At 38.4% G+C, this 133,059-nt stretch overlaps 1 protein-coding gene and 1 long non-coding RNA gene across 3 annotated transcripts; one reads left to right on the top strand and one right to left on the bottom strand.

Moving 5' to 3' along the window:
- Positions 1-30,893: 30,893 nt before the first annotated feature.
- On the bottom strand, positions 30,894-108,459 carry slc4a3 (solute carrier family 4 member 3). 2 transcript variants are annotated; one of them, XM_028435299.1, is made up of 24 exons: positions 108,265-108,459; positions 93,716-93,787; positions 93,387-93,479; positions 72,781-72,949; positions 71,512-71,762; positions 68,612-68,781; positions 66,031-66,257; positions 55,562-55,707; positions 54,358-54,538; positions 54,049-54,184; positions 52,888-53,068; positions 49,880-49,985; positions 49,460-49,644; positions 46,224-46,443; positions 44,374-44,589; positions 44,144-44,292; positions 43,866-44,060; positions 42,974-43,165; positions 41,347-41,436; positions 41,098-41,264; positions 40,765-41,018; positions 37,570-37,739; positions 34,588-34,761; positions 30,894-31,983 (listed from the first exon to the last, which is right to left on the bottom strand). In XM_028435299.1, the coding sequence occupies exons 3-24, from the start codon at positions 93,438-93,440 to the stop codon at positions 31,906-31,908; spliced, it is 3,711 nt and encodes a 1,236-aa protein (XP_028291100.1). In that variant the 5' UTR covers positions 93,441-93,479; positions 93,716-93,787; positions 108,265-108,459; the 3' UTR covers positions 30,894-31,905. The 2 variants fall into 2 exon arrangements, with proteins under 2 accessions (XP_028291100.1, XP_028291101.1); XM_028435300.1 differs by lacking the exons at positions 72,781-72,949; positions 93,387-93,479; positions 93,716-93,787; positions 108,265-108,459 and having other exon boundaries at positions 30,895-31,983; positions 68,612-68,776; positions 71,512-71,631.
- On the top strand, positions 49,616-64,207 carry LOC114454676 (uncharacterized). Its single transcript, XR_003672576.1, has 3 exons — positions 49,616-49,724; positions 55,604-55,669; positions 64,073-64,207. It is a non-coding gene; the product is annotated as an uncharacterized LOC114454676 (long non-coding RNA).
- Positions 108,460-133,059: the final 24,600 nt, after the last annotated feature.

The following is a 133,059-nucleotide window of genomic DNA, read 5'->3' on the forward strand; positions in this document are numbered from 1 at the left end:
CATTGTACAGGACATTGAGGAAGAAAAGTGCTTGTATTGTAGGGAGATGTTTTGTTTAACTTTTCTGAAAACATAATAAAATACTAATTAAAAAATTTAAAAAAAACATAATACAAAAATACAGTGGAATGAGAATGAATACGAGGTGGACATCAGTGTATATGGTGTGTAAGCAGTGTGAGGAATGTGATGCTTAAACAACAAGGTTCAGAAGGGGGGGGTTGGCTACAACCCGGCTCAACTGCGTCTGACTGGACTTCACCCATTGCAGCCCATTAGAGCTATGTGTAGATAATGGATTGTGTTTGAATATAGTGTTGGTGTTTTACTATATAATCTTTGTTTTTAGTTCCTATTTTTAGGGTTAGAGCTTTGTTCCTAGTGGTTAGGTTAACGCTATTATACGGTATACGCTTTAGCAAATAAGTAGGTTTTGTGTTTAGCCTTAAAGGTGGAGACAGTAGCAGCCTTCCGTACTAAGGAGTGGGGCGAGGAGCCTGGTCTCTGCCTTCAGTTCTACTTCTAGACATGTGTCTACTTCTTTGCCATGATGAGGGAGTGTGCATCATGACAAAAGGACTGAGAATGATTCAGTGGGAGCACGAGCGATTTAATGTAAAGATTGCTTGAGTTCCATCCACGTGGTCTAATGTGACAGAGCTCAATTTTTTGGCTGCATTAGATATGAAAACCGGAGAAATCCACAATTTTGCCACGTCATTGTTTAAGCCTCAGGATTTAAAGCACTGGAAAAAGTAGCTGCTTATAGACCAGAAATTACGGTAGTTCATGCTCAGAAATTTGTAGTTTTTTCACAACGGCAGCCATCGGATTATTGCGTCACCTAGTGGAAGTGTATCTCATTGTCAAAAAAACATGATGGCCCTTCCCTAACTCCTTTAGGAAGTCTCCGAACACCTTTCTTTAACCCTGTGGAAGGAAAAGTTGATAGGAAAGGAGATAGGAGGGACTATTCGGACGCAGCCTTGAAGTTTTGCAGCCTTGCCGTTGACAGTAGGGATCGTAATCGTAAGGCAGTTAAAAATCAAATCATAGGCATCACATTTCACATTGATTCTGTAAAAATTGAATATATCCTTCTCTTGTCCAGAAGTGTTGGTGGCGGGCGGAATCTGCTACTACTTTCTTTCTGGCCACCTTCTACTCTTAAACATGTTCATAAATGAGTCCTTAACCCTTTAGCACCGAAAGAATATCTGTATTATTACGTGATTATCTGTAAAAGTCACGTTTTTCTATTAGCTCTGTCTGCTAGCGCATAGCATCTCTTCTTCACTGCAAGAATTTCTGCATGCCAACCGACCACTGAGTTACCAGCGCTCTCTGCTGGTCCAAACAAATATCTGACGTAAATACAGTGAAATGAAATGTTTTTTTTTTTTTTTTTAAGTCCAATTGTTAAGGCACAAAATACATTTTCAGTTGCACTTTTAAAAAGAAAAATAACTATTATGGAGTTTTGCATTGTTTACTATAGAACCAGAATTTAAATTAATAGGCTTCTTGTTCATTTGTATTATTCCTTTATTTCATTCAAGATTAAATTTTAGTTAAATTGCATTGTTTTGAAAAGTTTATCTCGGGATTCTTTGACAATGAAAAATAAAAGGAAAATAGTACAGTATTTTCTCATTTATTTCCCAAAAAAATATAAAGGAATATTTTTCAGTCATTTTTTGTCTGCAGTCCCATTTTGTAAAATAAATCGTGAGAGAATCGCATCGTGAACCCATTATCGTGAATCAAATCGTATCGGGAGTTGAGTGAATCGTTACATCCCTAGTTGACAGCGGATGGAATGGCCTCATTGAACTATACATTAAGGCATCAGCTGACTGTCTACCAGTGTACTAGAACCTTAGCCTGGATTAAACATTTTAAATCATATTCCTGTGTTTGAGTCTGCTATTGCGTCCAGCCTTTTGACTTCCACCTCACACCCTACCTTCTTTAGAGGGAGATGGGAAACAAACTATATTTCATTATGTGTTGTTGCTTTTAACTCACACAATTGTCATTCCACCTGTGCTATTACTCTTACTTGTCATCTTTACTTATGAAAGATGTAGCCAACCATGTAATCAACTGACTTTCAAAATGACTTTATAACTTCAGTGTTTATGTAACAAATGTTTGTCATTACACAAAGATCAGTTTTTACTGCCCAAATGAAGATTAATGTGATCATATGTGTTATTCCACTCCTGTTCCCACCTGTGAAAAAATGTTCCATCCCTGAAAATGCGAGACACTGTCCAAACATCATGGGAGCTGTCCCTCACTCAGGCATGCTAGCCCTGTCTCTCTACAGTGTTTGCTCGTTGCTAGCGCTGTTATGTCCTCAGTTTAGGGAAATGGAAATGTTTTCTTTTGACCGCTCCTCAGTATTCCTGTACTCTGATTACGTTGTGTGTACACGCTGCTTAGCAACTGTGAATGAATGAACACTAACTAAACAATGTTGGAACGTTTAATTTTACACTGGAGCGGAACAACCTGATAGTGCAGCGCTGAGAGATATTTTAACAGGTCTTCTGAAAGATCCCTCAAAGAACTGTTTTGTTGAGACACATGAAATACCATAGAAATGTGGTCATGTTTTCCACCGTCATTTTTCATGGTCATTGGTATAATTCAGAGTAGTTTGAGCGAGGAAACAATGCCTTTAATCAGCAATTATTGACATTGAAGATTGATGGCATCACAAGATCACAGTAACTCTCTGAGATTGGATATCTCCTCTTTAAAACTGCCAGGAACAGTCACTGTCATTGTGTCATTGTTAGCACACTAGTACTGCTCATGCTTATCTAAATTGGGTGTGATAGCGTTGAGATAAACACAGTGGGGAAACCAAACAGTATCACAGAAAATGAGGCTTTGCTGTTACATTTCTGGTATGATATGGAATGGTTTTTATTTAGACAGGGGCAGTGCACAATTTAACATTAATCAAAAGGAAACATGCATTGTACCAGGTTATAGCAAAAATGCAAATTTCCACCTGAACATGTTGATAGAAACAAAACGCACAGACTCAATTGCTGGTTTATTAAATATCTAACAATTATACACAAGTAATATCCCAGAAGTAATAACCAAAAATCTTTATCCTATCAAGCAGGCCTGTCACAGGACACATGGAATTGAATAGGATTCTTAGCAGTAAAATCCAATGTCTGCTGAGAAGTGTGCAAAAAAACGAGTTAACTAAAAAAAAACCCTGTCAGTGTAAGGAACAAAATCATGTGATGAAATTAAGCTTAAGGATTTTCTTCACTAACTGTGTGATGATTAATCCATTTTACTCCAAAACCACATAATCCTTTACAGGGTGTGTAGTCATGGTATGTTATGTAACATGAATCTATTTATATAGCACTAATAGCCCGCAGGTGACCAAAGGGCTTCACAAAAAGTCAAACAGCGATACAAGCACACAACATAAAAACAGAATGTTTTACAGAACGGTCATTGGTTTGGTCATTGGTGAAATATATTTTGTAAAGCAATTTGTGAATAAAACAGGTAAAGAGAGAACACATACAAGCAAGAGAACCTGTAAACTCCTCACGGGTAATGGCAGTATTGAACCCTGCCGACTCATCTCAGAACAACCTGTGTCTGTGACCTCTGCTTACTAGAACCACATAGAAAAGCCTTTGCATTCATTCATTTCATTGTGACTGAGATCAAATAGTTTGTAAAAATGCATCATTAAATTTTTTGAACACATTAATTTTGTTCATTCATTCATTTATTCAATTAGTTGCTATGGATGAACATTAATTATATTTTACTTCTGATAGCAGTAATTTTATGTCTAAATATAAACCTATCTGTATGTATTTAGAAACTGCTGCAACCTGGAGATTTTTCACATTTTTTTTTATTAAAGCTGCAGTATGTAAGTTTGTTTTTTGGCATCTTTTGATAAAAAATCCATACTAACCTTTCAATAATTCAAAGTGTATTTGTTTATTAGGGGATCCCCATTTGCTAGTGCCATGGCAACCAGCTAGTCTTCCTGGGGTCCAAATAGCAAACATGCAACAGAAACCATTTACAAATACAAAATTTGATTAAAATGGCAACAAAAAAAAAAAAAATGATTAAAATGGCATTACTCACTCACAAAATCATACATATTACAATACATTACATTTGCAAGGATAAAACATAGCTAATAATACAAAGCATCTCACAGTATCAAATGGAGTTTTAGATTCTTTTTAAAAGTAAATTTACTGTCAATGCAGCAGAGGCTTGGAGGCAGGTTATTCCAAAGTGACAATGACCTGTAAATAAAAGATCTCTTTAAAGCATTGGTTTTTGGGAAAGGTAAAGCAAGCTGCCCATTACTGGAACCTCTAGTGTTGTGTTCATGAACAGTATTACTAAAAACTATTTGTGTATGTATAGAAACCGGAGATTTACTGCTCATGACTGACTTGAACAGCATAAGTGTATTAAAAGACAACCTATTGGCAACAGTAAGCCATGAGAGGCAGGCATGCATATGGATCACATTAGATCTTAGTGGGCAACCCAGTACTAACCGTGCTGCCCTGTTCTGGACAACCTGGAGCTTCCCGAGTTCACCACTGACAGCAGATGACCACACCGTATAGAGCAATAGTCCAGATGACATAAGACTAAGCTTTGAGCTATTTGACATAAAAGGGGAAGAGCCACAAAAGAGCAACATTTCCTCGCAATACCAATTGCTCTTCCCATTTTCAAAACAATATAATTAATGTGGTTACACCAAGACAGAGAGCAGTCCACCATTACGCCAAGGAGTTTAGTACTTTCAACTTGTTGAACTTCCGAATTGCACAAGTTTAACTCAAGCTTTGGGCTTGTGGATAGCCTGCGCCTTGAACCAAGCACCATGCATTTAGTCTTGGAAATGTTGAGAGCAAGTCTATTACATAAAACCCAGTCATGCACAATTTTTAGTTCTTTGCTCAAGACCTCATTTAATACATTGCATGACGGTGCAGCATAATACAATGTCGAATCATCTGCATAGAGAACAGTTTTAGCCACTTTTGTAGCCCAAGATAGATCATTCGTAAAGATTGAGAAGAGTAAGGGTCCTAAGCAGCTACCCTGTGGAACTCCACAGTCCAGACCTCTGCTACTGTACAGGCTGCCATTCAAATACACCTTCTGTGATCTGGAGGACAGGTAGCTTTTGATCCACTTTAATACTGAATAATTAAAACCATAACATTTAAGTTTCTCAACCAGTAAAGAATGGTCAAGAACATCAAAAGCAGCACTAAAATCCAAAAACACAGCACCCACCATCATAGAATTATCAATGGCTTTTGGCCAATCATCAGTCATTTGTATCATTGCAGTAGAGGTAGAGTGGGCAGCTATGTAGGCATGTTGTGAGTTTGATAAAAGCTTGTTAGTAACAAAATAATCTTGAACTTGTGCATACACCAATTTTTCCATGATTTTGCTCAAAACAGGTAGAATACTTATAGGTCTAGAGTTCACCTCGTCAAAAGCACATTTAGTATCCTTAGGTAAAGGAATAACTTTAGCCTCCTTCCAGGTCCTTGGACATAGGCCCAAATGCAAACATCTATTAAAAATGTGACAGATAGGAGATGCTATAACACCAGCTGTCATTCTCAGCAGTTTACTGTCCAGGTTATCTAGTCCAGCTAATTTACTATAAGGGAGAGATCGGAGCAAGCACTCCACCTCATTCACTTCAACTTGATGAAATACAAATTCACAACTTTTGTCATTCATTATAACATTCTTAATACAGTCATTTGATTTGATATTGTCTGAAGTATACATAGCCTGCCTCAGTTTAGATACTTTACCCATATAATAGTTGTTAAAGTGATTTGCAATATCACGTGGCTTAGTGATAACCAACCCCTTCGATTGGACATAGGGTGTGCACACAGTTGTCTTTCGACCCATAATTTCATTTAAAACATTCCATAGTTGTTTACCATCATGCCTCGCGTCATATTACCTTTGTTGAAAATAGTCCCTTTTTTTCACCTCATTTAGTTTTACAACTTGATTACGTAGAGAACAGTAATTCAGCCTGTCATCAATTGATCCAGAAATAACGGATGCTTTTTTGGCCATATCTCTCTCTGTCATTAGGGTCCTGAGACTGAGGTCAAGCCATGGGGCAGACCTATTTTTAACAACATGTTTTTTTAAGGGAGCATGTTTGTTAACAACATTCATATATATTGACATAAATAAATCCAGGGCAGCTTCAGGGTCATACTCACTACACACAATGTCCCAATTTACATTTGTTATTTCATCAATGAATGAAAGCTCATTAAATCTCTTATAGGACCGTGTTAAAATGACTTTAGCTTTAGGTTTAGACATCTTTGACAGTCTGGAGATGGCTATGATGTTATGGTCACTAAAACCTACAGGCACAGAGATGGCCTTAGAACATTGCAGAGAAGCATTTGTATAGATATGGTCAATGCATGTCTCAGAGATAATCCCGTCACGTATTATTTGCAACTAGTGGACTAAATAAAGATAGCATGAAAATTTCAGGACCACTTTTATTTACTTTTTTCCAATACAGTCAGTACATACAGTGTAGTAATAATGGGACAATAACACGGGTGTTACGTATGCCTGTAGAAAAAAGCGGGCTTTGGAGTAGAGGAACTGGAACTGAGGCTGGGCCTGCTTCATAGGCAGCCTCTACCTGTAACCCTCCCTCAGGCAAACCAAACCCAATCTAAAATCAATTAACTCATTAACAAAATAAATTCTCATACACAACACAAAAAACATGAATTGCCCAAGCATCCATAAAAAAAAATGTAAATGCATTCACCTCCAATGTTTTAAAAATCCATAACAAACAAAAGTTATACCTGTACAGATGGTTTGTCCCAACACCAGCCCACCAAACACCCCTATTTACATGACTTGGTTTAGTCCCTCTGGTTTACTGAAACCTGGAAGTGCTGCTGTCAAAAAAGTTGTTTGACCTGTATCATGGTTATTGAAGAGGATAAGCAAGAATTAAACCAGTAACCAGAACAATAATAACAGACAGATGAATGGAATGATGGCAGTAGCAACAAGTCAACATAAGCTGGATTTCCATTACTTTTAAAATGTGTACAAACTAAATAGCAAATATCACTCAAAACGTATTACGTTTTCATGAGGAGGTTTTTCAAGCATTTCGATATTGAAATGTGTCACAAAAGAGCTATGGAAACACTTCCCGCAAATACACGTCACAGAATGTGACATACCTGGTCACATGACTACTGCTATCAGAGAAAACATGACGCGGTAGAAGAGACAGAAGAGAAGATCGGACATTTCTTAGCATTATACTTGAAAATTATTACTACCACTTTAGACATGAAACAACAAAGGAATACAAAGTGTTATAAGGAGATCTGGAGCATCCGTCTTTCTGCAGCAAAGTCTCGCGGGATGAGATTTCACAGGAGTTGCGAGGCTCCAGTCCAGAACAACGTTCAATGGAAACACGTTCGAAACGCAATTATACTTAATCGACATTTAGAAATACCGCTTTTATTTTGAAAAAATCTGTAATGGAAACCCAGCTATAGATGTTTAGGCTGCTGGTAATAGCTGACTCTGTGCTCACTGCCTGTACCTGTAGCGTGAGCATCATGGCTCACTCCGTGACACTCATCATTGGCAAAAGTAAAACTACACCTATCTTGGTTCGTAATTGACTGATGTTCATGAATTGACTCGAACATGGAGTGTTAGTTCCTCTATCAACCAGTCGAGTTCCATCTGGATCTGGAAGGAAACCACTATTATGGACAAACAGATTTTCCTCAAAATCTTTGTCACATTAAGGTGACAATACAATATGGTACGGCGTAACAAGATCCTCTGTACCCAGTCATGTGCCATATGCCATTTGTCTTTAAAGCTCCTATCAGGAGTTTCTGAGAGAACGTCTTGATGTCCTGTCCTCAAGAGCTCTATTTTCTCCCCTGCCTGTGCCAGTCTACCAGAAGCTACGCCTCTACGTTTGTGCACGCGCATTACGAAACATAACAAAGTTGCATTACTACAAAAACTACACATTTATTGTTAGAGTGCCATAAGTTTTGATTGAAACATGTTTATTCCCTGTCCATGAGAAATGGCGCCAAATCTTGGTCCATTCAGAATCCTTTTAAAAGCAGCAAGTCCCTCCCCCTTTGAAAAGCAGCTCTGACCCGGGGTTTCCACTGGGTACGTCTCCGCTGCTCCACGGCACAGATCCGGTATTTCACCGCTGTCCGCCGTCCGGTAATTCACACCAGTTGCGCTTGGAGTGCGCCGCGGTGCTCTCCGTTTGAACGACTGTGACGTCACGAGACAGAGCAGTTCTCACGATAGTTATATAATCGCGCGAGAACACAGTTAAATGTATGTGTTATAAATGCAACATTAAACAGACAAACAGGTCAGTGTTCCTAACAAAGGAGAACAAGAAGGTTGGACTCTGTGGAGATTTGTTATAGCCACATTTTTTAGCAACAGCCAACAGAGAAGAGATAAAACTGCACCAGTAAAACATGAAGTAAATCAAAGTTGCTGCAGTTTACAGTGTAGTTACAGTATGAGAGGAATCAATATAGTGGATGTGAATTTGTTTTTACACATTATGATGTTTTGGTGATGTATTTACTTGAAATATAATCTGAAGTGTTTTATTTTGAAAAGTAACCCGACATTTTATTGCGGAGTACGTGCTTAATTTCCTGTTTAGCTTAATTTGCTCTTTGCTGATTGATGCGTCGTGCTCCGGTGTCCGCCAGAAATAGAAGCCCTGCGTATATCTGGCGCAGGGCACCGGACTACCGCATCTGGGAAGGCGCAGACACGCACCGCAGCAGACCCGGTGGAAATTAACACATAGACTAAAGTGGAAACCTATCAGCTCCGGTGACGCGGCAGTGACGTTACGCAGCGGGGCCGCATCCAGTGGAAATTGGGGGTGAGAAGAAATTTCTGTTGCGGTCGCGAAAGACGTTTATCCACAAGCTTGAGAATTTTCTTTTCTTTTTTAGTAGAAGCTGTATACGTTGTTTCAGAGCGCTCCTCTATGACGTTATGCTGGTCAGTGATGTTTGTTTGCTGTTGTGTTGCAAATTCGGCGCTTTCTTACATTTGTATAGGGTTCCTCAAGGACTTATATACATTAATGTATATGAATGACCACCGGCAGTAGACCATAGTAAAATACTAGTTAGGTTTTTTTCGCATTTCAAAAGAATGATACATAAACATGGATTTCAGAAACTCGGGATATCAGCTTTAATTGGACCTGTGTGTCTGTGTGTAGTGGACAGGGTTTGTATGGGGTGGGTGTTTTTTAACTTTGTAAAAGCATTTTGACTTGCATTCTTTGTATGAAAAGTGCTTTTTATCAATAAAGTATGATTTGATGTTTATTTGATTTCAGTGCTTTGAAGTTGAGCTCTATTTTAAATTGAGATAAATGATATCGATTCCTTTCAGGCAAGGCAGGGCAAATGTATTTGTATAGCGCATTTCATACACAAGGCAACTCTATGTGCTTTACCTGATGAAAAAGTGCAACAGAAAACAGCTTAAAATATATAAGAACATAGAAGTCGGCAAAAAAAAAAAAAAAAAACTCCTACATCGACACAGAGTTGGTGTCATTATTCTATTCCTGTAGCCTACTGCATTTCCATATACAGTAATAATGTCTTCTTTAAGCATTACTTCCACATGTAGCTATAGGCTATATCTACCACATACTGTAGTTTATGACTTGTTTATACATTAGTTTTTTTTACAGTGAAGCTGACGACCAAAACACAATCATCCTCTGACTTTATGACATTAGAGATGAACAAGATTCCCCTCATAGCATGAACTGTCAATAAATATATCTAAGATACCAACAAGCTGGCTTGTTGACATTAGGGCTACATACAGTTCAACAGCCTCTAGGGGTTTGTGAGTGCTTCTTGGTATGATGGGAACAGCCCGACAGAGCCTGGGAAAGGAAGCAGCCTGTTCAGTGCTGTTGCACAATCCAATTAGCTCCCACTTGCAATGATAAGAAACGGGACCAGATCACCACAGAAGCCGCACTCAACCAGCTTTTACTGAAAGCTAATACAAAAAGCATCTTTAGCGCATGCTGTACATTTACCAAGGATCTACTGGGCGACGTCTGACACGCATCAAAACAGAGGTTTGTGAAAATATTTCCTTCAAACTTGAACGGTTTGTTTACATCAGTGCAGTTAACTGCTAAATACTTTTTAAATCCAATTGTAGCTGAATATGAATGTGTTAGGTGTTTGGTGTCAAACACAAAATTGAGATTACATGTGTATATAGTAGAACAAAATAAAAGTACCAAGTCCTCTGACTGTGTTCTTTGTGAACATCTGTTTTTAGTCTCTGGCTCCCGGGAGATAAATTCATTAGTTTATGGGAATATCCAGGAAGCAGATGGACAATTTTATTCCGATGTGAAACACAGCTAAAACTTCAGGTTACATTTCAAAATTAGATTCTGCTTGTGTAACACCTGTTGGACACTTGTGCACCACTCTGAATATATATTACTTTCATAGGCAGTAAGTCATGATGTGTGCATGTGTGACGCAGTCATGCGTGCTATCAAAGTGCTTCCTGACACTCTATTTCACAATGTGGAGGAGGAAACGGAGAGAAAAAAAAGTATTTTCCAGCTGCACAAAGTGTTGGGCTGTTCTCCACATGAACATTATCACAAACTGACAAGCAACATGATGAGGGATGAGGATTTGCATAGAGGAACTCAGAGAGGACTCATCTGGCTGTGATGCACCCCGAAGCCCATTAGTGCGACTGCGTTGCAGAGTTCATGAAACAGAAGTTAGAATTTTTAATGTGCATTCTTGTTGTCACATCTGGACTCTGACTATTCCAGAAACCATCCATCTTGTGACATCGTAAGTTAAAAGGAACAAGGAGTTCTCTGATTGTCACATGAACTGGAGTTTTTTTGTTTTTTTACAGATGTGGACTGCAAGATTCTTGGTGTTTACCTTCATCTGGACAGGTGAGAGCATTGACAAATTTATGATGAATGAATATATAATGTACTAAGCAGGTGGCTGTCCCTGTAGTTTGACCAAAGTACACCTTAATGGTGCCAAGAACATTTAAAAACGTATTTTGAAAACTTTTTTTTCATTTGATTATTTACCTACCATCAATCATTTATAGATGGATTCCCATCCGCAAGTCCAAACTATTATTTTATTTTACCAGATAAGTCATTGAGAACAAGCCATCAAAGGACAAAGATGATCTGGAAATATTAATGGGTTAATGGACTTCCTCATTAGCTGCAATTCCATTACCCTTGGAAATGTGCAAAATTTAAATAGCGCATCTGAATTAAAAAAAAAAAAACACTCAAATATTGGTAAAAAGTTTTGACGCTTTCTTGAGGAGGTATTTCATGTATTTTCAGGTATTTTATGGAAACACTGTCTGAAAATCAGTGTTGTGCTAGTTACTGAACAAAAGTAACGAGTTACCGTCACTAGTTACTTCATTCACAAAGTAGCTCAGTTACTATTTTGATTACTTACACCAAAAAGTAACTTTTGAGTTACTTAGAAATAAAGAATGTATTATTCTTTTGGGTCATTTGTGTCCATACAGTTTCATATCAGTGCTGTAATAATATAACAATCCACTGTTGATCAACTGTGCCCCTGTATTAACATTGTTTTGGATAAAAGCGTCTGATAAATGAAATGTTATTGTATCCAATCCTATAGTTTCTAATCATTTACATTCACTGTACTAAACTCTGCTCAGTAGTAATCTTTACAAACACCAATCTGACTGAAACACTATTTTTCATAGTTTCTGTTTTCACTGTATCCAGAATAATAATAATAATCTTTCTCAACAAGAACTGTTGATTGATTTGTCACATGACTGTTCCAGGGTTTGAGATTGTTTTATTTAGTTTAACCATGTTATTTCTTGGCAGAAATGCTTTTAAACACTTGCTGTACATTCAGCTGTCATAAAAATCTTGTTTTCAAATATGTACAATAATTGTGAATTTATCAGTAGCAGTAGTAGTTTTAATATTTTAGTTAATTTTCTGCAGACACCTTTTTTCTTCATCAAATGTATTTAAAAGAAACTAAAATTAAAGAGAGAATGTTATTTAACTGTCGAACCTTGTCATAATTTTATTAATTTATATATTTTTTAAATAAAAAAAAAAATGTTTATGGTCGGTCTTGGTCTCGGTCTCGGTCTTGACTTGGTCTCGGCTCCCGGAAGTCTTGGTCTTGTCTTGGTCTCAGATAGTGTGGTCTTGAACACAACACTACTGACCTGTCCCTGGATAACAGTCACAGTCCGTTAAAATCCATCCGCTGTTGTTTCGGTGCAGAGGCTTCCATCACGTCCACCAACGCAGCGTTAGCTTAGCTTCACCGATGTATCTTTTGGAGACAGATGAGTAAAATAATACGTGTATTTCCACACTGAGAAGCACGTTCTGCTCTCGTATTGACTCGCCATGATTGGTGCACGTGAGCACCAACCACACGAGCAAAGTAACGAACAGACGCACCATATTGTAACTGTAACAACGTAATTTCTTTAAAAAAAATATTGCGTTACAGCACTAGTTACTGTCAAAAGTAACATTCTGCCGAAAAATCACAGAACGTGATGTACCTGGTCACATGACCACTGCTCTCAGAGAAAACATGACGCGGTACGTGTAAACAGAAGAAGAGATTGAGACATTACTGCCACATTAAAAGTGAAACAACAAAGGAATACGGAGTGTAATAAGGAGTTTCTGAGTCTCCGTCTTCCTGCAGCGAAGTCTCACGGGATGAGATTTCACAGGAGTTACGAGGCTCCTGCCCAAGACAAGGTTCAATGGAAACACGTTCAAAGCACAACTATACTTTGTCGGAATTTAGAAATATCGCTTTCATTTTGCGAAAATCTGTAATGGAAACCCAGCTAATGTCCCGCAGTGGAATCAAACCCATGTCCCTCTGGTTCCAAGCCCGCTTTCTTAACCATTAGGCCCCAACTGCCCAAAACAACAACCCTTACTGTGCAGAAAACAGGACAGAAGATAAATTTAAGTGAAGGAACTCATATATGTACCGTTTGGAACGCTGTCCATTGGTAATAAAACCCAGCCCCCTAACATCCCTCCCCCAGGCCCAATCACCTACCCACCCCCACCCACGTGCTATGGTTTTTCGTGACAGTGTGTTATCTAAACTGTGTTTCTGCTGAGAGGTTTTTTTTCCTGGTCTTGTAATTTGTTCTCCTTTAGGGAACTCATTTCAAAATCAGCATTTTCCCCTCACCTCTACTTTTGTTGTTTTACAATTTTTAATCTAAATACGGGGCGCCTCCCATGCCATTGGCGACCCACAGTTTCTCTTGTTCTTGTTTCCCATAGTATTTGTGACTGTTCTTCTATGTTCTCTTTAGACGGGATGATTCTGAAATATTTGTACAGCACTTTGTGGTTTCTACCTGTGAAAAGCGCTCTATAAATAAAGATTACTTCTTTACTTACTTACTATATATCTATCCAATCCATCAACACTTCAACTTGCTCCGGTCTGTCAATTGCATTGCCGACAAGAGATCATCTTATTGCAAGGCAACTTCCTCCGCCTCAACTAAAACAAATTCGATCTCAACATCATAGGCCCTAAATCCAGATCAACTCTATCCATAATTTTTCCCTCACCCTCTACAACTCCGCAGTCCTCCCATCCCTGATGTCAGCGACCTTGGGCTTATTCTCGACAGCGAACTCTCCTTCGAACGACGTATCAATCAAATCACCAGAACCACCTTAAGAACATTGCCCGCCGACACCCATCACTCTCCTCTGCTGGCTCCTGAAACCCTCATCCATGCATTTATTACATCTCGACCACACTATTCCAACAGCATCCTCTATGCCGCAGCGGTCCTCAAACCTTTTTGGCTCAAGTACCCCTCTCTTACTTTTGAATCCTAGTACCCCCTTTCTCCAACTACAACATTTTGCTCAGAATTCTGTGAAAAAAAAAAAAACAACTGTACAGCATAATGATGAAATGAATGAGTGATAATACACACACTTTAAATAATCTCATTTTGTAAATAAGTGGAATTAAACAGTATTTAGTGAAAAGATTTAATTCTTAAGTTGTTTTATTTCCGATCATTTCAGTTCATGTTCTAATCAAGATCATGTCTGTCATCATTTTGTGTGTTGTTGGTATTATTTAAATGAATCTCTCTTACTGTGTGTGTTTGTGGTGTTGTTTGGTTTTCTTGTATCGTTTTGTATGTTTCTCTGTTATTTTTGTGTATTTTGTCGTGATCTTGTGTATTTTTCTCTCACTTTGTGTGTCTTTGTTGTCGTTTTGTGTTTTGCTGGTAATAGTAAGTAATCAGAATTCCTTTATTAATCCCAGGGGAAGTATTTTTATCTTTTAGTGTGTGTGTTTTTGTTGTCATTTTGTGTATTTTGTTGTTTTTATTATAATTCAGTATATTTTTCTCTTATTTTGTGTGTTTTTGTTATCGTTTTGTGAGTTGCTGGTAATATTTAATTTAATAATCCTCTCTCTCTCTCTCTCTCTCGCTCACTACCCCCTGTAGTTCCATCACGTTCCCCGAGGGGTACTTGTACCCCCATTTGAGAAACGCTGCTCTATGGCTCTTCATCCAAAATTCTTGTTAAACTATATACATCAGTAGCTCTGGTGCCCGTCTGTTCACCCACTCCCGCTCCTGTGACCACATCACCCCGTCATCCATAATCAGCCCCCTCACCCATCCCCCCCCCCCAACATTTTCTGGAATCTATTTTTCTTGCCTGTTTCTATTTTCGAATTTTAATGTGTCTGAGTGTTTTGAAAAGTGGTATATAAATTAAATATATTATTATTATTTCCACCTAGTCTCAGCACTTTCTGAACATGTTCTAACACAGAGTTTTCTTTGTGTATTCCAGTACAGTATTTGTGTTGTAGCAAAGCAGTTACGATGGCTGTGTTTTGTGTTTGCTAAACACTGTTTTGTTTTGTTTTGTTTTTTTTTTCAGGAATGATTGTCGATTGTGTTTTTCGTCAATGCAACCAGAGCATGTTTAGTATAAATGTCGAAATGTGCCTAATGGATTTCAACAAGAGCATGGAGTCAAGTGGCAATCAGGACAAATGCTCATGGCCTACAGAAAAACCGTATGTGGCGTTTTTTTTCTTTTTTCAACATTTTAAAATGCTTAAAGTCTGCTGCATAAATAACTTGATGGTGTCCAGATTCATTGCTGATTTTTGCACCTGGGTATGCATGTTTTTTTTTTTTTTTTATGGATTACGACACACTGTTTTATAGGCTCTTAGTAGAGATATACTACCTTTGGACTTAGGAAAGCTAGATACTTTCCTGTCAGCTGGCTACATTCACTAATTAGCCATATTTGAATGAAAACGTGCCAGACTGTAGCTTGTGGGCTCAAATTTCCAGACAGCAGTTGTTTGTGGAGACGAAAGCTTTTACCGCGCTACCTATGGTCGACTCTAAAAGCCTTTGGTTATGGTTAAATATTTCATATTTTACCCTCAACCATGGTCGGGATGGAGCTTTTCTCAAACTCAAATGATGTGTTCTGGTCGGCCATCTATCATCAAGAGGAACCCGACTTGTTGACCAGGCTTTTAGTCATCAGGCTCAATAAACTTCAGCAAGATTTTTCCACACTAAAATAAAGTACTGTCAAGAAGCTGTGAGATTTATGCTGTTTTTGAAAGGTTATGGTGAGTTCAATTTTCAAACGATGTGACAGGTTAATACTTAGCTGTGAAATGAAAGATTCTTTCTTGACAGATCTTGCCATTTTTTAAAGGATTGGAGTAAAAAAGGCAAAGATTTTTTGTGCTGATTTCATCTTCACTTTCTGTATTGACATAAAAAATTGGAGCTGGAGCTTCTAAAAGTAATTGCTATTACTTGTTTTTTCTAGTGTTACATGGATCATTAAATAAGTGACGTGTTGTCAAAAAGAGACTTCTATACTGCAAAGGAATCAAGTTTTGCAATGGTGTTCTACAAAGAACGAGGCTACATGTATTCAATGGACTGGATTTGGAAATCTGTGGTGATGCTAAATGTAACAATAGAACATTAACAGAATATTCATTACGCGGAGCAAATAGCTTCAAGCCATAATTACGTTGGGCACAGAATTTGTCACAATGGTAGTCACAAACAGGTGTTCTGACGAATTATGTAACCCGACAAAATGATGGCCCGCATTAACTTGCGAACTTCGGACTCGCTGAAGCCCATGTTCTTTAATAGCTATAATATCAACTATAATCTTCAGTATTTTCCTCATAATTTGCTTCGTCGTAACATTGGGTTCATATTGATAACACTGAATGAATCCTTTGAGTGGAATGTCTGCAACTCATGTTCACATTCCCTCGCATCAAAGCATGAACCATTTTCGTATTTACCTTCTCCAGAAACCAAACTTCCGTGTACTTCGGACTTACTTTAGTTCTTTTGCTGACGTGGATTTCAGCAGCAGCACAGGGCAGAAGTGAACATTACAATTATAAACCAAACTTACGGATAAACCTAGCATCGTTAAGCACTTTTATTACCAGATATCAGAATGAATTATCCATACTGTAGAATGAGATGATGTTCAAAATATAAGAAGTCATAACTGCTGTCATGTGCCCTTTAAATTTCCCTTGCCTTGCATTGCCTGGTTAACAAGTAAAATGATCAAAGTCGCCAAGGGCCAACCAATTTGGTGATAACCAATACCTCGCAATACCATTCAAAAGTAATGGTAGAATTTCCAACTCTACTTTTAAATGAGAAGAGAATGCATGCATTGAAAACTAATGAAATGCTCTAAATGAGTCAGAATGTTTCTTTAATCTCTTAAAAGTATAATTATAATGTGCAATTTTGCTTTAATTCATGTTTTTGATTTTTTCACCCAATCATTAGTAAAATATCAATTTTGCTTGTCTTTGATGCGCTACAATGACTGCATGCTTTGTTTTAGTCAATGATCACCTTAACAATCATATCAGAGGATTCAACATATGCACAATAAACCATGCAGTGATGATCAATCTTTGTAAGTTTTAAAGGTCTGAACTTCCTCTTGTACCAAAACATACGTAAAACAATGAAACCTAAGATTGTAGGTTGAACCTATAAAATACAAACTAAAATTCCTATAGAATCATGTGAAACTTACTCACCTTGTTGTTTTGCTTTCTTCTAATTATCTGCAGCATCTACAACACGCTTAAACACTGTGTGGACAAGTGGGCGATTAAATCTTGGTGTAAAGGTCGAGGATTTCTAGTCGATGAAGTCTTCCTGGAAGTCCACCAGAAATATTTTTCTCTCTGTGGACAAATTCAGGACCCTCCTGTCTTCACCCTTGTCATGTTAATCACACCCGTAATTATTGCCACACTATTCCTACCACTCTTGTGCGTACATCTCGTCACCTGGAAACTGTGACCTGTGGATCAAAAAGTCAAGGAGAATGCAGTGTATATTTTTTGGACTTTTGTTGTTCATTGTTTTTTACTGTGAATTTGGTTGACTGTGCTAGCTAGTGTTGTCAACTCCCCCGTGAGAAATGTCACCACTGACTCTGCCAAAAGTCATTAGATTTCACTAGATGACGTAATCGCCTGATATAGATATTTGATTATTTGCAGGTAGACCAGTTAAAGCATAGATAGTAATACTATTTATACAAATTATGCTTTAAAGATTCCTATAGCTGGGATGAATCACATTATTGCAGCTTGAGTGCGAGAGAGACAACGCGAAAAATGTAAAACTAAACACCCTAAATGTGTTCATAACTACAGATACACTGGTTTCTCTCAGAGACAATAATAACCCTCCTGAGGTGGATTGTCAGGTCCACTTTTAATAATTTTTTTCCTGTGGGTTAAAGGCGCTGAATTAGGCAAAAACTACAGTACGTATATCCAGACTCAGAGTCTATTTCTAGCTTCTCTACTGTCCCTTTAGCTCACACTTTCATTTCATGCATTATAGTCTAGTCTCATTTGATATATCAAGTTTTTAGGTAATGGGTGTTAAAGTGGCTTTTTTTGTAGTCGACCTGAACTTCATACCAAAGCCCATCCAAAAAACCTGGCACTTTAATAGATGAATGGATGGCAAGACAGCAAAAAAAAATAGTGCTTTATCCTCACACTGAAGCAGTCTCATAGCGCTTTACAATATCCCGTCATTAACCCATTCATACTCACAGCTAGTCGACAACTTCTGGCGCATTCACACCAAACGCGTTGAAAGCGTCAAAAGCTCCAGGTGTACATTCACAATACATGGTGGATGTGCTTCTAGGGAGCGTCGGAGGTCCCGCTGCGTGATCCGCACCTCCTGTGTGGCGCGTTTTGAAGCTTTTAGCACGGCTGACGGTTTTGACGTGTGTCCGGTGCCTCCAACGCGGCCGACGTTGGAGTTGGGATTGTTGAACTTTTCGTGGCGCGTTGACCTGTCAGGAGCACTCCCCAATCGTGATGTATTCAGAATAATGAGAGTAAAAAAACACTAACCGGAGACAGATGGACAGGCACTCTTCTGCTGGAATAGAGCGCCTGTAGTTGGGGTCCTGGTAGGAGATGCGAGCGCCGATGCGGGTTAGCAGGTCGTCAAACTGGGCATGGGAGAGACAGAAGTAATTACTTTGTCACAAATACTGTGTTCATCCTGCTTATATTTACATTTGTTTGTAAAGTCTGTTTTCACTCACCTCTTCCACTAACATCACCATTATTTCATTCTGTTTGTGGCCACTCGGCTCAGACAGATCAGATCTCAATTTTGAGCTCTTTTTTCTCTCCTTTTTTTTTGGGGTGGAGAATTTTGTAAATCACGACTACAGTTTATCTTCATTTTAAAATGTTGAAAATGTATACTCCTTGCATGTATGTGTAAACTACAATATAATATGAAAGAATGAATTGTTGTTGTTCACTATTTTTTCTGAATTCTTAAATACCAAAGTTAGATTGATGTCAATGAGTCACCTATCTAAAGTGGAGTGGGCAGGGACTGTCTACAAAGTGCAACATCAAAAGGACATTTCAACAACAAAATAAATAACTTCACTGTCCTATTATGTTGCACTGGAAATCATGTAAAATATTTAACGGGCTATGGTTATCAATTATACTACATTATTAATTTTAGAAATAAATGCTTCTGGGAAATCTTAATAAATATTTAATTGTAAAAAAAAATGATAATAAGTAATTCATTAGCTATATCTTCTTCAAAAAGCATGTTTTCTAATACATACCGCATAGTCTCCCTCTAACCACTTCAGCAAAGCAGAGATTTTAAAGGTGCAGTCCACGACTTTCACATACCTCTCTCCCCCTCCCTCCCCGCTGCTCTCTTGCCCTGCCTCCAAACTTTCCAAAGTCCCTCCCTCCGAGGAGCTAACAAGCTAACGTTAGCCCAACAGCAACCTCACAGTAATATAACATGCTCTGTTAAAAGCAAATTACTGCAGCGCTTCTGTCCCTCAATGTGCACAAAGCTCAGCAGCTGCAACAGCAACCCAGTGTCACTTACAGCAGCCACATGGAGGCTGCTGCGCGCACATTAACACGTGCACTGCAGAGTTCTAGTGTAACAATTACAAATTAAACATAATGTATATCAAGCTGCAGTAATTACTTTTCAAGCAGAAAAGTCGCCAGTTCCATCTTTTACTCCTCCAGACCATACACTGTAAAAAAGACGGCGGTTCAGCCCCGGGAAGGGGGCGGGGACTGTGAGCAACAGCTGTCAGACAGTCCATCAAACACAATCCTGGCTCTGATTGGTTCTTTTTGCTCGGTCGCGGTGCATTCTGGCAATCTGTCAAAGGTTGCAGGAGCAGCAGGGGGCGGGACTCAATGAGTCTGTTTTTTTCACACAAACTACTAGTTTGATGTAAAGCTGTCCACAGTGACAGCTTTAGCAAATATGACAAAAAGTCACTTTTATAAGAGTTGCAGACTGCACCTTTAATAGGAAACACAGAGAGAGAGACAGGGAAAAAAAAAAACAAACATTAAAACTGACTAAATCTAATTATATACTAGGACAGACCAAATGAGGTTAAAAAAATGTACAACTAAAGAAAGATTGCCTCTGTGGTTTGAGTTTATGACCAACCAACTGAATCTAAACCTGCAAAATTATCATAAAAGACACCCATAGACCCCAGATTGGGACATATTTACATATCTAAAAACAATTACCTATACAGTGAACACGAAGATACAAATAGTTCCTCTTATTTCTTCAGGGTTTATTTAAATATGATTATGGGACCAAATTTGTATGCGATGGAGGGCTTCTTATTGTTAGGGAGCGATGATTAAATAATGACTAAAGTCATTTTTAAATTATTTTATTGGAAACTTTACCCTTGATCAAATAGTGGTGACTGAAATAATAAGGTGGAAAAGCCAATAAACGTGTCAAATAATTATATAACACTCGTTTAATGTAGCTTTTTCCTTAATTTGAGATTAATTGTATGCTTAATGGAAATCAAAATATTAAATACTTCAAAACTGTAAAAACAAACAAAGCAAAAAAAAACCCAAAAATATAATAATTGTAAAGATGTTTACCTAATTTACAACAATGAAGTTTGTCCACGTTTGACAGTAGACAATAAGGAATGAACTCTAGTCCTCATCCTGTTATGGATTGAATCCTTTGCTACTATATTAATGAATAAATATATTCATTAAACATTTTGGACTATACTTTTTTTGCATCTAAAAAAATCAACAATTGGATCAACTTCATCTTCATCTGATTAATACTCACAAACAATGGATCTATTCCACTAGTGCTGAGGCTAAAATAAGGGTTGTCCAGACGTTGATGTAGAATTAGAGCTGATTCTCTCACAACAGAAGAAAGTCTAACTTGGGTGGTCCGGCCTGCTTCCATGGAGGTATAAGGTGCTGAAATGTGGTGAACTCCCAACTTTGACATGGCAAACCTTAATAGGGTCAAAAATATCATTTGTCTTTTCATCTTGTGTGTTTCTGCATGAAACGGCCAGACGAAACTGAAAAGGCAGTGCCTCACCTTCTATTATCTGAAATAATACCTGCGAACCCACTTTCCCTCTTGTGTAAATATCAAGGGGATGTTTTGCTTAGAATACAGTGTCTGAGACTGTCTCAGGCTCTGTTCATTCACACACACACACGCACGCACACACACACACACACACACACACACACACACACACACACACACACACACACACACACACACACACTAATGAAGGTTTTCATAGTTGTATGGACAAAAAACTACTGATTTCTTCACCACTGTAGGTCAACCAAAAGAACAAATACTTGAAACTACTGGATTTATTTACCATAAATGGATACAATTTTTTTTATTATTTTTTTTAAATTGCAATTGACGATATAAACCTGATCTTGACCCATTACTCTTCAAATGTTTTATTTGGTTTTAGCACCCAATAAATTACCTTTCAAGATGTCTGCTTAACTAAATATTAGCTTATGCAAGTTTTTTTTTTTTTTCATTTTTACAAAACTAAAAGATAGAACACATTTTTGTTGTAGTTGTGACATTACTTGTGTGCGAGTTAATTTGACCAGTTTCTGTACTAATGGTTAAACATAACTAACATGTAAATGGTAAATGGACTTGATTTTATATAGCGCTTTATAACCACACTGAAACAGTCTCAAAGCGCTTTACACATCAGCTCATTCACCCAATCACTCTCACATTCACACACCAGTGGGACAGGACTGACATGCAAGGTGCTAGTCAACCACTGGGAGCAACTTAGGGTTCAGTGTCTCGCCCAAGGACACTTCGACACATAGTCAGGTACTGGGATCGAACCCCCAACCTCTCGATCAGAAGACGACCCACTACCACCTGATCCACGGTCGCTCACGGCCAAATGAATGCTTCCTTATACCAAGACCTTTTGGACAATATCATGCTTCCAACTTTGTGGGAACAAACATGCTTTGATGGGCCCTGGCCTTAACTCCATCGAGCCTCTTTCAAAAAAACTGGAATGAGATTTTGGGCCAGGCCCATTTATCCAACATCAGTGCCTGACCAAATACATGCCTGTTGCTGCACAACAGTGTTTCTCAAATGGGGGTACGTGTACCCCGAGAGGTACGCAATGGCGCTACAAGGGGGTGCTTGAGAGAGAAAGTGGAAAACTAATAACTAAAAGCATTAGAAATATAAGGATTTTAAAACATGTGTTTTTGGTTAAAAATAATGTATCACTAAATGAATCATTATAATGATGATGAAAATGATCTTAATTTGAACATGAACTAAATAAACAAGGGTCAGTCTTGGTCCCACACCAGGTAGGAGATGACACATTCATTCCATCATCACGCTCTGTAATTGTTGTTATTTATGGTAAATGGTAAATGCACTTGATTTATATAGCGCTTTATCACCACACTGAAGCAGTCTCAAAGCGCTTTACATATTAGCTCATTCACCCAATCACTCTCACATTCACACACCAGTGGGACAGGACTGCCATGCAAGGCGCTAGTCGACCACTGGGAGCAACTTAGGGTTCAGTGTCTTGCCCAAGGACACTTCAACACATAGTCAGGTACTGGGATCGAACCCCCAACCTCTCGATCAGAAGACGACCCACTACCACCTGAGCCACGGTCGCCCCATTCATAGTATTCTGAGCAAAATGTATCCGGACGAAGGGGGTACTTAGATTCAGAAATAAGAAAACAAGGTTACTTGAGCCAAAAAGAGTTTGAAAACTACTGCACAACAGCACTGGTGTCAAACTCAAGGCCCGTGGACCAAATGCTGCCCATCAGAGCATCCATTTCCAACCCAAGGATTATTTTGCTCAAAGTGAAAATTACATTAAAAAGATTATTCTAAAATCTCAACTCATTTTGTCTGAAGGGCAACATTCAATCCAGTTGTGTATATCAAATTAACCAAACCAAATTAATTGAAGCATTTTCATACGTGTGCATACGTTGACAAGAATATGTGTAAATGACGACTCACAGATAAAATAAATCAACTTGAAAGTAAAACTGTGATGCACAAACATCTAAAATATCATCAATTCATAATTCATGTTTTCCCAGTAATTTTCTAGTTGAAATTAGTGAATTTAGCAGCTACGATGGGTCAAAAATGGCCTAAATCTTTGCAGATGTGCATTAGTCATTTAGTAAATTAATACACGCTCAGTTCCCAATCTCTATAACAGCATGCATTACACCTTACAAAATACATAAACACTGGGCACAATAATATAATATGTTTGCTGGTTCAGCCCACTTGAGACTGAACTGGCTCCTAAACTAAAACGAGTTTGACAAAACTGCTCTACAAAATGTTTAGGCATAAATTCCTCAGAAATATTCCAACATGTTATAGAAAGCATTGCCAAGCGTTGGATGCTGTTGGAAAATGGGAGAATTTGAACAAACAAAATAATCACAAGATTCATTTTCTGCTCAATAACAAAAAGGAGTAAGGAATTTTGTTTTAATGAAGTTCCCACACATTTATAAGGTTCAATTTAACTTATTTAACATTGAAATTGCTGTTAAGTGCAAGTTTTTCATTTGTTTGGATGATTTGACATCTTTTTCTGATGTGTGCAAGGAGTTCTTCTCATCAGCTTCACTGGCTCTCTACCTTAAAGTGTAACTAAACCACGATTAACCATTTTTTTCTGCTGAAAAAAAAAATGTATTTAGTATGAAGTTCTGTTGTTGATTGATCAAACTCCAACGTAAAAATGTAAGAGTGAGTGCCCTCTATGGGTTGAAACACGGCTATTACAATTACTATTCTTGCTATTGGCTGAGAATAGTTATTTTGAATTTGAATTTTGAATTTGAATTACTTTATTAATTGAAATTACATTGCACTCTGTTATTTTTTAGGGACATGCTTCTCACGCACATAGGCCCGAATCACACACATGCACAAACAAGACCTGTGGACATGCATTATTGGAGAGATGTCAGAGTGGGGCTGCTTTTACAATGAAGGAGCAGTGTTGGGGTTTGGTGCCTTGCTCAAGGTATCTACAATCTGTGGAGAGTAGGGTGGATTGAGATAATTGTGAATAGAGAGCTATAGTGAGTATTGAGCATAAGCATAGCATCGATTTTTCTTTCAAGATTTTATAGCATAGACTAGGCGTGTCTTAAATGTCTAATGCTCCGGAAGCCCCGCCCATATTCAAGTTTTTTTTGTAATTTTTTTTTTTTTAAATATTTTATTTTCAACCTAAACACACGTTAGCCAAAACCTCAGGGTTTAATTAATCTTTAAGTGTTCTGTAAAGGCTGTTTTTATTTTCTAAAAAGTGTAAATGCATTGCCTCATGAAACAAAAGGTTAAATAAACAAAATTATTCTAATCTTTTGAATCTTTGAAGCATAAATGTACGGCTGAGTCATAATTTACACAACTTATTTTAAATGAAAGTACTGCAGAGGGCGAATGTTGAGCACATTCTGGGAATTAATAAGTGGAGAAGCTGCAGAATTACATACTGTACATACTACATACTAGGTGCATGCATCACATCAAAGTAAAGCTACAGGCGTGGCCAACACTAATATAAAGGACAGGTTAACTTTTGTCAGTTCACAGGGGTAAACAACATATAATTCTTGTTTCATTTGACAACCTTTTTTTTCCTTTGCTCTGTAGTACAAAAGCCCAATGCTATCAATGCCTTTCTCGCTTCACTTATGCAACACAGGCAGCAGCTGACCTCTGGGAACAATATTTACAGATCAAAGGTCAGTTCCCTTACGATACTATTTATGTATAGCCTGTAATGTAGGACAGTTCCATGAACCTCCAAATGCACACAGTGAACACACAAGCACAGGTTGAGGGATTTGACGTGTAATATTTATCTTTGAAGGGATTGTCCACTTTGTTTACAAATGTTAAGCCACGTTTTCCAAAGAACAACTTGTTATGCACTGTAATTCAAAGTGTTAATCCTCCTATTCTCATGAAATATTCCTAAAATGTTTAAAAGTTGGGGTCAATCTGACCCCAGGGATATTTACCTCCAGAAAATTATTTTCAGAAAATTGTTGACCAAGTTTTTGTGTCAGGCACTTTATTTATTTGTTGAATACATAAATAACCCCTTGATAATGAAACCTTGACCTGTTCTCTAGTGCCACCATGAACTGCCAATGTCCTTACAGGAATACCCCGCCCTCTGCAGCACAGGACATAGTTCAGTCAGGATAATTTTATTGAACTTGTTTATTCGCATGCCGTAGATTTGGCGGGAAGGTTCTGTTCTGGGACCTGGGAAAAATAAATCATTTATCATTTATAATTGCATTATAATTAAAACAAATAATCAAAATATCAATTCACCCTTAGGTAGGCACTGCCTACTTTGCCTACCCTGACTGCGCGTCATTGAAAAATAGACATTAGATTTTTACTATGCACTTACAGTATGTACAAAGATTAATTCATTAAATACATGTCTAACAAAGTCAGAAACATGAATATGTCATGCAGTTTGTCTGTGCCTTTCATATGTGGTGTCCTTGCATGTAGTCTCCACCATGGTTTGCTGTGCTGCATGGGGATGCTCCAATTGCTCCGAAAGAGGAGTGAAAATGTATGGCTTCCCAAATGAACCAGAGAGGAGAAAAAATGGTTAGCCAATGTCAGCAGAATCAATCTAAAAATAAATCAGGATTATAACAATTGAAAAAAATCGTGAGGTAATCATATTCAAACACTTAATTTGCACTTTTTCACAAATAAGACAATTGGAAAGCTTACTGTATGATTTTTTTTTTTTTTTTTATGAAGATATGTATATGTGGGTAGATAAAACGGAGTTGTGTGAGTGAAGTAAATGCTGTGTATCTACTAATGATCCCTTAACTCATTCAGTGCCAGCCATTATCAGATTTTCTACCCCCCTCAGTGCCAGCCGTTTTTGAACATTTTGAATGATTTTAGAGACCCACAGAATATTTTCTACTATGACTATCTGAAATCTGACACCAGATTCTGAAAGATTGAAGTCTCTACTTTCATCGTTTCATTCTTTTGTAATCAGCTGTTAAATAGAGAAAGTTTTACACAAATCTTCAGTTTCAGAGCAAAAAGCTGAGAAAACAGCCTTTTTCTAAAAAAAAACCCTGTCAGTGACTTTAAAGCAATTTTTTTGCTCTAGTGACAACTCTAACATCTGAACATTGTTTCCTTATATAAAACATATAAAAAAAAACACTGAGACAGGGCTTTTGATGGCAGAAATTATTGTTATTTTGCTATTTGGTTCAGAGTTGAATGAAATTCTTACTGTATTTTGGGGTTCCTCCAACTTTCTCTCCCGTCAGTCTGCACACACGCAGAGTGTCACTGCGTTCCCCGTTTTTTTTTTATTGTTTTATCTCACCATCACCACACTATCCATGAGTTTCACACATAGTCTGGTCGAGTATCCGCTGCTGTGCGCTGCTGGGAACGTCAGCTCTTTAAGTAGCGCCATTTTCTGTCTCATAAACGCTTTTCCTCTTCTTCCTCTGAGCTCCGCTGAGCACGGATGATCTCTGATCCAAAGGTGCGCTGCTACCTCCTACATGTCACCTATTATTTTGCTATCTGGCTCACAGGCTGGGGGTATTTTGTACCCACCTCCACACCACCCCTCCTCCCCCCTCCTCCCTACATGCAGTGATGACCCGTTTGGCCCGGTTAGTTGATGGTTTTATCTCACGATCACAAAATTATCAATAATCCACTCAGGTCCACACATGTTCTGTGTCAGTATGTGGAGCTGTGAGCTTCTGGATACTTCACAATATCACTCTGTAGCGCAATAATCTCCATTTTTCCTGCTTCTTCCTGCTTTGCTGGGTAGCATCAGTGGCTAAGCTCTCATCTAAAGGTGTGCTGCTGCCATCTTCTGGGCACAGTTGGTCACTACAACACCCCACAGCTTAGACATTGATGAGGGACCTCCGCCAAGGTGTTTTCTAGTAATCCCCGTGAAAAAACGCAAATGACGAGTTATCTCGTCAATGGCACTGAGTGAGTTAATTTGCTAGTTTAGCGGGGGATAATCAACGAACATGCTTTAATGCAGACGTTAATGGGTTTAGATACTGATGCTGATAATAATAATATCCCATATAATTATTGAAATATCTTACCGTTCAAAAGTGCATCACAAATTGTCTTCTCCGCTCTAGCTCCATTGTGCTGCAATAGTCAACTGCTCACTTCCGGGAACTATTGTAAGCTCCATGAGCCACCATTGTTGTAAAAAAAAAAAAAAAACGGTTTCAATGGCGTGAACGAAGTTGTCGCAACTCTCTCTCTCTGCACGGCTCTGACCTGAACTAATGCAATGCTCAATTTCTACTTTGGCTCTCCAATTGACCCCAGAGGAACACAAATGCGTGCAACATGTGTTCAGCACATTGAAAAAATATCATCATGGGGTCTATGGGGCCTCGCCCATGCTGGGGCCTCCCCTGAAGTTGTGCTGGGTGGGTGTGTGGGGGCCGGCCTGGCGAATCCGCGTCAGGAGTGGTTGGTCAGCTCAACCCCGGGACACCCCCGCCCCATGCCGGGGCGCGGTTGGATCTTTGGGTTCGGCATCTTGGGAAGCGGTTTGTTGCACCACACTGCATTGGGCGAGGTGGGGGCTGTGCTAGCATCGGGGGATGTCTCGTGTCAGCGCGTGGGTGGCCGAGGGTGGCTTTCGTGGGGAGGGGGTGCTCTGCTGGGGTTGCTTGGGTTCACCTTCTTATCGGCCCATGGCTGGCGGGGTGGCCCTTGGGCAGTTAATGGTTGCCACTATCGTTGGGGGGGCCGGGGCCGCCTCCCTGTGGAGGGCATTGTATCGTGGCCCCATGCGGGCTTGTGCTAGCCCTGGTGTGGGCTTCTTCTCTCCAAAACATGCATTGCTGTCTTAAAAAGATTGATGACCTTTGACAGCATGTGCAGACAAAAAAAAAAAAAAAAATTGTTTTTTGCAAAGGGGAAGCCAGTCAGTGACTCCCTCACTCGTTTCTCAGTGTAACAGAGTCTCAGCAGTAAAAGCCATGTCATGTTTAGCCCATTAAACATATTAAAACTTTGTTATTCCAGTGAGTTTCATCAAACCAACATACACACCTCCCCAGCTCTCCACTGCTTCATGTCATGAGCCTTGTTAAAATCTACTTTATTATTGTAACCCCTGCCTGCTGCTTCCCTTTAGGCTGCTTTCTCACCAGTGCAGACCCAGACTCGAGCTGAGAACATCTGATGACTTTATCACCTAGATTCCCTATAGATGTCACCTGCCTGTTCTGCTCTAAACTTTACCATGTTCCCATCATCCCAGACTTTATGGGCAAAAAAAAACTGCTCGAGGACCTTGAAATTAATTATATAAGATAAATAATGTTGTGTTTGTACTATGTTTGAGTCACAACTCTTTTAAATGTATTTAGCTCCACTTTTGGCCCTGTGAAACAACCACAACAGTGGCTATTTTGTATTCAATACTCTAATTTGCTTTATAGATGTGTGGTGAAGGTAAATGTCTATTTTTTTTGCAACCATAAACAGGCAGTTGGGCTTCTCCTTTGTTTATAGCACTAAAACACACAAAGGTATGATTTAATAAAATATATGCTAGTATTAATAGGCATTCTTCACCTTTTGTAAAGCATTTTGTAACATGAGTTTTAAAAAGTGAGCTGTCTTTATTATTATTAAATATCATTATTATCTAAATGTTTGTTGGATACTAAAACAAGCACCACAGTGAAACTGAACTAGTATTTCTATTTATTAACATGCAATCGGCCTGATGAACAGAAGTGCCTATGATTGTCTTTGTGCACATAATAAAGTTCAACCTCTTACTTTGGCAAATATAAATCAAAGGTTACACTAAGGCACGTGTCAGTCCCTCCAAAGACTAAAATTCAATGAAACTTCACTGTATTTGGTGGGGCTCACACTTTTCCCACGCTTATATCACATGACTGCAGTCATTTTTAACTGCAAAATGATGAAAAAAAAACTCTTAATTTCCCCCCGAATCCTGCAATTTTCATCAAAATATTTCACAAAATGTCTCCAAATAATAAAAAAAAAATGGTCTCATAATTAGGGGTGTTGCAAAAAATCGATTCGGCAGTATTACATTGCGTGATTTTCGGATAAATTCTAAAAGCATTTATATAAATTTTTATATAAAAAAAATAAATATATATATATATAATTTTTTTTTAAATAAAAAAAATGATATGAATGCATTTAGAATTGAGAAAAAAAAAAATATATATATATATATTGTATTGTGACCTACAGCTGTATGTATCGGGATACAAATCGTATCGGACATTTAGGTGAAATCCTGCAGGGACTAAACTATGTCACTTATTGAGTCTGTCTTACATACTTTAAATATCATTTAGACGTGGAAGTGCATCAAACTGCTTCGTATTTGGCCCCTGCACTAAAATGAGTTCCACACCCTTGCTTTAGAGCATCTAATTTGACCTCACAGGAGAAAGTAAAAATAAATGAAAATAAACTGTATCATTGTGTAAATTACAAAATAATTCAGTTGTAGATATCTCAGCCCCTACAAACGTACTAATTTCCTATGCTTATATTACACAATGGCAGTCATTTTTTAATCTCAAATAGATTAAACCCCCGCTCCCCCCTTTTTTTTTTTTTTTTTGCAAATTTCCTCAAATTATTTGACAAGGAAATTTAATTTTCAGTTCACTTAAAGCTTGGATATTGTAACTCTCTTGCATACTTTATATGTAATTTATAACTGGAAGTCTAAACTAGGGCACAATCATGTTGAAATTGCTCTTTTTCCTAAAATCTGTGGCCCACTTGAGATTATTCGGCCCCTGTACTAAAATGAGTTTGACACTCCTGCACTAAGACAACAGTCCTCATCTTTCTGGCGCCTCGTGATTTGTAGAAATCTACACAAACCTGTCTATACGTATCAGTTGTTTTGATACTGCACAGACTCTTTATCATAGAGTAAAGGATCATCCCACTTTTTCTGGGCTGGAATGTCATAAATAATTGCTGATCAGCTGCATGTTTGAAAGGAACCAATTCTTTTAACTTCATATCAATCTAAAATAAGAGTGGTCAAAATAACTCTTGATTAGTGCTCATCGAGGATAAAAATCAGACTGTGCAGAAGAAAGCACCAAGAAAAAGGATTTTAAAATCTGGACCAGTTAAGGGGAAAAAGTGAGCCAAAGACAAGTTGGAGGCATATTTTAAAAATGTGACACTGTTTTGAAAACATAAATATCAGTAGATCAACATGTCTGAGACAGAAGACAGCCAAGAAACATCCAAATATTTCGTTTATGGCTTCTCCGCCTTGATGTCGTTCCTTGGGCCGATATCCGTCACACGCTTCAAATATTTCCACTTACTGACCGCCAAAGTATTTGGATGTTGGAGACACTTGTGTGAACGCAGGCCAACACACACCTCACTAAATTCCTGTCCATTATTGACCGCTTGACACTAAAATAAAAGCTGTGGTTTATCGGATCAGTAGCTGCTATAAGGTGAGCTATATAATCATTAAAATTCATTAATATAGTGAAGTAAAAAAAAACACACAACTCAGTTTTTCCAGACACTACAGATAATACAATATATTTTCAAACTCACAGTCTTACTGCACAATCCATCATTCATACATGGAGCCAAGAGTCAAGGACTCCCCTGTGGTTTCAGCACTTGTTTGCTTCATTTCATCGATTTTCCAGTCAAGTGTGCAGTTATCTTACGCATGACATCTGTGAAAAATGCCCAAAGCACTGGATCGCTTTCAGAAAAAGATGAAAGAACGAATGATGAATGTTTATATTTGCCCACCTATTAAGTTCTCTGTACTTCATCATGACTCTTCCAGAAGTGTTGGAGTAAACACGACTTGAGTCTGGCTTCGAGTCCAAACAGTCACACAATAAATAGATCGACTTAGGTAGAAAAATATAGGGCATGTTAGCTATTCACTTATACATCCAAAGTGACGATATCAGGATCAATCAACTGGTTTGGGTGATAATGCTTTACAAAGTATAGAGATCCCTGTCCAGGCTGGCACAGTCTCATTGGTTTTTGGCTTAAAGGAAAACTCTGTCGATCTGGCTTTGTACCAGGAAGTCAACTTTTACAACCTATGTGCAGTTTTACAAATGTTTCTATAGAAAACAAAAGTCCGATTGAACTGTTAACATTATTCAACTGAAGAAGCAAAGACTGACAAAGGGAAATGGTGAGTGAACCACAGCGGCAGTGCTCTGACTTATCTGAGACAAAATACATTTGAACTGGAAACCCAACAGAAAGAAAAGAACACTTTCCTCAGCCAGTATTCCTGAGCCTTTCTGTGATTCCTTGAGGTCACCATATGATTGCACAAATGCCCCAAACCTGCAGAGAAATTAAAGGGTTAAGTAGTATTATTCTTTAGATGTAACAATGTACATTTTCCAAAGGTGAACCCACTAAGGGTATGAGTGCTTATCAGCTGCAGGTTTTGGTTTATTCTGGTGGTCGTAGCTTATGTTGCTTCCCTCCCTGCTAACAAGAAACACTGAAGTCCCCAGAGGGCCGTGTGCCATCTGAGAGGAGGGGTGGAGGAGGTCCGAGGGTCCAGGTTTGTGTTAGCGTTTAGACAAGCATGTGAATTTCATTGTACTCGTCTCGTCCATCTTCATCAAAGTTGGGTGAGTCTTCGTCACAGTCCAACTGTAATTATACATAGAGAAGATGAGAACAAAGGTTAGCACACTTCATCACTCAATGTCTCATCTGTCAGGCTGCTCCACAGCGATTGTAGCTACAGATTTAGCTCACCTCCAACAAGGCTCGGGGCGGAAAAGGACCAAAAACTATACCTCAAGATTTTTATTTTTTAATCAGAAAAAGGATTCTGGGACAAAGTCACAGGGGATAAATACCCTACAGCTGGCACGTCTCACCCGTGGGGGATGCAGGGGAATGACACCCACATTTTCATTAAAAAAAAAATAAATCCCCCTCACTTTTCACAGAGGGATTAATGGTTGAAAACGTATTGGTCCAGTTAGATTGATTGAATGGTGATCAAGCCAATCACAGGCAGCCATTTGACAAAGCCGCTGTTCCAAGTAGGTAAACGAAGAGTTACGTAAGTAACTACGGTTCTATGAATCCCGGATGACCACCAGAGGCGGTGCATAAAGCACTGGATTCCGAGGGACTGGACGCTCTGGCGGTCAGAAGGGATGAAATAGAACAAAGAGTTACCACCAATGAGTAAAGTGTAAATAAACTGACAAAAAATGAGTAACAGGTGACAAAAAATTATTTAAAAGTGGCAGAAACGTGGCAAGAAAAGAGTGAAAAGTGACTAAAAAGGTCCACAAGCAGTCAAGAGTGGCAATTTTTTTTTTGACAAAAATGAAAAACAGGTGGTATGTAATGGCAAAAGGCAGCTTAAATTAGCAAAATGTGGCAAACAGTAGTGAACAAGGGCAAAAATGTGGAACAAAAATAGCAAAAATATAGGGAAAAAAAGGAAACAAGGGGTATTTATTGGGCAAAAGGGAGCTTATTTGAATGAAAAGTGGCAAAAAATGCTTAAAGAAAAAGGGATATTTATTGAAAAAAAGGAAGTTAAAAACTGAAAAAACTAAAAAGTGTCAAATTTTTTTAGGAAAAAGGATAAAAATGGGACAAAGGAAGTTTCAAAATGGCCAAAGAAAAAGGTAAAAAGGGGTTAAAAAGTTTCCCCTTTTAGGGATTTATGGGGGAATAAAAATTAAAACTAAGACATAAAGAGGCCCGTCCCCTCCCGCCCCCTTCGCTGGCGGTGGAGGGGACGGGTGACCTGGGGTGCATGCCGATCCTCGGTGCAGGGAGCCAACAACGACGGCAAGGCCAGGGAGTAGGGGGGAGCGCCACCAGCGCGGCGAGGAATTAAGGCCGAGCCCCGGGACTTCAGCGGATGGGAGAGGAGGGCGGCGGTCACAGCTGCTCCTCCAGCCCATTGACTGTAGCTGCGGCGCGAGCCCAGCCCTTAGAGCCAATCCTTATCCCAAAGTTACAGGTCAACTACTGTCTGCATACACAATCAAAAGACAAGGGAGGCTGGCCCGACTGACTGACTGTTGATTTTTGAGACAGTGTTGCAGTGCTTGTGGCCACTAGGGGCGCTTGCGAGATCGTTACCAGTCTAGCGCCCCACCAGCCCCTAGTGGCCAGGTTACACAGTGTGTCTTTAATTTGGGATCCTATTTGAGTGTTTCATTGATACACAGATGCTGCATATTACCAAAATGATAAATGTGAAAATGAATTCGGAAACTTATTGATTTCAAATATAGCTATCGTAGCCCATGGCCTATTAATGAATCATGATTTCTGACTGTACTTTAAATTTTTGCCAGATAAACAATATATTTGTAAGTATATATCAAAGCTTAAACTAATGGAGGTAAGGTACATCTGTAGACACAGCTGCCATTGGGAAGTCTGATAGAAACATGGCTTCCAATATGGACCATGACCTAATTTATTCATAGAGTTATTTCAATAATAAGGTGAGTTTTCAGAAGGGCAACTTATATTAGAACATAAAGGGACAATCTGATAAAGCTTTTGGCTTTTTTTTTATTCTTTTAGAGATAAAATATAATGCAACATAACTCTGAATATTTACTTACTCAAACACATTTTTTAAAGGTTTATGTTACTAATATTTTTATTTATTTAAATAAACTAATTGATAAACAATAAAAGTAAATTAGGTAAACGCGTGTTTTCCCACAAATTTCTAACCCTCAATTTGTAGTAGAACAAGAAGAACACAAAAACTGTTTTTACAAGTCTGCAAAAACACTGAATGCTGTTTCACAATAATGAAACTTTAAACCTGAATGTGATGACATAAATAAAGGTTGTGGAGCTAACCAAGAAAACATGGAAGCCAGCCTCAGAATGAAGTGAGAACTTTTCCACACGGCCGTGAAAAACATTAGAATATCATTCAAGAACAATTTGGTTGTTAAGGTTTAGAAATGATTGTATAGCAGAAGAATCATCAGAAGAATCACAGGGTGTAGGTGATGTCCGTCCCGTTCCCTGCCCTGGTAAACTGGAACACTTTGTGCCTCCCATCACAAATAGTCCCTTCTCACTTACTGTTTGGTGTGGTGGAGAAACACGTTAGCACCCTGGTCCTGGCACTTGTACAGATGGACTTATCATGACATTATAAAACTGTTTTGGGGCTATTGGAATTTCTTTTGTTTGTTAAGTTTCTTGGACATGTCGATCTCCCAAGTAAACATCTTTTTAATCCAAACCTACCGCCTGGAGCTCCCTTTCTGTGAAGATCCTGGAGAGGATGAGGCGGCGCAGTGGCACTGTCATGATGAGGACAAAAGGGAAGGCCAAGGAGGCCACGGTGGACTTCACAACCCACAGAGCTACGATGCACGCCAGCTGGATGGCAGTGAACAGGTTCATGCGCCAAGTCCTCACCTGGGACAACACAACACACACCATGGTTAAACCTAAGGGCCAAAGCAGAGACACACACTCACAAATGCACTTTAAAACACACGCTGGACTCTTCCTGTGTGTTTATAGCTCCATCTGGTGGTAAATTCCGCATACATAATCTATAGGTAAAGTTTCTAGGAGATACATTTATTAGCCATTTCAGAAAGGTTCTCCAGTTTTAGGGATGATCACAGTGTACACAATAATAATTGTTGCAGTAATAATTAATACAATAGTTAAACTGGATCTTCAGAGCAAGCTTGAGTCAGTCAGCATGGTGCACAATCTGTTGGTGTCCTTGTTTAACTTCATTACATAACATGTGAGTTTTCCTCTTTAGGGAATGCTTTTGAGAAGGAACAAAACAACAAAGAAAATCTGCATTAAAGGAGCAGTATTATAAAAAAAAACACTTCATAATGGTTATGTTACAGTGATTTACGTCCCTTTAGCCTCATTCAGAGGGCCAAAGTTAATAAAGTTCTGTTTCCTCCCTCCCTTGTTATTACACATTTTGTAAAAAGTCAGTTCCAAACAAGCGAGTCAGAAACTCCTCCTCCTGACAATCCTAACTCCTCCTACCTTATAAGAATGTGAACTCCTCCCTCTCAAACTACCTCACAGGTAAAACAAACATAGCGAAGGCAGGTTGATATTACAGTTAATAGCTTTACATTCAGTATATAGGTAAACTGAAGAGCGCTCACAATCAGTTCCACTTTTAGTAGCCATTATACCACCTTGTATTGCCTTAATGGGATGATCTGACGTGTTTGTGATGCAATGTGACACAGCGGTTGGACAAAACAATGGACTATTGTCTTAAATGAACAACGTCTGTGGACATAAGAGGTAAGGATGACAAGAAAGCGATGTAGCAGCTCATGTGAGTTTTTGAAATAGCTGACTCAGCTAATAGTTGAGAGTTTACTTTCCTGCGGCGCAGCGTTTGCGGTGCAGTTTCATTTTTAGTAGCTGGTGTGGTCTGATGATCTGATGCGTTTGTGACCCAATGCAATGCAGCGGTCGGATATAACAATAGAAAATCGTCTTAAATGGCCTATTTCTGGGAGGTGAGGGGGAGAATGGAAACTGTTAATGATTTACTGCTGAAGCAGTGCTGAGCAGAGTGTGTTTACGCCCACTCATGCATATGCATGAAGGCCCAAAAAATGGCCTGTTTTTAGGGCCGCGCTGACTTTTCAGAGGGCTAAGGCTCCAGTAAACAGGCGAGTTTGGGAAAATACATTTCAAACACTATGTTGTTGGGGTTTATAAGAACCATTGGCAATGAGTGAAAAACGGCATAATGCTGGACCTTAAAAGCTGTCTTTTACATGTCTGCTACGATGCATTGATGTTATCAGTGAAATGTGTACATGCAAAAAGGTCCTGTTTTTATTTTTCATGCTCATGCTTTCTGTTGATGTAATTAGACATTGAGTTAATTTCAATCTTGTATGATCATTCCCATTGGGTTTTTTGTTTCCAGGTACTGTTCAGTCTCAGCTCTTATTTTGGTTTATATCTGTCTGTGGATTTTGGATACCTGTCAAGTCAGTGTGTATGTGCTGAGAGTATGGCTGTGTTCAAAATCTCATACGAACATACTACACACTCGATGAGTAAATAATGTCTACTATATAGCATTAGTATGATTAGAATGATTAGGACGATGATCGTTCCCACTGATGAATACTTCCAAGTTTCCCAAGATAACAAAAAGCTAAAGCACAAAGGCTAAATATCTCTATTAATTTGCCACTTTTCAAAGTTCTGAAAGCATTTTAAGAGAGAAAGTGACCAAGTAGAATATTAACATGTGGTAATTTGATCCCTAAAACTCATTGAAACACATTTTAGGTCGAAATTTCTTAGATTTTCCTCCATTGTGCAACTGACTAAACATCCGGTTAATTTCAAAACAAGATGTTTGATTTTAGCTTCAAGCTGGTCCCAGGATGATTTTACATTTCGCTCGCAGTGCCTCATGCAATGGTTGAGTATGACTAGTGTGCCGATCGTGCGTACTTCAAAAATGTCTGAAATCCCGGTATAGTATACATCCGGGTATTTCTCGCATACTCAATCTTTCCATACTATCTAACTGGAAAGCACTACATACTAGATTTGATGTCTGACTTAGGATTAGTTGTAAGTTAGTATGTGATTTCGAACACAGCCTATGACTAAGCTACTTCCTGTTTCCATACAGGTGTTCCTCTTCTCCTGATTGCCTTCCTCCATTACTAATGGAGTGTTTGAACACCGAGTGAGTGTCGGTGCATTGCCATAGGAAGGCGTTTCCTGACATCCTCATGTCAGTAAGTTAGTTTACTAGTAGTATAGGTTTGATTGGATGCTATGAATAATTAGGTCATTGTTTAGTTTTCTCATAATGGCTTTTATTCTGGGATTTACAATGAATGAGTGGTGATGAAGACATCTTTTCTACTGATTTTCTGCAAGACATGAATGGTTTTGATACCTGTTATAGCATAGAAATGCAATTATTAAGAGTTGAAAAACCACTGATGACTATTCTTGTAATTGATATGGTTACTATTGAAAAGAGCAGAAGGTGGTCAAGTTTTAGTTCATTAAATCTTTAGTGTTTCTTTGTCCCACGCATTGTGGTACTTTGACCATGGCTTAGTCATTTTGGATGTTTAGGATTGGTCTATTTTTTTTTTTCAGGAAACTGCCGCTTTTGATCCAACATGTTGTTGGATTACGGAAACAAGGACATGTGAGCATTGTTACAGTATGCGTTGCTGAAGGTGTTACCTTGGTGACATAGATGTGTTCGGGATGGTGCTTGGCAGGAGTGACCATGAGTGTAATGCGTTCATACAGCTGAATCCCTGTCAGGGAGGTGACCCCCATGTACAGGAATATGCCAAAGAGTACAGCCAGAGGGATGAGGCGGAGCACATGTGTCATCACTATGGACATGCCTGATGAGCAGAGAAAGGGTTAAAGATTAGGATCGTCACATTAACATTTTTTGTGCTGCATTATATGCGCAGTAACTTGCAACAAGGGGAAAATGATTCATGAGAAACAGCCTTTAAAAATACACACACTGTCGACTTGTGTTTATTTGAAAGGTACACTGTGTTCAGAGGCTGAGGTTACTTTGGGCTTTTCCAAATAGTCGAATTCCTAATCCAAACAACATTTCAACAAAAAGCATCACAATCAGGATGACTAATAACACTTGTACACCCAAACTGTATCAATCAACACTTTAAACAGATGTGTGAACCGCCTTTATTCAACAGTGTAATATGAATGATAAATATAATAACAACATACTCTGTAAATAAGAATGTGTGTGTATAGATATTCAATATTCATATTCAAATTCAGAGAATGCAGCTTGAGCTAAGTTTGGATTTATTAGGAAAACAGCCTTTTTTATTTAATGCTAAAATGTCTCATGTGAAGCTCATGTTTATCTCTTAATACTGTCGCTCCTGAGCAGCCTTAGTCCTGGAAACTGGCTTATGGGACATGGAATGTCACGTCTCTGGTGGGGAAGGAGCTGGAGCTGGTGGAAGAGGTTGAGCGTTATTGACTGGTCCGAGCTCATCACACAGCATCGGCTCTGGAACTGAAGTCAATGAGAGGGCCTGGACCTACTCTTTCTGGAGTTGCTCCAGGTGAGAGGAGAAGGGCCGGGCTGGGCCTTTTGCTATCTCCAAGAATGTTTTCCTGCACATTGGTGTGTACCCCGTGTAGGAGCGGGTTGCTTTCCTGAGCCTTGGTGTCAGGGTAAAGGGTGCCCACTGTTGTTTGTGCCAACACGGCAAATGGCAGTGCAGAGTAGCCAACATTTTTGGAAACTTTGGAAGTGAGATTTGATAGTGCCCTCTGTCCCTAGGGGACAGCCTGCCTGATCTGAATCAGAGCAGCATTCAGTTATTAGATTATGTGCGTGTTGCAGTTTGTCTATATCAAACATCATGTTCGAGCATAAAGTTTTCTATCTGTACACTTGGTACCAGGACAGACTTGGCCACAGGTCGATGATCGATCTTGTTGTCATTTCATCTTACCTGCAGCACTCGGAAGAAGAGAGAAAAAGACCTGTAAGTGATCACCAGTAGTGATTTGGGTCAGGTGGCAGGAGGGAAACGGCACACAGACTTGTAGTGAGGGTCTGCTGGAAACACTTGATAGAAAAACCTTTCACGTTGACCTTTAACTCAAATCTCCATCTGAACTTTAACCAGCTAGCAAGAGCGGAGGGGGATATGAAGTCTGAATGAGCTTGGTTCTGCTTGAACATTGTAGAGACAGCTGTGGCAAGCTGTGGCCACATGGCTGTCGGTGCCTGTTTTGCAGTAATCTCCAAACCAGCTGGTGGATGGGTTGGTTGGGTAAAAGAACACTGTGTACAGTGGGGAAAGGGAGTGGCTGACTTTGACTGGCGATGGAAGGAATACTTTGAGGAACTCCTAAACCCCACCAACAATTGTTCCATCAAGGAACCAGAGCAGGGATGCCTGGGGTGGAGTCTTCCATGCTCTAGGACAGAAATCTTCGATGTAGTACAAGTGTGGATGCTGTCGGGCTGTCATTGTTGACATGTCTCTGCATGTAATTGGGAATCAGTGTAGGGTAGATGGGCAATTCAGAAACTGTACCAAAGGAGCAGGAGTTTGGTACATATAGTTAGACCTGCTCCTGCAGTGAGGGTTGGACTGCGCTTTGTCAAATGGCAGCTTCTGTCCATAACCGTTTGCGGAAGGTGTCGTTCTATTTTTCCAATTGGATATCAACCTCCGGCTCTTGCTGTGACAGTTTGTAGCCAAGTCTGAGGCCATGGTTCTCAGTCAGAAAAGGGTGGATTGCGAACTCAAGAACAAGGGAGAGGTCTTGTCCCAAATCAGTAACTTTAAGTATCTTAGGATCTTGTTTACAAGTGAACGTAGGATGGAGCGTGAAATCAACTGGTGGTGTAATCTGCAGAGAACGTTCATGTTTTTAAGAAAAGGCTCAAGACCCACCTTTCAAATTAGCTTTGAACTAATTATTTATTCATTTTAGGATTGTTTTCTTTCGTGTTTTTATTCTTATCTTTTGTTGTTTTTATAGTTTTATGATTGTTATCTTTATAGTCTTAGGATTGTTCTTTTATGTGGTTTTCATAGTTTTAGGATTGTTCTTTTATGTGATAGGCCGTGGCTGCAGTGGTGCAGTCTTGTAGCCCTCAGTGTTGACGAATAGTTTTTGCTGTTTTGCTGGACTGGGGGCTCTGTCTCAGCGCCCTGTGCCCATGGTCTCTATCCTGCTCCTGGTGTGGACGGCTGCTTGTGATGTCTCATTACCTAGATCCTCGTACCCAGCCATGTGGCATTGTCTTTTTTTAACTTGTGTGTCTGTGTGTGGTGGACGGGGTTTTGTACAAGGTGGGTATATTTTTAACTATGTATGAAAAGCACTTTTTATAAATAAAAACTGATTGATTGATTAATAACAGAATGGAACAATCATAACCATTATTCTGCCAGTTTGGAGAGCTTCGAAAAGCACATTCTGAATGCCAAATCAATGTAATAATAATCCTTCTTTCTCCATCCAGTCGAGACGAGTACTCAGATACTTTAAAACCAGAAAAACTGGGTTGGTGTGCTTGTGAGAATACACCATCAGCATCCAAATTTGATGAATCAAGAATCCAGCAGCTGCATGATTTTATGTTTAGACAACATTGCCAAAAAACTGAATGTGTATTATTAATCATCTAACATAAACATTGATCATTTTATTTTACAACTCTTCCAAAAACAGACTTATTGCTTAATACGGCCAATTTCAACTTTATTTAACAAGTGTAAGATCATTTTCTATGAAATCTGATCTTTTTTAGTCTTTGCTACAATAATCACACATTTCCTAACTGCCAATGCTGTAGCAACATAATGTTCTGGTTTTTGTTTGGAACCCAGTGAGCACTTTTCGCAATACACTTACCAACGAGGACCGATACAAGAAGGCCTGTCAGCCGTTGCTCTTTGACCTCCTGGATCATGGGCTTTTCACCAGGAGCTGTGGCTTTGCTCATTACCGTCAGCGCATTGACATGAGTGACTGAGCGCACAGTAGCAGCGGTGAGCCAAGGCAGACCAAACAGTGGGCAGATGGCACCCAGTGTAACAATGAGCAGGAGATCCAAGTGGAAGCCTGAGCCTTTAACCAGGCGTCGCTCCTTCTTACTGACAATTAGTCTGAGTAAGATAAAGAAAGCCTTTAGAGTCATATCTTCAAGGAAAGCTGAATCAATAATCAAGTCTTTTCTGTACATACGATGTGATTTGCGTTTCCATGAAAATAAGAATAAAGACAAGAAGAGCAGGAACAATAGACGCTCCCATCATCCAGGTTGGAAAAGGTTGCTTGTCACCGAAGGGGCTAATGAACCATCCTCTCTTCTCTGGAGATGTGACTGAAAAGCCCGATGGCACATTGAGTTTCTAAAAGTAAAATAAATAAAAACAAACCATAAACACACGAGCTGACTTCTGTATTAAAACTAGAAATAGTTTTTAGTTATACCTGGGTGTAAGTATCAGGAATCGAGTAATCCACCAATACAGAAAAGAGGATGGAGATGGGGATGCCAAAATCTCCAATAATTCTTCTGGCCTGGGGATGACAAGAGAACCAAAATTGCATAATAAAATGAAAATTTCAACAAATCAGAGCATTGGCAACTGTTAACACCTCTTTTATCACCATTTTTTAAATGTATTTTCTAGACCCAGTAAAATGAATGGAAGACTCAAGTGAAGAGGAGTGCAGACTTTTGGCTAACTTTTAGCACTGAATCAGTTTATATGGGTGTTATCTGGCTGTTTTGACCTTTTATGGTACGTTCACACCAAACGCATTTTGGACGTCAAAATTGTGCCTTGGTTGGACGCTTGTGTTCATTGAATACAGACGCTTGTCACCAGTGTCGAAGATGCTCGGGACGTGCGCCCAGTGCGTCGAGGAGAGGGGCTTCTCTGTTGCCGGTGGTGTTCATACAATGGATGATATTGTGGCGATCAGTTACGTTCATAATTCACCCAGTGACTGTGATATGGTGGGAACATTGTGTTGAGAAGATGGTGTTTCCGGTCAGATGTATTTTGGTGTGACTCAGTGTGTGCACTGTGATGTCAAAGGGCTATAGAGAAGTGTGGTGGATGGAGAATGAAGTTTGGAGTTCCTTGCTGAACATGCCATTTCCGTGCCCAGTTTGACGACCTGCTGACCGGCATCGGTGCACACATCTCCTACCAGGACACCAACTACAGGCACCCTATTCCAGAAGAAGAGTCCCTCTCCATCTGTCTCCACCTCCGGTTAGTGTTTTTCCTCCTTCTCCTCCTCCTTCTTCTTCTCATTATTCTGATACGTCACGGTTGGGGAAAGCTCCTGATTTGTCGATGCGCCGCAATATGCCCGTAAAGTTAAAAAATCCCAACTCCAGCGTTGGCCACGTTGGAAGCACCGGACGCACGCCAAAAGCGTCCACCACACGAAAAGCTTCAAAAGGCGCGGGACGCACAGCGGGACCTCTGACGCTCCCTAGAAACGTGTCCACTATGTATTGTGAATGTAAACATGACGCTTTCCACGCTTTCAACGCTTTTGGTGTGAACGAGTGTGCGGCGAAGAGCAATGAGAATAAAAAAGGCTTTCTTCTCATGACATCTCTATTTAGATTATATTTGTCTTTGTCTGCTAATAGCTAATAACTGGTGATTCATGAAATAACCTTTTATTGTAGTTGGAGAAAAAAAATGTCCCCAAGCAAGATCGTCTTTCCTATTTCCTCAGTATTACATATATTTGTGTGTTGCTTCTGTTCACATTATATGTTATTGAGAGGGACATGTTCATCAAATTTCAATTAAATTAGTTTAAAATGTGCAATTCAAAAAGTGTATATATTCAAAGATTCCCAATATTAGTTTTTAAAAATGAACTTTTGCTGTCAGATGCGGAGAGAGGAGTCAGAATAAGGGTTTTGAGGTTTTTGTTGCTTTTTGCCACTGAAAATAGGCGCTGGGAAAAACAATAAACATTTCACCTTCAAACATCTTTTTAAGCAAATATAATGTATTAATATTGACAGAAACACAACAAGAGGCATTTTAAGTTCATAAAATGTTAAACATTTTCTTTTGATTACCTTGCCACCTAAAAAACGACTGTTTCTGAACTTCCTGAGAAAGAACGCAATGAAGAAAGTGCCGATCATAAGCACCAGAGACAGAAGAGCAGTGTTGGGCTGGTTAAAGATGGGACCTTCAGCATTTTGAAAACCACCAGCTTCTCCTGTGTCAGTAGGGTATAAGGACAGCAGTGGATGCTCCTTAAACACCTGAAAAAAAGGAGACAACGGTGACTCAATTTGGACATTCACTGCACCGAGTGATTCATGCTTTGAACCAGGGTTGGGGTCAATTATAATTGTAATAGTATGACTGATAATTAATTACAGTTACAATGTAATTATATATGTAATTGCAATTGGAAAAATCTGTTGTTGTTTTAATCGTAATTGAATTGTAATTGAGTTCAGATAATTTAATTGTAATTGCAATTGGCATGAAAAGTCCATAAGAACTGTAATTTACAATTTAATTAAATGCAAAACTGTTACAGTTCTATGGCTTAACAATTATTAAAATGTTTCATACCAATTTTACCTGTCAGTAAATCTTGAGGATCATTTTACCATTTATTAAATTAAAATCTAGGGGTATACTGACAGAAAAAAGACCCAAACGCCCACACCAAAAACATTAAAACCAATATTTATGATTATGAAGGCAAATTATAGATTATATTTTTTAGTAATTGAGAAATTAGTTTTAATTGACATTCAGGGGAAAAAGAACAATTGTAATTTTAATAGTAATTAAAAAAAAAAAATGGCAGTCCTAAAATCATAATTAAGTTATAATTGAACATGGATAATTGAAGAGGTAATTGTAACTGAAAAAAGTAATTGACCCCAACCCTGCTTTGAACTAATAATAACTAAGTGGATTTTGGGATGCAATCAAAGGGCTCGTCACCTTGATGAGTTTAGAGAATGTCTCATAAATGAAAATGAGCGAGATGAGGAAAGCAAAAATCTCCTGAGTGAAGGGTGAGATGTAACGGACGAGAAAGCTTCCCTCTGCAGCCACAATCACCAGCACGATGAAGATGAGCCAGAACCCGATCCACACACGGCCCGTCAGGTACTCAAAATTATGGGCCTGGCAGAACTGAGTAAACAGACACGTTAGAGAAATGTCCTTTAAAAGGATAGTGTCAGGATTGGTAAGATACACAGCTCTGTGGGCGGTACCTTGTAGAAGGCTTCTTCGAAAACTAGCAAAGGCCCTGAGAAACCAATGATGAGAAGCGGCTGACCAGCCAGCAGTGAGAATATCACTCCCAGTGTCGCAGTTGAGACAATGAGCTCAGTCACTCCCATCATGCCCTCAGTTTTCTCTCCTGGGTTGAAAAAAGCCACGCATATTTAAAACAACAACGTCTAGCATCAAATACATGTATTAAAACCTGGTGATATTTTACCCAGCAAGCCTCCGAAGGTAATGGTGGGAGACAGAGCGGCAAAGTAAATGAAGATGACGGCAGCGACGCACTGCATATCCAGGGCGTCCTTTAGATCACTGATGTAACGTGGGTAGCGGCGACGGATGTCATGGATGAGGCCACCAAACGGGATCCCTGATCTCTTTAAGGGGTCCACCTCCTGGTCTCCCACCTCCTCCTCCTCAGGACTCACCTCTGAAAGGTTTGATTAACTTTTTAACAGATTCCGAACAAAACTGCAACATTTATGACACCTTTGGATGCGATAAACCTTCTCTTTAAATTAATTTAGGCATTCCCTAAAAGCGATGAATTTAAAGAAGATGGAAAATAAGTTTCTTCAAACTCTATTATCCTTAAGGTCAATTTGAAGATTCAATGTTTATCATTAAAGAAATGCCTCATATTTCATGACTTTTCCTAAATTTCACTGTCAGCCATTTTCAGAGCAGCCAACCCCATATTGCCAGGCATTTTAGATGATTTTCACTGAACTATCAAGAATCATAGTATATTTTACTATGTATATTTACTAGTATATTACTATGACAATCTGAAATCTGAAACCCTATTCTGAAAGATTAGACTCTCTACTTTCATCGTTCTTCAGTAATCAGCCGTTGAATAGAGGCGAGTTTCACACAAATCGGCAGTTTGTGACAAAAAGCTGAGAAAAGAAGCCTTTTTATGAAAAAAAAGTACTTGACTTTGAAGCTATTTTTTTTTTTTTTTGCTTTAGTGACACCTCAACATTGGTTTCCTTGTATAAAACTACAAAAACAACACTGAGACCAGGCTTTTGATGGAAAAATTAATATTATTTTGCTATCTAAGTCAAAGTTGAATGGTTTGCTTACTGTATTTTGGCATTTCTCCAAGTCTCTCCTCCCGTCAGTTTACGCAACTTCCTTCTCATCCCGGACATGCCAAGTGTCACCGCTTGCCCCGTTTTTTGGATTGTTTTATCTCACCATCGTGACACTATCGCAACACTCTCAATAGTCCACTTAGTTCTACACATGCTCTGGTTGAGTGTGAACTGCTGTGAGCTGGTGGGAACTTCAGCATCAACTCTCGTAGCGCCATTTTCTGTCTTGTAAACTCTGCCCATCACCGGTGATCTCGCATCCAAATGTGTGCTGCTGCCACCTACATGTCACCAGTTGGTCACTACAGCATTGTACAAGCTCGATATTCACGAGACCTTCGTCACACTGTCTCCTAGCAACCCCAGCCGAAAAACACAAATTTACGTCTTTAGAAGTCTTTGGCAGTCAACGTTACTAAACCAAATTACGTCTTTAAACGTCAATGGCAGTCAATGAGTTAACCATAAAATAATGTGTTGCTGAACACATATTGCACGCAATGAGGTTTTGGAACAGCTCTTTCACAGTGAATGTGACATAGAGGAAGATGTGTCTGAGATAGAGGACTTGAATAACCTCAACTGTGTTACAAAAAAGGAGATAAAAATAAGCAAATAAATGTTTATCAACAAATAAAGTGTCTGACACAAACCTGACAAAACCTAATCAAATATTTTCTGAAAATAATTTTCTAGAGGCAAATATCCCTGGGGTCAGATTGACCCCAAGGGTAAAATGTATTAGTACTGTAATATTTGACGACAATAGGAGGGTTAAAGAAGATTGAAATTAACTGAATCTAATAAATATTACCATTATATTTCAGTGATTTTAATAAAGGTTTTTATATTCTAATCCCTGTTTCATATCACGAATCCCTAATTGTAAAGAAGATGTATCCTTATGTATATATCCTCTGTCATATAGTCATCTGGTTCTTTGTGTTCTCTTTCTGAGCACCTTTGTTATCCAGCTCCATTCCACTGGAGGATTGGTGCCTCTTCATCTCTCTCTCCTTTCTCTGGTGCATCATTTGCTTTTGAAATTCAGCAACTGTCTTCAGGAGGTCTTTGCCCTCCACGTCGGAGGGTGGAATGACGATGCTGTAGTCCAAGAACTCATTGATGCCGTTCAGGAGGTCCTGTCTGTCATCGGCAAAGTAAGCCACCTCGTGAAAGTTCTGGGAAAGAAAGTCAAATAGAGAGTCAGCACTGTAATGCTGAGATGAGAAGAATCATAACCACAAGATTTCAATCCTTTTAACCTCTACTTAGGGTCAAATTCATTGGAAAGATCTTTGTGTCAGCTTTTAAGATCTCAATGTTGGGAAAGTTCACTTTCTTCACAAACTCGTTCTAAGTTCCGTTCACACATTTTAAAATGAACTAGTTCAGTTCATAGTTCGAAATTCTAAATTTTGGACAAAGTTCTCAGTTCCAAAAATGAACTATAGTTCATAGTTTTTTTCACACCCAATATGTTGCTGCAAGCTATTGCCCTCAAAATCCTGGCATTTCCCCATTGTTGCCACCATTCAGTCCATAGCTGCAGCTTTCCCCTAAAATAGGAATAATTTGGTGCTTGAATGGACTTTAATGAGAAATTATTAAAACAAAAACCATTTCAATAATTTTCCAAACCTGGAGTTAGCATTTCCTCAGATTATTTTACGTGATCATACAGAGACAGAATCTGAGGTAGAGCTGTTAATTGAATGGTGACAACTTGGCTGTAATGTCATTCTCAGCTCTGATGTCCAAATTCCGAAGGACCTTGAACGTAACATGCAGCCTGCTGTCTCCATTTGGTTGATGTTGTTGCCAGATTTGGGATTTTTAGTCCTACATATTAACACTGCTATTGATGTAAATATATGTCATTTCAAATCACTGCCAATGACATATATATATGTCAATATATGTCAATTGTGTTTTTCAAAGTTTTTCAGAAAAAGTCTTTTTTCTCAGTTTTTTGCTCAGAAACTGGCTTTTTGTGTGAAACTACCAATATTCATCTGCTGATTACGGAATAATGAAACAAGCTAGACATTTTTTTTTCTAATGAAAGTGGAGTCGATTCTTTAAGATTTTAGATTGATGATTTTGTAGATGACGGAGGGCTACATGTACTAGTGTTGACGTGGCACAGAAACATCACACTTACACATTAAGCCTAAACCTCTGCTTAGAGGATGCTCTAGTGCTCAGATGTATTGAAATGCAGCTGCTCCGTGAGTCTGAGGAAAGTTAGCCTGTTTCCAGACAAGCACGTGCTGACAGCGGGGTTTGCTCACGTCTTTACAACATCCTGTTGTATTTGGAATTTGGCCACCAGAAATTTTTGGTGCATGACTAATACTAAAGCTGATAGCCGAAGTTTCTGAGAAATCTATGTTTATGTATGATTCTTTTGAAATGCAAAAAAATATGGTCTTCTGCCGGTGGGCATTCATATACATTAATGTATACAAGTCCCTCCTTCCTCCCATAGACCCATTTACAAATGGAAATGATCGCCGAGTGCACCCAGCCAATAGGCTTTGAGTTCCTGTTTTTCAGACCGTCAATCAAAGTGAATGCGAAACTGTGCAAGGAAACAAGGCTGCGCGTCACAACAGCAAACAGATAAATATTATTTTGAGTCTTACCTGACACGTTGACTTAAATCAATGTGACCCGATGCAACCTTGTTATGATCCGCGATGCGCGGGCAAAAAAGTAGAGGCGTGGCTTCTGGTAGATTGGCAGAGGCAGTGGGAAGAGGCAGTTGTAAATGTAAAGGCCCATTTACAACGTGTTTTAGGCAAGTTTATGCTTTAAAGGCTCTACGGATATGACTCTCTTGAACAAAGGTGAAGAAAGTGAGCGAGTGTCGTTTACAAATGCTAGAAAGAACGCGCTCCTAATAATGTTCCTCAGGCAGATAAAGTTCACGTTCCCCCGAAATATCAACTCGTTCAGGTACAACAATGTAAGATCTAAACTAAGTCCTTGAGCATCGTTGTACAATTGCTTTTGACTATGTACAGTCTCCTCCAAAGGTATTGGAACGGCAAGGTCAATTCCTTTGTTTTTGTTGTATACTGAAGATAATTGGGTTTCAGATCAAAACATGAATATGAGATGAAAGTTCAGAATTCCAACTTTTATTTCATGGTTAAACAACTTAGGACAGAGCACCTTTTGTTGGAATCCACCCACTTTTCAGGCAAAAGTATTGGAACATGTACCTGATGGGTGTTTCTAGTTGCTCTGGTGTTGCTGGTTTTAGCTTTGGGTTTCACCTGTGAAAACTGCATTTGCTGTTAAGCAAACATGAAGACCAGAGAGCTGTCTATGGGAGAAAACAAACCGTTTTTGAAGCTGAGAGAAGAGGGAAAATCAATCAAAGCTATTGCTCACTTGTCTTTAGTGATGATGTAACTCATGATGGTAGTAGAAGAATGAATTCTGAAGTCTACAAAAACATTTTGTCTAGCAATTTACTGAAAAATGTATCCAAACTAATTGGGAGAAGCTTCATCATGCAACAAGACAATGACCCAAAACACACTGCCAACACACCAAATGATTTCATTAGGGAGAAAAAGTGGAAGGTCTTAGACTGAAGTCAATCACCAGACCTTAACCCAATAGAGCATTTTACCTCCTGAAGAGGAGAATGAAGGTAGAAACCCCAAGAAACAGACAAGAACTGAAAGAGGCTGCAGTAAAGGCCTGGAAAAGCATTTCAAATGAAAAATGCAACAGTCTGGTGAAGTCAAAGGGTTGCAGGCTTGATGCAGTTATTGCTAGTAAGGGTTATGCCACCAAATTTAAAAGGTTATTCACTTAATTTAATAATGTCTGTTCTAATACTTTTGCCCACTTGAAAAGTGGATGGGTTCAAACAAAAGATGTTCTGTCCTGAATTGTTTAACACATCTAGATGTAAATAACATGAAATAAAAGCTGGAATTCTGAAATACTGTCACAAATTAATTCATCTGAAACCCAAATGTCATCAGTATACAACAAAAACAAAGAAATTGACCTTGCCATTCCAATACTTTTGGGGTTGACTGTGTGTACATACGTTTCTGGCATTCATTTATTCATGTTACCATATTTCTTTCTTTCTTTCTTTCTTTCTTTCTTTCTTTCTTTCTTTCTTTCTTTCTTTCTTTCTTTCTTTTATCTGAGCGATTGGACGCTTACCTTATCAGACATGAGTGTGGAGAACGAGCGTCCAATCTCATGGTAGTCCATGTTGGACTGACTGGGGCCGAGCAGAATGAACAGAAAGCGAACAGGGACGGGAACCTCGAGAACCGAATCCAGAGCTATCGCCTCACTCAGCCTGATGAAGGCCATGGCTGGTTGCTCCAGAAAATCAACACAGCCTGTAAAAAACAACAACAAAGATTCCTCATCAAGCAGAGGCCACAGCTGCTCAGAATCCACATTGTAGGCGACATTCTTGGTGAGTAAGGCAAGGACAGGACTGTGTTTTTCATCTTGCACAAGTTAATTATGCTAATCTGGAAAGCATATTTGATCTTTTGGTGGGGGGGGTTGAACAAAGAAAAAACCAAATACACATATTTCTAACAAATCCACATTGGGCACAGAGCTTACCAACTAAAACAATGACAGCTTCAGCGTCTTTTGGAATCTTGGCCAGGAGCTTCAAAGATCTGGCTGTAACTGGAAGGCTTTCAACAGGCAGAGGGTGGAGAGATGTCTTGGAAGAAGGAAAGTACCAACATTACAATTCAGATGTGACACGGAAGCATAGCAGTGCATGCAATCAATAATGTGAAACTATACTGGGAACTGTGGGAATGTAGATATTTACTGTCCCGTTGTTGAGACCGCCTTATTGTATGTATGTATTTATTTCGTGCCTTATTAGAACATTTTATTTAGGTTTTTTTAGGGTTTATGGTTTGATTAGCTTTATGTGCTCTATATGTATATGTATATTGATAAATAACTGTAAATGTATATTAACATATTGTAAATGTGTATTGCTATATATAACCAATAATCTGATGTTAAAAGCCACATGTTGAAGGAATTGTTAATTGGAACTAGGTCTGACTGTAGGAATGTTGTTTTTGTTTTGTAAATTGTGATTTGTTATATGTAATTGTACACTGCACTAACAAGACAATTGTATTGGATGTGGACTCCAGGAAGAGTAGCAATGGCTCTAGCCAAAGCTAATGGAGATCCAAAAAAAAAGTAAAGTAAAGGTGATTAATCCCATTGACATGGAAAAATAAAAGTAAATAATCGGTTTGCAATTTATTACAAGCAGCTCAACAAAAATTCATACTGTGCAGCATGAAAATAAATCATGTCACGTATCATGAAAACGGAAAAATAGTGGATATAGTGCTGCCACGCTCTAAAAATTAAATGAAGTGATTTTTTTTGACAGTTTTACGAACCCCGTGAGAATGAGGACTGAATGAGGATTAAACTTGTGGATAAGGCCAATAATCAAACACACATTTATTTTATTAAAAACATTGAATTTATTCAATTGACTAGGCTACTAAATAAAAATGAATCAAAGTGATGTTAGTTGAATGGACTTAAAAACATACGTTTATCATTTCAAAATGTATTATTGCCTAATGCCTAAATGGATTTGACTGAGGAATTTATTTGTCAACAGTGTGCGTTTCATTTTATATCATGAAAAGATGTGTTTTTACATGCAGAAAAACATGGTACACATATGAAAGTAGTCCTAAAAATGTGTAATGTTTTTTTGTCCCCTGTAAACACTTGACATAATGAGTTTTCCTTTGAGATGTATTGCATAGCTCTAAATGCAGTATTAGAGTAACTGAACCCCAAACCCACTTTTTTCTGTTGAATACATATGTATTTGGGTATTAAGTACCAAATACTTAAACTACTATTGTAGCCACAGCTGCCCTGGGGCAGACTGACAGAAGCGAGACAGCCATAGTGCGCCATCAGCCACTCCGACCACCACCAACACTCACTCACACACTAGGTAATGTGGGTGAAGTGCCATGCCCAAGGACACAATAACAGATACCACTGGGGCCACTGCCACCCCACTGTACAGACACATCGTGTTCGTATCCCCGTCTGTCTCTGCATGTGCGCGGACGTACTTTTTGTCGCTGTGTGTGAGTCTTCCTGGTTTATATGCTCAAACATACTTGTGCGGAGAGTTAAAAGAGAGTCATACCATGTGTGTGTGAGGTGGTGTTCAGGGGCTCTTTGCTGGAGAGCATGGTTTGTCCATGACTGCTATAGTGTCTATAGGGTCGTGTGTGCGTGGGTGAGCTTCACGTCGGTATTGTGTGTGCCTGTGATTGTAGTGACATAGCTCAGCTGCCACTTGGGCTGGGTATCATGGCCAATTTCCTGAATTGATTTGATTTCGATTAATAAGGTTTTGAATCAATTTATCACAATTTCATTTTGATTCAATATCGATCTTTCAAATTTTACTTGGTTATTAATAAGATGGTTCCAAACATCTGACGTAAGTTGTGGCGGCTTACCCAGCGCACCTTCCTCTGCCATGTTTGCACTGAATTGAATGCACTCTTGCGTTGAGCAGGTGCAGTAGTCTACTTTGCTAACACCAAATTACAGTGAGAGACAACTGAGGTTAGGCTAAAAAAATATATATTTTGGAAAATGTTTTAAATTCCAATGAAATCAATTTTTTTACTCAGCTCTAGCTGTCACTGTGCAGTGCTGAGGAGCAGTCTACCGTGACTAGGTGTGTCTTATCTGCTCCAGGAGCAATGCCCATAGTCAAGGCATTTTTTACATTTACCCCTTAGTGGCAGGTCAGCAAAGATCTCGGGGTTTACTTTAAACGCCTACTATAAACACACAAAATTAGATCATGCAATCAGTTCCAGGTTTTAAAGATCACATTGGTCATGCTACATTAATGTTAGTATTTTGTCCACCCAATATTTAGCGTGCTAGAGCTAATCCACCTGAATTGCACATTCATCAGAGGCAAACATGCTCAATGGTTTAAGCGCTTTATTTTGCGTGTTCGACATATACTATTCTGATTGCATGGGATTAGTGGATCAATCCCAACGTCTATAAAGGCGAGCAGGGACGTTTGCTCATGTTTTTACGCACACAAACCATTAGTAAATCCAGCCCATTATAAATCAGTGCTAATGCGTTCCGAGCAACTTCACTCCATAACTGCTTCTTTATGCTTGAAGAGAATACTTTTAATGGGTAACTTTAGATTTACCCACTTCTAAAGCCGTGAGGAACATTAGGATTTCACAGTTAACATATCAAGAGGCCATAACTGGAAGCACCTGTAGGCTGAGAGAGAGCGTAATGTAACCCATGTGCCACATGAGACTTTCATTCTGCTTCCATGAAATGTAACCGAGCCTTGTGTTTTTCACAAGTTACAGGCCTCATGTGGGAACTTAAAACAATAAGGCTGAAAAAGGCACTTCACTGTGACATTGATCTTAATAATGTCCGATTACCCTCAGGGACTTCTGTCAAAGCTGGTTCATCACACACTTCATATCTGGTTAAAGCCTCTGACTCAATATGACCACATTTCAACATAAAAAGGAGTTAAACAAAGGAAAGAAACGTACGAAGAGGGTGGTAAAGACGTCTTGTTTGGGGTCGTAGACGCTATGCTTGATCTTATGGTGCTCCTCATGTTCCTCCGCCACCAGTGGCTGGTTGGTGTCCACGTGATTGTGATTGGAGCTTCCATGTAGACTGGTGGACGAGTGGAGGCGGTGAAAGCGATGCTTTAGATCGCTTGGATGGCTGTAGTGAAAAGGTAAAACAAAAGTGTGAAAACAAAGGCAGACAGAAATTAATTCAAGTTAAAGAAAATAATTTGATCAATGTATTTTGGCGACTAAGCAGGTCTAAATGAAGTTGAAGGACACATTTTATGAGGGTGTTATCCAGCAATGAACAAACTGCGCAAAGTCATAAGCAGTTTGTAAAAGCCTTTATTTGCTTTGTGTGACTCTTCACACGAGAAAACTCAACCAAGTTGTGGCTTTTATAAAAGGAAAAATACCTTGTGTAATCCAAAACTGGTCAAGATCAAAGTTTTTTCATTACCAGGGAGTAATGCTCAGATTGTGTCAGATGGTAAGGATAGAGCTGGACAATATATCGAAGTTCTCTATTTTGGCGATATAGAAAACTAAAATATTGCATATATATATATATATATATATATATATATATATATATATAAATAAAATAAAAAAAAATAAAAAAAAATATATATATATATTTATTTTATTTTTTTAATAGCTTATTTTGTTTTATAAATACTAGTTTTAGGAGTCAGAATGGCATGTAAATCACAGTTTGATGATTACTGAGTGCATCCTAACCTAGACCTAGGTAAGGACCAAAAATCTTTAAAGCTTTTTCATTCCCCAGGTCCTGGACCAGGTTGCAGCACACAGAGATGATATGCGTTGCACCTATTGGCCAGCAAGCTATTCTACAACATGAATCCATCCTGGTCTGTCCTTAAATATCAACAATTTTTGATATGGCCAGGATCGCTCTGGACTTGATCCAGGACTAATAAACCTTTTCCGCTGACATCGCTCACAGAGTTGACGGGGCAAAGTATTTGTCCAGGACAAAACATCTGCTTTAGTTATTACACTCACTGCTGTTTGCTGATTGGTAGAAGCTAACATTTCATTTGTGTGTGTTTTTTCTGGCCATGTTTCCTCCTGAGTTCACAAAAAGCAACTGCTGGGCAGGTTACAGACCTGTGTTTGAGAAGCAGGGCACGAAGAACACTTGGTCTGTCTTCTGCTCTGATCTGGTCTGAAATAATCATCGTCTCTACCACAATATGAACAATGCCAGGCAGAGAGGTCTGCTCCAGATCCAGAAGGATTGCACCTGTGGAAGTAATGGAAAGGAAAACACGGCTGACACGTTTGGAAAGATTTTGTATTGCATTGTGATTTTACTAAAGTAGAGTCCAAAACTGAAGCTGGAAAGGCCCACTTTTCAAACATAGACATTAGCTTCACACAGATTCTAAATCCAAAATGCATTCTGACAGTCGTCACCTTGTGTGATGGTTCGTCGCAATTCCAACAGGCTGCGAAAGGACAGCGAGGCCACATGGGGTTTGCCCCAGCGTTCGGTTTCTTCCTCCACATCCTCCTCAAACTTGATCCAACGGGCTCGCTCCTTCCAGCGCATTTCATGATTGTTCTCAACAATAAGCTCATCTAGCTCTACAAATAACTAGAAATAAACAAAGATGCAAGGTTTAGCCATAAAGAAACAAGCTAAAGATCTAACACTGATGGGCTGAGATTGTTTAAGTAATTGTTCCAAGACCAGTTGGTCAAAAACCAGTAAGAGTTTCTTCTGGCTTTTGTTAAAGGTGGGCATGTCTGTGCGATTTTTTTTCAATCATTGTAATCAGCTCCAGCTCAAATTGTGCGACTCATTTTCAGAGTCCGAATGTGCGCATTTCATGATTCATGTTCTCACATTACACGGCCCAATGCTCTGACATACTCTGACTGCTCACACTGTACAGTACCTCCACTCACGACACGCCGGGGTCTTGTTTCCACAGATGCAACGTACAAATCAGAAGAACTCTGAAGCGTCGCCATTTAAAACAGAAGAAGAAGAAGAAGAAGAAGAAGAAGAAGAAGAAGAAGAAGAAGAAGAAGAAGAAGAAGAAGAAGAAGAAGAAGAAGAAGAAGAAGAAGAAGAAGAAGAACCTGGAAGTGGATAGACAGTCGCAAATTTCAGCAAAAAGAGCTCTAAAAAAGAAAAGGTGGCGGTGTAATGGACCAGGAACTGGCTGGGCAGACGTGGGCAGTACAATCCCTCAATTCTACAGCGGTCCTCCCGTGATCGCGCATGCGCAGTGTGAGAGTTTGAGGTGAGCTGGTCCGTGGCACTGCTTCAACAGTGTGACACCCTCACAAGGAGCAACAAGGATTTTAAACTGATTTGATTTTCTTGCGACCATATTATTGTTGATCGGGAGCTGGTCGTGATGTTTTACTCTCTTCTCGTAAACTACACCATCTAGCTGAGACTTGGTCCGATCCCATATATAGTCGGAAGAGGCCAAAAATCGCACAGTGTATGCTTGCCTTAAGGGGTTTTGTAGTTACTGCTACTTCAGCTGGTATAAAGAAAGTTATTCTGATGATCATATCTACAGTAGGACATAAGTCAATTATTAATCACATTTCACATCGGTGGGGAATTCAGTGTAATGCTAATTTTGTTGTTGCAACTAACCTCATGTGTTTTCTTATCGGCTGCTCTCTTCTTTTTCTTCAGGCTGGATAGCGGTGTAGAGCTGTTACTGGTTCGAGCCATCTGAAATCGGGAGGACTTCTTCACCAGGTGACGTCGCACACCAGGGTTGTCTTCAAATCTGTGACCTAAACAGGCACAGATTTGGTTATTTAAATGTGTATTGTAACAGACAAACATGAATTTATGCCAGAACCAGCCAACTGTGAGTACACGCTACATCTCCTGTGAGATATTAATTACACTTCATGTTTGAAAAGAACAAACAAAACATTTGTGTCTGTGTGTGTTTCCCAGCTGAAGAAAGAACATCCATTAAAAAAAAAGAAAAAAGCAGATGCTCAATGGTTGAGGGAGATGCTGCAGCTGGTGTACTATGGGAAACTTAGAGAGAAACTGGGTTCATTCTCATCTGAAAAGTGCATTTAGTTCTCGCTTCTTAAAGTTTAGATCCTGCTTTATTTGATAAAGTTTGAAGATGTGTGATAACTACCTTATAAATTGTCAAAATGTAATGTTTTCTTCAATGATTACAGAAAATCCACGACAGAAAACAGGAGCTATACAACAGCATGACTTATTCACACAAACTATTTTGACCTCAAACCTCAACAGTGAAACTTGGTCAGTTCTGTATGGTAGAAGCCTCAGAAATGAAACAATTACAATTACAGTTCTGAAAAGTTTGGCAGATGAATGAAGAATCTTAAAAAAAAACTGTGCTTGAGACCCTCCTATGGTTTCCTTTACCTGAAAAGGTCACACATGTTTTGGGTTCAACAAATTAAACCAAGAGCTTCCAGTTGTGCAAATCTACATTTTTTGTTGTGATTTTAAACCATTTTCAAAACAATTTCCAGAAGCTTCAGTTTAGCCATTGTCACAGTGTCTCTCAAGGAAGACTCGTAGATTTCATTTCAATGCTCTTGGAGTAGTGAAGACACACCCCACAGCAAGCCCCGGAAAACCCACTCTCACACACACATACATAACAGGAAGACGGACACACAGCGACAAGAAGTACACGCACATCTACGCACACACAGAAACAGACGGGAATACACACACGATGTGGCTGTACATACACACATAACTTGATTAACCCTCTGATTAAACCAAAATTAGCTCTTTATGGAAGCACAGAGCAAGAAGGATCACAGCAGCTGAACACAGTCTGCATGGAGTTGTCAATCAATACTCACTGACGGCTGAGAGAGCAGGAAACTAAGTCCCTCCTACCAGCTTTTATAGGAGAGGCGGGGCCAACAGTGATGGTTAGTGACAATCTCAGCCAATAGCAAAATTCAATTGTAATAGCCAGCGTTCAACCCATAGAGGGGAGTCACTCTGACATTTTACAACTAAAAACGCTAAATTAAAAAATGTAAATACTTTGACTAAAATATGAAGAGTAAAGTTAGGATCAATAAACTACAATTACTTGTATTCAGAAGAAAAAAGTGCTTTTGGAGTGTACTTACACATTGAACTGATCTTTAGTCAATAAATATACTATTTAATGACAACACTAACTTAACATGTTAAGGAGAGTGGCAAGTCACTGTTTTGGTCAATTCCGTGTGTAGCAGAGAAATATAATGTGTGATGTGACATTATTGCATTCACTAAAGAACTATAAACTAAACACCTCATGCTAAATCTTTGTCACAATTGCAAATTTGACTATTTCATGCTAGATAGTTTTAAACTCTGAAACTGAAATAATAAATTATGTGAATTACTGTGGAGAAGAAAGGGGTCAGGAGATATAAGATACACCAATCAGAAGTACTTGCTTTTTGTTTTTTGCACTGTTTGGGTGAAAAAACACTCATAAAACCAAGAGAAAAAGGTAAAATAAATGTGTCAATCCATGAATCTTGTTATAAATACAACCATGAGTTTACATTACTTTTAAAAGGAAACTTAGTTTAAGATGAAAGTTGTGATCATTTAGTTGAAAACTGAAACTTGATGGAACTCAAAAGTTGGTGTAATCACATCTGAAGTACTTTTGAGATAAGGAAGTAAGGCACTGAAATAAATACACAAAACCTTGTTCATCTATCAGAGGAGTGGGACTGGCTTGACTTTATTGCCCAAGCTGCTCCAGCAGGACACCTAAAACTCTCACAAAGTTGCAGACATATCACGTAATGGAAAAAGAAAAGAATCAAACTCAGGGTCTGAAACGAAGTCCCTAAAGGCTTTCGTCACATTCTGCCAACTTGTTCTCTTCTGCCATTTCTGCATTCCATAGAGGAGGGACTTGGTGCTTGTTTACATGCCTATGTTTTCACTTTACCCAGGTTTCTCACACTTTGGAGCTCCTTAACTTACTTTACGCCAGCAGTTTAATAAGTCATAACTATGACAAAAAAAAACAAAAAAAAAAACTGTCTTTAAGTGAAACATTTAAACTGCTTATTATGAAAAAAAAAAAAAGTTTTCCCAATAATTGTCCACAGCTACTGTACAAACTATTATCTACAAGATCATAGTACAACGATCGTTCGCACTTTAATAGACTGTAAGAAATTTCAAACACCATTAATAACAATACGCACTAGGGTTCCCACACGTTTTTCACAATGATTTTTAAAAACTTTTACAAAACCTTTCCACAATATTTGACCAAATTTCCATGACTTAGTACTGAAGCACCAAGGTCTTTTTTTTGCATATGCATTTCCTGGTTTTTAACGTATGACAGCTGAAGGGATCTTACCAATGCACAGTTTTATAAAAGAGGCAGAATTTGCGTGAATTTGTGAGATCTCGTGATTCCCGCTCAATTATGCTGCCGGTATGCAGCACTTTCACTTTGAGACTATGCTTAACATCTTTGGGGTTTGACATATTTCCAAAACGTTTCCAAAAGAGTTCAAATATTCCATGACTTTTCAAGACTGGAAAATCGATATTTCAAATTCCATAACTCTTCCAGGAATTTCATGACCATGGGGACCCTCAACACAGTTGTCCAAATGTATGCGATGAAATGTGTAATCTGGATACTCGGGGGGAACCAACCCAACATAATTGAGTCTAAATTCAAAAAATTAAAATCTGAATCTTTGAATTTTCACCAAATGGGCCTATAGCACTAATAATGGAGCTAATGACAGTACAATAGATGTTTAACCAACCTTTTTGGAACTATAGATTCCACCTATTGTCTCAGTCTTTTTAAAAGCAAAGAACCCATTAAAACATTGGTATTGTTTCCACTGTGATTTAATTTCCCACTGCCTATTAGGGGCTGCAGCGCTTCAGGCTGTTGTTTCCAAGAACAAGGCTTTACTAGGTCTAATGTGTGATGTTTCTACGCACAAATCCACACAGCCACCCTGGATTTGTCAATGAGTTAACTTTCCACTGTGGTGGAGCAATGGGTACCACTGGATCAATGGACCAACAGGAAACAACAGCAGACAAGCATAGGGTCAATACCCCAGGTCACTTGGTCCTGTGTGTGGCCATCACAGAAGCTGTGTTTGTCATTAATTATGCCAGCAGGGATCTGCATAGTCAATGTTTAATGATTGTTTATGTAAAAATAGAATAAAGTCCTTGTCATGGTAATTTCCCAATGTGTGTTGCATCAGAAAATAGGATTGATGACATAACAGCTATTGGCGTTAAGTTTGGACAGAGCGTAAAAGCAACCCTATAGCTTTCCACAGAAGCATATTACTTACGGACTGGTTCCACTGGTGATCCCAGCGAGGTGTGGATTGACTCAAGCAAGTCATAATCATCAAAATCCAAAACAAACTCCTCAAAGTCTTCCCCACCCTCAGCATTGGACAGTGAGCCGTGGTGCTGCCTTTGGGTGACAAAACCTCTCTGAACGCTGAAATTATGCTCAGGTCTACGGCAGTCATCGCGGCGTGTGTTTTCAGAGTTTTCATGTCCATGGTTGTCTTGTCCCTCAATGTCTGTCATCTCCACGGTCGGTACCTCCTCCTGTCCACCGCTCTCCCCGAGGACGCACTGATCATCCAGCTCCTGTCTGCCGTTGCTCTCCCTGAGCCGCCTCTCAACAGGACTCTGTGTTGTATATTGTAACCACGCTCCAAATCCTGTTAAACACCTGTTTTGATGGCAATAATTTAAATAGATAAAAATCAAATGTACATAATAAAAATGTAAAGTTACTTCTTGTCCCAAATGCAAACCTCACAACGTTGACTTAGCTATTCCGTCCAAAGTGAAATGATGATGAGAATGCTCTACTTTGAAGCCCCCGCATGTCAGCTGACAGTTAGCACTGCCCTTTTTTTCCATCACGCCCACAGTTTATTGACACACCAGATAGAGTACTAAACAAGAGTGGTTTTCAAATTGATAAAAAAGTGGTTAAGGCTCTATAGTTTCTGCCAATAATAAATGGAAAGCAACATAATAGTGTGGTGTACCGGGTTATTTGGACAAAATAACTTCACCATTAATTGTCAGGTCAATAAATCTTGAACCTAGACATCCACTTTGGTGAATGGCAGCATTTTGTAAGACCTTTCTTTATCTTTGCCTCATCCTATAGGCTATTTAGCTTTTAGTGGCCCTTTAAGGCCAATTTTGGATAGCTTTGTTAATACTTAAATTTAACCTTCCAATGGTTGTTATGAAGAGCAACAACCAATTCTCTCTTTTCCTAGGCAGGACTGTAGCTGGATTGGATGTCTCTTCATGTGATATGAAATAAGCAATAACTGTTTCTCAATTTTATTGAAAGTCCTTTGGCCCTGTGATGTTATTTAGGCTGAGAAATTGCCCAGTACAGTGTTTGGCATTTAAAACGCTTAGTGAGTTGCACACATACAAGCGTTGCACAGAATAGTTCTAGTCAAATAAATCATGCACATCTAATGAATGTTTCTAAGTTTGGACACTTGGACTGACTGATACCCTTAACAGCATTAACTTTTAACCCTCGTGTTTCCTTTGACAAATAATATTCTCATGAGAACTTACCCACACCATGGGTGCGTGTGTGTGTGTGTGTGTGTGTGTGTGTGTGCGTGCGTGCGTGCGTGCATGCGTGCGTGCGTGTGTGTGTGTGTATGACCTACTACTCACACAAACCAAAGTAGAACTGATATTTCTCGCACTGTGGGGGGTGGGACATTGGTGGTTCATTCAAACTAAGGGAGGAGCAAACATATAAAAGCTTGCATGGCAGCCCTTTATCCAAATCATTCCTCATTGTGATCTGTGTGTATTGCAATCTCTCTCTCTCTCTCTTGAAAATGACCTGCAGGAAAAGGTTTACTGTCAATTAGGTTTTTGAACAGCTCTTTCACAGTGAGAGTGATGTAGAGGAGAATGTGTCAGAGACAGAGGATTGTGTTGAGGAGCACCCTGATTTTGAGGCATTCTAATCTGTATAAATATGAGAGGAAAAGGGGGGCCAGCAACGTCAATCAATATGGTTCATTCTGTGAGAGTCATGAAATTGCACCTGAAATTTCAAAAGATTTGGATGAAAGATTTTCAAGATGCACAAACTCAAAAACTGAAAGTTTGACCTGCCGGTGGTGCTGCAGGAAAGGTCATATCATCCCCACAACCAATAGGGTTCATACTATTGTGGTCATTAATGTTGTCAGTAAATTTGAGAAGATTTGGATAAAAACTATTCAAGGTCAATTCATTCTAATTTCAAAGTTTGTCCTGATGGTGACGCTAGAGAACATGTCAATGTTTCAATATCAAGGGGTTATTTATGTATTGAACAAATAAACAAAGTGCCTGAAATAAAAACCATAAATGGACCCCAAGGGTGAAATATGTTGTCATATTTGAGGATAATAGGAGGGTTAACTGAGGTGAACTATTTTTGTAACTTCAGAGAATAATTAGGTTGTTTATGACGCAGAAACAGCAACAACCCTGATTACCACTCTGCTGAAGAGTAGATTAATCATTTTGAAAGTGTACACAGACTTCAGTCAGCACTGTTGATCCATAGACATTAATAAATGTAGTAAATTTGATAAAAGATGCACTTTATTGTCCCTGTTCCTTTATATTGAGATAGAAATATGTACTTTTAGATCTGACTCAATGAAACCTAATTGATTTTCCATCTGTATGTTCCTGCTGTCTCCCATCATACTCTAAAGTGGCCACAGAAAATAGATACATGGATATCCGTTGTGAACAGATGGACTGAGAGGAATATTGACTTAACAGTGTGTCAGCGGCGATTGAAAAAGTAACTTCTCAACCAATTTCTGCAGGTCATAAAACCAGCTCGAGCCACACATTATTAAGTGTTACTCATTACTATGTTAATGAAGCAGCAATTAACGAAGATCACCAAACAAAAGCAATTCTTCTTACTTTGTATTCCCATATGATATTTATGACTACTCTATGGTAGGGGTTCTCAATCTTTTCAGCCCATGACCCCAAAAATAAAGGTTCCAGAGACCGGGGACCCCCACTGTACCTGAAGGTGGTTGAACACAGACATGAACATTGAAGAACAGTCATGTGGAGACAGGGCCATCTATAAGGGGGAATAAAGAGAGCTTTTTGGGGCTAATCCCTAAAGTCAGCAAAATGATGGTCCATTGTTCTAGAAATCTGTGATAACCACATTTATTAATTGATCTGAATAATATCCACTGTTATCCAGGAAGTTTATTACTATTTGCGCCATTGAATATAGTCATCTTAAAGATGTAAATCCTTGTTTTAATCAGAAATAAAAGGGGTCAAAAGTGACCAAAAATGGTGGAACTGGTGGTGGAATGGGATTTTAAAAAACACAGAAATTAATTAAAAGTTGCAAATTAGAGTGGCCAGAAACAGACAGAATAAGTGGTAAAAAGGGTTCAAACTGTTGATATTGGATTAAAAGTGGCAAAAAAAAAAAAAAAATAGTTTGAACTGGTAAACCGTGAAAGTGGTTAAATAGCTAAAAAATAAGCATGAAATATGGTGAAAAGGTTAAAAATCACAATAATGGGTGAACATAATTGAGATGAGGTTGGAAATGTGGTGGAAAGGATTTATAAATGGTGAAAATGTCTTGAAAGTGAAAAAAAATTGCAGGTAAGGCATTGAAATTTGAATAAGTAACATAATATAGCAAAAAAACATTAAAAAGATGAAAATAGGTTAAAATATGGAAAGTTTGGTGGAGTTGCAGAAAAAAGGGTAAAATTGAGCAAAAGTGTACATACATTGTTAAAAAAAATATTCTTAGTTTCTTAAAGCTAAGTTTCTTAAAACCCCAAATGGCTGAGAACATATGCTCTATGGCAGAGACGGGCAACTGTTAACATCTATCACAGGTAAGGATGTTCATTGTACAGGGAGGGCAGACAAAACTAAAAACTGAAATGTTCTTATATCTAAACGTTACATATTCAGCCCATTGACGAAAAATAAAATCTTCTGACCTTTTGTGGCTATAAAATTAGCAGTGATTTTGTGCTGTCCTTGGTGCTGAAACAAGGCAGATTTGACAGCTGTCACTCAGAGTGAGAGAAGGATGCGCTCCGTAACGGGTGATTGTCCGTGCTTCTTTAAGGTTGACTCATTATTCTTTTATTAAACATTTAGGTTAATTGGTTGTTTATGTCCACGCGATAATATTGTCACATTGAGTTTGCAAAAGGTGCTTTAAATTTTTTTTTTATTCCGTGACATTTTTATCTAACAACACCAAGCGTTTGTTCTGGGACCTGATGAATGTATGTATGTATGTATGTATGTATGTATGTATGTATGTATGTATGTATGTATGTATGTACAGAATGTATGTATGTATGTATGTATGTATGTATGTACAGAATGTATGTATGTATGTATGTATGTATGTATGTATGTATGTATGTATGTATGTATGTATGTATGTACAGAATGTATGTATGTATGTATGTATGTATGTATGTATGTATGTATGTATGTATGTATGTACAGAATGTATGTATGTATGTATGTATGTATGTATGTATGTATGTATGTACAGAATGTATGTATGCATGTATGTATGTATGTATGTATGTATGTATGTATGTATGTATGTACAGAATGTATGTATGTATGTATGTATGTATGTATGTATGTACAGAATGTATGTATGTATGTATGTATGTATGTATGTATGTATGTATGTCTGTCTGTCTGTCTGTCTGTATGTATGTATGTATGTATGTATGTATGTATGTACAGAATGTATGTATGTATGTATGTATGTCTGTATGTATGTATGTATGTATGTATGTATGTATGTATGTATGTATGTATGTATGTATGTATGTATGTCTGTATGTATGTATGTATGTATGTATGTATGTATGTATGTATGTATGTATGTATGTATGTATGTATGTATGTATGTATGTATGTATGTATGTATGTATGTACAGAATGTATGTATGTATGTATGGCCTGTCAGTGTGAAGCATTACGTACCACCAACAAATCCAATATCTCATTGTGAGTGACTCTCAATGGCCTCTTTTCTGTTTCCAGATGGGCTTTAAACAGTCGATGATCAGTGCTGTGGTGAAACAGGAAAGCCCAGGGGCAGGGTCGCTATTGAAGGGGAATCGACCACAGCCATGTTTAATTAAAGCCTTCTGATGCTGGGAGTTTTAAACTCGACACGTGAGTTCCAGCATTACAAACCTGACGTTTGTATTTCCCTTCTTAGAACTTTCAATATTTGTCAGACTTTCTTTTGATTCCTGTTCTGTGGGTTGTTTAGGACTTTAACTGTGATTGGTTAACCACTATATCATTGTTGGGGGTTTATATGTAAAAAGTGCTACAACATTTGCAATTACCTCAAAATAAGACAGAACTTCCAGCAGGTTATATATACAGTATATATATATATACTGTATATATGAAATCCATTATAAAAACATCTCATTATTGATATTCCATAACTTAAAGTTACTTTTCTTTAGCTTAATTCTCCTTTTTAACTTTCTGGTCTACTTTGGTAAAGGATGCATCAGTGTTTCCTAGGCTAAAGGCTGTTATAAAGGAAACATTGAGCCTCCTTTCCTTAGCTTGAAGAGAACTTGAATGCTCTTTATCATGGCCACCATTTAAACACTTCCGGGGGTCCAGGTTCCCATTTGCAATGATGACCTGGAAGCAGTTAGTGTTAAAGAACATGTTCATTGTCCCAAAAGTGGAACTGATGTTCCTCTGGTTCCAAGCACGCTTCCTTACATATTAGGCCAACACTGCCTCAATGAATGACTTATTAATGAATGTGCTGCAGTGCTAACAACAAACCCACTAAAGGCTGTGAGTTGTAGACATAGTCACAGGAAAAATGGACGTTAAAAAGATGTTTAAGAGTGAACAAAACGGAAGGTACATCAGTTTATATAAACTCTATAAAGTCCATCTTTAAATGACAACAACTTAAACACAGATCTTCTAATAATATATCAGGAAGCTTTAAGTACAAACAGGGGGGGGGTCAAATATAGAGCAGTTTGATCTCAAGTGGGCAAAATTGTGCCATCATTTACACTTCAACATATACATAAAATACAAAATATGTAAGAAATTGAACATATCCAAGCAATAAGTGACAGATATCAGTCCCAACAGGATCTTCATTATACATTTCCTACATTCTGTGACCAATTCTATTTAATTAAGGGAAATATGTCATAACTTGAGGATAAAAAATTTAACATTTTGTAAGAATTTTGAGTTTTTTTCCAACAGTTATCATTAAAAATGACTGCAATCATGCAATATAAGCACCGGGAAAACTATTGTGAGCGCCTGCAAATATTATTGAGTTTTATTTAGACGATGATTCATGTTTTCTCTGTCATTTTTAATTTCTCCTGAGGGCCGAATTGGATGCTCCAAAGGGCCATTAGTTTGACACGTGGTTTAAACCAGTGATTAAGAACCTCCTTTCCTTTGTCTGACTGCAACATTTTGCTTAAAATGTTTTTCTCTCATTTAGTCATTGTCATTGTTGGCATTTTGCTGGTAATAGCAATTATTTTTCTCTTTTAGTGTGTGTGTGTTTTCTGTGTCATGTTGTGTATTTTGTTGTTGTTTGTCTGTTCTGTTTATTATCCAATATACAGTATGTTTCTCTTATTTTGTGTGTTTTTGTGAGTTCCTGGTAATATTTAGTATGATTATCTTTTTTAACTAAAAATAAACATGATTTAATTTGTTAATAGCTCTCTCTCTCTCTCTCTCTTTCAAGTACCTCCTGTAGTGCCATCACATACACCTAGGGGTACACGTACCCCCATTTGACAAACACTGCTTTAAACAATCAATGATTTGGTCACTCACCTGCAAACTGCAAAACTAACACAAGATGGAGCTAAAATCTCTTTGTCAGACTGTTACACACAAGACCTCTATTCTGCTATGATTCCCTCCCCAGTACAACTTTGATTATAAAAAACAAACATCAATACATGGCATTCACTTACTTTTCATATCATCCAGATCAGCCGTGGCCAACATCTGGGCCTCAGCCTCATCCGTGGGCACCTGCTGGTACACAGCTGTCTCCAGTGCAGTCATGCTGCCGATGCATATCCTCTGCTGCAGGTCATAGTTGCTCCTCTGAGCGCCCTGCGGCCGGTGGTGGACGGGCCTTTTACGGAACCAGCCACAAGACGTGGATGAACCTGAAGCTTCAGATTCTGCAAAGTCACTAACAAGAAAAACGTAAAATTACAGTTTACTCAGTAACACAACTTAAAAAAACAAAACAAAAAAAAACTCCGCTCCTGATCCCAATCCTATCCGGTTTGGGGTCAATTACATTTTAAAATTACAATTGTGTTTTCAAATGTCAATTTTCAATTACAATTTGATTATAGTTACAGTGAGCAGCATTAAAGTTCAATTACAATTACTGAGGCTTTGATAAATAACCCCATAAACATAACCTTCCACTTTCACGTGTTAGCTTTCTGTTAGCATCTCTAATGATAATGGATCAGTCTCACCCATGTCTTAAATCAGCTGTAAAAGACACTAAAAAATATATGATTTATCATCTAATCTGTTTCTCATCTCCTGGTTACATTGTTCGGTTTCCTAATCAGTGAAAATATTGTTTTAATATTTTTGGTGTGGGAGTCAGAGCCTTTTTTCTGCCAGTATAACCCTTTATTTAAATGGTAAAATGGAGAACAGACAGGTAGTGGGAAAACTAGATATGAAACATATTATAATGATTGTTAGTAACCTACGTATGTGTAAGCTAAAGCTTTGTGTTGATCTAAATGATGAAATTAGCTGGACTCAATTACAATTTAATTATGATCACGACAGCAAAATGCTTTGTCAATTACAATTGTAATTACCTCATAATTGCAATTAACACAATTATAATTATCACTGTCTCCAACCCTGGTCCTTTTGTTCTTCTTTTGAAGTTTATTTCACCTATCTGACAGATAATTAGATGGCTTTTGCTTGTAATGTGTTCATTTAGCCACTAGAGAATGCTGTTTTACAGCAAACACTAAGCCTGTCTGTCATTAAACTGCTGACTCATTCTCTGTTTTCTTCATGTCAAACAGCAGCGGATTTGTGTGATTCAGGCTTTGGAAGCCATTTCAGTGTTTTGTTTGAATTCAAATTTGTACATGCAAATGACTGAATCCCCATGAGAGCCTTGACCTCCTTTTAATATATTAAAAACAGGCAATAACAAGGGCAGCTTTAGCTAAGAAAGAAGAACTCCACTGATAGGGGAGGTAAATAACACGTGACATCACTCCTGTTAGATGCTAGAATATATATATTAATAATAATGCCATTTAAAGACTTCATTCAGCAGATACTTGTGCTGATATTCACATAAGGGATTCCCAACATGTGGGCCGTGGCCCCCTTTTTATTATAACCTTTATCTAACCAGGCAAGGTCAGATTAGGAACACAACTCTTATTTTAACTGTGACCAGGAAAAAGGTTGTTATTAAATGCTATTCATATCTTTGTCAAAGCATTACAAAATGTTTTCATTTTTTAAAAATATATATACATTGAAAGTTCAGACATGTTCATTAGTCGAAATCAAAGACAGGCAACTTTTATCACAGTGGGGGCCACAAAATGTGATTGTCTAAACAAAAGGCAATATTATCAATGTTCATATTAGCACGTGTATTTCTGTTGTTTTGTGTATTTTTATGCTGATTTTGTGTATTTTTTTTGCTCATTTTGTGTGTTTTTAAAGTCATTTAGTGTACTTTTGTATTTGTTTTTGCTCATTTGGTGTCTTTTTTTTAATGTTTTTATGTTTGTGTTTTTGGAGTAATTTAATGTTATTTTATTGTTATTTTGTTTTGGAGTAATTTTTTTTTGTTTTTCTAGTAGGGATGTAACGATTCACGATTTATATTACAAAATAGCGCTAGCCAAAAGAGCTAATAGAAAAATGTGATTGTCACGTAATATTACAGATATTTTTTCGGCGCTAAAGGGGTAAGGAATCATTTATGAACATGTTTAAAAGTAGAAGGCGGCCAGAAAGAAAGTATTAGCAGATTCCACCCGCCGCCAACACTTCTGGATAGCGCCCTCTGCTAGTTAAAAAAAGTACTGCGATTCAATTTTCAAAGTATCGATGTGAATCATGATACCTATGAATCAATTTTTAACTGCCTTACGATTAATCGTTACATCCCTATTTTCTAGTATTTTTGTGCATAATTGTAGACGTCTTGTGTGCATTTGGAGAACTCGTGTATTTTTGTTGTTCCTTTATAAAGTTTATGTTAATCTGTATGTTTTTGGAGTCATTTTCTGATTGTTTGCTTTTGTTTTCGGTATTTTCTTGTCCTCTTTTTTGTATTTTGTGTGATTTTGGAGTCATTTTGTTTATTTACGGTACTTTGGAGGTTATGCCATGATTAAAATGCAACGAGGAAAAAGCCACTGTTTTTATGCAATTTTGCTGATACTGTGACACGGGTCTACCATTAATAACACACCTGTAAAAACAACTGGGGAATTCTGTACGAACAGAGCCCAACATGTTAAATACGCCCACCTTTTACAAGGCAATCCTTCACCCTCTTGTACTGGATGCTGGTGAACGACAGCGATATCTCCATTATGAACAGCGTCCTCTACTGAAGTAAGTACGGACACTTCACTTTCCATGTGGACAGCAGGTAATGGGAGGGGCTCCACCAAGTCCTCTTGGCTTCCCAAACTAAACTAAGAGCAAGAAAATATCAGTAAGAGTGGCAGAATATCTACACATCATACATGTGTTTATGTGACCAGTTTCATTCTTTCCTACAGCTAATACAATACACTAAGGCAGACATGGGCAACTATTGGCCCGGGGGCCACGTACGGCCCTCGAGCTAATGTAGTGCAGCCCCCAAAGTAAATGAAAATACACATAAAGACAACAACAAAAATACAATAGATGACGATACAAATACTACAAAAAATAGCAGATTTACATTAACGACAAATGAAGAACATAAAATGAAAAGAAAAATACAAAAAATAACAACAAAAACACAAGACAACAACAAAAATGCTCCAAAATAACAAATTTGGGACATTAACATGAACATATCAGAAACACCATATGACTCCATAATCACACATAGAGACAACAAAATAGAAAACATGACTCATAAAACACAGATAGACATCAAAAATAGATCAAAATGACTCCTAAAACACAGATGTAGGTAACCAAACATACACAAATGACTCCTAAAACGTACACAAAGACAACAAAAATACACAAAATGACTCCTATATCATGCATAGATACAACAAAATACAAAACATGACTCATAAAACACAGATAGACATACAAATAGATAAAATGACTCCTAAAACACAGATGTAGGGAACCAAAAATATACAAATTACTCCTAAAACATTCGTAAAGACAACAAAAATACACAAAATGACTTCTAAATCACACGTAGAGACAACAAAATACAAAACGTGACTCATAAAACACAGATAGACATCAAAAATTTATAAATATTAGTCCTAAAACACAAACGTAGGGAACCAAAAATACACAAAATAACTTCTAAATCACACATAGAGACAGCAACATGCAAAACATGACTAATAAAACACAAAATAATACAAAAATAGACAAAATTATTTCAAAGACACAAATAAAACTATACAAAACAAATATATAAACACAATAAAAGCCTTTGTTCTTTCATGTACTGATGAACAGAAAGGTATGGACTTTATGATAAAAGGATATAAATTTGTCTGTAAGAACAGATTATATAAACCAGGTGGTGGAATAGCATAAAAGATAACAATGAAATGGAGATACTAGAATCGATGAGTACAACTGTGGAAGGAGTAATGGAATGTCTAACAGCACAACGCCCTAAACTGGATTAAAAGTTATATGAGAAATAGGAGACAATATGTTGACTTTAAACAAAACATATCAATATGCTAAACCATACAATGTGGTGTGCCACAGGGTTCGATTTTAGGGCCAAAACTGTTCATTCTATACATAAACGACATTTTCAAAGTCTCAAATTGCCTCAAACTAACGCTGTTTGCAGACGATACAACCATCCTATGCTCAGTTAAAGACATTAAAACTCTAATAGAAACGACGAATGAGGATCTATCAAAAATCCAAACATGGCTCAATGTAAATAAACTAGCCCTAAATGTCAGCAAAACAACATTCATCAGTTTTGGAAATAAAAAAACAAAAGAAAACATTGGACTGAAACTCGACATAATTGAACAAGTAAAAGAATATAGAGCACGAGGAGTGTGGATAGATGAGAAACTGACCTGGAAAAAGCACATACAAGTAGTTAACAACAAAGTTGCCAGAAGCAGCTACATCCTATGGAAATTACAACAAATACTACATACCAAATCACTGAAGACAATCTATTCTTCCCTTGTTGGGTCACATTTAAATTACTGCTCTGAAATCTGGGGAAACTTGAACCTTTATTTAAACTTAAAAAAAAAATCAATTAGAATTCTATATAAAGCACCACACAACGCACACACAAATGAACTATTTGAAAAGGCCAAATACCTAAAACTGCAAGAAATAATGCACTACAACACACAAATTCTAGCATTTAGGGCATCTCTTAAAACACTCCCATATCAAATACAAAAACGTTTCATATACAAACAAACTGCTTATGAACTAAGACATAGTAATGTGTTTATACAAGAATGGGTTCAATCTAACATTGGAAAATACAGCACTGTCAATAGAGCTATCACCAGCTGGAATAGCCTTGATGCAGAGACAAAACAAGCAAACAACGGCTGGGAATGAAATCTGCAGGGAAGAAGGATGACTCGAAAAACGATGGAGAGGAGGAGGAATAAAAAAGACAACACTGACTACAGATGAGAATGAATCCTACATAAAAAAGGACAAAAAAAAAAATGTAATTGTGTTCAGAAGAACCAAAGACTATTTGACCAGAGAGACAAGCTTTGATGTAAATTTTCTGTGTTTTAAAAAGGGGACGGGACCTAGATAAGCAAACTGCTTCACTCGTCTCCTTTTTCGACATGTACAAAACAAAAAAAAAGAAATAACAAAACTTCTGTGAATGCAACCATGTCGGAAATAAACTGAATAAATAAATAAAAATAAATAAAATAAATAAATTGTTCATTATTCTAAATACTGACATGAATAATGTAGCCCTTTATTGAGTAAATCACATTTGTGATAAAAGTTGCCCATCTCTGCTCAAAGGTACAAAGTCAATAATTTTTTCGCCATTTTTTAGGGGAACAGTGATGAAAAAAAGTAGTGAAATTATGAATCACATACAGTAAATATAATGACGAGTTAAGAATGTAATGATCTGTTGGCATGAACAGTTCTAATAAATACATTCATTTCCAGTGAAGGTGATTATACAGCAGAGCTCCTCAGTCTTATTTTACCTGCTGCTGGATGTCAGGGTGGTGTGAAAGTGTGGGTGCAACAATGTGCACCTCGGTCCCAGACTCCGCCTCTTCCTCGTCTACCTCATGGATGGTGGGCGTGACCTCAGATGGGGCCAGTGAGGTCTTTTTTTTCTTCTTCTTCTTTTTGTGTCTTCTGTCGAAGCCGTGGCCCCGCTTACGTAAACGCTGCGGCACGGGCAGGTGTGTGGATAAGGGGTGGTGTGTGTGGTGAAAAGTGTGTCGATGATCTACAAAATAACAAGAAAACACTGTTTACTTACTGTAAAATAAAAATACAGTATTGTAACTGTATAATTAAACACTGTATTTATAATTTACTGTACTTGAGGTTACACTACTATTGTTGTAACTGTAAAATAAAATACAGTATTGATGTAATGTACTGTATTTTATGTAACAGTAACGCAATTATAACTGTAAAATAAAATACAGTATTGATGTAATGTACTGTATTTTATGTAACAGTACCGTAATTGTAACTGTATAATTAAACACAGTATTTATAATTTAATGTACTTTAGGTTGCACTAGTATTTTTGTAACTGTAAAATATAGGAGTAATTATTATACTGTAGCTTATATTACAGTACTATTGTTGTAACTGTAAAATGAAACATAGTAATGATGTACTGTACTTTACTGTATTTTATGTTACAGTACCTATATTTGTAACTTTAAAGTAACAGTAAGTATTTACTCTATGTTACTGCAATTTATTTTACACTAGTATAGTAACTGTAAAATGAAACCATTTACTATGTACTGTATTTTTGGTTGCAGCAATACTGTTATCACTGTAAAATAAAAACACAATAATTTTAAATATTGCATTTGTCAATACATCACTAGTGTTTGTAAAATAAAACAGTATAATTTCAAAGTGTTGTATCCTTGGTTACAGAAATGGTCCTTAAACAGTATACAAAAAATTGTGATACTGTAATTTCAAGTTTCAATAATAACATTGTACATCTATAAAATTTCTTTAACACAGTCTTATTAATGTTATGCTGTTATTTACTGATTACCAGTATTCTGCTGTCAAAATAAATTATGTCATGTATACATCAAAGACAAATACAGTATAGCAAAAAAATATTAGATAATGCACTAAAATAGATATGATTGTCCCTGTTAAGGGAGTGCTCCATTTTTCTTAGTTTGATTATCAAAAACAGCTATATTCTATATATAGTGTATATAATAGTCTAATACATGCCCATACTGCATCGAAGCCTAGCTTACGCTCAAAATCTTTCTCTGTATAATGTCGTCCCATTCGGTCCCCGTTGGTGGACACAGAATCACCAATGATGTCTCCAAAGCGCTCCACTGACAAGGCTTTCTCCCATTTTTCCTCCTCTTTCTGCTGCTCGTCCACAAATCCCGTCTCATTCTCCTCCTCCGCTTTCCCCTAATGAGAAAAAAAATAAGAACAATATTCATCTATTTTCTATGCTGAACACTCCACCTCCGACTCCCTTTCTTCGGCTCCACAATATATATATTTGATATATCAAATATTGTAGTTTTCTATATTGAGAAAATAGAAAACTCGATACATCTTGAATCTCCATATATCGTCCAGTTCGCAAGGCTAGTGATGGTGTTCATTTTAGTAAGGCATCTTTGAATTATTATTACATTAAATTACGGGATATTTACGGGAAAATACTAATACGGGAAGATGGCGGGAAAGAGGGGTAAAATACAGGAGTTTCCCGGCCAAAACTGGATACTTGACAGGTATGTCTGGTAGCTCTTCATTACATTCCATTGGTGTTCTTAAACAAATCTATATACAAAACTCTTTCAAATATGAAACGGAAAAGGTGAGACAAAATAAAGTATATGGTGCCTTAACATTAGGTTAAACTTTAGTAATTCATTAAAGGTTGATGACAAGATATCGCGATATTTAAACCTCATAAGATGTATTGTCGAGGTAACAAATAGTATTGCAAGAGGGAGGAGGGTCAGATAAGAAAAATTCACAAGATTGACTACGGTACACACCTGTTGGTTATGGTTTGTTTTATTTCCATAGAAGTTGAAAAAGTCATATGCAATGTAAGTATGACCGGAATTGAAGTAAAAAAACATAAATTGTGTTTATTTTTCTATCTGCAACTTTTTTTGGGTCTTTTTGTCTTGTTGTCGTCAATTATATCGTATTGTGAACTCCTATTATCCCAACAATAATCCAAGATAATTTATTGCAATTGCTACAAGTCAGTTTGGTGATGTTGGGAGGTGTACATGGGAGTCTCAGCAGAGCTACCAGAATCAAAATGGTGTTAGCTTAAAGTTGGCATAACTAGAATTTGAACCATCTTAAGGCACTTTTTAATGGCCACATTTCACCCTGGAACTGAGAACCTTAACCAGAACTGTCTCGAGTTCTGACCACTGGACCTAAGGCTGTAAATCTCCCCCTGTCCTTTTATCTGGGCTGAAGAAAGCTCCTTACTGGGGGGGTAGTACATTCCAAACAGTCCTGCTTTATTTGAAAATAGATACCAAGCACAACTATTGGATGCCAAATGAGCATTAGGAGCTCCATGCCTTTTTTGCCGAGTCCAGGGTCGAGCGTGACCTCACCACCGAGTGGATCACAGAAATACTGATGACTCTGGGGATTCACCACACATTTAAAAAAAGTGAAGGAGAAACATAAGAAGCTAAAACAGGATTACATTAAAAGAAATCAAAGACCATAACAAAAAAGGCATTCAGCCTCCCACCTCTGTCATTTTCAAAGCAATTAATGCTGAGTTGCTCTCGGAGCAAGGTGGCTCCTAAGTGCCTGGTGAGGTTGAAGAAGTGGAGCAGAATGTCGTTTAAAAATGCATTATCAAAAAGGAGAAAGGAGTATAATCCAATCAGATTATTAGTTATATGTTTTACTGTTATTGTTGCTTATTTGGCTTTTTTGTGCAACAAATTTAAAGTCGATTAAATAAAAACTTTCGTTAACATTTACTGTATACATAAGGCTGACACTACGCTGTCATTATCATGACACAACACCTGTCAATAGCATGAATAAGGAGTCATGAAGGCTGTCATTAAGCGTTGTTTGTTACCACAATCCCTAATCTTAACCCTAACCTTAACTAGGGTTGGGCATTGTTTGGATTTTTTTGATTCTGATTCCGATTCTCAATTTTGATTCTTGTTCTAAACGATTCTCGATTCCGATTCTTTGAGTTGTGCATGACACAACTTTGACATCTGCAACGGAGGGCTGTACTACACTTCCTCAATTTACTGGGACAAAATTAAAGCTGTTAACTTCTTGAATAAGCCTACATTCTGGGTGAACTCATTCTTTAGTAACTCCGTGAGTTGATCATTTAAACCGTAAAAGCGGCGCTGTCTATGATACGGTCGGAGAAGAAGTGATTAATCCTCTCTCTCTCCCCTGTATAGTGGCAGACACACACACACACACACACACACACACACACTGGAGAGATGAAGTGATGGAGTGACCAAAAAGCACCACTATATTAAAGTGACTGCAGGTGCATTCAGTGTGATCGCACCCGCAAGCAGAGCGGAGTAATACAAGCCGTGGAAACAAACTAGTGAGGGCATTTAGGAACTGAAAAAACCAATCAAAATTCAAACATCTTGGTAACGGTTCCGGAACTGGACGTTAGGAACCGCTTCCTATTTGGAACCGGTTCTTGGTGCCCAATCCTAACCTGAACCCTACCAAACCCAACTAGATCCCTCCGCCTAACCCAAAAAATGCCAACATAGCTCCAAAGGTGTCATAATTTCACAAGCTACACTTAATGACAGCCCTCATGACACCTTATTCATGCTAATGACAGATAATGACATCACATTCAGCCTTATGTATAAAACTTCAAGTAAAGTGTAACCAAACGTTCAGTCTGTATAAATGAAGAAACACTGGACATAGAGTAAGCACACACCATCCTTACATCCTCAAATACATGAGGCGAGGACATGGAATCGATACAACTGAGTGCTAAGCAGCGGAGAGCTAATGCACCCGTCAGCCCCTGGAGACAGTGAAGGCTGATGGGAGGGTCCTGCTTTGTCTTTGGTTGCCTCTGATAGGTCAAATCACAGGGACCCCTGCCTCAGATTGGTGCTGGCACAGTAAGCACTCTCACTGACGCTCAGTGGTGTCACCTTTCTCAGTGCCAGCACTCCATTACTTCCTAATTACTGATGCAGTGAAGGGACAGGATACATTTAATGATCGGGGCTAACTATCTGCACAAGGCTGTGGTGGAAAGAAGAGAACACACAGGGTTTCAAAAAACTGACTGGTGACAAGAATATTTTCTCAGGATGACCTGCCTACATCCCTTCAAATCAAACACTAATTTCTCTAAACTTGCTCCAGTAAAAGCTATTGTCATTTTAATATTTGCCATGTGCTAAAAAAGACTGAAACATTGTGCATGAAAGCCTTCTGAACCTGGTTTTGTCTTTCCCGCAAATCAATCTTTCATGTCAGCTTTGAAAGTCTGTTGGAATTGAAGAACACGGCAGGTGGACGACCCCCTCCAGGTGGTATAGCATGTGCTTTTTCAAAGCAGTTTCACAGTGTCATTAGGAAACAATAGGCACTGTATGGGTCTATTGTGATGACAGTTCTATAACAAACATATAGTAATGGAGCAGTATTCTAAATACTGGAGTATATTGTTATATTTTCAATTCCTTTACTCCAACTGAAATCTCCTTTCAAACTCAGCCTAAATCTGTAAAAAAACACCTATTCATTCAGAGACTCATTGTCTCCACCAAGGAGGTGATACTTTCACTGGTGTTTATTTGTTTGTGTGCTAGCAGGATTACACCAAAAGTACGGACTTCTTTTGACAAAACCAAACCAAAAATAGACATGAGGATTACATTAAATTTTGGAGGGAATCTGTATCAATATACTGATTCTGGATCCGTTTCAAGAATTAAAAAAAAACCTTATCACTCTTATCACTGGGAACATTTCAGAAATTCATATCTTGGTTTGTCACAAACCGATCTCTATGAAATTGGACTCAGTTATGTCGGGTTGATTTTTCAATTACCACACTGAGTTTCATCTGGATCAGATCCAGATTTCTCATTTCATCACAATTCTTCAAAAAAAATGGGGTTGCCCATTCATTGTGACCTATGGTTATTAATGGGGATACAAATTCCTACAAGGCTATAAAATGTGAATAAGCATGGTACCATGATCAGGATCACTGATGAAGATCACTGCGATTATCTGACACCGAGGAGATTTGGCACTTGGTGTAGGTTTTTTCCATATTCCTTTCTTAGTTCATAAAGATGGAAATCTGACATAAATGTTCATTATGATACCTGTGTGGGGTTAATCTGTCTCATTGCTCTAACAGTCACATTTCATTGGTTTCTCTATTCCTCCAGATGAACACTTCGAGTCGATATTAAAGGAAGTGTCAAATAACAGAGTAAAAGGCGCACTTCAGGGCCAAATAACCTTTCCGGGTGGTGAGCCAGTGCGATAGCCTGAAATTTTAATGAGCTGCTGGGCACTACTAAGGAGGGTGTAACCATGCCTGGTGTTTTTGTGAAGATCACATGTTCTTATTGTAATGATGTCAGTTGCTCAGGTGAAAGAGGGCTGCATTTTATTAAGAGGTTTGCAGATTAATTCCAAAGCTTCGGCAGGACTGTAAACCCTAGATGCTAACGGTGGGTACATGTATGTGTCTGTGTGTGTTTAGTCATCCTTAGTCTTAAATTATCTTCTTTTTGTTTTTAGCGTAACATAGTAAAATTGACTTCAAGTTTGTCATGTTTTGTTGAAAGTTTGTTCAATTTTGTTCACAAAATACAGTGTGAAACTTGCAGAAGAAGCTTATTAGACTTAATGGTCTGAAAGACCACAGAATCTTTTCAATCTCTTTGAATGCCAGAGCACAGTTTTCTGTCATTTCGGCTACCATGAAGTTGTACATAAAGAAGATAATATTTTCACTGGCATCTGTTTGTTTGTTAGTCTGTGAGCAGGATTACGTCAAAAGGTTTTAACAAAGTTTTACCCAAAGATAAACATTATGCCAGAATATTCTGTTAAATTTTGAAGGGAATGCTGATTAATATACTGCTTCTGGAACAGTAAAAAAAACCCAACAAAAAACCCCCACAAAAATCCAAATCTCTCATTATTGTTGAAAATTAAAAAACTGCTTATTCAAAAATTTTGTTGGTTCCATAAATCACAAAGTTTTATCCAGATCGGATGTGGATTATGCATTTCATCGCAATTTGTCCATACATTTGGATCTACTATATTGTTATTAATGTGGAATGAAATCTCTTCCAAGCCTTTAAAAGAGAAAAAGCCATACTCTCTCATTAATAAACCCCAAGCAAGCCCATGTCCTTCCCGAACGCCACCATTAGGACACTTTGATAACTTAGGAAGTGACGTCATTACGTCATAACAGTGCACATCACAATGCAGTGTACCCAACAAGTAAGAGTGCCATACATCATAACATCTTCCAGAAATGTCAGAATTTTATTGAAAAACAGAGTCAGTGTCCTTATGAGGCACAGTGTAGCTGAAGAGCCTCTTCTGCATCCATCTGATGAAGTGATCCAACCGACTTTTGTTTTCCTCTTTGGAAATTGCTCGACCATCACTGCTAACTGTCCAATAGTACGACGGTCCCTCAGACCACAGCTAACTTGGGCCTAGGGGTCCTCAGAGGGAGGTATGGATCTCACATGCAGGATTTAGTGATGTTTGAAGGCAAAATGATCAATAAGGGAATCAGTCATGACTCCCTCGGGTCCCTCTGTCTGATCTGAAACAGGAGCCCCATCAGATCAGAAGACAGCACAGAAACATTTACAGCCACTTCTTAAATCTTAAATATGTTGGGCTGCAACATTAGTGATGTTTCTGAGGTGGAGAAATGGACACCTCAAGAGAGCCTGCTGGTGGGGGAGACTGGCAAGCTTCACTGGAGTAATGGTGTGACTTACTGCAGCTTCTTGATGAACCCGAGGCTGAAAGAGTGCATTGATCTGTTGGGCTGCAACTTCAGTGATGTGATTCATCAACTGTGCTGAAAAGGTGTTCAGCATTCTCCATCTGATGTCTTCAGGGTATGCTCAATAAATGGTCTCCATGCATAATGCCAGAGATCATCTGATCTCTGGCTGAGCAGGAACTCTTGACTTCAAGTACTGTGGATCCTAGGACAGCTGAGACATCGTCCTCTATCGCTTTGATGACTCCCACTGCTATATTATCCAGCCTCTGGAAGATCATCACAAGCCCTCCAGCACATTTGGAACCATGTCAGAAACCACATATTGTGGGTGCTGGAGAGGTTGATGGCAGCAGACCTGTTGATGTCTTTTAGTGAGGGTCTCACCAGTCACCTTGGCCTCATCCATGAGCTTTGGAAGTCTAAACCCTGGAGGCATGAGTTTTGGAGAACTGAGTAGTCTTTGGGCATTCAGTGGAATGTTTCTCATCTTTGCCATGCTGAGAAGCGGCTTAGAGTTTTTGCCGATTGCTTAACCACTAAGAGTGACAAAACCTTAAATTATTGTGACTTTCCCTTCTTAAAAACAAAGTGTAACCTTTCCTTAAACAGCTGCTTTACACTCTGCCTGCAACTCTACAGCCAGTGTTAGTTAGTAAGGGATTACATGTCACGACATTACGTAATCAGATTACAAATTATGAGTAACTGTAATCGATTACAGTTAAAGTTTAAATAGTTGGTAATCGGATTACAGGGACATTGTTAAAATCAATGGATTACACAACGTTACTTCTCAGTTTCGCGAGTTTATTCACTACTAACATAGCAACGCAATGCTTTTCCCAGAAGCCCCAATGTAAATATAAAAAAAAAAACTATTTGTGTCGGTCACTCAATCTAATGATGTCATAAAACAAGCAACAAGAGATAGATGCAGAACGGGAGACAAAGCTGAATCCAGAACCAGTAAGAAAGCGTTTGTTGCTCGAGTCTCTGCAGCACAGAGCACGTATGGATGACAGCTTTTCTCTGAAGACTGACAAACTTTCCTGATATTGGGTTAAGGTGTGTTCTTGTTGTGTGCATGTATGTGTGCATGCGTGTGTGTGCATGCGTGTGCGCGCAGACGCTGTGCAAGTCCGCCCTCGCGTGTGTGCACGTAAAAAAGGTACGAGTGTATTTTACATCAGGTTTTTTTAATGTGATGGTTTACTACTATAGCTGCTCTGTTTGTGTGATGAACTAATCAAAGCTTTATTTTGTGTTCACTCACAAGAGCTAAACAGTAATTCTGATATCTGATTTATTAATTGTTTGTTTAATTGTGTAGTTGCCCTTTTAATGCAGTTGTTGATCACATTGAGTATTGATCAATGTTATTGCTTCTGCCTGTAGGCCTGTTTGTTGTTCAAATATTTGTAAGCTTTAAACTAAAGAAATGCTTGAAAATGGCACACATTGATTTTGTTGCATTAGTGCATTTGGCTAGAGTCAATTCTTTATTCTAAAAGAGAAATAAACCTTTAATATCAAACGTTAGATGCTTTAATACACTTCAGTTTTCAGTGTGATTTGGTTGCTTTGATGAATCCTGAGGAGATACTTTGATGTTCAGCAGAGTTCAGCTGCCCGTCTCTCATAGTGTGAACATCTCACAATATTCAAAACTAATAACTAGTTATAGAGGATGTTTTCAGAGAAATATTAAATACACACAATATCATTAAAGACAGTGATTTGACCTTGTAAATTATTTTTGTGCTTAAGTTGAACTGTTCTAGAAAAACTTTGTGTAATAGACTAGTCACTAGTTGATAAAGAAACATACCTAATCTCTATTTATTAATGTGCAGTTAGTTACAGACAGCCTACTGTCTAAGTTAGCACTAGCCTACTGTCTACAGTTATGTTTCCTTACAAACCAAGTCCTTTATGATGCGCTAACATGGTTTGTTGAATAGAATTGTAGAATTCACACATTACATCTAAAACAGATGATTATTATGAGTGTGTTATTACTGTGAAGTGTAATATCACCATCAGCACCTATAAAGGATATTGTATTTACAATAGCCTTTATTATTTTCAACGATAGCGGCATTCCAACACTTAAAAAATCTAGATTAAAGTGGAAGTAATCCAATTAATCAAATTACAATACTCAGATTGAGTAATGTAAGGGATTACGTTACAAATTACATTCTTGAGCATGTCATATGTAATCTGTAACTGTTTACATTTTGAAAGTAACTTTCCCAACACTGTCTACAGCACACACACCTAAACACTACACACTATTTCATACGTAAGACATATTGCTGAAAAATGAAAGGTTGTTGTTACCATTGGGAAAACTCTTTTGTTCAAAGTATATAACACATTCAGTAATTGGAATACTTAGATACACATCTGAACACCAATCAGCCATGACCTAAGCATTACAGCAGGGGGCCTTGGAGTTTGGGGTTGGGGTCAGTGGCGGGATGCACTAGGCCAGGGATCTGCAACCTTTACTCTCAAAGGAGCCATTTTGCCTCATCTCACCTGGATCAAAGTCCTCCTGGAGCCGGAAAAAAAACCTTCTCAATGAAGACAATACAGTGAATGAAATTCTAAACAGTTAAAATTACATAGAATAATGTTTGATTTCATGATTTGATTTATATTGATCATGTAAATGGCAACTTAAAAACAGATTAAAATAAAATGAAATGAATTAACATCAAGAAATAACAACTCAACAGTATCTTGCATCTTCAAATTCTTACACATCTCAGTTTACATGAACACAGTGTTATATAAAGATTATTTTTAGTTAATGTATTTAAAGGGCCTCAAAAAGTAACTTTAAGTTTGATAACACATGATCATGTGATCAACACATGCTAATTTCTCATTTCTTGCCACACATAAAACATGCATATTTAACCTGCACATTGGTGGTTAAATGAATCTGTCCCCACACAATTAAAATCTCTATTTTCTTCCAGAATAGTGTTTTTGTTGGTTTAGTTATTTACCAGAGATTTAAAACTTAAGGTTAGCCACAGGTGCAGGAAAGTTGATGGTCTGTAGATGTTGCAGGAAGTGAAGTAGGAAGGTGCTGAGTCATTGCACAATGTGATTTATTTTTAGGTTAACAAATTGTTTTATCATGATTTTATTTGTCATTAATCAATAATAGCTTCTGTAGGAAAATAACAACTCTTTATTTCAATAGGTTTTTTTAAAGCTATAGGAAGCCATTGCAAAAGAGTCAAAGAGCCACATGAGGCTCCAGAGCCGCAGGTTGCAGACCCCTGCACTAGGCCCTCAGTTCCTTGGGGCTTTCTCAGGTGTGTATGTAGGGGGTGGTGGATGCCTCTCGGCTTGGGATTTCGGTTGCGTCTAAGGGCTACTCGGTCGTGGGGGGGGGGTGAGCTGGGGATCCTCGGCCCCCGCTTTTTCTGCTGGCCTGAATGAGTCTTCGAGCCTGGGGGGGCCCTTGAGTTCACAGAAGCGGTTCTTGCACATTGGTCATGGACGCACTGGCATGTCTTGGGCTGTGGGATAAACTCATACTGGGTTTAACCTTACACAAGTTGATTCCAAATACCAGTTTTACATGTAACCACTCAGTTCTTCCCTCTTGTCACGGCCACCACCATTATACTTAAGCTCCGCCCTTGTCACCAGACTGGCAGAATGGATTCACAACACAATAAGCACAATATACACAACTATAACATCACATCTCACTCTCACTTTAAAGCAGTCAACTCTTCCCCACCCTTTCCAGTTCCTACCCTGACGCCCTCTTCCCGATTCCCTTCCCCCTCACCTAGGTGTAACACTGCTCTCTCTTTTTATATCCTGCCTTTAATAAAGTGTTTCTTACCCTGTATTTAATAGCAATAACAAAACATGCATTGATGTCTTTAAAAGATTACACTTCTTGTACCTTACAACAGCATGTGCAGACAAGGTAAAAAAAAAAGAGAGATGGAGAAGGTTGGACTTGAACTGGGTGACCCTCTGATTACAAGCCCACTTCCTTCATCTTCACACCACCACTGCCCCAACCATTATTGATGTCTTATGAGGGTATGGATGGAGGGAGGACAGTGCCTTTTGTTGATTTTAACCATTACAAGGGTTCAGCCTGTTCTCAGCCTTTAAGCTTGGGATCAATGACTGGAGGAGTTGGCAAACATCCATCACAAACAGATCCCAGCTCACATAAACCAGAACATGAGTGTTTAGCTTTTCCTCTCACTGTGCAGCTGATGCCTAGGGTAAATTCACTCTAATGTTTGTCTTTTTCAAGTGATGAGATTTTGAAAAAAGGTCAAATCACAACTGGTCAAAAGTAACTCTCGTCCATATTTTGCACTTCAGACATTGGACTTCTACAAGCAGGTTAATTTAGCTTCTTGTGCAGGAAGGTGAACCTGTGGCTTTTCACTTCATCCTGTCACCTGCTGACTCATGTTATTTGTCATGCAAAAGTGTTCCACCACTGAAAGCCAGCTACGGCCTGGCAGAGGGTAAGCAGTGACCTCAACTGAGTGAAGTAGAGAAAAAAACCGCAGGGTCACTACGTGTTAAACAGAGAAAGAGACACAGGCACTGGGATAGAGAGCAAAGAAGTTCTAAAATAAGAAATCCATGACATTTTAATAAGTACGTTTTTAAAATGGCTGATTCTTAATCTGGTGGGGATCATTCTTACAGTGGAGAAAAGTAAGGCAACACAAGAATTTCAGAAAAAATCTTAGCTAATTTTTTTATTTTATTCAGACAGGCGGGCCCGGGGGGTCTAATAATGTGCGACACCCAAAGTCAACAAACAGAATGACTCCATAAACACACAAAACAACAGACAACGTACACAAAATGACTGAAAAAAAAATGTACAAAAAAAATATTTGCATTGTGGGATGTGAGGTCTTGTAGACGGGTGCATAGAGGAATTTTTTACTTCATTCTTACCTTGATATCTTGTATTTTTTGGCTAGACAAGGAGGACAGTGATTTTCTTGATAGTATTTTTTGTTTTAGTTTGTTCCCAGGATTCCCAATGATATTAGAATGAAGTAAAAACACTTCAATGCATCTAGACTCTATATCCCACAATGCAATGTGCAAAAATTAGTGTTTACAGTGGCCGTTATACGGCCTCGTCGTATCACCTTTGACATGATCTGGCGTGTTTGCGACACCGTGGTTGAACAAAGCAATTGATTATGACCTTAAATGCACTATTCCTGTGGTGACTTAGCAGTTTAACACTCTGGTCAGTGTTTGAAATACACACACACACACACACACACACACCCTGAAGCTGACTTGTCAGACTCGCAATCAATAGCCGCTGAAATAGCCAAGTGTTGTACTGTAATGTTCGTTTTTTTGGCTGAAAACAATAACAATAGTGTGCGGCGTGGAGTCTGCGACTACAGACACGCCCACTCTAGCATATGCATGAAGGCTCCAGCCTGTCTTTAGAAGCGTCATGAAATTGACTTTTTAGAGGCTAAAACTCATGAAAACAGACGAGTTTGGGAAAATAAACCTCAAATACTATGTTTTTGGGGTTCTTAGAACAAATGGAGATGGGTGAAAAATAGCATAACACTGGACCTTTAACACAATAATTCAAAAATGAAAACTATAATCTCTGAGGACAAAGATGAAATATTTTGTAAATCCTTCATTGCACACAATAAAATTATAAAAGTCTGCACTTAAAGAACATCTTGATTGTTTTATTTCCTATCCATCGTGGCACTTTGGTGGGAGCCAATCGGAATGTGCAGAAAAAAATTAAGAACAGACCAAGGTTAGTGATTTAAAGACAAACCTGCTTTTCTCTGCAAAGCAGCCTCTCAATAAGCTCCACATACTATAATGACACAGTTCCCACCATGCACTATGACACATTACCTACTTAACTGCTCGTGCTGTTTCGGCCTGGGAACACAGGCTAATCGTTATCACTGGAACAACTGCCAGAAAGCTTTCTGCCACGCAGAGCATAATATTTTCCACTGAGCTCACTGTGACTCATCTGTGAAGTCTTTAAGCATTTCACTGATCTTCTTAGTACTGAAAACAATCAAGAATGTTATGTGGAAAATCAAATTCCTCCCAAAATAAAATGAATACAACACTTCCTCTTTGACAACATCAACATAAAATGTTACAAGTGAAAAAACTTCAGTGACCTCAATGCAAACCTATTAATACGCACCAATTCTGATACCGGGTAATGTACTTGGAAAATAGGCTCTGATACCACTGACGTCATTGTAGCTTTAATAAATCTGAGTACATATATTTGTGCTCGTTTTGGAAAAATCATCATCAATACTATCACAATGGTCCTCATTAATCTACCTTGTATGAAAACGGGTGCAAATCTGAGCGCACATTGTGTTGTACGACAGGACCAACGTGGGACTTATGAAACATACGTATCTGATCAATCCCAGCTTACAAATGATTGGGTGTTGATAAATGCGGCAGCTGAAATTGTTTGTCATTAACATTTTACGCCCTTAAATCTTCCTGGTTCGAAGGCCCTGCCCACTGTGGTCAAACAAACACTGGCAAATAAATAAAAAATAATAAAATCAGCATTTTCACAGCTAAGGTGAAGAAAAACAAAGATGTGCTTTTTGGTGGTGTGAAAACTGGAATCTAAAGAGGTTGTTTTAAACACTTTGTGGAAGAGAATACCGGAGCTATTAAACAGCGTGTCCAGTATTGGAACGGACTCGGGCGGAAGTTTGAATTAAATTCTCAACAAATATACTAATGCCTAATGATGGTTTGAATTCAATCTTAAGGGCCGGTTGCAGGCAGGCATATGTGAGGGGGCAGTCAGAATTGTGAAGGGGGCATCAAATGTACACATCATGCTCCAGCACTTTATTTCCCCTGTGTTTATAGTAACAGTGTTTTATTCATTGATTTGGGTTGTTAGCTGTGTCCAACCACAACCCAGAGAAGTGGATTGCACTTAGTCAGGCCTCTACCTTCAGACCTGTCCAACTTGAGTGTCCCACCTGAAGACTAAGCTCCTGCTGGTATAGATCTTAAGGTCACTGAGGCACACAAACCCCCTGACCACAATAAGGTGGCAATCTCTTCCGGGGGGGAACTAAAAAAATAAAAATGAAATAAAAAATAAACAACAACATAACATATGTCTTAACTTAGTGGATGACCTAATTCTCAAATACATTTTAACCTAAAGTAAGACTTCTCACACTATGATAAATATTAACAAAACTGAAAGGTCGTCTTATGAATATATTTTATAAACCAACTAATTTATAAAACACAACAAATATAGAACAGAGCATTTTAAGTTTCCTTTTAAAAAAAAAAAAAAAAAAAAAAAATGTTGGCTTTTTTGTTAGCAACAGAACAGTTAAAACATGTCCTTTCTCTCCACTCCACAGGAGCACTACACTTTTTAAAAGCTCTGAAAAATGGATACATTGCACAGCATTAACTTTCTCTTTGTGAGCTGCAGGAAGCTGTAGTGGAAAATAAATAAACTGGTTTTGTAAAAACTTCTGTGATTAAATGAAACAAAGCAGTGCAAAGCAGTTGTGAACTTGTGACAACTTGAGAAAACTTGGAATACAAGCTTAACCTCAACTCAACTTTATTTATATAGCGCAAATTACAACAAAGTCATCTCAGTGCGCTTAACAAAATACTCTGCACTATTGATTCTTCTCTGAGAGCCAACTCCCAAAGAAGAGCCGGTTCTTTTGGCTCCCAAACAGCTCTTCATTTGGTATCGTTTATAGTCTAATAATTAAGCCCAACACAGTATATAGTAATACATATGGTTTGTGTTTTGATTTACTTTCAATACATTTATGAGAAACCCAATGATTGTATCCTTATTTGCAAAAGCATTGTTACTTTTTTTTGATGTTTTGTTAATATTCAAACAAATGAACAGAACATTGCAATCAAATCCACAAGCTTAAAGCTGCTGGACAACAAAAAAAGTCACTTTGAGAGAAGTCGATTTATTGTTCATCAGTGTGTGTGATTGGCTGACAGCCAGAGTTCCGATAGCACTACAAAACACAAACTTCATCTTCTCTACTAGACAGAAACAGGAAACCATGGCGATGGCCTACTTGGACTAATTATCTTTTTTTGAAGCAACCAGTATGTAAATGCAAAAATGGAAGACTGCTGTACTAATCAATAAAATCCAAACGGTGCCTTGAAGTAAAGCATCCCCTGCACCAGATGCTGTCTATAGTGGAAGTTTTATAAAATATATTTGTATTGGTCAAAAGTGTACAAATATTTATTTGAACTACAGCAAACATATAACACACCAAAGGTACAGGTCATTATTCAATCAATAAGTTGCAGTACTTGGAGTTTTTCCCCAAAAACAAACTTGGGCACTGCACAGACGTTTACATGGGAGCTTTAATTCCTCTTTAAAGCAGAATAAAAGTTCATTCCTCTTTAACGTGACCTTGTAAACACTTAATTCCTAATGCTAATTTAATTCCGAATTAAACTTAAATCTGAGAGGTGGTTGGTTTATTCAGTTTTTAATTATGAATGAAATAATTTACTGTATCTTTTTTGTAAACAGTTAACACTTAAATCCACGCATATGCAACTTGCAGCGATGACGCGCTGGGTGATGACATAATCCAACTTCCAACATCAAAATAAAGGTGAAAACAGTTCTCACGTGTGGTCTATGTTACAGCCGACAATAAGTTTTTTCTTGATAGAAGTGATACGTTATGTTCGCCCACTGTCCAATCAGGGCCTTCCCAACCCCCAGACCTAAAGCGGAATGAACTAAAGCCTAATAAACAGGTTTTCCATGTAAACCTCAGTTCGAGGATGAATAATACCATGTAAACACAAAGCAGAACACTTTCATTCTGAATTATTTAATTCGGAATAACTCATTCCAAATTTAAAAAAAACATCATGTGGACAGTGTCTTCTAAAACTGGGGAAAAAATCAAACTACATGAGAGTGACAGTGAAAGAAAGAAGAGCTAAACAAAAACATTGTAAATCTAGTTTAAAAGTGCATTTTACCAAAACATATTAGAATTTAGGCAGCTCTGTGGCTGGTGAAAATGCTGCGTGGCTGTGGAGCCACGAATATTCAATTAAATTCAAATCAACTTTATTCATATAGCACCAATTGCAACAAAAGTCATCTCAAAGCACTTTCGAAATATAAAATTCATAATAAAAAGGAAAAAAAAAAACCCAACAAATCCACATGAACTCCCTTCTAACAGTTTCAAGAATATCATGTCATTTCCAAGTTATCTCTGTAATGAAAATCTCAGATTGTTCTGGATTGGGTGAATAAAGAAAAAATAAAGAAAGAGAAAAAAAATAATTTAGAAATGGGGAAAAATGTTTCTTTACAATTTTAAACGATTTCTTTTGAGAGTTTACCCATCACCGAGTCAGTTTGGTTTTGTCTCAATTTCATCTGCTTTCCTTATATAGATGTCCTTACTGGCTTTTAAACTTCCTGAAATCACGCAAAACATGCTTCATATGGTTAATGATCTAACTAATGTTATTAATTTCATATTTCTCCACTGTATTTGTACCAAAATCATTTTTTATTGCAGGACTGTGTGCGAGATTTGACCTCTGTGCGATTGCTAAAGAAGCTACACGTTAGGCCACCTGTTTATGGTAAAAATTGTTCTGAAAAAATGCATGTGAGGGTATACAGTATTTTGTTAAAAAAAATACGAAGAAGAAGAAGAAGAAGAAGAAGAAGAAGAAGAAGAAGAAGAAGAAGAAGAATACTGCCTTTTCCATTTCATAAAGTGAAATATACTGTTTTTCAGTCTGTTTTCTGTGATCACAGGAAATCTGAGCCCCTAAAAGTACCAAAAACATGTGAGATTATTAATACTATTGAAACCATGTTACAAATTCCACTACAAGGGCAGAAACAAGGGTTTTCTTTTTGATATCTAGGCTTTAAAGAGCAATAACAGCCTGAAGGCAGGAGAGTTCTGCTGCAGCCAACTGTATCACCTTTAACCAAATGACAACAGAGAGAAAGCTGTAACAACACCTATAGCAACGCTATCTATGTATAATACAAGAAAGGTCTGTATGCGTGTGTGTGTGTGTGTGTGTGTGTGTGTGTGTGTTTGTGGAGCGAATATCTCTCCGGCACGGTGTCTGTTTGACCTGAAACTTTGTCAACAGCTTCCAAATACCACAAATGTGTGCATCCGTTGTTTATGAGTCATTTGGTCATTTAAAAATGTTTATTTTAAGTGAATCCTTTCCAGCTTTTGACCTCAGTGTGAGAGGACACCATCTATATCTATTTCACTACACAGCTCCGCTCCGGTGCGTGCCAGAGCCAGTCACAGTGGCGAGCAAGAGTCACGTGTGCAGCCAGAGCCAATCGCGAGCTGAAGACCTGGAGTAGCACCAGACCTACGCGCAGGCAAACGAGTGAGAGAGAGGAAGTTAGTTTAAGGCTTTTTCACAACTTTTGAGCTCCTGTGGACTTCTCTTTTGAGGAAACATACTGCAAAAAAAAAAATCACTTTTCCTCTTGAATATCGACACATACAAACTTTCTACTACAAACTCAAGGCTGAATAATGAATTAACCTTTCTACAGCAGCTTTGAAAACAAAATAACAGTTTCATATTTTTTAGAAATGATTTAAACTTCCTTGTCTTCTGCATCTATGTTGCAAAGTATCACCACTGATGTGTCATTTTTCTCACATTATTTATTCAGTATGAAATTGTCTCTGCTTGCTTTGACAGAGAAGATGTGCCTTGTATTTGTTCTTGTTACTAGTAAAGATAATTAGCTAAACACAAAATAGCCAAAGAAGAAAACACAGTTCATCGTTAGTCCATCACATTATGCATTATAATGTTTATATGTTGTTGTTATGTCTATCATGGTTTTTAACGATTTCCAGTCCCTACACTTGCTCGATAGGATTTCAAAGCCTAAAGCTTTGTTTCTTTTCTTCATTGTGTTTTGATCCCCAGTGTGAACGCTCTTTCACGCATTGCATTGTGGGATGTGGAGTGTTGTAGACGGATGCAGACATTGAGTTAAGAATGAAGTAAAAACACTTCTATGCATCCGTCCACAGGTTTCCACATCCCACAATGCAATGCAAAACTGTCAATAAGAGACTGTTTACATTGGAGATAAAAAAGAAATTTTCGAACAGCAATTGCAACCTTGAAATAACTTTTTTTCAAGTAAATTAAATGTGATTTATTGATCTATGAGGCCTAGACTGTCTATATCTGATAAAAGAAAGGGTCTCCAGCAGCTTTAATGTCATAAATAAGCTTATTCAATACTAAAACCTTATTCAAATACTAACTCATGTTTTTATTTAAAACTTTGTTACAAATCTGTGTCTTTGGAGTCATTTGTATCAGTTTTTATCCTCAAACACCTGTAATATCCCTTTAAATGTGGACATCACCATTTTGGAGATTTCAGCCAATCATCGTCACCTATCATGTGGTCTTGTCACATTAACACCACTCTATGAATTTCTGCTCACACAGAAGTGTATTTGGTGAAATATTATTTGTCGTACTTTTTAGTGCTTAGTTACGTATCATCAAATCCAGTGGCGGCTGCTGGTCTTTCATGCAGGGGAAGCTCATTTTCTGCCTACTTCAGAAAATGTATCTGTTTATTTAAATGTGAATTCTAGTAGAATTCACATTTTGTTGTCAACAACTACTTGTAGATTATCACACACGCACGCGCGCGCGCGCACGCACGCACGCGCGTAGCTGCTGCGGGCTGGAGTGTGAGTGTTTGGTCAAAAGTCTCACAACACAAGCAGTAACAGTCTCCACAAACACCAAAAACAGACACAAGGTTTGTCAGAAGTTAATTCGCTATGAGAGGATCAGCAAAGTCTCTGTGTCAACACAGAGCAACGGACTGAAATATTTGAAAAACCCCCTTACAACGTCATACTCTCTGATTGGCTCATTTCGCTGTCAATCAAAATTGAATTAGCCTGAGACAGATCATCCAATCATCATCCATTATTCCAGCGTCCGGAACAGACAGATCCAGCCCACTGCTCCATAGACCTCCTGTGAAGCCCGGCGTCCGATGGGCGGGACTAAGTGCGTCATAACCGAGCATTTATCCAATGAGCGTCTAGTTTGACTGCAGTGGATCAACCCCTAAATCCTGTCCCATTGAAGTCAATTGAAGCTGAACTTCACCACTGTTTATTAACACTGTGACGCTGCGGTGATGAATGAAGAACGTCACGCTGTCACTGTCAGTTTCCTGTTATAAGAAGCTGATTCTGAACTAAACATACATGTGTTCTGTCATATATTTAGTCAATGAAATGTACACACAACAACACTACATATTTGACCACTGATTTTAGGGGAAGCTGAGGTTCCCTTGTAGTCTTAAAGCATCCGCCACTGATCAAATCCTTGGACGTTCTGGCGTTATTCCTAAGAATAATGGACAGATTTTAGCATTGCACCAGGACACGAGGAATGAGATTTTTAAAATGTAGATTTAGGTGAATGATGCACTTCCTTGAGTAATCACAGTTTGTCAAACATGCCCACTTCCAAAAACGTGTGTTTAAAGTGCTTTTTATTGCATATGCAGCTTCCAAATCGCCTCTCATTTCTAGTAGTGAAGAATACAGGTAATAGCAGGGCTGGGCTATATGGACTAAAATGTATATCTCAATTTTTCTGTCAATTCTGGGTAAAATTTGCTGATGCAAAATTCCACGAAGGCACATTTATTAACAAACAGCTGCACAATATGTGCCACTTTTGTTTCTTTCTTCTATTAAGGACAACACGTGTGAGTGAGTTCTGTAGTGTGGCTTGTTTAGGGAAAAGTCTGGTTTAGGACGTTTAACTGTGTTCTGAGAAATAGTGAAAATAGCAACTCCTAAAATAAAAAAAAATAAGCTATAAAATAAAAATATATTGATATAGGCGATATTATATATTTCTATATCGCAAAACAGAAATCTCACTATATCTTGACTTTTGATATATTTCCCAGGCCTATGTAATAGTATTTCAGTTGAACTGTCTTTGTAATTTTTGTAGCGTATCCCTTTAACTGCACCTGAATGCTATGGGCAAAATTTTCCTTAGAGGCACAATTGGGAAAAAATATGTCCGGGCCCAATACTTTTTAACGTTTTATTTTCAGGAAAAACTTCACCCACTGATATATCGAGTGTGTTTTGTTTAATAAAGCTGAAAAATCCTAGCTTTCTAGTTCTGATTTTCAGCACTTTTCCTTTTCACTCCATTGTCATCAACCGTATCCATGGAAACCCAAAGTCAACTTTTTGTTGTCAATTTTTAAAGAAAGTGTCTATTTGTACGGTCACCGTACAGACAATCCCCGGTGCTAATGGTACGTTTACCGAAGTACAAGTACCGTAATTCCCAGGCTATAAAACACACTGTTTTATTGGCCGCATTACAATAATTTAGCAATTTTATAAGAAAAATCCACACAAATGCCGCAGCCTAACTAGGCCGCACTCTATTGGCTGATGAGGGCACCCTTCAGACAACTCGGCCAATCAGAACGGGCAGATCAGCGCGCTGCTGTACTCAAGTTAGGTTGCAGGGAAATGTCTCTGTTTCGACTGATATGTTTCCTTTACTACATAAAGTCTCCTCCTCACTGCCCCACGTCTACATATCAGTCCATTTACAGCTTATTATGGTCACTTTTTACTGGAACCAGACTGATACACCGCTTCGTCCACTCTTCTTACCGTGACCTACCGCAGAGCGATCACAGCAAGTCGGACTCAGAGTCAGAATACGGACGCGATCGCTTCTGAACAAATCCTACATGGTGAACAACCTGGATACAGTCTGTATCCACGGTGTTCTGATCTCAGCTCCATCTGTCCGTCCTCCTTACGGAAGCGTCTCCATCAGAGTCCAGAGCACCGATCACTCCTGAACAACCCTAAAGCGGTGATTTAACAACTTTATGCTGTTTATCCAAATTTATTACAAACTGTCTGACTTTTACTTTTACAGCATCCACGGTGCTGCTGCTGCAGCTGGCTCTCTCTGGCACAATGATCAGAATGATTCAGTGCGAGCAACAATGATTTAATGTTCACAATTTCATTGTTCTACCTGGTCTAATGTGACAGAGCTCAATTTAGCCGCGTCATTGTTTAAGCCGCAGGGTTCAAAGCGTGAGAAAAAAGTAGCGGCTTATAGTCCGGAAATTACGATACGTAGCGTCTTAGGGTTAGGGTTAGGTTAAAACCCCATATAGCGTAAGGTTTAGTCTTAGTCACGCGACCTAAACTGGCCAATGACTGACCTACTGGCCAAATAGGGGCGCTGCGTATGGATAGAATGTCGGTATATTGATACGGTAACCGTACGGGTAGCCACTGCCATTTTTGAAAAGGCAAAGAATGACATTAGGTAGATTACAACAGGAACCATAGAGGTAGGGAGCTCAGTGTGTGATGGCTGTGACCAACTTTCATGTTTTCCTTTCCACTCCGTTACCACAAAAAGGTAACGGAGTGGAAAGAACTACATCATTCAATCATTCATCACTGCTGCTATGCTGCTCATACAGCACAGGACCTCCCTCACTAACATGGAAAAGTAAGTGAGTTACTGCAACCTTTGAGCTCCATGGTTTTCAACATCCCAAATGTGCCCCTAATGAAAATTTCACCCATATTCAATGAAACCAACAACACTACAGGACACAGAATGACAGCTTGACACAATAATGCTTACCTGTTGTAAGTTGATCAGAACATCTATGTCAGGAACATGGCCTCCTGTAGCCATTAGGCCAAACAAGCAGCAGACAGGGTGAAGAGTAGGCCTCTGAGGAGAGGAAGGGCCCACAGCAAAGTCAGCTTGTGTGGTTGTAATGGAACTATACGATAATAGGCTGGGTGTGAAATTGTTGTAGGGGAAGATTTGTGAGGATGGTGATGGGTGGACAGTAATGGGGGATGACAAGTGTTGTAGGGATCAGCCGTGGATGTGGAAGCCTGACAAGATTAGTGGCGTTGACAGCAAGGACGAAGGGAAGGATGGGGTGTGGAGCAGCCAGAAACCTGGTGGGGGAGCAGGGATCAGCCCTTCTCTTTCACAACCGGAGATCCAGGAAGCCTTTGGGGAGGCATAGCCTGAGAGAAAAATAGAAACATAGTCAATGTTAATGCTCTCATATTGTAGAATGAATATTTAAGTGAGGAAAAGTCACACAGGATGATATCACATGAAATCTCTGTGTTTTATGTTCTTAGTTCACAGCTTAGTTCACTTCACTTTGTCACAATAAGTTCAGAGACACAATTTTATTACAAAATGTAAGGTTTTCTGTAAAACCAAAATTAGACACCCCATCATAACCTCATTGTAAAAAGGTTAATAAGTTTCTGTTTCCCTCTTCCATCAAGAAAGTATGTCATATCTACCACGAGGGATGTAACGGTTACTGTTACCCAGTGTTTGGAATAACGGCGTTTCAAATAACAGCGTTAGGTAACGGCGTTTGTTTTTCAGTAACGGGGTAATCTCACTAATTACTTTTTACACCGTTACAACGCCGTTATCGTTACTGAACGTTAAATGTGGTGCGTTACATGTATTGATTAAATAAACTTTTATCCGAAAGCATCCCTGGCTTCATACTCAGCTGTTGTGAGGAGGTGGGTTAAAAACAAGGTGAGCGATTATGATTGGCTAAGGCGACGTGCCAGCACACACCACACACACACACACACCACACACACACGCACGCGACACACACGCGCACGCGACACACACGCATACAACCACTACAGATTTTATGAAGCAGCAGAGATGGAAAGCGTGGAGCAATCTGATGAAAAGTTGTCATTTTTAAGGTGACGATACAAACACTACTTTAAATTAATTGTGATCAAAGGTAAGAACGTGTATGTGAAGTGTTCGTTATATCCAGGAGAGAAGACTTTGTTGTTGTTGTAAGCAACTCAAATTTAAAGTTCCCAACACTGCTGTTACCACGGTAAAATTCCCAACGGTAAAGGTTACCGTTTATGTTTTAATTACCATGGTAACAGCCGCAGTCGATAACCACAGTGTGGAATGTTTTTTTATGGGGAAAATGTTTCCGGGGACACTCATAACCGCTCATTTTTATACATTTTTTTACTGTGGTTATTGTTAATGTTGCATTTTTGATACGTTTTTTACTGTGATTATTGTTAATGTTGCACAGTTTTGATAAGTCTTTTATTTACTGTATATAATTTTTATTTTGCACATTTTTATTATACTTATTTAATGTTAACTTGTGTTTTGTTCAGGTTGTTATTGTTAAGACTTTAATATATAATAAATCTTGGTGAAATAATTAAAATTTATCAGTGTTTTTTCAACATTTTGAAGACATTTTAAAAAATACCGCGGTATACCGATAACTGTGATAATTTTGGTGACTATAACCATGGTGTGAAATCTTCATACAGTTACATTCCTATCAACCGCAAGTCCTGGGAGATATGAGATTGGGCCTCAATAACAGTTTTAACATTACTTATTATCTGATTATTAAATTCAATGACTTTAAAACATGCTACAAAGAAGGGATGCAAATGCAGAACTACAAAATTAATATTGGAAAAATAATTGGTAGTTTTAGTCAAATTAAAAACAAGATGAAAACGTTTTCAAAGAGTCAATCAAATGACAACTGGTTCAACTTATTACCTCATGAGTTATAATAACCTAGTGGACTTAAACAAGTGCTGTTCATGCTTATACATTGACTTTGAAATGTATCTTATTATTTTGGAAATAAATGAAAACTATCTCCAAATGTCCCTGCAACATTCTCACATTCCTAACGGGTATAGCACTGGTTCCCAATATTGGTTCCTAGATACTTTTTTCTTCTACTAGAATTCGTTTTTGATCATGTTTTTTATAGGGTGTCATAAATACAGAGTAGCCAGGATTAGTGCAAAAAGAGACAAGATATTTTTATACTGTATTTTATTTGAACTAGATTTATATTTGAGAAAGTTTATAGAATACAGTTGTTTGATATTTGTGTGTGATGTGTTAATTTGAAAATTAGTTAAAAATAAATGTAAATGTAATTTTAATCAATGTTTTTTTACCAATTACTAGACATTTCAGGTGACCCCAAGGTTGAAAAAATCTGGGGTTTAGATAATATATATACAGTATCCTACTATATAAATGTCGACCCTTGTTGTGTGCATGGTCACATACTGTAGGTCTGCTAGAGCCACCAGCTGTTTTGCAATTTTGTACAATAAAACATCAAAATAATTTCAAACTACTAAATTAAATTGAATTGAATTGAATTGAATTGAAATGAAATGAAATGAAATGAAATGAAATGAAATGAAATGAAATGAAATGAAATGAAATGGAATGGAATGGAATGAATGAATGAATGAATGAATTTAATTTAATTTAATTTAATTTAATTTAATTTAATTTAATTTAATTTAATAATAAAATAAATAATCATAGATCATTTAGATTGTGATGCCACCTCTTTAGTTCTTCAGTCAGGCTGTCTGGACGCTTGTGTTGTTCATACTTGAAGCACGTCTTGTTTTATTTAGCATGTGTCTGAGCAATTAGTAACTAACAACATGCAAATAGTCAGTGATTGAATGATTGAAATAACAGCAGTATGAGAGCAACTAAAAGGTCTCCTGGGAGATGATGAAGCTGAAGTCAGCCTTTCTGGTTCGCTGTTGTTTTCCTACTGTCACAATAAGAGGCTTGACGTGCTTTTTTGTTTTTCGCTGAGTCACTCATTCCCTCGGAGACATTTACATCTGGCTCACAGCTCTCATTATGCACAAGACACTGCACCGATAAGAGTCTGCAGTTGAGAAGCAGAATGGTTCGTTATGTTGTCTCCTGGACACAAAAGCAATCACTGCACACAAAATGATGTAAAAAGAGGAGAGCATGTAAACTTAAATAGAAATAAACCCACTGTGAATTAATGTGCAAGAACCTAGAAATCCAGAGTGGTCCAATTCCTACTGTATAATAACCGATAATGCATGAATATTCTAAACAAACAAGCCCTTATGACCTTTGTTCTAAAGTGTCTAAAAAGGCAAAGTCATGCTAATGAAGTTCTTGGTGAATGATTGTCATCACCTTGCCAAACGCTGACCCACATCCTGCTCCATTAACCACCTCAGGATTATCAAATGACCCGTCCTTCCACCAGCTGTGTAAGGAGAGTGGACCCAGTAGCACCACCTCTGGATATGCAGAGGAGACGCTGACATTCACATGTGACACCAGTGAATGACACTGATGCTGATTGGGTGAGTAGATGCTGACTGGATGAGTGCTAACAATTAAAGTCTTCTTTAAATAAACGCTTTGCTTTTAATACCAAACCACTGATGGCAGTGTATCAATGGATGACCATAATTAAAGTATGTAGCGCAGAAAACCTTGAGTCTCAGGCCTATTTTCAATGAGTAGCAATGTTTTGAACAGCAATACATTAGCAGCAAAAGCTCTTTGACTCATATTTATAAATTCCCATTTTCCTTTTTAAAGTTTACAGTTTCATAGTCTACCCATATCTGTTTCACTTTACCCATTTAGTTTCAGTTTCATCGGCTTTCCCTGATTCAATGTCATACTGGCTAATAAACATCCCGAAGTGGTGCCCTAATCCCTAAAGCTGCAGTATGTAGAATCGTGAGAAACAACCATGCTCACCTAGGGCTGGGCGATATGGCCTTATTTTTATTTTTATTTTTTAACATCTCGATATTTTCAAGTTATATCACGATATACGATATATGTCTTGAAATTTTGCCCTTGTCTTGATGCTTTGATGCATTCAATTGAACAAGAATGGCAATACTCAATATATATTGTTTTCTCTGTGATGTAATTAGGGTTTCCCTCTAACTATTATAGCATAGCGTACCTGTTAGTTTCTTTTTTCATAGGCAAACCCATAGTAAATCTTAAAAATTATTAACCTAATTAACCATTAAACCATTATTTTACAATATTTCAGGTAAGTCAGTCAAAGACACATGCCAAATGTCACACAGGGACCTTTATTAACATAAATGTAGAGAACAATATCATCATTTATAAAACAAATTATGTGCATTTATGCACATTTTAAAAACAACTTCAGCTGATAAAGGTGTTGTACAGTTTTTTTTATATTATTATTATTACAATTACCTATCAATTATATTTTTATAATTATTGACAACTGTGGATTTATCAGTAACTATTATCCAAAGTGGGAGAAGGGCGGGGCTGGGTTAAGATAGACAGTAAGAGGAGAAAAAGGCATACTGGCAGCTCTACGGAAGAAACTTTTAAAGTTACGTGAATTACATCGATATTACGATATAGTCCTATCCTACAGCTCTTCAATAAATATATCAATATTTATTAAAAACTCGATATATCGCCCAGCCCTACGGTCACCCTCCCCTCCCTGTTTCTCGTCACTTACTGGCATCTTCGTGAAAGCAACACAACTGTGGAGCTCACAGCAACATTTTGTTCAATAGACTCGTGACAAATGTAGAATCTTTATCTTGTGTTATTGGAGAGTTTTCTGGTGTTTTAGAAACATGAAAGCACAGCCACCATTTGCACATCCAGAATGCAAATTAAGTGTTCTCTCCACCTTTGAGATGCTTCTCTTAGGTTTACACACAATGTATTCCATCTGTTATCACTCTCCCTCTGAAACCAATACGTGGGGTGGACCCTGCGCAGTCAAGGGGATCCGCGAGGACGCAAAGCGGTCCATTAAGTCTGAGTACGTTTGTGCCTTTATTCTGTTGCTTCTCCATATTGTTTGGCTGAATGGTCGCGTCACGCTTCTTGATTTCTAAAGCTGTTATACAGGGCCAAGAGAAGGAGCAAAGGTCCCGTTTCCTATCAGAACACTTTGAATTACTGGGCCACTGCATAGAGTAAAAATACACTGGGCCACTGCATAGAGTAAAAATACATCACGATGGTGCGGTCGGGCGTGGCGGTGGGTCTCGGAGGGGCTTTGCCGGGGTCTCTCCTTGCGGGGTCTTTCCGGGCGGTGTCGGCCTGGTGGGGCGCGGGGGTGCCTCTCCCCCTTGGGTGTGGCTTGGTGCTTGTTTCGTCTCCTGGTGGCCTTGGGGGCGGGCCCCGCGGTGTGCGGGCCCGGGCGGCCTGCCTCGCCGGTTTGGGGGGTGGGTGTGCTGGGGGGGTGCTGGTGTCCTCACCGGGGTTGGGGCGGGGTTGTTTGGCGCCTCGGGATGATGCTGTTTACTGGGGGGGCGGCGCTAGCTGTTCCGGTGGTTGAGGTTGCTTTCGGCCGCCTGGTGGGTACGTCCTGCCATCTGCGGACTGGTGGGTGGGTCCGGGGCATCTTTGGCTGGGGGCTGCTGTCCCTTACTTGATGTGTGCCGTTGGGGTGCCTCCGTCCCCGCGGTGGGGGTCGCCGGTTGCTCGCGGGCCGGCGGGGGGCGCTGCCCCGTGGCTTGCGCCGTCCGGGGGACGGCGGGCCCTGGGCTGCTGGCCTTGTGCCGTCTGGGGCTGTGCGGCTCTGCTGGGCTGTGGCCGGGTCCTGGGCCGGGGTGGGGGGCGCGTCCCGGGGGGCTTGGCCGGGGGGCTTGCCCTTGGGGGGTCCTGTTCCCGGGGGGTGCTCCTGGGGCCCGGGGTGCTTGGCCTGCTGGCCGGGCCGGTCGTGGCGGGGGTCTTTCGGGGGCGGGTGGCGCGTGCCGCGCCCTTGCGTACCTACTGGTACGGCCCCTGCTTGGGCAGTGCCCCGTGAGGCAGGGTGTCGGGGCCCGAACAGGGGGCCACATCCCGGCGGGGCGGTCTGGCTTGGCCCTTGGGGGGGGCCCTGGCTTTAAAAAAAACTGAAGCTCGTGGCGCGGGCGGCATCAGCAGGGGGTGATCTGGGGCGCCATGGGGGGCTAGGTTGGGGGGGCCGGGGGGCCGGCGGGGGGACTCCCAGCGGCCCCCTGGTGCCTTATGCGGCTTGGGGTGTGGTCGTCCTCCCTGGGCGGGCTGCTCCTGGTGCTGCATCCATTCCGGGTCCTTCTGGCCTGGGGTCGGGCCCCTGCTGGCTCTGGGCTCGCCGGCGGGTGCCCGCCGGCTGCCCGTTCGGCGCGGCTCTGGTCGTCTGCTGGGCGTGGGCTTCGGTTCCTCCGCTGGGGCCTCGGGCAGGGAGTTCTCTGGGCCCTCCCCTCGGGGGGTTGGCGCGGGGGTGTGTGTGGGGGGGGGGGGGGTCGGGGGGGTGGGGGGTGTGGGGTTGGGGGTGGGATCGGTGGCGTGGTGCGCTGGGTCCTTGGCTCCTTGGGGCTTTCTCGGGTGTGTATGGGGGGGGGCGATGGCTGCCTCTCGGCTTGGGACCTTGGGGGCGTGCGGGGGGCTGCTTGGCCGTGGGGTGGTCGCCGGGGGCCCTTAGGCTGCCCGCTCTCGCTGCTGGCCTGACTGCTTCTTCGGGCCCGGGGCGGCTCGTGGGTTTTGCAGTGGCGGTTCTTGGAAATACATTTGTCATGTATGCACTGGCCTTGGGCTGTGGGATAACACTCATACTGGGCTCAACCTTAGACACCTTGTTCCCAAATACCTGTTTTATGGAATTTCCACTCACCTCTTCCTCTGTTCACAGCCACCACTATTATTCCTAAACCGCACACTGGTCACCAAACTGCACAATATACACAACCACAATTTCACATCGCATCACTTGGAACCTAACAACTATTCCCCACTCATTCCATATCCTATCTTGTATCCCTCTTCCCTGTTAACTTCCCCACCCCCCTCCAACCCCTCACCTTGGTGTAAACACTGCCCTCTCTTTTTTTACATCCTCCCTTTAATAAAGTATTTCTTACCCTTCCCTAGGGAGGGCTGGTGATGGTAAAAAAAAAAAAAAAAAAAAAAAAAAAAAAAAAAAAAAAAAAAAAAAAAAAAAAAAAAAAAAAAAAAAGAACACTTTGAATTGCTATATTCTCATAGGTATTTAGGAATTTTTGACCAAATTAAGCAAAAAAAATGACTTACTGCAGCTTTAATACGGTTAATCGGTAAACTATTGTTTATAATTTAATATATATATGATTTAGATGTACAAAGAGAAAGTCACATTGAAATCACGTGAGATTAGGTGACACAAGATTTTGACATGTCCATATATTGGCTACAATTGCTATACATACAGCCAAAATGTGTGATATTGTACCAAAACATGTAGTCCATGTCATTCAGCTATTTTCATTTTAGAAGCTGAAATTCTTTGAAAGTTTAATATTGTCCCAAAACATGCATGTGACGGTAATGTATTTTGCGTCATATTGATATTTTCCACTATTTTGTTTAAACGTTAAAGAAAAAAAAAGATTAAAAGAACATAAACAAATAAAGAAATTGTTGCCAATTCTTTTTTAGTAATCAAATGTCATTATTTCTGTCCATTTTCTGAGATTACAGAAAATCAGAGGCCCTGTTATGTCTCGGTCATTGTGTGCAGAGTTTGCATGTATTTCTTGTGGTTTTTTGGTCTTCAAAAAGCTACTTAAAATACTTTTTCCCATTCTAATGTCTACAATTCCACATGGCTAATAAAGTTAATGTGATTGGCCCGTAAACCATTTTTCTTGTAAACACCAGATAAACAGTCAATAATCCAGTGGTGTGTATGGCCTGCTTGTTATTTCTGTTCAGGAAACAGCTACAGCAGTTAAAATAAATAAATAAATAGCTGTATTAAAGTTACATTTTGAAGACTTCTACAACAAGTTTGGATGAACTACGACCGTATATATATATACAGTATATATATATATATACTGTATATATATATACTGTATATATATATATATATATATATATATATATATATATATATATATATATATATATATATATATATATATATGCGACAATCTTCCCATTTCAAAAAAGGGCTCAGAGCGTCTCATCACATTTATTCATACAGTAGTAGTACAAACTGCATTCCGACCTAATGAGAACTAACGGAGGAGGGGTATTTTGAAATGTAGGGCCTCCGGGGGCCCTCGGTGACACATATAGGGTTATAGACTCCATTTATATATTGGTATGTGCCAATGATTTGGTACCACCAATCGTCGTAATATTTGACTCGCAAATAAATGAGAAATCGACTTTCTTTTTTTTTTTTTCTTTTGGCACCCCAAATCAAAAACCAGGCTCCGAGCATTGATGCGTACACATTAGGGCCGGGACAACGCGTCGTCGTAATCGATAACATTGACGCAAAAAATGCGTGCCGATGCGTCGTCCAACCAAAACAAAGATGGCGGCGCCGGAGAATAACTAATGCGAGTGGCACCTCCGAGTTTCAAAAGCGCAAGGCAGTGAAGACACGCACCCGTTCGTCGAAGGTAGCTGTTCCCCGTAACCCTCGTCCTTTATCCCGGGTTTGACCGGACGGCAGCGCGTTGACGCGACAAGGAGGAAACACAGCAGCACACACACACACACACACACTAGCATTTTGAATTTTGAGTTTAAGAAAAATGTGAGTGGCAGAATGTATTACTTTAAGTTGTTATTTCCATGTGGATGAAGAATTAAAATCTTAAATTCTGAAGGACACCATGACAAGATGCCGGCTCCCACTGCCTTTTTATTTTTTATTGAATGCTACCTCTGACTCTGAATGCATTATTTTGTACTTTTGTATTCTTCCTTGAACTTTATTTTGGAATTTTGAGTTGAAAAGCAATAAATATATATTGCAATGTTGAGGATTTCATGTTCTTTTTTTCATTTTAGATACGTAAATCAACATGTATAAATTACTTTTAGTCAATTAATGGGGAGATAACCGAATCGAGTCGAATCGAATCGAACTACAAAAAATAATCGCTAGATTAATCGTACACAGCCATAGATTATACCGACCAAATTATGCCCAGTGCAGATTCAACAATACTGTGCACGTCATCCATGCAAGTTTCTGATCCATCAAATTGCAAAAGACAAAGTATTCCACATTTACTTGTGTACATAGTTTAATATCACGTTTGGATTCTTGGGGCAAACCAGAGCAATCTGAAAACACTGAGAGCTGCTGCAGAGTTTCTCCCTGAATGCTAACAAAACACGTTGAGATGCCACTAAAATCCCAAAATGTGTAGACAGCCTTTGAACTTCGTTAAACGTCCTAACTTTGTGAGTGGCTTATATAAGCAGTGGCATACAAAGACTGAATTAGAAAGGGAACTGGCATCAGAGCAGAGACATCTTGCAGAGTTTCACAGTACAGAGGGAATTGAGGACTGACCACAAGACGGTAACTCACTGAACCACATTCACCATCTGTAGAACCATTAACACCACTTGCTTCTGCAGAATGTAGGCAAACCCAAGTATTTACACCGTCTGGAAACACAGAGACATTGTTCTACTTAGTTGGATAAAGACCTCAATCCTCCCCTTATTAAATACAAAATGACTAGGCCAGAAATATTGTTGTCCCTCCTAATTTAGATTAAGAAAGAACTAAATTAAATGTTTTAATATTTATATTTAGCACATTTTTGTGTCTCTGTTATAGACTGGCACCCTGTCTGTGGTGTCCCCCCACCTACACAGTAGCATTCGTTTAGAGCTGAAGATGAGCAACATGATCTCACAGGAAAGTGAAAAAGCAAAGTTTCTATTTTTGTGTGTGCCAACTAGGGCTGGGCGGTATGACCAAAAATGTATATCATGGTATTTTTCAAATTTCTAACGGTTTCACGGTATATGATGGTATTTTTTTTTTATCATAATCAGGTGTTCGCAGCATTTTCTACTGTTGAGAGAGGAATTATTGCAGCAGACTGACTTAGGATGGTCTATTTTACTGTCATGATGAGTGAATATTGTAGAATAATTACACACGAGTAGCCGCGCTAGCATTAGCTTGAATTCTAGTAGGGATGTAACGATTAATCGTAAGGCAGTTAAAAACCGGTATCACGGTTGATATCGATTTTCTGAAAATTGAATCGCAGTATTTTTTTTAACCAGCAGAGGGCGCTATCCACAAGTGTAGGCGGTGGGCGGAGTCTACTAATACTTTCTTTCTGGCCGCCTTCTACTCTTAAATATGCTAATAAATGATTAATTGCCCCTTTAGCACCGAAAGAATATCTGTAATATTACTTGAATATCTGTAAAAGTCACGTTTTTCTATTAGCTCTGTCTGCTAGCATAGCTTCTCTTCTTCACTGCAAGATATCTGCATGCCAACCGACCACTGTGTTACCAGCGCCCTCTGCTGGTCCAAACAAATATGACGTAAATCAGTGTAATCACTGTTTTTTTTTTTTTAAAGTCCAATTGTTAAGGCACAAAATACATTTTCAGTTGCACTTTTAAAAGAAAAAGAACTATTATGCAGTTTTGCATTGTTTATTATAGAACCAGAATTTAAATTAATAGGCTTCATTTTCATTTGTATTATTCCTTTATTTATTTCATTCAAGATTTATTTTTAGTTAAATTGCATTGTTTTGAATAGTTTATCAAGGAATTCTTTTGACAATGAAAAATAAAAGGAAAATAATACAGTATTTTGTCTACAGTCCCATTTTGTAAAATAAATCGTGAGAGAATTGTATCGTGAACCCAGTATCGTGAATCAAATCGTATCGGGAGTTGAGTGAATCATTACATCCCTAATTTCTAGCTTTAAATGCTGCATACTCAGTGGTGTGGTGGTTTTCTTATGATGGTAGCGTTTGGTTTGCTGCTCCACCAGGACTTATTTCCGCAATATAGGAATTACAGATTGTTTTTTCTTATTATGTATCAATGTATTTTTCTCATTTTGTAAGAGATTGCTTTTTGTGTAAAGTTTCTCTGCCCATCACAAGGGAAATGGGGATGTGGGGAACCAAAAGGGGAGAAAAAGGAAAGTGTGATGCATGTAAACAAGTGTGAAAATGTAAATGCAATCTAACACTTGAATAAAACAATTGATCACAAAAAAAGGAATTACAAATTGTGATGCTTTGCTCTTTTAATTGTGTATTTCTTACCCATTTACACATATTATTTACACCGCAACTAACAACAGAGCGCTACTGTTTACCTTCATATAGAAGTGCAGCGTTGAAAAGGGTCCGGTCTGAAACGCAGCGCAGTTGACTTTTTACAAAATGTGGAATAACAAGAAAGGGAGGACACAGAACTTTTTCAACTCTGTCCCTCTGAACGAGGCTAAAGGAATGTATATCACTGTAGCAAAACAATTTATTTATTTACAAGTTATTTTTTCATCATACCTGCCCTTTAATGCACTTTAGGTTTTTTTTTTTTGGAATGCAATATTTTGTTTCATTTGAAGGGCTGATATAAATGAAAAACTTTGTTGTGCTTTTTTTGAAAAGCAAAGGCTACTAGAATATTTAAAAAAATATATTTAAAAAACATGTCTAAAAATGTATTCTATGCTATATATGCACTATTAAAAAAAATAGTGAAAAACTTAACCGCATTTGATAACGGTATTCGGTATTATTCGGTATTCGGCCAAGCGTTTATATTTTATTCGGCTTCGGCCACAAATTTTCATTTTGGTGCATCCCTGTATTTTGGTCTTCCTCCAAGTCTCTCCCCGCGCTTCGTCACACTGTCTCCTAGCAACCCCAGCCAAAAAACACAATTGATGTCTTTAGACATCTTTGACAGTCAATGAGTTAACTGCGCTACCACATGCACAGCACATAAACGTCCAGTCACTAGATGTCAGTGAACCACATCAGACCTTGTTAAACTACTTCACTCCTCAATGCATTTTAGCTGGAAGTTGATTGCACCTGGATATTTTTATTACCATTGTAGGATTTTTAATGAATTAATTTGTAAATCCCTTGGTAAAATAAGTATTTGGTCACCTACAAACAAGCAAGATTTCTGGTTCTCACAGACCTGTAACTTCTTCTTTAAGAGGCTCCTTTTTCCTCCACTCGTTACCTGTATTAAAGGCACATGTTTGAAGTCGTTATCAGTATAAGAGATGTCTGTCCACAACCTCAAACAGTTACACTCCAAATCCAAACTCCACTATGACCAAGACCAAAGAGCTGTCCAAGGACACCAGAAACACAATTGTAGACCTGCACCAGGCTGGGAAGACTGAATCTGCAATAAGCAGCTTGGTGTGAAGAAATCAACTGTGGGAGCAATTATTAGAAAATGGATGACATACAAGACCACTGATAATCTCCCTCGATCTGTTGCTCCACGCAATTATCACAAGAACGGTGAGCAAAAATCCCAGAACCACACGGGGGGACCTAGTGAATGACCTGCAGAGAACAGGGGCCAAAGTAACAAAGGCTACCATCTAGGGATGTAACGATTAATCGTAAGGCAGTTAAAAATCGATTCATAGGTACCACGGTTCACATCGATGCTCTGAAAATTGAATCGCAGTACTTTTTCTAACCAGCAGAGGGCGCTATATATTAATCCTTCCAGAAGCGGACGTGACGGGCGGAATCTGCTACTATTTTCTTTCTGGCCGCCATTTACTGTTAAACATGCTCATAAATGATTCTTTACTCCTTTAGCACCGAAAGAATATCTGTAATATTACGTGAATATCTGTAAAAGTCACGTTTTTCTATTAGCTCTGTCTGCTAGCATAGCTTCTCTTCTTCACTGGTGGAATAACTGCATGCCAACCGACCACTGGGTTACCAGCGACCTCTGCTGGTCTAAACAAATATCTGACGTAAATACAGTAAAATGACTGTTTTTTTTTTTTTGTTTTTTTAAAAGTCCAATTGTTAAGGCACAAAATACATTTTCAGTTGCACTTTTAAAAAGAAAAAGAACTATTATGCAGTTTTCAATTGTTTATTATAGAACCAGAATTTAAATTAATAGGCTTCTTCTTCATTTGTATTATTCCTTTATTTATTTCATTCAAGATTTATTTTTAGTTAAATTGCATTGTTTTGAAAAGTTTTTCAAGGGATTCTTTTGACAATGAAAAATAAAAGGAAAATAGTATAGTATTTTCCCCAAAAAAATAAAGAAATATTTTTCAGTCATTTGTCAACATTCCGATTTTGTAAAATAAATCGTGAGAAAATCGTATCGTGAACCCAGTATCGTGAATCGAATCGTATCGGGAGTTGAGTGAATCGTTACATCCCTACTACCATCAGTAACACACTGCGCCGCCAAGGACTCAAATCCTGCTTAAGCCAGTACATGTCCGGGCCCGTCTGAAGTTTGCCAGAGAGCATTTGGATGATCCAGAAGAGGATTGTGCGAATGTCATATGGTCAGATGAAACCAAAATAGAACTTTTTGGTAAAAACTCAACTCGTCGTGTTTGGAGGAGAAAGAACACCATACCTACTGTAAAGCATGGGGGTGGAAACATCACGCTTTGGGGTTGTTTCTATGCAAAGGGACCAGGACGACTGATCCGTGTAAAGGAAAGAATGAATGAGGCCATGTATCATGAGATTTTGAGTGAAAACCTCCCATCAGCAAGGGCATTGAAGATTAAACATGGCTTGGTCTTTCAGCACGACAATGATCCCAAACATACCACCCGGGCAACGAAAGAGTAGTTTCGTAAGAAGCATTTCAAGGTCCTGGAGTGGCCTAGCCAGTCTCCAGATCTCAATCCCATAAAAAATCTTTGCAGGGAGTTGAAAGTCTGGAGATCTCCATGGAGGAATGGGCCAAAATACCAGCAACAATGTGTGAAAACCTTGTGAAGACTTATAAAGAAAACATTTGACCTTAACATTGCCAGAAGATGAATAAATAAATGTATTTAGTTATTGAGTACATGTTTGGATTTCTATATGAGCGATTCCTGGTGCCAAGATGGTGACCTTGTGGCTTTAGTGAGAACCTGCAATAAAATGCAATGAAGCCACACTACCAGTTATGGACAGTTAAGGAACACAGAAGCACATACTGTATTCTATTATAAACCCATCTATCCTTTCATTCATTTTCCGACCCTCTTTGTCCTATTTCAGGGTCGCGGGGGTCTGATGGTGCCTATTTCTAGCTCACACTGGGCGCTAGGCAGGGGTACACCCTGGACAGGGCCCCAGTCCATCGCAGTCTATTATAAACCGAATTAATAAAATGTTTCCCACTATGGAGGTGATGGCCATAGTTTACTAACTGCTTCTCTTACTGTGTGTGTGTGTGTGTGTGTGTGTGTGTGTGTGTGTGTGTGTGTGTGTGTGTGTGTGTGTGTGCGTGCATCTGTGTGTGTGACCTCAGCTGCCTTCATCTCCTGTTTGAACTTGAACCTGCGACTCAGTATCTCACACTGTTTACTCTCTGCTCCACTGATGGATGCACTTTTTAGGATGGATGCAATTTTTATGATGGATGCACTAATTAGGATGGATGCACTTTTTATGATGGATGCACTTTTTACACCGAATCACACTGCAGCACCAACCATTGCATTCAGCACTGCGTCCACAAACGAGGACGCATCCCCCGCACGACGACCATGCACACTCTCTCTGCTACACGCACACAGCCGTGCACGTGATCCCAGCATGTGCAAACACCTCCATCCAAACACGTCCTTCACACATTCTGCTCCTACCTGCGCTTTCAGGGTCACGCGGTGCCGCTGTGGAGGCGATAGAAGCGGTGACACGCTGTGACTAACCCAGAGAAGCTGCTCCAGTTCACGGAGGAACACAAGCCCATGGATCCACGGATCTGCCAAGGATGCGGAGCACCACCACGTGACCGCGGAGGACAAACGTGCGCGTCTAAAAGCTGCGCTGATGGATGGAGGCTGGGCTCTTACACACATCAGCAGCATCAGCAACATCTGCATCTGCAACATCTGCAGGACACAGTGAACACTAGGAAGTGCTATAACACAAACACGCCACAAACAACAACAAAAAAAGTTCAATATTTGAAATTAAAAATAGAAACAAATGTCAACCTAAAAATGTGTAAACATGACATCAGTGAAGATGAATATTTTATTACATTTATACATAAAATAATGACTTGCATAATTACGTGACGTAACACCTGTGTGTGTGTGTGCGTGTGCGTGTGTGCGTGTGTGTGTGTGTGTGTGTGCGTGTGTGTGTGTGCGTGTGCGTGTGTGTGTGTGTGTGTGTGTGCGCGTGTATGTGTGTATACAAGCTTTTAAAAAATACATAATACTATATAATGAAATATTAATAATATGTATTATTATGATAATGACAGTAATTTAAAACGTCATTAAAATATGTGTACATACAGTAACTGAATATAATATAATAATAATAATAATAATAATAATAATAATACATTATTGTTATTATTATAATACATTCACATCCAGACGTATGTTGCGGGAAGTTATTCTACTATTCGACCCCCCCCCCCCCCCCCCCCCCCCCCCAAAAAAAAAATAAATAAATAAATAAATAAACAAATGAATGAATGAATGAATAAATAAATAAATACATTTAATTAAATAAAAAGAAAAAGAAAAATGTTAAAGAAGTTGAAACTATTGCTCTGCTCTTTACATGGTCCACCAGAAAGAAAAAAAAGTCAGAATTACAGTAATACTCATGATTCCTATATGCATGAACCGATTCATACATGTTTGACTGTGGATGAGAAAAAGCTGTCAAAAGTCATGTTACAACAATGCAAACTAATACACACTAAAATTGGTGTGTGTGTTTGTGTCACGTGATTGGTCTCTATCTCAGGAAGATAAAAAGACAAACGTGGCAATAATATTATTCATCTCTGGTCTTTACCACTAGAGGGCAATCTAACTTCATATATAATCACATACTGTGTGGTTCTTATCAGTTATCAGTTATTAAAAGTTGTTAAACCGTTTAAAGGGATTCAATAACATTGATCTATTAAAGAAAGGTAACACAATCACTGTGAATAGACAGGACTAAATACTAAAGAACAAACTGGTGATGCTGGTGCAGCACACTGGGTTTATGTGTAGAGGTTTTCTATGCGTTATACAGATGTGTCACAGCTGTTGATTCCTCCAGCGGGGAAAGTTAACACTGTGAGCAAAAGGGAGGGAGGAAACGAAAAGCAGTACGTCTAATACAGTGTTACATTTAGTTTTCTACTGTAAAATCAAAGCAGTTTATGTTGATTTTATGTCTCACCTTGAAACAAGTCACATTGTGATTTAACCAAGGCCTTTCTGCTGCCTGTAGTTTAATGTTGTAAGAAAATATAACAGTAGATAACTCAATTAATTAAATAAACATGTTGTTCATGCATTAAAGTGTGCAACAAGCAGAGGTGTTAAGAGTACTGATAAATACTATTCAAGTAGTACTGTTACTTGTAAGTACAAGTAAGTCATACTTAAAATACTATAAAAAAGTAATAAAAACAATAAATAAATTTAAAAAAAGTACTTAAAGTAAAAGTGACTAGTTATTTTCACCCCCCACGTTTATTTATGTTAATAAATCTTGCCACGGTTCCCTTGCATACAGTAAACATCTCATGTATAAAGTTAAAAAGGAATCAATCAATCTTTATTTGTCATTACACATGTTACAGAGCAACGCAATTTCAGTTTCATCCTGTCCAAGAAACATGAAAAAACAATCACATATAACATGGGAGGACAGGGGCGGGAGAACTTCGTAAAGTGGGACAATAGGATGAAAAGGAGAGGGGAAAAGGCAGGTCCTAAACTGTGTTCCCTATTGGAAAGCACAGCGTAAAACTAGGAAAAAACCTCCTCAGCGTACATGCACCGGAAGAGACCAAATTTTCTTGTTTTATTTCCCATGCACATTCACCCTTGCGTGTGGCCAATCAACCTGAACCTAACAGTCACGTTTTTGGATTGTGCGGGAGTACCTAAAGAAAACCCACGCAGCACAAGAAGAACATGCAAACTCCACAGAGAAAGGACCCAGGACCTTCTTGCTGGGGGGCGAATATGCTGACCACTATGTGCGCCTCTGGTTTCATGTGCAATTCTTTTTCTTTATTTTCCACATAAAGTCTGTGCACCTGTTAAAGCATAAGTTTCCTGATACTATTGGCAGAGTGACAATACCAACAAACCTTGAAACTTTACCATAAAGTGCTAATGAAAAGTACAGTTGGATTAGAAATGAAACATATTCAGAGGGTATTTGTAGTGAATTTGTCACCATATTGTTGGGTCACAGATTTTCTCACGTTACTACGACTTAACGGCAGCCACCGTCTCTCACCGTTTTCATCTTCCTCCTGGCTGCTCCACAATGACTTTAAAAGAAAATAACTCCACTAAACCTTTAGTGTTATCTATGGCCTTTGGAAAGACATCACAATTAAAACTCACAAGCATTGTACGCTTTCAAAAATAAAGATAATTATAGCATCAAATCTAATATTTAAAGAATGGCTTAAAAACTACTTTTGGGTTAGTCCATTGCTTCTGAAAACAATAATGTTACATGGTAGCATTTTTATTTTTTGGCATGCACAAATAGAAGTATTTAATCCATCGTCTTGTTTACAAATTTAAAAAAAAAATATGGCTGCACCTTTGCAAACAGTCAATTAAAATAAAAGATATGAATTATAAAGTTGATTTTACTGACCTGTGTTAATAAATGGACTGGAAGTAATTTTTTTAGCCTATTTTACTATTTTTTTTTTGCTGTTAGAACCTAATATATGACTTTTTAATGTGACTAATGTCTATAGCTTTAAAATTCTATACTTTCTATATTCCTTGAGAAAAACACGTTACATTCACGCTTCATGCATCAGTCTTGGCTTAACAAGAAACCTCAGTTAGCCTCAGTATATTTAACGACTAAACCTAAATTAAAGGGCACACTGGTGACAAAAAACGCTACATGTGATTTTCTTTCCCCGCATGTGAAGTGATACATCAAAGTGTGTGCAACGTTTTGACAGCTTTTATTGGGATGGCAGTTTCACGTCTTAAATGCAACGTAAACACAACCACCGACACATTTACACTGAGAAAAAAACATGACTGTGGCGTCTGAAAGGATCCATGTAAACACTTTCAGGCACTCACTTCCTGTCCAAATGAGGCTTATTTCAGCTGCACACGCCTAAACAAGGATTTGAGTTACTTGTCTGTCTACAACTTATCAGACAAATTGAAATCAATGATTAAAATGAAAAACAAAAAGATGATACATGTTTGACTGGTCTGATGACAGGATATCAGGAACAAATTCATTTGAGTTGTATGTACAGTATCTACTTCTCCAGCTAAGTTCAAGCTTGCTGTTAGTATATAGAGTGAAAACATTTGTTTTACACCTATCACCTGCAACAGGAAACATGACTCAACCACCACTTTAAAGTAAGTTTTGTGTTTCAATCTTCTCTGGATGCTGAGTGTTTTTCCCACAGGTTTTGCTTTATGTGCCTGTACTACAAAGCTGGATAAACTAATATCCAGGATATCTCTCCGTTAACGGGCTTCACCACACCAAACATTCTCTGTCAGAGTGCAGCTGTACTATGAAGCAGGATATCAACACGTTCACTTAAGACAGGTGATTTCCGCCTGGATACGTGGCAGTTAAAAATATGAAGAATTAAAATGCATAATTCAGACCAAAAACAACACTGTCACTGCAGAAAAAAGGATGGAATGCAGGTAGGAAGCTGCTGACACTGTTAATGCGTAAAAACACGAGATTATGCAATATTAACCCATGGGATGATAAACGTACAGCGCTCTGATCAGTTTCACTTTATTACATCACAGACGTGTTTCCATTCAGGTAGTCCTCCTTAATTTATCACACACACACTGGGATGAGAGCGCATTGTTTTACTGTAGTATGTTCCTGCTGATGCTGTCAGTGTCACAATAGCGTATGTATGAATGAATATATACGTTAATCCATCCGTACATACAGAAAATGTCTCTCCACAGGCTTCATCAGCTGACTGTAGATCAGTCCATCAGATGTAAATCTATATCTTTCCTAAACGATGTCATCGGTAAATAAAAGGATCGAATTTTGGGTTGGGTGTTCAGCCTAAGTTACCATGGTGATTTAGCCCGGTAAGACGTTATAGCCAGCGTCGTAGTACAGCTCAGACTGAAGAAATTCGGGAAGTTAATATGATAAGAGGGAATCCAGCTTCGTAGTACAGGCCATTATTGTTTTTATTAGTTTATCTTTGCTATGATAACATGGACGTTATCCCCCCATCACATCCCTAAAAATAGATTTGATTTGATTTATTTTTATTTAAAAGTAGTCTATTAGACTCAATGACACAATATTCAAAAACAGAAAAGAAGATATTTTGTTATTATCATATTTATTAGTTTATTTATTATAATGTACTTGATTTTGAGGTCTGTATGAGCTTAACATGTTGCAAGCTGATTAAAAAATAAATTTAACAAATCTAAAAAAATTAGAAAAGGAGGACATTTTCTATAATAGTGGAAACTAGAAAAAAAAGTATTTGTTTGTTTGGTGTAGATGCTAGGTTCCCAAAGTGGGGTATGTAAATTGTCATAGGGGTACATTAATAAAAAACTAAAATTAGATTGCATTGGCATTGCCACAAATGACACATTAGCCATTGAAAGTTTACCCATGGTTACAGAGAAACGATCTCATTCTCATCAAAAAAGCACAAATATGACTTGCTTTACTGATTTACATTATTTACAGATTATTATTATTATTTATTATTATTATGCATTCAGAGACACATTTTACTGTAGGGCTACATTGTATGTGACATTACATCAGTGGTTCCCAACCTTTTTTGGGTCGTGATCCCATTTTGGTATCACTAATTTTTGGCGTCTCCAGAGACTTTTTGTTTTCTTTCTAGAATCAACTTTTGACAATTGTTAATTGTTGTTGTCAGCGTTAGTGCACAAAGTGACAAGATGCATTTTTATTTGAACTAGATTTATATTTAAGAAAGTAAAAGTATAGAATACAGTTACTTAAGATTATTTTGTGAGTGGTGTTATAATTTGAAAAAGAATAATAATTAAAACATTTTAAAAAATTGCATTTTTAATCAGTATTTTTCATTATTATAAATTACTACACATTTCAGAGGACCTCATTTGAACTCCAGGTGACCCCACATGGGGTCATGACCCCAAGGTTAAAAAAAACTGCATTACATGATTGTGTTTTTTAAGTGTGTAAGAGTAGGGGGTGCATGGCTTCAGGTTAAATGTCTAAAGGGGTACGTAACTGTGAAAAGTTTGGGAAGCATTGGTGTAGATGTAAAATAACATAATTTAATTAATGTATTATTAATGTACTTGTTTTAGAAAAGTTGATTTATCCTAAATTCAAAAATGTTTAATTTAATAAATATTCACAGTAAAAGTGTTTTATGAAAATCAGTTTATATAACAAAATAAAACCTATGATACTTTTGAGCCTAAATAATGTAAATCAATGGTAGGTCAGTGACTTCCAAATGGGGGCTCTATTGTACCATCAAAGTCATTTACATAAGAGCACAAAACATTTTCTAACTAAAATTTGCAAGATATATGGAGTTGAAATATATACAGAAAAATATATGAACTTGTATGCTGGGTAAACACATAAGGGGTGAATAAATACTGACATAGTTTGTGTGTTTAGTGAAGCCTGAGTTGTGTTGGAAATGTTTTAGTCTCACCTGATCTCTGAATAATCTGACAGAATATAAACTGCATCTTTTCTGTAACTAGGATTAAAATGACAGAATGTGTTGCAAATAAAGATGTTTCAATCAGATTTTAAAGAGCTGATCACTGATTGATTACCAATCACATTATAACTTAAAATGAAGGTCATTGGAGCACTGTTTCTCTATTCCAAACATTATTGTATACCAAATTATATTGACAACTTGGAACAAGTTTTCACATATGTTTTTATGATATAGATCCAAGCCAATTATATATTTTAAAATATATATTATATACTCTATCCAAGAGGTAAATCAATTTCAATGTAAAAAAAAGCCCGTTTGAATTAAGTTTGAACTGAAAGACTATATATTAAATACAACAAACACTGTTTAAAGTCATCCAGCCCTTACTTTTCTGTGCATTTAACAAAAAAAAAACAAAAAAAAGCTGAAGTTTTTAACTTAATTTAACTTATTTTAATTTAAGTTTAAACTGAAAGACTATATTAAATACAACACAAAGGCAAACACTGTTTAAAGTCATCCAGCCCTTACTTTTCTGTGCATTTAACAAAAAAAAAACCAAAAAAAAAACCATCAACAATAAAGTGACACTTTGGATGGAATTTGAAGTTTCTGAAGAAAAATGTTGCAGGTATCCTATTATTTTAGCTTTGCATATGAAATGCTTTTTGTTTGTTTTCTCTCTTTCGCTCCTTTTTTTCAAATATATGTATTTAGTTTTATATATTTGAATAAAAGCAACACAATTACACATCAAAACTGAATAATAAAAACACAAAAATTGTCAGATAAACAAAGACAAAAAGAAAAACAGCAAACAAAGTAAATACAACACATATGTCAGAGTTGGATCTATCTCATGTTTAAATAGGTTATTTAGAATAAAAAAATTAAAACCTTCAGTTTTCACTCATTTAATAGAAACAGCTAAATAAAAGTTATTCCTCATTTTGTCATTCTCAAAATTATAGTTCTTGGTAAAAATCAGCAAACGGCCACGTATCTTTTCAAATGTTTCCTGTTTCTCTTTCATTATGTCGGTAATTTTATCTAAAGGGAAAGTCATTAACATTTGACTTATCCAGTATGTAATATTTGGACTGTATAATCCTAAAATTCTAAAATCAGGAGCCATTAAAATATTTACTTGTATAAATTTTCCAAATACGAATTTGACACTTTGACATTGCCACATGCAGTGTACCGGTAATAACGTTCCTTTCTCTTCATTGCATTTAATGCAGCTTTTTGTGTTTTTGTCTATTTCCTAATTTGTGACAAACCATCATGACAATTGATCTGTTTTTAGAGATCGTGGCCAAAGGCTTGATTCCTGATCAATCAGAGCATCCTCAGTTGTAATCTATAAAAAGTGTGATTTATTCACCCAAACTAGCCAGAAGTGACTCGACGAATGTAAACAGAGTTCTAATTTGTTGGAATATTCTACTTTACCTTGTTTTCTACCAACACATGAACGTAAACAGAACAGAGGAGTATGATTGGTTGATTGGAGAACACAAACTATATATCAGGGTCACTTGAATGAGTGTTGCATGATTATATATGATGGGTGTGAGTCTGGTGTAGGTCTAATGTTTGACCTCCTGTTGTAGGGATTCAAACAGCATTTAAATCAGATGCTCAATATATCGATCACGATCGACCTGGCCATCACATCGGGTGCCGATCGCCGCTCCATTTTATTCCCCTAGCATTAATTTTTTCAATATTAAAGTTTCAAACCATGATATTTAAGTGTCCAATTATTTAACTGATGAAATTGCAATATTTAATTTTCCTAGACCAGGGACGTCAAAGGTTGGCCACAGGTTTTAGGAAAGAAAACAAACAATTTTATCATTAATGTGTCCAAGTTTGCAATTATAAGTTATACATAACGTATGGAAGGCATCAACAATATGTTACCAATAAGTGACAGATACTTAAATGTCCTTTGATTTTTGATACATTTTTATTTAATTGCAGGATTTTGGAAAGATTTAGAGTTATTTCAACAAGAATTTACAACTGAATTATAAATTGGTAATTTACACAATGATTCATGTGGGTACAAATGGGGGTAGAGAGAGAGAGAGAGTGGAAGATTAAAAAATAAAGTGTCAGTCTTGGTATCACCCCAGATAACCAGATGATCGGAAATTATATATAAAAAAAACTAAAAAAAAAACTATAGAAATAAACCTATTCAAGAGCCACTAAATCATTGTTTTTCAACCTTGGGGTCGGGACCCCATGTGGGGTTGCCTGGAGTTTAAATGGCGTCGCCTGAATTTTCTGAAAAATGTAAACAGATTATTGACATTTTTTAATTATCATTCTTACACACAATCGTAAACAACTGCATTTCTATACATTCACTTAGTGAAATATAAATCTAGTTTAACTAAAAGGCAATAAAGAAAGAGCTCAAACTTCATAAAAACTAATTCTGGGAAAAAATGTCTTTGGGGTCGCCAGAAATTCTTGAGTCATGATCCAAAAAAGTTTGGAAACCACTGGAGTTTTTTTTCCGTTTATTTACAAAATAAGATTCTTTAAAATGTGTGTTATCAGTTGTTAATTCCATCATTATGCTCAATGGTTGTTTTTAAATAGTTTTCTCAGCAAAATGTTGTGGTCGGACAAAAGGGGAACGTAGATTCAGAAATAATACTTGAGCCAGAAAAGTTTGAGAACAACTGTCCTAGACAATAAACTACATTATCAAATGTTAGCCGTCACCTGTCATGTCAATTTCAATCAATGAAACAAGTCATTTATTGATTGTCTTAGAGGGGGTTGCATATATACAGGCATAATGCAGTTGCAGTTGCAGATCGTTGTTCAAAGGTAATTTATGATACAAATGAGGTGTGTAGTCCACTTTAAAAGCACAGTTTTTAATATACGATAATACTTCCTGTTGAGCTTACTTGTCTATTTGTATACCTGTTTGTACAAGAGGAGAAAGCCCCACACACACACGCACGCACGCACACACGCACACGCACACGTGGCTTCCTTCTTGTACCAGCCTTACACTCCTGCTGGATGAATAACTTTTTGAGGAGCTGTCATTACTCACCTATCAGCTATTTGTAACTCTACCAGTGAAGTTAGTTTCCCCCTCCATCACTCAGCTCTGTAAAAAGAAGAAAAAAACAAGCACATGTCTTTCTGCGATCAGGCGTGTGTATACATCAGGGGTTTTCTGCACAGGCATGCTACAGGCTGCTTAGAGTCGTTTCAGAGCAAATTGATACTGTGGTGATACGAGTCAACTGGAGCTAATGCGATAAGTGTTAGAAAATGATATATTTGGGATCATCTACGAGCAGGACGTTCCGATTTCAGTAGTTTTCTCCTCCTAATGGCATTTCCTGTGTCTCAAAAGCAGTGTTATAACTTTATCATTTCCTTAGAGTAACTAAACACGAGGTTTAGGCTGAGCTGCCACTAGGAGGAACATTTTAAGAAATGCCTTGACTGTGGGCGTGGCTTCAGGAGCAGTTAAAACACACCCAATAAGAACTATACAATTTTCAAAGAACAATCGATGCTAGCTAAGTAGTTCCTCAATGCTCACTATAGCTCTCTATTAACAATTACGTCAATCCAACCAACTCACCACAGAGTCCTCACAGGAGGGGCCGGTCCCGTCCGGTACATTTTTTTTTTTCTTTTTAATGATTATTTTTGACATGATTCATCAGACAGCACATGTGGGGCAGTGCAAGTTTCTTCAATTTCTAAATTTCCTCCAAATGACCTTTCAAAAAAGCCCCGCCCCCTTGTTTACTTTTGCAAAGTCCGACATTTTCCTGAATTCTCTCATCTGGAATGGCTGGAAGAAGTCTACCTGTGCGTATTAGCGAGTCTTTTTGGAGAAATACCTGCACAATATCTTCCAGATCCAAGCAAAAGGGGTTACAATATGCTGTGAAGGAATATTATCAATATATTAAAACAAACAACAAAGGAGACATTACAACTATCGAAGCGATTCACTGAATGGACGCTGCAGCTCCAGCTCACAACTGACCTTTTCCCTTTCTTTTTCCCCTTTTTACCTATATTTTTTTATTCTTAGTGTACTCCTTTATTTCTTTCAAACATTGACTATTTTTATCTGCTGATCGTGTCGGGAAATACTGCTCGGCTTGTTTACAGCCGAGATCAGCTGTTAGCGCGACGTGCTAATGCCACGCCAGCCTAAGCAGCGCAAGACCCGACATCCCTTGTGAACTAAGGAGGAAACGACGGGGATGTTGAGCGGGGGCAAAGCGCCGAACAACAAGAATAAAATATCAGCCTGTCCTCCCATCCGTCATCATGGGGGATGTTAGATCTATCTCCAATAAGATGGACGAGCTAGTGACGCTACTAAGCCGGCATGAGAAGGACTTCCGGGTGAGCTTACAGCGCTATAGGTACTTTAATGTAAAGTTATGTCACCTTATTTAATCAAAATCAAACCAAATCAAGCTTTATTGTCATTTTGCTGAACATACACATTAGTGCAGACAAGATGAGATGACATTAAGCAAAGGAAGTTGCAAATGGGCAGAAAAAACAAGTAAATAGGGGTTAAAAATTTTCCCCCTGCTGAGGTTTTCAAGGGGACTAATAATTAAAATGAAAACAGCCACATGTCGAGCATTACTGACTTAATAACAAGCTTTATCATGTTTTTAGTAAATATTTGCAAATATAATTTTGGTAGCCTCAGAGCAGACAAAACCTTGCAGCCCCCCTAAGATCTTTGGCTCCCCCTGGGGGGTCACGGACCCCAGGTTCTGCAGTAAAAGACCACAAACAGTCTCTTGCATTGGACTCCCACAAAGATAGAAATGGCCCTGCCTGAGTCTAGTCATAACATAAATCCTGTAGTGATTTTACACTATAATGAATAAAGATTAATTAAATAAGATTGCCATTGCTGTAATTTTTAGTCCTTGAGCGACATGCTTTATTTGTTAACTGCATGAGTGAAGAGGCTGTGAGATTTGAGGACTACTACATGGTGTCCACTGATTAGATTAGATTAGATTAGATTAGAGTGGTTTATTTGAAAAGGGACAGTGCAATTTCTTATAACACATGAACTAACATGGTTAAAAAAAAAAAAAAAAAAAGCCAGAATTAGCCAGAGGGCTATTTTTGATCTGTAGTCCCCTGGCCAAAATGTAAAAAAGCATTCAAATACAAACATGACAATACAGTTACAAGTCATTGACAAATCAATAACAACAATAAAAGTGACACAGTAAAATAGCTAAAGGCAGAGCAAATGTTACAATATTAAAAAACAAAACATACATGATAAGGCTACGGTTTCCAAATATACAACACAACAGGCTTGTCTTTTAATGTTGGCAGACATACATGTTAATGAGGCACATTTTATTTATATTTTGTAAAGGCCTTGTAAGTGGTTACCTGTATAACTTCCTCAGGTATTGAGTTCTACTCAGCGGCGCCTCTCACTGACCAGGCCAAGCAACTGAAAGCGCTCCTGTGCAGAGGGATGACACTCGAGTGACGCGCTCGGAGATGTTTCTTTGGCTGTTGAACTCTGCCAGAGGAGCTGGGGCTAAATTATGTGTTACTGTGTATATGAGACTCAGATCTGCATATCTATGAAGACAGTCCCAGTTTAAACGGCTGTAGTTGTTCAGAATTGCAGTGATTACAGTGCCTTAAATTTTTGTCCATGACTTTAATGGCTTGTTTGTGTAATGTTTCTAAATGTCTTTTTGCACTTTGACTTGCCTGAGACCAACTTGTTAGGCAATAGTTGAAGTGGCTGAAAATCATTTAATGTAGAAAATTATTGCAGATTTGGTGGACATTTAATTTCGGACTGTGCGGAAATTTGTGAGATTAAACTTGATTTTTTTTTTGTACATAATTTGTCAATATGGGCTTTAAAGGAGAGTTGTGAATCTATTACTAACCCAAGATATTTATATTGATTTACAATTTGTAATTTTTCTCCAGCAACTCTTATGTCGACATTAGGTGACGCTCTATTGGTTTTACTGAAAAACATACAGGCACGTATGATTCAAACCAGCTCACAGTGTCACTAGAGAAATGAAATTGTGAGAGCTTAGTAAGGAGTACTGAGTGATTTACTGTTTCGAAAGCTTTTCTGAGATCCAGGAATACCACCCCTACCACTCCAAGATTTGATTTACTCAAGAAAAAGGCACAATATTTTTGTTCCAGTTCACCCCTGGATGGAGGTCACTTTTTTTAGAACAAAATATGTCAAATTTTAAATATCAAAAGTTGGACTAAAATAAATCAACAACACAAAATTCTTTTGATTTCAGCAGGAAAAAAAGTGGTTTTAAGGTTTAGTTGAAGCTGAAGCATTGGCTCTCTAAAAAAAAAAAAAAAGAATAATACATCTTTTTCCCTCTTGACTCATAGACCTTTTAAGTAATAAATTACTGGTACATTCCAGTCAGGGGTTTGAGGAGACCCCCCTTACCAGACACACAGGGCTGGTTTACCCATCTGCAGAAGCAACTGGAATATGAGGGGCCATTTTTCCCTCCCGTTCGGCTGTGGAAAGAAAAACCTCACATCCTAATAAATGTGTGATGTCATCACAATGTGTGCATTTCTTTTTTGTATGGATTGCAGGCTTTGTACATAGGAACAGACTCTGACGCTTTTGTTCCTTCATCTCCAATTCCTTGTAGTTGGTTTATCAATTAAAAAAAAACATGTAATGGTCTAAAGTCAATTATTGTATTAATCCACGGTGTGTTTTAATCCTCATTTTTATGCCGATATCTCTGCATGGTAAGAGGAGATGGTTTTAGTATCCAAGCTTTACCAGCCTTGGAAATGTTTTGCTCTTACTGTATATGAAATGACTACACAGTTTGTGGTCATAAATGTTTGGGTGAAGTTTTTTCAGCTAAACCAAATGGTGTGGATTGGACCAGCGCGGAGTGCTGCTTAAAATATCAGCTAAAAAACACACAGCTCATTTTATTTTGGTGAAACCTCAGTAATGGACTAATTTAAAATGTTTTTCTACGTATTTGCCCTCCACATGTGAGAAAAGTGCCAGTCTTAATGATGCTGGTCAAAAGTAATTTCAAAAGTGCAAAGAAAATATTTGCTATATTTTTTTTATGCTGTTTTCACTGTTAGACATAATAACTTACAAACCAGCCACACCACGTGGTGCACTGGCAGCACATCTGGAAGGCTTGATGGTGTGATGGCAAGCAGGGTTGGGGTTGGGGTCAATTACATTTTTCAGTTACAATTACATTTTCAATTACCCATGTTCAATTACGATTACAGTTAGCAGCATTTTTCCCAATTACAATTAAATTACAATTATTTTTTATCCGAAGAAAGTCAATTACAATTAAGTTCTGAATTACTAAAGTTGAATTACAATTCATCACTATTACTGAGCCTGAAATAAATAACCTGATTGTGTTAGCTTTCTGTTACCATCCCTTATGATAACGGGTCCTAAATCAGCTGTAAAACACATTAAAAACAAATATGTTTGTGTTGGTGTGGAATTTGGATGGATTAATGTTGTAGAACAGCTCTAGCCAATAGGAGCAATGTATAAAGTCACATGACGGATGCACAGGTGTCAATACATATAGAAATGAAAATAAAATTTCGAAATCACAACAAACACTTGATTATTAGTTTTGTATCTAGTGGTTTTCCTCGTTTCTTGCAATTAACTTCCACGTGTTGATGGCTACCACCTGTAGAGTTGACCCGAATAAGGATTGGCTCTCAGGGCTGGGTTCTAGCCATGGCTACAGTCTATGGGCTGGAGTATGGGTTGGAGGAGCAGCCGCCACCGCCTCACTCGTCTCCCCGCCGTCGGAGAAGCGGGCCTACCTAGAAGGTGGGCAGCTGTGACGGCTGCTGCTCCAGCCCATAGACTGTAGCCGCGGCGTGAGCCCAGCCCCGCTTCGCACCCCAGCCCGACCAACCCAGCCCTTAGACTCAATACTCATCCCGAAGTTACAGGTCAACTACTGTCTGCATACACAATCAAAAGACAAGTGAGGCTGGCTCCACTGAGTGTTTGTTGATTTTTGCGACAGTGCTACAGCGCTTGTGGCCATTAGGGACGCTTGCGTGAAAGTTACCGGTCTAGCGCCCCTAGTGGCCAAAAGTTACACAGTGAGCCTTTAAGTGAACAGACTTTTTTGGCTACACACCGCAGTACACTGTCAATATGCTGACACTGCAGGTCTTAATGCACAATTCTGATTTTTTCAAAAAATTAGATTTTTTTTGTGTGCGGTTGTTCATATTACAATAAATGTGTCTTTAATCAGTTTGGAGTATGAACAGAATGTGATGCTGAAATGACGCGCATTCGCAGAAGAGGCACTTAAGCTGTTTATAGAAGTAAATATGGAGGAGTCTAGTGTAGGAATGTGTGTCGTGCCGAGAAATTTTCTTTCCAACAGAAGTCAGCACTTCATAACTTTAAGGAGAGCGAAAAAGAAGAGAGCCAGGTTTATCGCTCTAGCCGTTTGCTGGGATGCTGCTACATCTTTACAGCGGACTGTTTGGAGACAGAGTCAAAGTCAACAGTGGTGAGGTAGGAATGTCAGCGCCTTTAATGATGCAGAGTTCATTAAAATCTGAATTGTGTTGTTCAGATTGTCTTTAACAGATCGGATACAGATCGCATATGGGCAATAATATTGTATTTGGGTCACATTTGCCTGCAGTGTGAACGCAGCGTGCGTGCTCTCCACTTGTGGAACTATTTTTGTTGGCGGAGCCAAATAATTAAAAAAAACAACTAACAACCAAATAATAGTTTCACTTATTACTGTTAACTAATAAAATGCGCTTGTAGAACTGTTGTATAAAAGCAATACCACACTCAAGGTCGTGCTGTTGTGCACTGTTGTGATTATCTACAGCCAAATCACACCAGTGCTGATATTTCATTACAACAGCACTTCCTCTCGTGTGATTGTGCTTAATTGAAAAATGTTAAATAAAACCATTCCATTATGTGTTATTAGATACATGTATTCTCACATTTCATTTGTGTGCACTATTTTAAAATCAAATGGCATCAACAAAAACGCTTTGAAAGCATCAATTCATTCTCTGTAAGCATTTTCTGTTATAGGAGTCTGCTTCATCCATAACTTATGATTATCAAAAAATGCATTGATATCTGAAGCACATGCTTCACTGAAACAGAGTTTTGTTGCATGGGAACGTCATTGGCTTGGCGTTGTCTGCTGGTACTCACGTCCATCATTCTGTTTCTGCATAGCTGAATGTCCAATGTCCCACAGGGACACAGAATGTAAGAATAAGCTGAAAAATATGCTGAAGTATTTCTTCATATCACCAGTGTTGAGAACGTTACTTTAAAAAAGTAATTAGTTATAGTTACTCACTACTTGCTCCAAACAGTAACTGCATTAGTAACTAAATTACTCTATCATAAAAGTAACTCATTACCAAGGAAAGTAACTATTTGCGTTACTGTTAAAAAAAAAAAAAAAAAACGTTGCTATATGTCAAAGAATTCAGATTTTTTAGATGCGTGTGTCGTTTTGAGGTGCTTCATTAAATTTGAGTTGCTTACTCCTGGATATAATGAACACTTCACATGTACGTTCTTGCCTTTGAGCACAATTAATTTAAAGTAGTGTTTGTATCGCCAACTTAAAAATTCCAACTTTCTATCGGACTGCTCCACACTCGCCATCTCTGCTGCTTCATCAAATCTGTAGTGGTTGTGTGTGTGGCGTGTGTGCTGGCACATGTGTAAAAACACTGGCTCTGATTGGCTACCATGAAACATGACGCCGCCTTAGCCAATCATAATCGCGCACCTTGTTTTTAACCCACCTCTTCACTACAGCTGTGTATGAAGCCAGAGATGCTTTTGGATAACATTTTATTCAATCAATACATGTAACTCACCGCATTTAACGTTCAGTAACATTAACGACGTTGTAACGGCGTAAAAAGTAATTAGTTAGATTACCCTGTTACTGAAAAAAAAAACCCTGTTACCTAACGCCGTTATTTTAAACGCAGTTATTCCAAACACTGCATATCACTGAGTTGAGAGTGAGACTCCATCTGACATCAGAGAATGCACAGCAAACACACAGTCCAGTACTTCCCATCACGTTGACAGGAGCACTGTGAGCCTCCAGGCTGTGTTTTCAAAGTGCTTTCAGAGCTCATACAAACATGCAGGCTCAGTCCTGTTTAATATGAAACACCTTTATTGTGGATTCACAGGAGATTATTGGGATATTTATCTCATTTTTTCATAACACTTTACTTGAAGTTTTAAACATAAGGCTGACAGTATGCTGTCATTGACCTTTCACACAAAAACCGGAAATACGCAGGGTATGCGGACGTCCGGTAAAATGTCAACACAGCAGAAAGCCGGGCAATTTAAAATGGATCAGAGAGTCTACACAACTTCCCTCATGGATTTGCCAAAAATGAGCGTTGCCAACGTGGCAAGAGTTGTGGAGGAAAACTCCTACACCAAGAAGAAGAAACTGGATAAAGGAAAAAAAAAATTTTCACGAAGAAGTATCAAGGTAAGTAACTAACTGTTACTGAACTGTTAACTAGAATGACAAATCACTAGTGTGTCCACTTAGCCCTAGGGCAAAATATTAACAAACTGTTACAGTGATTGAGGAAGACAACACACCACTCTACCATGAAGACATAAACTTTAAACGAGGTGGAATTTCTTACCTGCAGGTGGAGTCGTCGCATAATCACAGTCTAGTTTCAAAGCTTTTTTTGCATTTTCTTTTACCTCGACTCCTACCGACGTTGATGGCTGCCATTTTTGCCACCGCTCATACACAGACCCCTTTTCCTTTAGAGGCATAATCATTCCAAGGAAAAAAGGCTAAGGACAGACTCTGGTTTCAAGCAGCGAACAATGATCCCAAAGATGTAGTCCTCTGGTGTGAAGTACTCCCCTTTTTAATAGTAAATGTTGGTCCTTAATCCGGCCAAATAGCCTGAACCCATTTTCATCTAGCTTCACCGTTAACAGGGAAGGAGTGGAACGATAGATAAAGCTGCTTTTGGGCATTACCCGCTGCCCTGACCACAACAGGAAGTATTTTCCACAACGATTGCAGATTTCCAGTACAAAACACGGAAGTTGAGTAAAAGATCTATTAGTATAAATAAGGTGCCACGAAGGCTGTCATTAATGTCATTCACTAAATTACTACACCTTTCGCTAAATTATGACACCTTTGGAGCTATGTTGATATTTTTTGGGTTAGGTGGAAGGATCTAGCGGGGTTAGGAAGGATTAGGGAAGCGATAATAATTTATCAAATAAAGACAAAGTGTCAGCCTCATTGATTAATAAATAAATGATCAGTCAGTGGTTTAGCCATTGCATTGTGGGATGTGGTAAGATCCCACATAATCATGGTTAGCTTCTTGATTCTTGTATCTATCTGTATTATATTTGCATATATTTATATTTGTATAAATCTATTTATTTTACTGTAAAATGTACACAAACAAAGTTGAATTGAATTGTATTTAATTCTTATTTAATAATAGTCTTACTTATTTATGTTTGTTTCTTTTCTTTGTTTAGTGTTTTTTCTTTTCATTTGTATTATTTCTTGAGTCTCTGTAAAAAAGTAATTTCCACCTAGGATCAATGAAGTATTTCTGATTTTGATAAGAATGAAGTAAAAACACTTCTATGCATCTGTCTACAGGACTCCACATCCCACAATGCAATGAGCAAAATATGTCAATAGAAACATGCCAAACAATGTCAATAAGGGATCACTTACAGTGTAGATCAAAACAAACTTTTGACTTGGAATTTTCAACATTTTACAATTTTTCAAGCAATTGTAAGTGACTTCAGGTAAAAGCTTAGCGCTCTTTGACTTGACTGTCTTTCTTGGGTAGAATGGGAAAAACATTCAATGATTATGCCCTCATGATCGTATATACTGTATATCGCCTTTAATCTGACACTTATGGACATTTTATATCATTTTTAATACAGTACATCCAATTATGCTGTAACCTTGTATCCTCCAAATGAGTGCTGACTTGGTAATAATATAGAAACACAACTTGTAAAGCAACATGTTATGATTATTTTTAGCGAAGATCTGATTCCAAAGTCATGGACTTCATTGTTTAACTTCAAAGGGAAACTAGCTTTGTAGTGCACTTCAGTGCGTTATGCTACGTTATGTTTTTGTTCACCATTCTCCCTATATGTGCCTCTCAAACTCCTCTGCCTGGAAAGTAAACATACGTCGGACCCTCCAAGGCAGGACTTCCATCCCCCTCAGAGATATCTGTCCGATGACTCATACTCAGTGGCCTCAACCATTCTCACATTTTCCACAAGGTGAAAATCTTTTCCCACAACAATGTAAAACCAAATGTACATGAGATTAGGCAAACTGCCACGTGCAAAATATCCGCACTGCATATTTATGCTCTGTCACTGCTGTTTTATTACTCTTCCTGCAGATTATTGAGGCAAGGTGCGGGAGCTGAAATGGAAAGGATTCATCTCATACTATAAGGAGATTTTCATAACTTTGTATCCAACACATATAAACTGGCCCATACAGTATATAGGGAATAAGCCTCATAATGTCTTGACCTGAGTACATTGGCTGCCAATGAGAGAGGATTTCCCTCTAGGTTTCCACTCAGTTAACAATCTTGACCGTGACGAATGACTCGTATTATTTGCCATTTGTCTCAAGACATTCCATTGCTGTTGTGTTTTAGATTGTTTGAACTTGTCCATTTAGCTCCTATTCAAGAATCTTTCTCACCATTCAATCCAAGTCAGCAGCCTCGCTATTTGTCAGGAGAAAGGAGAACCTGGAGGAAAATATATTTAGCTCACTGCCAATCACATGGTTTAGAAAAGAAATGTGTTTCCACATGCACGTGTTAAGTACACAATCCAAACTTTAAGAGTTTTACTTAATACGTTTTGGATCAAAGGTCTTACTTTAATGTGAATAGTGTCACTTGGAGTACAATAACCACAGACAAAGTAGACTTTACTTCCTATCTCTATTAGTACATTTCCCTAACTCACATCAAATGCTACATAAATGCCAAGTGGACATTAACAAAGTACTGAGGTAGCTTTTAACTTCATTTTTACTTCACATTTAGTTTTACTTTATTACATTTCCTATAAGCACCTGAAGTACTACGTTTTCTTTGGCAAATCCCTTGCAGCGTTTCTGTGTTTCAGTGGTTGTCAAGAGGTTGGTGTTCAATCCCAGTCTATGTGTTGAAGTGTCCTTGGGCAAAACACTGAATCCCAAGTTGCTCCCAGTGGTTGACATGCATGACAACCAATGTGAGTGTGAATGAGTAGATATGTAAAGCACTTTGTGACTTCTGTCTGTGAAAGTTGCTGTAGAAATAAAACGTTACTTAATTACATTCTGGTCTGATCTGTCATTTGTGTTTATATGTTTCTCATATAAAAAGCTGTGTATTGATATGTTTTTCTATAATTTTTTTAAGAATGTGGCAGCAGTGAGACGGGGGCAGTGGTGCACAGTAATGAAGTAAATTAACTTAATTAGTGTACTTAGATATTATTTTTAAGTATTTGTACTTTACATGAGCATTATTTTTGGGGTATGCTTCTTGGTTGTTGCGTTACAGAAACACACGAATAGGACTAAACACATCATGATGAACATCATTAACAAACCAGAACAAAAATGATGTTGAGCGAATCACTGACTTGAAACACAAGAAATCACTGTAAGAAGGAAGTAAAAACTCTTCTGAAAGAAACTCTTGTACTTACGTGCCATCTTTGCATTTTTCTATCCATCCATCCATTTTATTCATTTGACAGTTGCTGTTGATGGTGGAACAAATACACCAAAGACAAAGGTGGACATTTCATTTTTTTTCATAACTGAGTACACGTTAAAATAATCCCTGAATGTAACCACTAGTTGACAAAGTTAAAAGACTTGGAAGAAATGCCTTAGTTTTATTGATCTATTAGGCCTATATACTTTGGGCCACATCCACAAAGAATAGAGCACAATCATTAATAATGCCACAATTTGCACTAACACGTCCACAAAGTTTACCATCTGAGTAGAATTCACTCAAAACATTTAAAAACATGAGAAAATGGCTCACTATTCACATCTATAACACCGCAGGCTTGGGTATGATTACGTGGATCTATAACTCTGATATGTGAGCACATTCAGGGGTGGATTCACTAAAGGTTTAGGGGTATTAAAACACGTGCAAACATCACTATACGCTAGTGTTGTGTTCAAGACCGCACTATCCGAGACCAAGACTTGCCCGAGACCAGAATGCACCGAGACCAAGACAAGACCAAGACTTTCGGGAGCTGAGACCGAGTCAAGACCAAGACCATAAACATTTTTTTTTTTCAATTTAAAAAAATATATAAATAAATCAAATTTTGGCAAGGTTCAACAGTTAAATAACATCTCTCTTTAATTTTAGTTTATTTTAAATGCATTTGACGGACAAAAAAGGTGCCTGCAAAAAAAATAACTAAAATATTAAAACTACTACTGCTACTGATAAATTCACAAATATTCTACATATTTGAAAACAAGATTTTTATGTCAGCTGAAGTGTTTAAAAGTATTTCTGCCAAGAAAAAATGATTCTTGATTCTGATTCTTTGAGTTGTGCAGGTCAACAGGTCACAGATTTCACAAGATACATTTTTAGTTTGAAAAAGCCTTTACACAGGACATTTTTATTAATTCACTTAGTTGATTTAGTTTAATTTGGTTGCTGTATTGTAACTAGGATATTCAATTAACAAAGGTTTCCAACTGTAACTGTAAAAGTGAAACTTTCTGAAATAAAACTACAAACAAGTTGTCAGCAGTGTAAAAAACATAGATCTACAGGTAGATGTGAAACTAAATAAAACAAACTCAAACCCTGGAACAGTTGTTTGAGTTATTATTCTGGATACAGTGGAAACAGAAACTATAAAAAATAATTATATTGTGAACCTGTTTATATTGTGGGGAACATATTATATACATAAATGTAATTGGAGTCTAAAGCCACAAAAAGAACACCACTTTAAAAAGAAAATAGACTAATATAAGACCTCTTTACAGTTATTTGAGTCATTCGGTGCTAGTGCAACTCTGCGGCGATGACGCGCTGGTGACGACATAATCCAAGATGGCGGCGGCCCGGACTACAGCCGACATTATGTAATAAAGCCTTAAAAAAACATGAATATAATGAAAAGAGTGGATGGACAGAGGCATAAACATGCAGACTTTCACATGGACACACACACACTTATTAAACACACACGGACCTCAGTGCACACGGTAAACAGAACAGACTTTACCGGCCGGCTGGCACTAGGACCCAGAAGCAGAGTAAGTGTGTCCCCTATCCAGCCTTCACAGGCTGTAATATCATCAGTTTATCATTTTACCAGTTATTAAAGCTACTGTCTTTACCAGGGAGATAATATTTATTACTGGTGATTGTTTTCTGGAGTTTTACTGGGATTTTTACCAGTGATTAGTTCACATCTCCCTTGCGCTCCGTGGTCCAAACTGACACTGTAGCCAGACACAGACACACACACACACGAGTGTGTCACACACGTCACTCAGTCACATTAAGGAAGGTTGTGGTCATTATACGGGGTGGATTAAATAATGAATAAAGGATTGTTTTATCCCGTTCTTCTCCGTGTTATTATCACATTATAAAAAAGTTTTAAAATAGCAGGAATTAGTGCTGGTCTCGAACGGTCTTGACGGAAAATCCCGAGTCAGAGACAAGACCGAGTCAAAATGCTTCAGAGTCCGAGACGAGACTGAGACCTTTCAAATTTGGTCTCGAGACCAAGACTGGTCTCAACTACCACAACACTACTATACGCGCTAATAAGCCATACAAACCTTAGGGAAACAGGAGTACGCTGCTGCTGCACGCCGCAATGCGCCCTCAATCCATTTAGCGCATTTTCCTCTGATGAATATGTGTAGTAGGTGGATCTCCCAGGGGGAGCAAAAATATGGGAGGAGGAAATGCTAATAAATGAATGCAGGGGAAGCAATGCGATCCATCAAATCTGAAACTGTTTGCGGTGATTGTTTTAGTACCAGAAAATACTACGACTTAAAAGTAGGTGCAAACACACAGAAAACACAGCAGAGATGAAAAAAGGCTCCACTTGTATGTGTGTGTGTGTGTGTGTGTGAGAGAGAGAGAGAGAGAGAAAGAGAGTGACAAAGAGAGAGAGAGAGAGAGAGAGAGAAAGAGAGTGAGAAAGAGAGAGAAAGAGAGAGAGAGAGAGAGAGAGAAAAAGCTGGACATGCGGCCCCAGCAACTGCAGTGCAGAGGGTCGCTGTGCACAGAGATGGATATATGGATATGACCCATTGATCGATGTAGCTTTGGACACACTGCTCAATAGATCAATAGAATAGTTTCTGTACAAATCTGCAGTTTTTTCATGGACTGATCAGAGCAAAGTTACAGGTCCTGATGGAGCACGCACATTAAATTGGAGGGAAAAGATATCATTAGGTTTAAAAGTTGTGTATAAAAAAAAAAAAAAAAAAAAAAAAAAGAAAAGAAATTATTTGTTTATTTAGTTTGTGCAGCAGACAGAGAAGTCCATCTGCCTCCAGTATAACTTCCTCAAATGTCAGTGTGCTTGTGCACACTGACGTCTCCACATTAAACGAGCAAAATGCTCATTTAAATAGGGGCGGTCTGCACCAGTTCTGCTCGTGCACTAATCATTGCTGCAGGTGAGGAAACTGCATCACTAAAGGATTTAGGGAAGCATCTGAATTACCACCCTTCATTTTAGATCTTAGTGAATCCGCCCCTAAATGTATGAGATTAATCTTGCTTCAATTCACCACCTCAGCATTGACACCGTAGTTTTTCCATGTCTCCAAAGAGTCCATGCGCCAGCTTCAGGGTTAGTGCACCAGTGCACACATTCTCACGCTACGTTTATTTTCATAAATCACAGCCTTTGCTTGGGATGCCACTTTCAAGCCATGTTTTTATGTACGCAATCTTTATAAATGAGGGCCCAGAACCTCATCTTTGCAGACGGGACATGGAGAGGAAAGCCAGAGTGTGGGGGAAAATCACATAGCTACAGGTGAAGAGTGCAGCATCAGATAAAGGAAAGCTCTAACTGGAAGTGGTAAATAGAGCTGGTGTTTGTGAATGAGCTGATATTGGCTCTCAGGCTTATCTCCATACTAGGGTGGCTAATCTGCACATGAGTAATGAGTATTCCCTCATTTACATACATTCAAATCAGACTGGCACTACTGGTGGTGACGACGCAGTTTGCGTTCCTATCACGGTTTGCATATGCTCTGTGGATCATACAACGTCATTATTTCTCTCAGTTGCACAGGTTTAGTGTTGCAATCTGGCCCTCTGTGCTTATCTGTGTTTTTAAAAATAGTTATCATCTGAGCAGCTTTAACAATAGTGCCAACATTTTCATAGGAAAGCTGTGGAAACAATTTCAACAAGTGTTCATATGCAGTCCCTGTGGAGGGGTCCTAGTTTAGGTCAGTTTCCTGTGATTAAGCTTGAAGGAAACATGGTTGAAACTACAACAACAAACCTCTGTAGCAGATGAGTTTAGGATTAGATGATCAAAGACACTACATAGGTGCTAACATATTTCTATTTTTAGATTTAGAGTTAAAGGAACTGAGAAAAAAAGTTTATAGTAAGAAGTGTTTTTGTCATGGATTTTACTCCAAAAAAGTCCAAACAAAGTCATCATAGCAACCTGTGGAACACTGTGTTCCTCAATGTTTTTGTTTTTGTTAAAGAAATCATATTTTCTTGTCGCAAGCTGTATGTTGTTTTCGTCGCTTTATGTGTTGAACTATATCGTTTATGGAGATGGAGGAGGGATAGAATGTGATGGATCTAACAGATGAGCCAATGCTGTGAACGTGCATGTTAGGAAAAAAGGGGGAAGTCATCCTGGCAGTCAGAGAGTGGAGGGAGGAATGTTGAACCACAGCTAGGAGACAACACATACACAGAAACCTTTCCAGTGTAGTAAGTCAGCTCACAACTTGCATCAACCCTAAGAACTGTGTCAAGGACCTCCGTCTCTGTCCTTCAGTACTCTGGGTGGCTTTTTTTTCACAGGAACTTAAGGTTAGGATACAATTTACAAGAAAGACCTTAAACATATGAAAGAAACAAAAACATCCTAGAAAAGGAATGTCTAGTCACTGGGACGTATTCCCCAAAATGCAGTAGTCAGAATGTGCTCCAAGGAAGAAATACAGTAGTCCCTCGTTTATTGCAGGGGTTACTTTCTAAACATAACCCGTAATGGGCAAAATCCGCGAAGTCGTCAGCATTATTTATTACAATTATTATACATGTTTTAAGACTGTAAAACCCCTCACCACACACTTTAAACACTTTTCTCAGACAGGAATGAACATTTCTGTCTTGTTTAAACACTCTCAAAGTTCAAACCTTTGTAGATTTTACAACATAAACCTGTTTTCAAACATACAGCACTTCAGAGTCACACTGCTAGTGATCAGACATTGATGCCCAATGCAATCAGAGTCTTCGTTGACGATGACGTTACGTCAAC

The sequence above is a fragment of the Gouania willdenowi genome, chromosome 21, assembly GCF_900634775.1.
Source record: "Gouania willdenowi chromosome 21, fGouWil2.1, whole genome shotgun sequence".
Taxonomy (NCBI): Eukaryota; Metazoa; Chordata; class Actinopteri; order Blenniiformes; family Gobiesocidae; genus Gouania; species Gouania willdenowi.

Bases quoted from the DNA above. Each gene is read 5' to 3' on its own strand.
- slc4a3 (XM_028435299.1), bottom strand. From the start codon at position 93,440: ATGGCTACAGGAGGCCATGTTCCTGACATAGATGTTCTGATCAACTTA. The intron at 55,708-66,030 runs GTAAGTGAATGC...GTGCCTGTTTAG, and splicing joins TGATCTGGATGATATGAAAA to GTCACAGATTTGAAGACAAC. The intron at 41,265-41,346 runs GTATAACTAAAA...TTTTACTTTTAG, and splicing joins TTCCTGATACTTACACCCAG to AAACTCAATGTGCCATCGGG.